The following is a 130,769-nucleotide window of genomic DNA, read 5'->3' on the forward strand; positions in this document are numbered from 1 at the left end:
TAGAATAGACAATAGAATGTGTCATGTTGGAGAATATGGAATATTCCAGACAACTGATCTTTTTCTGTTCCAATGTTCCATTCTTTTCCAAAGTACTCCCATTGATCAGATGTATCCAAATCTAACCAGGCCCTGGAGTGAGGCACATTCTATTTCTGGTGTATCAAATATTTGTAAGGTATTTACTACAGAGTACAATAAACTACTTAGGAACTAATGTACTAAGCCAGTGGTTCTCAACCTCGGTCCTAAAGTCCCCACCAGGTCACCCGACAGATGCACTTATTACTACCTGACACTTTTTAAAAGACCCACAGGTGGAGCTAATCATTTCACTTGATCCTGTGAGGAGACCTGCAAAACATGTACTGTGTGGGGGTCCTGAGGACTGACTGAAAACCTACCTGAGAACCTGTGTAGTAAGCCTTGGAGAGGGATAAGTGGGCAAAGATAAGGTATCGGCCAATAAGCTACTAAATGTCATTTTACAGACTCTATTTTACAACTGACAGGAGCTGATTGGCTCTACAGTTTGGTGATTACCTTGTTTATTTCCATTGATTTAACAACAATATTATGAGGCTGACTCAGATGTGGACACTATTCACACAACGGCTCTGCAGCTGTATACAAAAAGCTGCAGGTGGCATTTTAAGTAAAAATACCCCCACCGCCAGCTTCTGTGATCGAAGATGAAGCATTGGATCATCTGCATAAACACTGGACATCCGAAATAACTGTCAGGTTACTCAGGATTGTCTGGAGAAGTCACCATGCCGAAGCCAGTGATTTCCTATCTGAGGATGCAGCTACTTACTGGTTACAGCAGGCATTCCCAACCACGGTCCTCAAGGCACACCAACAGTGCAGGTTTTAGTGATATCCAGACTTGAGCACAGGTGACTTAATTAGTACCTGAGTGATTCTGATGAATCCATCTGTGCTGAAGCCTGGATATCACTAAAACCTGCACTGTTGGTGTGCCTTGAGGACCGTGGTTGGGAATGCCTTGGTTACAGTATGCCCAGAAAACAGGGCCAATTCCAATCATGCTGCAGCTTTTAGGGCACTGATAGCAACATCGCACACCCAGAACTGCACATGGGCATCGCAGACAAGCGCTAGATTCAAATTCGTGTTCATCTCTTAATCAGGCTCAAAACTCATTGTATTTGGTCCAGATGTTGTCTTTTGCAGTTTATTCGTTTTTAATCAGGAAATAAATCTTATTTTCTTTTAACAATGCTGTGCAATCTCCATAAGGAATCTTTGATGTGTTCTTCCTTAAAAGGGCCTTGGCAAATATTGGAATACAACTGATAGGAAGACATAGAAGAAAACTGGGGCACAAATTCTCCATAGCAACCAGGCAGGTGTTTGCTTTCATTTTTAAAATAGTTCTAAAAATAAAATGACTTATTATGACTGCTATAAATCACTGCACCTCATGCACACTTTACATTATTGTCCTTTGTAATGTTATGAGGTGAATGCAATACTGCTTTTACCACCACAACGCCTTCACTTACGTCTGTTTTGCTACATTAAACCACAACAATGCAGGCAGGTGTGAATTGTTCTTACTGTAGGTGCCATATAATACCTGGGTGTGGGTGCTATATGATACCTGGGCTAGGATGCTATATGATATGTGAGCGAGAATGCTATATGATACCTGGGTGAGGATGTTATATGATACCTGGGCTAGGATGCTATATAATACCTGGGCGTGGGTGCTATATGATACCTGGGCGTGGGTGCTATATGATACCTGGGTGAGGATGCTATATGATACCTGAGCGTGGGTGCTATATGATACCTGGGCGAGGATGTTATATGATACCTGGGCGTGGGTGCTATATGATACCTGGGCGAGGATGCTATATGATACCTGGGTGAGGATGCTATATAATACCTGGGCGTGGGTGCTATATGATACCTGGGCGTGGGTGCTATATGATACCTGGGTGAGGATGCTATATGATACCTGGGCGTGGGTGCTATATGATACCTGGGCGTGGGTGCTATATGATACCTGGGCGAGGATGCTATATGATACCTGGGCGTGGGTGCTATATGATACCTGGGCGAGGATGCTATATGATACCTGGGTGAGGATGCTATATGATACCTGGGCGTGGGTGCTATATGATACCTGGGCGAGGATGCTATATGATATGTGAGCGAGAATGCTATATGATACCTGGGTGAGGATGTTATATGATACCTGGCCGTGGGTGCTATATGATACCTGAGCGTGGGTGCTATATGATACCTGGGCGTGGGTGCTATATCATACCAGGGCTTGGATGCTAAACGATACCTGAGCAAGGATGCTAAATGATACCTGGGTGAGGATGCTATATGATACCTGGGCGTGGGTGCTATATGATACCTGGGCGAGGATGCTATATGATACCTGGGTGAGGATGCTATATGATACCTGGGCGTGGGTGCTATATGATACCTGGGCGAGGATGATAAACGATACCTGAGCAAGGATGCTAAATGATACATGAGGGAGGATGCTAAATGATACCTGTGCGAGAATGCTAAACTATACCTGGGCGAGCATGCTAAAAGATACCTGAGCGAGGATGCTATACAATACCTGGGTGAGGATGCTATATGATACCTGGGCATGGGTGCTATATGATACCTTGGCAAGGATGCTATATGATACCTGGGCGAGAATGCTAAAAGATACCTGGGGAGGATGCTAAATGATACCTGAGCGAGGATGCTAAATGATACCTGGGAAAGGATGCTAAATGATACCTGAGCGAGGATGCTAAATGATATCTGGGCGAGGATGCTAAACGATACCTGGGCGAGAATGCTAAAAGATACCTGGGCGAGAATGCTAAAAGATACCTGGGCGAGAATGCTAAATGAAACCTGGGCGAGGATGCTAAGCGATACCTGGGCGAGGGTGCTATATGATACCTGGGTGAGGATGCAAAAAAGATACCTGGGTGAGGATGCTATATGATACCTAGGCGAGGATGCTATATGATACCTGGGCGAGGATGCTAAATGATATCTGGGCGAGGATGCTAAATGATACCTGAGTGAGGATGCTAAATGATATCTGAGCGAGGATGCTAAACGATACCTGGGCGAGAATGCTAAAAGATATCTGGGCAAGGATGCTAAATTAAACCTGGGCGAGGATGCTAAACGATACCCGGGCGAGGGTGCTAAAAGATACCTGGGCAAGGATGCTAAATGAAACCTGGGTGAAGATGCTATATGATACCTGGCGTGAATGCTATATGATATCTGGGTGAGGATGCTTTATGATATCTGGGTGGGGAAGCTAAATGATACCTGAGCTAGGATGCTAAATAATATCTGGGCGAGGATGCTAAATGATACCTGAGCGAGGATGCTAAACGATACCTGGGCGAGAATGCTAAAAGATACCTGGACGAGGATGCTAATTGCAACCTGGGCGAGGATGCTAAACGATACCTGGGTGAGGGTGCTATATGATACCTGAGCGAGGATGCTAAATTATACCTGGGCAAGGATGGTAAATGATATCTGGGTGAGGATGCTAAATGATACCTGAGAGAGGATGCTAAACGATACCTGGGCGAGAATGCTAAAAGATACCTGGACAAGGATGCTAATTGAAACCTGAGCGAGGATGCTAAATGATACTTGGGCAAGGATGGTAAATGATACCTGAGCGAGGATGCTAAATGATATCTGGGCGAGGATGCTAAACGATACCTGGGCGAGAACGCTAAAAGATACCTGGGCGAGAATGCTAAAATATACCTGGGCGAGAATGCTGAAAGAAACCTGGGCGAGGATGCTAAGCGATACCTGGGCGAGGGTGCTATATGATACCTGGGTGAGGATGCGAAAAAGATACCTGGGTGAGGATGCTATATGATACCTGGGCGAGGATACTATATGATACCTGGCGTGAATGCTATATGATACCTGGGCTAGGATGCTATCTAATACCTGGGCGAGGATGCTATATGATACCTGGGTGAGGATGCTAAATGATACCTGAGCAAGGATGCTAAATGATATCTGGGCGAGGATGCTAAATGATACCTGAGCGAGGATGCTAAACGATACCTGAGCGAGGATGCTAAACGATACCTGGGCGAGAATGCTAAAAGATACCTGGGCAAGGATGCTAAATGAAACCTGGGCGAGGATGCTAAACGATACCCGGGCGAGGGTGCTAAAAGATACCTGGGCAAGGATGTTAAATGAAACCTGGGCGAGGATGCTAAACGATACCCGGACGAGGGTGCTATATGATACCTGGCGTGAATGCTATATGATACCTGGGCTAGGATGCTATATGATATATGGGTGAGGATGCTATATGATATCTGGGTGGTGAAGCTAAATGATACCTGAGCGAGGATGCTAAATTATAGCTGGGAGAGGATGCTAAATGATACCTGAGCGAGGATGCTAAACGATACCTGGCCGAGAATGCTAAAAGATACCTGGATGAGGACGCTAATTGAAACCTGTGCGAGGATGCTAAACGATACCTGGGTGAGGGTGCTATATGATACCTGGGCAAGGGTGCTATATGATACCTGGGCTAGGATGCTATATGATACCAGGGTGAGGATGTTAAAAAGATACCTGGGTGAGGATGCTATATGATACCTGGGCGAGGATGCTATATGATACCTGGGCGAGGATGCTATATGATATCTGGGTGGGGATGCTATATGATACCTGGGTAAGGATGCTATATGATACCTGAGCGATGATGCTATATCATACCTGCGTGAGGATGCTGTATAATAATTGGCTTAGTGTGCTTTGTAAAAGGTGCCTCTACACCAGGCATGTCCAAACTATGGCCCTCCAGCTGTTGTGAAACTACATATCGCAGCATGCTTTGCAACCATTTTAGCATTCCCTAATAGTAAAACTGTGGCATGGCATGATGGGACTTGTAGTTTCACAACAGCTGGAGGGCCATAGTTTGGACATGCTTGCTAATTGGTGCTTACAATGTTAAATGCACCCCCACTATCAATGCCAACCTTAAGCGTGGCGAGGGGCGGCGGTACGCGTCCTCCGACCTTTTCATACCCCCACTATCCACGTCGGCATGGAGTTGATTCTATATAGTGTGGCGAGAGCAGCGAGCCACCGAGCCCGAAGCGTGGCGAGCGCAGAGAGCCCCGCGTGGGGAAGCGTATTACTTTACATGTATTCCGCGCTGCCTCGCTGCGCTCGCCACACTATCTAAAATCAACTCCACGCCGACGTGGATAGTGGGGGTATGAAAAGGTCGGAGGACGCGCACCGCTGCGCTCGCCACGCTTCGGGTTGCCGTTGATAGTGGGGGTGGCGTGGGGGTGCTTTTAACATTGTAAGCCCCCATTACGGTGCTTATACAATTAATTATCTTATAGGGGGCACATTTAACATTGAAAACACCCATTAGGGTGATTATAAATTATTTATTTATAATTATATATTTTAAATTGTATACCATTGTATATGATATACAATGGCATACAATGCGATGGTATACAATTTAAAATTGTATAACATCGGCTGCCATTGCGTAACATCGCATCGCATACCATCGTATGCCTTATGGTATGCGATGCGATTGGGGCCATGCTAGGAAACAAGTACCCAAAATAACTCACCCAAATCTAAATCTATCTGAACATGTTACATCTGCCCCCCTGCAGTGCACATGGTTTTGTCCATTTGAGAAGGAATTCCTTTACGAGTGAACCAGAATGAGGGTCACAGAGCGATTAAGGGGCATTTTCTATGCAATTTAGGGAGATTGCTTAAAAAATGACCTGAAATCGCCCCATGTGTAGGCCCCATAAGTGTGTCACTTGATGGGTTATTCTGGTTGATTTGCAGCCTTGCGAGTCCACCAAACCCCACTTGGCTAATGGATGGCTGGCGCCACCCATTCGCAAGGGCTACCGCACGCAGGGGTTTGCGAATGGATGTTACACAGTAACATCCATTCTCAGGGCAGGGGGAACCTCCCACATCTTTTGATGGTCGCTGACCATCGAAAGATGTGGAAGGTGCACGCATATAAAAGTGACTTACATATGCGTGCATGCTGGGAAGGATATGGGCGGGCAGCAACATCTGGTGATGTCAGCTGCCTGCCCCCCGCACCCGCGTCATGGCCCAAACGCTAAGCGTTCTCATGGGAACGTCCATGAAACGCTGGCCATTCCCATATGCTAATGGGGCCACCCTACGCCCCTCTCCACCGTGGGTGCTCGCACCCTGCGTATGCACATGTGGCACAGCACCACCATCTATCCCCCTGCAAACGTATTCTGAATCTGAAGCAACCAGAATAAGGCCACTAACCTTGCATCTGCTATAAAAACAGTGTAAATGTAAATAACGCAAAATTGTGCAAATCTGTCAGCAGATAGGGCCTTATTCTGGTTCACTCTTAGAGGCAAAATCCGGTACTTATGTATTATCTGGGCTGCCGATTTTTTGATTGTATGCCTTAACTTAAGGCATACAATCAGATGCGATGCGATATCGCATCGCATACGACCATATCGCATGCGACTGAGACTGAGTCCATTTTAACATGGAATTCAATGGGAAAAAGGGGTCCTTTTCATACCCCTACTATCCAAGTGGGCATGGAGTTGGATATAAACCTGATGCGAGCGTAGCGAGCCACCGAGCCCGAAGCGTGGCGAGCGAAGCGTGGCGAGCGAAGCGAGCCCCGTGTGGGGACGGTATTCTGTGTCCCCTCGCGGGGCTCGCTACGCTTCGGGCTCGGTGGCTCGCTACGCTCGCCACAGGTTTATATCCAACTCCATGCCCACTTGGATAGTAGGGGTATGAAAAGGACCCCTTTTCCCATTGAATTCCATGTTAAAATGAACTCACTCCATTTTAACATTGAATCCTATGGAAAAATCGGGTCCATCGCATCGCATCGCATGCGATATGGTCGGATGCAATGCGATGGACCCGATTTCAAAATCGGCAGCCCAGTTAGTACATAAGTACCAAAACATGATATGTTAGGATAAGATGAGGGTTGAGAACACTGCTGTAACTTACTTTTTTTTTTTTACTACATGTGTTGAAAATAAAAAGTGGTTTTGCACTATATTTTCTCATCTCTTCCTATGAGGGAAACCTTCTATGGGATGGAATTCGTGACCGTGTGACGTATGAAAGAATTCCAGGGTCTATATAGAACCATTGAGATCCATTTTTGAAGAAGAGGAGACGCCATTTACCCCTAAGGGAGGTGTGGTAGATAAGATCTGTCTGAGCGCTGGTGTTGAGGACTGACCCCCAATTTGTACCTTTGGATACTCACCTCTATACTGCTCTAACTTAATTTAACCTTTTATATTTTCTCCATTAACGACGAAACAGAACAATGGGCCTAATTCAGACTTGACCACTAATTAGAGAATTTGCAAATCAAGCAACTATGAAATGACTGGGCTTGCGTACCTTACGCATCACTGTCATGTGAGGTGAATTAGTGACAGAAAATGCATATGGACCGTAAATATAATTCTCTCGCAGTTTGACTGACAGGCAGCTGGTATTTAGGGATGGTAACCTGCCGTATTCTGGTTGTTGTGGAAAAAAACGCAAGTGTGCCCAGGTGTTTTTGAGAAGTAAAAATCTTTTGATGATTCGTTAATTGTGTCTGGATTTGCGACTGGACACTGATTTTCTGTCTGGACGGCGGCTTACTTCTTGCAGTCCACTGCAAATTCTCACATTAGAGTCTGAATTAGACCCAACAGACATGTCATAATTTTACATTTGTAGGTTTCGCAATACTGTGATTTGTGTGTATAAAAGTTAATAAAATTTGCCTGGTTAATGGAAATGGCATCTCAATGAAAGTATGAAGGCCTTATGCAAGAGTAAAACGGCCTAGCAACCCGCGGGGGCGCACATCGGATCAGGATTGCATCTGAAATACTCTGATATGGCCCAAAACATGCCCAATTTACATACAATTGGTCGAGATTGTATCTAAATTGGGTCATATTGGCCCAAATCGTTCTGGTGTGTACCCCACATTACATCCTCGAGATTCCTCCATCTGGACATGATAATCCACGTCCTTCTCATTAAACTGTGCACATGCACTTTGGTATAAGTGGCCTTACTGTTATAATAAAGGAATAGACAGTCCAAAATACACTGCATGTTGTAGCATGACTCATTCACACGTTTCCAGAAGCAGATAGTCCAACCAAAGCTTTTCAGAGGTACAATTTACTTTCCTGTCAGTAAGTAAGGAGCAGCAATACCCATTTCAAGGGAGATTGTCATTACAACTCAGGGGTAGATTTATCAATTGTGCCCTAGCGTTCCTTATGGGCGCAGGTTCGCTTCACCACTTTATCGAAGTGAAGTGAGCCTGAATTTCGCCCAAATCTATTAATCTTTGGGTGCACGTTATGGGAGTGCGTTAACCCCTCCTGCCGGGGATACGCTTCCTCCCATAACGAATGCTCTAGGTGTCCGTGCGGCTTCTTCTGCGCATGCACCGGATACCTTGGTCTCGCGTTGTGTACCCGGTGCATGCGCAGTTTTCCGCTTGCTGGTCTCTGGCGTCTTCAAATTCAAACTGCGCATGCGCCGGTAATGTTCGCCGGGGATGCTGTGTACCCGGCGCATGCGCAGTTTGAATTTGAAGACGCCAGAGACCAAGCAGTAAGAGGAGTTATAGAAGAGAGACCCGCAGCGCCAGAAATAAATGGCGAAAAGAGGAGAAAAGCCCCCTTGCGTGCGCCCACAAATCAGCTTAGTAAATAAGGTAGGAGACAGGATCAGACAGTAAGGTACTTGTGTAGTTTCACGGCGCCGCCGCGCGCACACTCTGTCTCTGAAACTTGGCAGCCTGCCAGAGGCTCGCGTGCCGCTCTAGCTATAATGTAATGTAATGTAACGTAGCGCTGCGCGTGCCACTCTAGCTGTAATGTAATGGAATGTACCGTGTAAACAGGACACAAACGAGGCTTCTAAACCTTACTTATCTTACTTACTTACTTAAGCACCACTATCCACGCCAACCCGAAGCGTGGCGAGTGCAGCGGTACGCGTCCTATGACCTTTTCATACCCCCACTATCCATGTCAGCATGGAGCTGAGAATAGAAAGTGTGGCGAGCGCAGCAAGCCACCGAGCCCGAAGCGTGACGAGCGGACGCGGACACCTGTGAAGCCCACAAGGGGACGCGGATACCTTCGCGGGGCTCGCTGTGCTCGCCACGCTTAGGGCTCTGTGGCTCGCTGTGCTCGCCACACTTTCTAATCTCAACTCCAAGCCGACGTGAATAGTGGGGGTATGAAAAGGTCTTAGGACGCGTACCGCCGCCGCTCGCCACGCTTCGGGTTGGCGTGGATAGTGGGATTTACAATGTCGACAGCTGTTGCGTCGACTAGTGGCATTGTGGACAGGTTTTAATAGTGTATCCCTAGACCCACCTAAATTTAAATGCTTTAGCGTCTAAATTTAGATGTACCCTTAGACCCAACTAAATTCAGGCGCTTTAGCGTCTGAATTTAGATGCCCCACCACCTTAGCGTCTAGCAGGTAGTCGGGTTTCAGATGCTTTAGCGTCTAAGTCCAGAAACCCCGGCTTCTTAGCGGCTAGCAGGTAGTCGGGTTTCAGACGCTTTATCGTCTGAATCCTGACTCCCCCTTCTTAGCGGCTTGCAGGTAGCCCGGTTTTCAGACGCTTTTGCGTCTAAATTTAGCGTCTGCATGGGGGACTCCCCCTTTGGTAGCGATGTGTCGGGTGTGGGCCCCCGTTGTCAGCGGTGCGCAGGGCAGCCTATTTCACTGTGGAACTACAAGTACCACAGTGACCTGTCAGCGCCTGGGCAGCGCACTGCTGCTGCTGCCCGGCACTACGCTGATAACGTAGCTGACACAGCTAGAGCGGCACGCACACAGTCAGACAGAGCTAGAGCGGCATGCGCACAGTTAAACAGAGCCTCTGGCAGGCTGCCAAGTTTCAGAGACAGAGTGTGCGAGCGGCGGCGCCGTGAAACTACACAAGTACCGACAGTAATATAACGTCCCTGCGCTATACCGACTGCCCCACACCGCTGCACCTCAAACACCCACATCGCGGGTGTCATAGATCAGGGGAAGCGCTATCCCCTGTAATAACGCACGGGGATTGCGCATATTCCCCTGATCGATGTTTAATAAATCTACCCCTCAGTCACGTAAGGCAGAGATGGTAAAACTGATTTTGGTCCTGTAAACGCCGCCCCACAGAATGCACTCTCCCCACCCCTGTACATGGCTGCAAAAATGCACAGGGGAGGGGGGTGGATGTGTGCGTATCGGGAAAATCATTCACCATCAAATGATTTCCCCCCTGCTCACAGTCCAGGCTCACTCGACGCTGTGAAGGCCGTGGGCAGAAGGAGGCCACTAATGACGTCATCTTTTCTCCCTCCCAACGGCCAAGGAAAGCCTGTGTTTTCTAGGGAACTCCCAGAAAATGCTGCGTTACCACCCCCAAAAGCCCACAGGATGTTAATCACGGAGTGAGGGAAGGCTAGCTCTCGCTTGGTGCCTTCAGTCGGATGGTTCGCGCATAATTGCTCAAGCTGTGAATTTGCAGCCCAATGTCTGTGTATGAATCAGGCCCTTACTGTCAGTGCTAAAGTATGAAGTGTCATATTTACTTGGACAAATTGATACCTCATAGATACCTCACATTTTAAAACAAGTTTGTACGTTTTGTTTACTTCTACTTTCAAACACAAACCACACATCTGTTGTGATGCATTTTATGCATCCACCTTGACATCTGCCTACACCACAATTCTATACAGAAGATTGCCTTGGGTACACGCTGAATAAGACAGGTGACTCAGCTCATAACCAATGAGTACAATAATACACCGAACATTGCATTTCCAAGTGAAGCAGTTCTACTCAGTAATTTTTTCAGTGTAAAACGGTCAACTCGGGTCTCAAATCCCGGATCGCCGACCCTGCATTTTACCAGGGTCAGCGACCCGGGTTGACTCTTTTACGCTGAAGAAATACTCTTGTAATTCAGCAAATAACCAGGATGAAATTTTTAACCTGGTAATTTTCTGCTGATGCTGCGTTCTCATTGCCGCCCCTGCAAAATCCCGGGTTTTTCTTGATGGATTTTTGGCAGGGCACAGAGCTTGTCAGCTCAACAGACCCCCTTCACACTGCACCTCAGACCCGGGAATTTCCTGTGTCTGCCCCTTTCACACTGCTCTGTGGAATTTGATTGGGTGTTGGGAAATTTGTACACATTGCTGTGATTGGCTGTTTAATAACCAGCTTTTATTGGCTGGCTGTCACATATCACATGATTACATCCCCCAATGAACTTGCTTTTTTGCATTTTTTGAGAAAAACCCAGGTCTGTGCTGTTCGCACAGCCATACACCCGCGTATTACCCAGGAAAAACCCTGCAAAAAACCTGTGTCTAATTCCCAGGGCATAACACCCAGGAATTTCACAAAGACCCTTTCACACTGAGACAGAACACGGGAAATTACTGCTTGCCCTGGCAACTTCCCGGGATTTTGCGGCAGTGAGAACGGGGTATTAGTGTAAAGCGGGTCAGACTGCACCCAGAAAAATGACCCGGTAATGAAACTGTCGGCTAATTGCTGGGTCGCAGGTCTAAAAGGGGTATTATGTATGGTGGCTGGATTTCTAACATCTACAATATGTAGTACTGTATACTGCAGCTAATTTCTGTGTAAAATGATTTCAGCATTATTCAACCTGTATTTAGTTAATCGTATCCATTGCAAGCATATACGTAGGAGGAATCTCATTATATTGAATTGAAATGTTAGAATTTGTATGTGGGGAGTAAATATAAATGAACATTTTCTACATTTGCAGCCTAGCATCATTGATAGAAAAGATGGTATGTAATGGCCATTTCTTCACTATTGAATTGATTCAGGGGAATAATCAAAGTCATTAGCAGAAGGGATTATGGAACCAGATAAGGAATAATTCATAAATGACAAGATGAGTCCCATCCCCAAACTGGGTACTGCAATCACTGTGAAGTCAGGTCCGGTCTGCAAATGGTATCTGGTCCCTGGGTCAACAATTTCTAGGTTGACAGTCACTAGGCTGACCGCTATTAGATGACGGTGGACACTATGTCCACACCTAAAATAGTCGACATACCATAGGTCCACATTGACGGAAGGTCGACACAAGATTAAGGTTGACATGGCCATGGTCAACACTCAAACGGAGGACACACGTTTTTCATGTTTTTTTATAGTTTAGACCAACTTGGTTCATACTTCACTATCCAATTAGGCACAGGGTGAGACTATAGTAGTGTCGACATAGACACCAAAATAACATGAAAAATGATGTTGACCTTTTAAGTGTTGACCATGTCCATGTCGACCTTAACTTGAATCGACCTTCTGTCAATGTCGACCTATGGTATATTGACCTTTTTAGGTGTCGACCTAGTCACCATCGACCATTAGTAGTCAACCTAGTGACCATTGACCTGGACATTGTGACTCCCTATACCAGGGACCGGCAACTGGCGGACCGCGGTCCATCTCCGGACCGCAGCCGCCAGATCTCCGGACCGCGCTCTTTGTTATAATTACAGGGGAAGTGAGACATGATGTCTCCTTCCCGATGGGCGAGTACGCGGCTCCCCCACACACCCCACGTGAGCCGCGCCGCGGCTGACGACGCGCGGCGCACCACATGAGCCGGTGCTGACGTCGATGCCGCGGCCGACGTGTTCAGGGGCAGAAGGCGCGCATTGCAAGCCCGCCTCGCGTCGCTACTGAACAGGGGCTGCCACCGTTTCCCCGTGTCCCCAGCCTGGACCTGGTCTGAGGGAGGGAGAGAGGGAGGTGCAGGCAACGGAGCCAGAAGGCACTTTTAAGTGCATTTGCGGGTTGTGGCCTGCACGCTCCCCATGTACTGAGTTCATAAAGGTGAGCAGATTTTTTTTTTATGTATATTGCCAGTATTCAAACTAGTGGTGTGGCTGCTACTTTGGCAACACGGGGAACAGTCTGTGGTGTCCTGTAATTATCATACAGGGGGAGCAGTCTGTGGTGTCCTGTAATTATTATACAGGGGGAGCAGTCTGTGTGTGTCCTGTAATTATCATACAGGGGGAGCAGTCTGTGGTGTCCTGTAATTATCATACAGGGGGAGCAGTCTGTGGTGTCCTGTAATTATTATACAGGGGGAGCAGTCTGTGGTGTCCTGTAATTATTATACAGGGGGAGCAGTCTGTGGTGTCCTGTAATTATCATACAGGGGGAGCAGTCTGTGGTGTCCTGTAATTATCATACAGGGGGAGCAGTCTGTGGTGTCCTGTAATTATTATACAGGGGGAGCAGTCTGTGTGTGTCCTGTAATTATCATACAGGGGGAGCAGTCTGTGGTGTCCTGTAATTCTTATACAGGGGGAGCAGTCTGTGTGTGTCCTGTAATTATTATACAGGGGGAGCAGTCTGAGGTGTCCTATTACTATTATACAGGGGGAGCAGTCGGTGGTGTCCTGTAATTATTATACAGGGGGAGCAGTCTGTGGTGTCCTGTAATTATTATACAGGGGGAGCAGTCTGTGGTGTCCTGTAATTATTATACAGGGGGAGCAGTCTGTGGTGTCCTGTAATTATTATACAGGGGGAGCAGTCTGTGGTGTCCTGTAATTATTATACAGGGGGAGCAGTCTGTGGTGTCCTGTAATTATTATACAGGGGGAGCAGTCTGTGTGTGTCCGGTAATTATTATACAGGGGGAGCAGTCTTTGGTGTCCTGTAATTATTATACAGGGGGAGCAGTCTCTGTGTGTCCTGTAATTATTATACAGAGTGGGCAGTCTGAGGTGTCCTATTACTATTATACAGGGGGAGCAGCCTGTGGTGTCCTATTAGCTTTGGTATACAGGGGGAGCAGCCTGTGGTGTCCTATTAGCTTTGGTATACAGGGGGAGCAGCCTGTGGTGTCCTATTATCTTTGGTATGCAGGGGGAGCAGCCTGTGGTGTCCTATTATCTTTAATATACAGGGGGAGCAGGAAGGTTTTCCAGCCCTCAGCCCCCCCACCCCTACCTCACCACTGATGAGCAAATGTTTGAAAATAGATGTTTTGTTTTTTTGTCTGGTCGCGGGTTGCGATCATAGTTAAAATTCCTTTTAAGAAATGCAGTATGTTACTACTAAGCAGTTGTACATTACAAAGTAAGTAATAATTAGTATACGTTTCTACATCAAAATAAAAACTAATTACATTCAAAATATCTCATTGTGTGATTTTTGTGGACCTCGAACAAAATAATTTTAAACTTCCGGACTCCATCAAAAATTACTTGCCTACCCCTGCCCTATACCATAACCCTGCATATAACAGGTGTGTAATGTTGCCAACATCTCTGGCTCAGTAATCCTTGTATATGAGAACATAGAACATAAATGTAACCAAAGATTGTTACTGTTTTAACACCACAAGCAACACACCTGCAAATCTGCTAATGGATAATGAATCTGTGTTTTGTACAACTTGCATTTATATTATTGTATACACCATCCCATACCCAAGTAACAGATTAATTGACCAGCATATAAAAATATGAGTTTTCTTTATTTGGAATATGTTTTCTACTCTCCTGTGATACAGTATAAATACATTCTATAAATACTGACCCCAGGTGCCCCTCTGTGTCACAAAACTGTCAATTGAACCCATGGTGTCCCTCTGTGTCACAAAACCCATGTCCAAAAATCATGGTAAATGGTAGAAAAGCTGAAAAGGCGTTGGGCCCTGTTTGGAGGAAGAAGTGGGAGGGAGGGGGGAGCAAACATCTATGTGAGTATTCATATGTACAACAGTTTGTTAGTGTTCCTGTGTATGCTTATATATATGTATATACATATATACGCACACTCATACATATACCCACATACATGCACAAAGAATTTGTTCTACACCCATATACAAACTTATCCAAGGAGGCAGAGGTAGGAAACTTTGTGTATGAAATACATATTTTATGTAAAAACAGTATAAGGTGACTGCTGCCATGGAAATCACTGTATAATAATCCATTTTAAAATCTTCTATACATATTAAGCTCAAAGCTCTATTTCAAAATGTCATTATTTAACCAGACAATATTTCTGTCACGTCTTTCCCAGTGGAATTTAAAACCAATACCCCTTATTGTGTCTTCATTCCGAATAATCGACCTTACAGTCCACGTTCACATCTATGAGTATAAGATCACAAACCATTAGACACTTGAGGACTGAAAAATAGGCTTTTTTTAAGTGGCTATCACTGAGGATGACAGACTAATTGTTTAAACGAACTTGTCCTACTAGATCTCCCCACTGTAGAAATAGTTGTTGGATTTGGCACAAATTAAGTTTTTGTTGAGTATTTACTCTCGACTTCAAATGGAGGCCAAAACACTAATTCTGTTGTAGATGATATATGATCTCTAGGTTCCCTTGACCTACAGATCCCGGGAAGCCAATGCCTGGATGTATTTGCTAGGACCTTTAGTTCAGTCATAGCTATAGACACATTGTCGATGATGTGTATTGCATGTTGGAAACCAATGATTACAGTATGTTCAAGATGCCTGGCTGTAGATTTTTGGCACTGGAATGATTAAGGTAGTATTGAGACTGGGACAATTGTTTCAGCCCCATTCTATAGCTGGTATGAATTTGGCACACAGTTGGGATAGATCTGAATGGGGTAAGTAAATGAGGTAAACCAATGTCATCTATTTTATCTGTGGCCACTGTCATTTTCTTTTCTTTTGGAAACAATCTTGTAATATTCCTAAAAACATCAACATTTTTAGAAATGTTATCTCTAAAAGATTTAAACACCCTTTACTCCAAACTACCTATGCTAATAAAGTCGACATTGCATCTACTGCACCTCATTAATTCTGTTTTTCCAGGTTTAAAGACAGTAGTAAATGGGGGGTCATTGGATGGACAAAATGGTAGAGATAGATGACGTAGATATTGTTGGGAAGGGATGGGAAAATACATTGGACATGTCTTCCTCCTGCCTCTTCTCCATTCATAATCTCCATTTTCTTAATTACAGACCTTTTGTCTGTAAAAGCAAATCATTTCCTTGGCTAAGCTTCCTGCACTCTCTATGTGCCTCCGCCAGGGTAAAAGCACTTTAGGAAACAAGAGCACAGAGGAAGTGTGTTCTCGATGAGTCATGACTGAACAGACCCGTTCCATCATAGAAGCAAAGCCCCACACCTGTCCCCCTTCTTCTTTGGGGGTATGGAATGTGTCATTTAGCTTCTCCCTTGTCTCAAACACTTCATGTAGGTTTAGTGTCAAGATAAGGGGGAAGTGCAAAGTGGTGGGGTGCTATACTCTGGTGGTTGAGTGTGAATGCGGGAGGCCGGTGCTGTTGAAGCCTGCAGAAAAGGTGTTGTATGGGTGAAGGCTTTGCAGTCCCACCAGAGAATTTGGAATCATGGTGATGGTGTTAGGTGTCATGAGTGGAATATCATCTGGTGAGCGACGCAAAGTAAGTGTGTAGTCAGGAAGTGTGGCCAGACGTAGGTTGTCATGGCTGGAGACTCCACCACCCTCACAATCAGGGTGTCCAGCATTTATCTGTAGAGAATTTAGCTCCTCAGGAGGTACAGGACTGTGTGATGGATCCCGCGTGACTGAGGCACGCTGTGGACTAGGCTGGCGCTGTGTGTCCTGACGTCGCTTATCATTACGGTAGTATAATGCGGCAAAAGCCAGCACATTAAGAAATAAAAGAGAAGCTCCCACAGCAATAGTGACACTAAGCTCTGTAGAATAGTCCCTTGGATCCTGGATCACAACTGGGTCCACTGGGTCCAGTTCTGGGTTCCACTTGGATGATGGACCATTAAGGGTGGGTGAAATAGCTGGCCGCTTATTATCCCAAGGCTTGGGCCTGCGTGTGGTATGTGAATTTTGAGTAGTGTCTGATGGTGGCACCTTGGTGGTGGTAGAAGTATAATGAAACATATCATGTAGATTGTATAGATGTGGTACTAGGTGCTTCCAGAATGCCACCTTGGTTGCTCGATAGTGGTCACGCACACGTGGTTTCAGGCCAATGTGAAGGTACAATTGTTCCCGCGGGTTGTATTTAGACCATGCCACTTCTTCAAAGCGATTTGCCTTTGTGTGGATAAACTTGGTATCTTGTGGAACAGGTTTGTTGGGATCACTAGATGAGAAAAATAGCAGTTTAATTAAATAGACATTAAAGATTTTTAATATAACTGCCTAAAAATATTCCTGAAAGACAGATAGTAACTCTAATAAGACCTTATAATAACATTCACATTGTATACACAAAATTAGGCTCTGGTATGCTAGTTACAGCTAAGAATCGAATTGGATCTTCAGGAAGATCCCTTGTTGTCTTTCTCATATCTAATACTTTACCATTGTTATTAGTGACTTTTGCTTAATGGCCATTTACTCAAGATTCTCTCTGCTGCCTGTCATTCTATGGAGAGCAATGCCCAAAATCATATGTTATGCTATCACTGAATCTGCCACTGTCCTTCATATGTAAAACACTGCTCGTAGATGTCACACATGGGGCATATAATGATATACATTTCTTCATGAACTAAAGCTCCTACATGTTTTCCCGAGACTCAATTACATTTCTATTTTGCCTAAACTAATGCCCGTGTTCCAGAACCAAAACATTCCAAAAGTTTAAAAATATATATTATCAGACTCTGGGGTAAATGTATTATAGCAGTGAGATGTATTAACATCTCGGATACACCATTGATTGCTGCTAGCCCCCCAATGCATCAGTCTAGTGCTGAGTATCTCCCCCAGGCAGCTCATTGGGCATGCGTGAGATCTTGCTACTCATGCAAGATCTTCCGTGGACCCAGGAGCCAGCAGATGCCAGGTAAGAATGGCTGCTAATGGTGGCAGCTGTCAAAATAGATATCTCCAGGTGTTGGAATAGGAAGTGCCTATGGCTGCTCTTAAATTGCCCTGCACATCAGCGTCCTATCTTACAGAATGTAGTGCAGATAATGACAGGGTCACTATCATACATGTGGTAGAAGCTGTATCAGTGCACATAACGGGAAATTTACTAAGATGTGTGTTCTACTTCACATGTGATGTTGCTATGGGTAACCAATCAGAATCTACTTCCTATTTATTTAACACTCACTAGAAAATAGTAGACAGGATCTGATTGGTTGCCCATAGAAACATCACATGTGAAGTAGAATACACATCTTAGTAAATTCCCCCCCATGTGTGCTGATATCACTTCTCCCCCATAACAGAGGATCATACATTCACCGCTCTATGTTTTTAAGACACACCTCTTTATTTGCTTACCCAGTTTTGGCAAAGTTGGTCCAGTATGTCATGACTACAGCACTCAGCATCACATCATTCTTGGAAAAATTGCAGGGGAATAAATCTGTTGGACCCACCATAGGGACACCAAATACATAGGGTACCTCATCCCCATGAGCTGCATCAGACCATGCAGGTTTCATCAGGCTCTGGCAGTGATGGTAAAAGGCATAAAAATAAGTGGGCGAGCCATAACGGGCATGTAGATCAGCCGTCACTACAGATGGCTCTACCCACTGATGATCAGTGAATAGAGCCACTAGGGTCTTGCGGCGAGTCTCGGGATTGTCTCGGTCCGCCCAGTCTGTGTACATGAACTTGATGGTCTCACGGAGGGTGTCTTTACCTTCTGGGTACCCATACAGATTGTCCACAAAGTTAGACACTGAGTAGTCAAAGTCACTTCCAGAAACACCATCTTCTGCATCCACCACATTCTCCACAAACTTGAGACCTTCCCCTTGGTTGACCCCCAGCATTATATCATAATTGAGGAACTCTCCTTGCTCCATAAGAATCTCTGGGTCATCTGGAATGACATCTCCATCAATGACTGGACCAAAGGCTACATGATACCGGGCTGGCTGAATATCCTGTTCCACCAACTCTTTGGCATTTTTCTGGCGCAAGCAGTCAACCATGTCCACAGTGTCTAATACATTGCAGCCCACCTTCTCGGCAAGGAGTCGGGTGTACTTCACAGGTTGGTAGTTAACAGCCCAGCTGGAAAGGGCGGAACCACTCTGTATGATAGCTCTCTGGAACAGTCCTGTTACAAAAAACCAGGTCATGTACACATTTATACTAAACATGACATAACATGACATTCTACCTGCTTAATATGCAAGATTTACTCTGATATGCTTTTACTACAGTATCAGTTTGTGCAGCACTGTACAATTAATCATATCATCAGGATAACATACAATGTTCATGCCTTTGAAGTGGGTGTTTCTGGTTTTCATCCCAGCCTCAGACACTGTGAGACAGAAAGACAGACACAGATACAAAGAGATCAGCAACCCAACTTCCTGCCCAGCTGGTCTCAGTGTGTGCCAGGGAAGAAAACACAGCACAAGAGGATCTTTTTAAAGACGAGGAGATGGAGAAAATTTGTGGAATAAGAGTAGAGGGAAGGAGAGAGAACGATAGCAAGGGAAGAGGGTAAATGTTAGGAAATAAATGATATGGAATAGGTGGCAGCAGGAGACTGTAATTAAAGATACATTTTTGTGAAAATAGTATAATATAAATGTAACAATTTGAAAAATGTGTTAGAGCCATAAGGCAGACGATGACAAACAATATAAAACCATGAAGTAGGACAGGCAAAAATGGAACAAACATAAATGCTGAAGGAGTTCCAGGAGTTAAAAGCATGAAAGGGGCACACAAAGTAAAAGGATGCTCTTTTTGAGGACCTTGACGATTAATGTACCTTCAGAGCTGGCCCAAACACAGACATCGATGCTGATGGAATCATGGTAAAATGTCAGGTGATCCATAAACCTTTAATGTTGTGGAACAGACACACAGACAAGGAGTTACAGCATACAGTCATGAAAACATGGTATAGTGCGATGGTACAATGTGATGTTATATTAGAAGTAGTGTCAACAGAGGTCAATGATACTGAGTCAAATACTGTTCTAGTAATATTCAAGATGAAGTTTTAAGAGTTCGAAGATTCTGAATAGACTTGAAATAGGGACGAACAAATTCCATATATACCTTCAGAGTGGTGAGAGAGGGTAAGAAGACTGACGCAAGATGCTCCGATGCCAGAGCCAAACACTGTGATCCTGTGAGGGTCACCGCCAAAAAAAGCCACATTCTCGCTCACCCAGCGCAATGCTTGGATCTGATCAAGAAGTCCGTAATTTCCTTTAGCAGCTTGATCTCCAGTACTCAAGAATCCTGGAAAAAGAAATATTTCAATCAAAGATATTTCTGTTTTAGAGTGTAAGCTCTCATGAGAAAAAAAAAATATATATATATATATATATATATATATATATATATATATATATATATATATATATATATATACACATACATCGTGGGTCTGGCACTCCTAGTAATATAAACGATAGCCCGGGTGCCTTCACAGGGTAAATAACATGCAGCTTCTATGGTGCGGCACTCCTGGTATGAATCACGATACTGACCAAACAGATATCATATATACATATATATGTGTATTGTACAGCAGATACATGTTAATGTGTTATGTGTCTGATACATTAATCAAGATACAAACCTTATTACACACAAAAAAAAACACTAAAGGAATGGATGCAGAAATATATATATATATATATATATATATATATATATATATATATATATATATATATATATATATATATATATATATATATAGACACTTTCTAAAGACAAATTCCTGATTGGTAGCCTGCAGTCAGTGTTACCCGTCATTATTTCTGCAGCAGGATATACAGTATAAACATATAATTAGAAAATGAATTCTGTACATCAAGCCTTTAGCCATATATTAACAAATTAGAATTTTACAAAGTAATCATATAAGAAACGACAAAACAAAATGTTGACGATCTAGGGGAGACAAGAAGTGAACACTCAGAGAAGGAATACGCTATTAATAACATCCCTATTTTCATTTCTTCCGGAGATCTATTATCTCTGATAGTGCCCTAAGGATGATAAATAAATAGCTTTATTAATTAATGTTTTTTCCATTCAATTCCAAAGGCACATTCGGAAGATTTAGGGTGGGTGACTGCACAGAAAGGTAAATTATAGAAGAAATCAAATGAAAAATAATACATACATATATAAATAATATAATGAGAGAATTCATAACTAACCCAGAACTCCCACACGATAGTTTAGGGTGATAACTATCACGTTGCCGTAGCTGGCCAGCACACTGCCATCAATCATATTCCCACTGCCCTCCATGTAGGACCCTCCATGAATGTACACCATGACCGGTTTGGCTCCTGTGTCCCGGATATCTGCAGAAGGAAAAGCAAAACTAATGGAGCCTAAACTAGTCATTAAGAACAGAGAACCTACCAGTATACAACAGCTGTCTAATTCACACAGATAATTCAGCACCCACATAAATCAGAACATCCCCTCTCAGTCTGTAAACAGTAGCATTGTAAATTCCAAAAAAGTACATAGTACTTACTAAATATGCTGCACCCACAACTTCCCATACACATAAGCACAGCTTTTCCCAGCATAACCACCCCTCCCACAGCATACAATGCCCAAGCGAGCCAACATGCAGCACATGCCAAAAGTAAACAAGCATTTTCTCAGGACTGTGGCTTCCATCATATTTGATCGGACAGATAGCACCTTGGTGGAACAGGCACAGTCCTGTGAAGGAACATTACGACAAGGGTGTGAAATGAATTCCCCAGTAACAGACACAGCATACAGCAATGTCCTATTTACAGGAGAAGGTCTATGAACACAAACAAAGAAATGTGGCGATTGTACAGTTGCACTGACACACTTCACAATAAACAGAACCTACGTGAAATAGCATCACCTCAGATAAAACCCTGGAAAAATGTATGTGAGGATAACATGGAAAGGGAAAAAAAGGTCTATATATTGCAATGGTATGTACAGTTATTATGGATGGAACCAGAACTCAAGCCATATTCCTCACCCACAAAGCTTGCAATCAAATTTAGCAATTAAATCAAAATAAGAGTACTAGAGAGAGGGGAACGGGGGTGATAGGACAGGAGAAAGGGGGATATGGGGTGATATGCTGTAAACACCTGATTCTATTTCCAAGGTATAGACAGACAACATTCTGTTATACAATGTGTTATTGATTTCACCCACATTATACATTAATATAAAGCCACACTCCTGGCTGAAAGCTGCTTTGGAGCTCTACCCAGTAGGTGATACTAAAACCCTCCAAGCCCGTCAAGACAAAACATTCCTAAATGGAACATTAAAAATGCTAGGAGGGAAAGGTGCAAATCCGATTGTAAGAATGGGAAAGAGTAAAATGGGGAAACAAGGAGTCATGGAGGAATTCGGGAAGCTATAATAAAGTTTAGATGAGAAATGCACGATAAACAGGCTTATCCTGCTGACCTATTTTGTAATGGGTGGGAGGGAAGGAGCAAAATGGATGGGAGGGGAGTATGATGATAACAGGTTCCATGCATCAGCCTCAGCCAGCAAATACCTCCTTCCTCGTCTTCGTCATTATCCGAAACCTCTTCCCCCTGTTTCTTAGCGCTGGGTCCTGAGCAGAGCAGGAGACCGAGCCGAGTAAACAGAAACAAACAAGAGAATTCAAGAGATAACAGGTCTAAAGTGTATAGGAAATGAGCTCTTACCCTGGGGTTGGAGGGGACGTCTCAGATGAGGGCATTAAATCACAGAGATTTACATAACAATGTTCCCTGGGGTTGGGGCCTGCACAAGTTCCAAAAAGGGCAAAGGGACGGGAAAGGTAAATAGCTCTGATAATGGCATTTGATTTATTTTATATAGGCAAAGATTTTGTGCCATCTACAGCATGTGTGTAATAGTGTATAGGAAGTCTGTTTTGTACCCTTAATGAACGCATTTAAATTTTTTGGAGATGATGTTTGTAATGGGCCTAATTCAGCATGGATCACTAATGAGAGAATTTGCAAATTGAGCATTTATCGAACGACTGCACATGCAAATCGCTCGCATTGTGTAATGTACAGATGGAGCGCCTCTCAGCCAGTGCCGGGGCTCGCCTGATTGCCCCCGCCAGTGAGATGGCGCTCCATCTCACTGGGACGCGCATGCCTCCCAGTTACCGTGCGGCAGGAGATGCAAACCCTGCCTCACTTCAGAGAGACGGGCAGGGTTAGGGGCGGAAGTGGGGAGGTGGGGGACTGGCGACAAGGTGGCGGGGCGTGCGTCCGGTGGCTGGCAATTCGACTGCCAGCCCCTGCAAGGATAACATGCACTCCATCTGTAGCTGCAGTTTGACTAACAGGAAGCCGGCGTTTGGGGGTGGAACGTGATGTGGTCGTAGGTCTCTGATGTCAGCTATGACCACATCCAGCCGGTCTCCGTGGCAGACCTACTCTGGAACCTTCAGACCTACTCACATTTGCACATATGGCAAAGTTAGGGAGTTTTTTTTATTTTAGACCGGGTGGTGGCTTTCTGCTTGCAGTCCACTGTGAATTTTCTGATTAGCAATCCATGCTGAATTAGGCGCAATATACATGACACATTATCTTGCATTACATGGTTCTACAAGAGTCATGAGTGGTTATGTAAATAGTTTTGTGGTTAATATATGGGGCTGTGTAGGTCAGAACAGGTAACTAAAGATAGATACCAGGGTGGTGCTGGAGATATTAAGCTTGCGGTCTCCATGATAACACAGTGACAGCACCATCCACCTCATTGGGTTTGGCACACTAATTGCAATGCTCCAATCAGAGGCCAGCTCAAGTTAAGCCCCATACACACTAGGCGACCCCCAATATTAGCGGCGGCATCAACAAGTGCATACACACTTGCCGATGCCGACTCCGAGGTGTGCAATGGTGGGGGGAGAGATGACCGTGCTGCCGCTGCACCATGGCCTTCGTTAACGAGGACTTCTCTCATCCAGACATGCTGGACAGGAGAAGGGGTCGTTAATGACACTCGGGGGCACGCATTGTTAATGACATCAAGCGCACACACTAGAAGATAAAATATATATTTCAGAATGGGCTTTATGAAAGATATCTTTCACTTTATCTTCTAGTGTGTATGGAGCTTTAGGCTTCATAAGAGTGGCAGGTCCTGGTTAATAAAAGCAAAGTTTGGGACAGTGGACTGCTTCCAAAACATAATTCTGTGATTATCGCTGAACATAATTTGTGCATTATAAAAAACTGCAGATCACTAAAAAAAAAAAGTTCAAGCAAAGAAGTTTGACAACGATAGTACATAGCAGAAAAAATCAAAACAGTAAAACATTGCTACACTAAGGCTGGTTTCACACACTCCGGCTCCTGCCGGACGGTGAAATCTCGCACGGCCAGGGAGCCGTGCCGCACACACTAGTTTATCATGGAAGGGATGGCCACAGCCCGGCAGCCGTCCCTTCCAGTGGTGGGATCCGGCTGCAGCCGTGCAGCCGGGCCGTGGCCGTCCCGTGTGAATGGACACAATAGTGTCCATTCACAACTAATGTGTGCAGCACGGCTCCCTGGCCGTGCGGGATTTCACCGTCCGGCAGGAGCCGGAGTGTGTGAAACCAGCCTGAGGGGTCAAATCAATTAGCTGCGAGAGGGGCGACCTGCCATTGTAAAAGCACAGCATTATAAATGTGCAGAATTCACTACGGATTTATTTATTTATTTTTTTCCAGACAAAGCTCTGTTGTGCTGTAAACAAAAACTCAAAAGTTACCTCAAGTATGGCATATGGGGGGTGTCATTCAGAGGAGGCTTTATCTCCACAATCATGTGCAAAGTACCGATGTTTGGTACTTTGTGCATGCACAGGACCCATTCTGCATTCGCGCAGGATGGCAGCTGACTGTCAGTATAGTGTCATTTGGGGTTGCAAGAGTGACCACATGTTACCACCATTTAGGGTGTGGGTAGTGGTCAGGGATCTCAGTCGTATGACAGAGATCCCTGGACAGGTGGCTTGTACGTCACTATAGGTGCTGTAAGCTGTCTGATGGTGGGACCAAGATCTAATGCTGTGTTCTAGGAAGCAGGCCAGTTCTCTACTGCAACTGGAGGTTGTGTGCTTTTAATAGATGCCTCCGTCTGCATTACCATATAGGCCTTTATTCAGATCTGATTGCAGTACAAATTTGTTTGGAAAATGGGCAAAACCATGTGCACTGCAGGTGGGGCAGATATAACATGTGCAGAGCGAGTTACATTTGTGTGAGTTATATAGTTTCTGTGCAGGGTAAATACTGGCTGCATTATTTTTATACTGCAAATTAGATTTCAGTTTCAACACACCCCACCCAAATTTAACACTCTCTGCACGTTACACCTGCCCCACCTGCAGTGCACATGGTTTTGCCCATTTTCCAAACAAATTTGTACTGCGATCAGATCTGAATAAGGGCCTTAGTGCTATCACTGCTGCATCCAAGGAATTACCAGTGTTAGCAACTGCAACCACCACACCTGCGGGAGCCTCACACTGCACTCACAGAACAAGGGGACTCACAGCTTATTGAATTGACCCCTGAAAATGTAGGTTTGACAATATCCCTATCAGCCATAACCTTGTTTATAATATCTATCTGTTTTGCAAACTGAGAGAAACATTACTGTTATTAATGATTTGAAATATATATATATATATATATATATACACACTAATTGCGTGGAGAGAAAGTGGGCGATCCGCACCATCTGTGGTAGATTTTATAAATTTTTGTAAGTGTTTGCAATTATGAATGGAGATAGTCCCACCAATGGGGATTTATTATATATAAATCTGCCCCAATTGGTTGAGGGTGCCGTCAACTGATTTAATATATATAGAATACAAATAGAAGAAAAGCAAATCAGTTTAGTGTGACGCACTCCTCATTCGGTGTGAGGAGTGCATCACACTAAACTGATTTGCTTTTCTTCTATTTGTATTCTATATATACACACTAGTAAGCTCGCCCGAAGCAAAAGTTTCGAAAGCTAGTAGATGTAGTTTCACTTGCTGCCAACAGATGGCACTGTTTTGGAGTTGCACGGACACTAGACATATATAGACTATATGTATATATACATGCGGGTGTGGATCGTCTGGTCTACAACTAGGTCAACAAGCATTGGGTCGACACCACTAGGTCAACATTGGGTTAAGATCAACATGAGTCAAGGCCGATATGGATCAAGGTTGATATGACATTAGGTCGGCACAAGCATTAGCTCGACATGGGCTAGGTCGACATGGGGTTATTCACTGTTTTTTACCCGAATGTCGACACAGTTGACATGGACACAGTTTGAAGTGCACCACATCCCCTCCCATCACTCACTTCGCTCTCGATGCTTTGGGCTCGGTGCCTTGCTACACTCGGCACACTATTTTATTCTCCCACCACGCACTAGTGGATGGTAGGGCATGAAATACCACCTGTCGGCACATGTCGGCTCAAAAAAACTGTGAAAAACCACATGTTGACCTTTTGACTGTCGACCTAGCCCATGTCGACCTAATGCTTGTGTTGACCTAATGTCATGTCGACCTAGACCTATGTCGACATTGACCTATGTTTACCTTGCTGCATGTCGACCTAGTGGTGTCGACCCAATGCTTGTCGACCTAGTTGTTGTAGACCTAATGACCGTATCCCATACATGCATACACATATATATAAATATATATATATATATATATTTGTGTGTATAGCATACTGACAATGTATTTATTGTTTTGTACTGTAGTTAAAGGTTCTATAAACACCTTTAACAAAATATCTATGAATTGTGACTGTAATCTACATAGGGATTGACTACATCAACAAAGGGACAGGCTAACACTGAGACACACAAAAACAAATGCACATTAACACTCATCTAACTCTTCTTAGAGAGTACAACATATTTATAGGAATTGCTGATTTGTCATAAGATTTGTATATTCATAGTTTATGTTTTTTCTTTAGAAGCATTATTCCTAAAATATCCAAACAAATACAGGTTTAGTATCCCTTGTCCAAAATGCTTGTGAACAGAAGCATTTTGGATAACGGATTATTAAATTTTTTGAAATATTTTTATATTTGAATGAGGTATCTTGCATTTATGTTGTATAAGCACATCAAACACATGAAATACACACAAATATATTTTAATTGTCCATGAAACAAGGTTTTAAAACATAAAACAAAGTTTGTGTACTATCTCAGGGGGATGCAGTCAAAATCCCGACAGTCAAAATCCTGAATGGGTCCAAATACCTACAAGGACAAAATCCCGACATTTAAAATCCCGGACAAGGACAAAATTCCCGACATTTAAAATCCCGACAAGGTCAAAATACCGACATATAGGATGTACAGTTGAAATAGTCATCATGACTTTGTGTCGACAGGTTGCGAGGTCAAAATGGTTTTTTTTCACAGTTTTTTGACCCAAAATGTGCCAACAGGCGGTATTTCATGCCCTACTATCCACTAGGGCGTGGTGGGAAAATAAAATTGTGTGCTGAGCACAGCGAGGCACCGTGCCCGATGCATTGCGAGCGAAGGGAGCGTTGCGAGGGGCTGCGGTTCACCTCCAACTGTGTCCATGTCGACCGTGTCGACATTCGGGTAAAAAAACAGTGAGAAAACCCATGTCGACCTCGTGGCCTGTCGACAAAGTCATGTTGACTGTTTCACCTGTACATTCTATATGTCGGTATTTTGACCTTGTCGGGATATTAAATGTCGGGATTTTGACCTTGTCAGGATTTTGTCCTTGTCTGTATTTTGACCCATTCGGGATTTTCACCGTCGGGATTTCATACCGAATCCATCTCAGGCACTGCATTTGAATGCCAATAATTTTCTTGCACATATTTAGTGCCAGTTACATATCATGTCCCCAGTAGTGACAGCTACTGATGTCCCCAGTAGTGCCAGTTACAAATCATGTCCCAGTAGTGCCAGCTACTGATGTCCCCCAGTAGTGCCAGTTACATATCATGTCCCCAGTAGTGCCAGTTACATATCATGTCCCCAGTAGTGGCAGTTACTGATGTCCCCAGTAGTACCAGTTACATATCATGTCCCCAGTAGTGCCAGCTACTGATGTCCCCAGTAGTGCCAGTTACATATCATGTCCCCAGTAGTGGCAGTTACTGATGTCCCCAGTAGTACCAGTTGCATATCATGTCCCCAGTAGTGCCAGCTACTGATGTCCCCAGTAGTGCCAGTTACATATCATGTCCCCAGTAGTGCCAGTTACATATCATGTCCCCGGTAGTGCCAGTTACATATCATGTCCCCAGTAGTGGAAAAAGTATATTTTGGAGACTATGGTTTTCTGAATAATTTGGACAACGGATATTTGGATAAGGGATACTCAACCTGTATTATGTACTTTATACCCATCAATGGCTTTTAGTTTTTGAAATTATATTTTAGTTTTGATTATTAGTTTTGTTTTATGAAAAATTCGACTACTGCATTGTCGTTTGTTATGTCAGTATGTATGCATCCAATAGTGAGAGTTTAATAAGCAAGCTGAGATTTCCCTGATACTGTGCCACTGGCTTTGCACATGTGGGACATGGCAGGGTTGGGGCATGTAAGCATTAGCCTAGTACTGTATGTATATGAGAGAGGCATCAAACAGTAGTTTTCTGATTTTACTGTTCTGAGGGCAATATTGTTAATTAACAATTATTATTGCCTCTTTAAATAAAATTATTAAACAATATTTCGCTATTAATACAATTAAAAAATATTTCCCTCCCTAATTGATATAATAATCCCCTAAAGTTTGTCCTGTCTACTACATACATGTGCAGTGAGGGCTAGGGCACATAACCCCTCCTCCAATGGCCTCCACTGGTAAAATGATGGGTAAGACCCTAGAAAGAGAGGAGGACCTATCAAGAGGTGAGAATGCAGCCACAGGAGGGGCTAGAGCAGCAGACAGAGAGGATGATAAAGAGCAGGGGGTGGAATATAGCAGAGCAGCTGACAGGAGCAGAGGGGTGTACCATGGTGACCTGGCCTATGTCAGGTCTCGTCATTAGGGTGTTACTAAAATAATAATATATCCCCTTTAAGATCATTTTCAACATTAAAATATTACTTTTATCATTGTCCTCATTATAAGTGTATTATGATTCATCGCTTTTTAAATGCTCCATTTTATTGTGGTTATTTCCATTTATTTTGGTCAGAGCACCATTAGCTTGGTCAGTTGTAAACCCCATAACAATGATGATCAGCTATTCAAAACCCCAGAAAATTTGCCACTTAGTAAATGTACCCATAAACCTTTCTTGTTGAGGCTAAAGTAAATATATTAACTTGACAGTAACTTGGGAATTACTGTTCTATATTTAGTATTAAAAAAACAGATGAAAAAAATAACAATCCTATAAGATATGTAACCAGCACCAGTAGCATGACTTACCCCTTGAACACCCACTGCGGTCTCAAAGGGGATGTGGCTTAAAGGTTGGAGTGTGGCTTAATGGGAGGGGCTTAGGTAAGTGTTCCGACCCCCATCACTCTATGGATACGTGAGATGCTGACTGAACACGGTGACTGCCTTGTCTGCAGTGATGTATACCTCCCAACCTTTCCATGGGAAGAATAGGGACACTTGCGCAAGCGCCAGAAAAAGGGGGCCCCCGTTTTCGGCCACTGCGCCTCTGACTAGACACTGTGTGCATTCGCACAGCGTCTATTCTGTCAGATTGGGGGGGATTCCCAACTGCCCCCCTCCGGCAGCGGGAGACTGCCAGCCGCAGGAGGGACGTGGGAATGTCCCCAAAAACTGGGACGTTCCCGCGTTTAGCGGGACAGTTGGGAGGTATGGTGATGGCTTCTACACTGTGAGCAGGAGCCAGCAATTTGGTGACACCCCTCAGCGGATGACACCCAGGTGCAGCCCACAACCCCCTTTTGACACTAACAACTAGCACCTATGCTGTAACTAGGGATTGTTACTGCTAGCACAAGGATCTAAGACCATGGAACCCTCCTTTAAACACAGCAACCAGCACCAAGCCATTCTAGGATTGGCACAGTGGAACATGATACCTGTGTGACAATGGTCTGGGGGGAGATGTATCAAGATTTTGGGTGAGATGAACTAAATGTTCCAGTATTACCCTAAGACCCACCACCTCCTTGGGACACTGCGGCCCGCGGGTTGGATCCCAAGCTTGACCCAGGGTTTATGTTCATCTAAGCATCAGGCCAGTTGTGAAACTTGTGGGTGATGAGCCCAGGTGCAAAAATATAATTTGGGCCCCCCTCCTCCACCCCAACCCAAATCACAACATGCAATATGGCAATGGGTGACAGGAAGAGAGTGACAGGGGCAGCAGTGGGCCCCTTAGTCTTCAGGGGCCGAAGCACTGCACCTGCTGTGCCAATGGTAGTCTCCCCTCTGCATCAGGCCATTTAAGAATAATGAGGTCTATGTCAGACAGTCACAAGAGAACAAAAAAAGACAATTCTGAGAATTTCTATAATTCGCTGCTCTCATTCTAAAATCTTACTATTATGTGATGTCAGCAATAACTGCCCATTGCACAGACTGCTGCGTAATGGTTATGAGGTTCTGTTAGCAATTGATGTGGAATGCTCAAAATACTGATTATCAGTACTTTGCACGTGTGCATACAGATCCTGCAATGTTGGAAGTAGGAAAGCAGCAGACTGTCAGTGACTGGCAGCCTGCTGCTGTCTGTGCGGTGGAGAGGGGCAGCATCAGCCTAGTTTGTGAAAAGGAGTGTCACCGCCATTTAGGGGAAAGAAAGAGGGCAGGGATCTCCATTGTTGGATAAGATTACCTGGCTTTTGCAAAGAGCGGCTTGTGTGGCACCAAGGATGCTGTAGCCGCCCGGTGGTGAGACCAGTGATCCGATGCCATGTTCTCACTACTATAGAAGGAGGCATCTGCTTGTAATATATGCCTCCGTCTGCATCACCATATAGCCATATCACTGCTGCTCCAACCACATCTGCATTGAGCCCAATATAAATTCTACCCCTGAAATATAAGGACTATGTAAAAACCGGACCCGGACAAGACCCTGGACAGCCGGACCAGACATCAAAATCTGCATTCCAGAGCTTGTAGTGTCCGGTCTGGGGGGTGTCTTGTCCGGGGGATGCATGTGATAGCTATCACCAGGGACATTGGGAAGGGGAGATTACAGCCTCCACGTGTGGTCCGGACCGTTGCGGACCATACAGGGAGGCTATATCCTCCCAAGTCTCCTCTCCCTGGTGACAGCTGTCACATGAAGCGCCCCCCCCCGCCCACAGTACAGGACACCCCCTGGACTGGAAGCTCCAGAATGCAGCGTTTGATGCAGCGGTCCGGGGTCTTGTCCAGGTCCGGTTATTACCCATACCCTGAAATATCTGCTTTATTTTATCTGCAGCTTCCAACATTTGTAGAGATAGTAAATATGTGTATTTTATTACAGGTTCTATGAATGGGATACAAAAACATTCTATAAACACATAACTAGAATGTCCTCTTAATCACCATTTATAAAAGGAATGCTAGCGATCCCTATGAAATAAATGTTTCATAAGAGATCATGCGATCTTCTAATTACACACGAGGCACGTATCTCTGTGCTCACAGATGTTCTGGCTTCTGCAACCATGTGTCAGATGGTTCCAGGAAAGGTACATTCTGTGGCAGAGCCTCTGTCACTATCAGTATAAAGGTTAACGAAGGAGGAATGTCAGGAGTGGTGGACGGCAACATTGTAAGTGAGGTTTCCACCATCCACATTTACATTGAGATCTGCTAAAGGTCACAGAGCATTTTAGTGATGGAAGTTCACGGGTATGAAACGTGAGCATGGAACATTGCATATATACGCTAGGCAGACAGACAGGAGCTGCATGCATAACTAAATGTCTCTGCCAAGCTACATGTTTTACACTTTTATTAGTAAGAAAAATAACACTACCATACTGTAGGCCAGGGAACCTTTTTTGTGCCAAGGGCCATTTGTATGGGGAAAAAATCCTTCGGGGAGCCATATGTAAAAATTTATCTTACAAATTGTGCTGCTGCAGCCATCCCACACTCCGGCGGCTGCCGCGGATTAGGACTGGCAGTCTCCGGCTGCTGTTGATTAAGAGGAATCTTGTGAGAACTACCAACCTCTCGTGAGAATTCCCCTCTACTTGACTTCCAGCAAAGCTGGCAGGCGGGTGGGAGGGCCACTCAGACCGGCTACAGGGGCCGCATACGGCACCCGAGCCTGAGGTTCCCCACCCCTGCTGTAGGCGTATATGAATGATACTGAAAGTCAGATCCTTTGTTAATTGAAATCTATATTTTAAAAATCTAATTATTTGAGGTAAGAATAAGGCACAGCTACCTTTTAATAACCAGTTGTACATGTCATTTTGGTATACTTGCCTACTTTTGAAAACTAGTTTGAGGGAGATTATAGTTGGTAGTAGAATTTTACACTGTGTCCCATTAAGGGGGCGTGACATGCTCCACCCAAATGACATGCTCCACCCAAAGGGTGTCTACTTCCATGTAGGAAAAGATTGTGAAGAGATTGCGAACGTGGCACTTAGAATCTTTTAAAATTAATTATATCCAAATGTAGATAAGCTCCAAAGCAGTTAGTAAGAGCTATACACTTGCTAAAGTGCTGGGAAATAGTGCTGATGATTCAATGTAAATGTATCTATCTCTCTTTTTCCCCTAAAATGTAACAGTGTAATGTTGGCTAGGTGAAATGAGGGAGATTGCTAGACTAATGAGGGAGAGAGGGAGATTGCAGCTATTTCAGGGAGACTCCTGCAGAATGCAGGATGGTAGGCAAATAAATATGCATTTTGGAGCACACACACAACAGCAGCCCTGAGCAACATACAGTACAGAGACGTTCTGTGTCTGACTGAGACTGGTTAGACATCACACACAGATAGAGTATTTAGCAATTAAACCAACAACACCAGGACAAGTCCAACAGAAACTGAACCAAAGTATAACTTTACATTAGCTGATCAGGTCACTGCCAATTGCTGACTACAATGTGGAGCATTTATCATTACAAGCTGAAATGTGCAATAGCCCAGAGCAGTCAGTCAGCATTTATCTCCAGCCTGTTTAGCCTGACAGTGAAGGGAAATGTCTGACTGTACATTTCAACATTTGCACTTATGATATGAAAATACTGTGTCCATGGCATCACAATTGGCAATGTCCTGTTCAGCATGTTGATAATGTACACAGGACATGTCCCTACTACAGACAAAAACATTGGGATCTATTTAGAGTTTATGGGATGTAAACTACATTTGTCATTTGTGTTCATCTGGAGCTGGCAATGAGTGTCCGCACTGGGCAAATTAAAAATTGTATAAGAGCTGTTCCCACATCAATTAATGGGCCAGATGTATTAAGCTTCAAAAGTGATAAAAATGAGAGTGATAAACAGCCAATCAGTTCCTACTTGTCATGTTACAGGTTGGGTTTGAAAAATGACAGGTAGGAGCTGATAGGCTGGCTGATTATCACTCTCCATTTTATCACTTTATGAAACTTGATACATCTAGATGTCAGATTAGTAATAGTGTAAGACACAGGAGAAGTACTTTATGTATTGCATTTTAATTTCAAATAAGTCAGCCACTTTTCATTTCCTATAGAGATCCTACACCTTTTTAATACAAAATTAACTATGTTACTGTGTCAGAACTTACACATTTATTTATTTTCACTTTTATGTAACATGGTCAGTTTTCAACCATTGAGTTTATATGAAGCATTGATTGCTCTGAATTTGCCTAATTTCGGGTGTTACTTCTTAAAATTAAGCTAAATGTCCTCTACACCTATATTCACACTTTTCTCTGTAATTATGTTTCCATATCTAAATAGTTAGCACAAAGTCTGTCTCTGTGGGCTCGTCTTGTGAGAGTCTGTTCATCTTGACGGTTAGCTACTGTGTCAGTGCTTCTCTGGTTGTGTGACAGTCCTGTCTCCGCCCTTCTCTATGGTTGAGGGTTGACACCATCGCATTCTTTCTGGGGGAGGATAGGTCCTGTCCCCGCTGACTTTTGGTGGGTGGTTGGTCTTGCCACACACCTTAGGATTACATACCTCCTTTCCTACATATTTTCTTGTTGGGTTTTCGGACACACTCCTTGGAAATCCGCTTTACTGTAAAATGAATAAAAGACTCCAAAATAACAGGAGGTTCTATCCTTGGGGGTGGGGGTCATGCAAGCCCAAGTGGCTGTGCTCCCCCTCAAAAAAATCTCAGAGGAGGGAGTAAAACTTTTAAGCGCCAGGTGACCCAAGTGGGTCTCTGCCCCATGCAGCCTTCTCCCATCTCGTGAAGGGCAATTTACTAATAAAACTTAGTAATGGGGTCTACAAGACAGTTAATATAACACTGTAGATATAACACTGAGCAGCTCTCTGTTTCGTATACCATGAGAGATGCTAAGTGGCAATCTGAGGGACATAAATTTCTCCCAACTTAAATTTCCCAGAAATCATAATGTAGGTACTTGTAAATGTTTGAACCAGAATCCCCACAAAGGCAAATATTACATTCACCAAGGACTTTCCAGAATAAAAGTATTTGATGCCAAGGGGAGAAGGTAGGTTAGATTTCAAACAACTTTTGCAGACCAAGAACAGGATACAATATTGGTAAGGGAAAAATGAGGTGAGGAGCGTGAAGCTGACGCTAAGTGAACAAAAAAGTTAAGTGAAAAGACAGAAGGGCCAGGACTAGATGAGTAAAAAGTCAAGTTTAAGACTAAAAAAGTGAGAAAACAAATGTGCTTAAGGAGGACAACAGTGAGATTGAGGGAGAGACGTAACATAAATCAACTGAAGACGATAGAGCCAGGAAATGGGTTCTCAGTGTTTATTAAGGACAACTAAAAAGCACAGGACTCTTGGTAAATGAGTGGTAGATGTATGAAGCAGTGAAAAGGGAGGAGAAGTGATAAAGTGCTTGGTACTTTATCACCGGCCAATCAGCTCCTGACTGTTAAGTTCCAGGCTGGGATTAAAAATGGATAATTAGGAGCTGATTGGCTGGTGATAATGTACCAGGCACTTTATCACTTCTCCCTTATCACCGCTTCATACATCTACCCCTGAGTCACCAAACAAGTGAGGAGGTTTGCTGTATGAGACATTATTAGGACTAAGATTGGAAGAATGGGTAGAGGAAACATTCAGAATGGTCAATGCGGGATAGGTCAACTTGACTGAAAAGAAATGAGAAAGAAATGAGAAAAAAAGGACAAATATTCATGGCAATAACAATAAGACACCAATTTAGTAGTATAATTAAGTCTGATGCAACATTTAAAATAGAAATAAGATACAGTAATTGACCTGACCAAATTGTGTATGATGCAAGGGGAAACTTATGGGAAATAAAGCAGTCACATTAAAGAAAGCAAAGGAAAACGAATGAATTGATAGAAATTAGTAAAGCAACAGAATCATGGCCTCGATAAAAATAGAGCAGTAAGAAAAAGTGACACAAAATTATATTGATCAAAAAAGTACAAGAAAATCATAATACATAAATAAATGATCACCTTAACAAAAATAAAAAGCACTAAAATAAAAAAGAGGGATGAGGTAGTGGTAATAATGTCAATGAGATGAAGTACGGGACATAAGTCTGTATTCAGGGAGGCAGAATTAAAACATAGAAAGGCAATGAAAAGCAATGAGGAACAGACAGAATCAAGCCAATAAAATAGGTAAAAACTCTAAAATACTGAAATGGGTGAAATCACAATGCAATAAAATACACGGGGGAATACAGGAAAAATAAGATGTCACAGAGGAAATAAAGGGACTGTGAATTGAAACATAGAGAATAGGAAAACTTGACTATTTTAGTGGAAGGTGATAAAAACCTGTGTAATTAAAAGGTGACCAAGCACATAAATGTTAGTGGGAATAGCAGGGAAGTAACAAACCAGAGTAAGCAGCATATATTTTTTAGCAACTGTGTTTGTTATACTGTACATGAGAAAAACAATATAATTTTCAAATAGAGGCTGACACAAAAGCATGCACCGCAATGAAATGAAAAGGTGGAAATCTGCCTTCAGAGAATGGATAGCTAAAATAGGGATTACTCTTTTATATATTATTATAACCTACTGTATATCCTAGCTGTCACCCTGTCATTGTTGATATCACTCATCCACTTGCCATGTGGACTCTCCAGGCCATTTTTGAGTAAGAGCTGGCACTGACTGCAGCTCTCTGGCTTTGTGCACCTGTTCTACCACATATGTCCTCATACATACCTGCTGCAGCCACACCAAACAGCCCAACGTGGCATGCCAGGTCCTGGGAGAATCTGCTAATGTCTGGCGTCTCTTGTTGGTAGAAATTGTCTTATTTTCAACACAATGTAACCAGGACACACCAGCACTGGGTAATCAATTTCATACGTGACACTTGTATATCTGTTTGCGACTGAGGGGTAAATATATGAAGCAGTAATAAGCAGTAATAAGTTGCTTATGGCAACCAATCAGCATTGAAGTAACATTTATCATTGTGCATACTATAAGATTATACAGATCAGCTGATTGGTAGCCATGGGTAACTTCTCCATATTATCACATACATTTAACCCTGAGTCTCCAAATATGCATAAAAAATGCTAGGATGGCTGTTATTCATGCCAAGTACCGGTTGCTTCATAAACAGACTCAGGGGCAGATGTATGAAGCAGTTATAAGGGAGGAGAAGTGGCAAATGGCAACCAATCAGCACTGAAGTAACATATATAATTTGCATAATATAAAATTATACAGAGCAGCTGATTGGTTGCCATGGGCCACTTATCCTCCCTTAGCATTGCTTCATACATCTACCCCACAGTCACTCACATGTATATAGGTATCCCATACATAGTCAAAATAGTCTCTTGGTGGAACCTAGTCGCATAGCGCTGCAACTAGAATGCAATGTCAGCAACAAAAAGAATGCCAGACGCTGGCAGAGTTGCACAGGACATGCCAGCTCACTTGTGCCAAGCATATTGAGGTTAGATGTTTGAAGACACATCTGTATTCTAATGAGACAGGCACAAGAAGGAAGAAGAGGAGAAAGTGCCCAACATGCTCGCTTTCGTTTCTCTAGGCTACAGCTGTACTAGTGAGTATTTATAGACAAGTGCGGAAGGTGGCAAAGAAATATGGGTAGATTTAATTGGCATGCGAGAGGCAGGTGGGGTGGTCTGAGACATGTGAAGTGCTTGTGGGGTGGTTTATTTGGCATGTATTAAGATCTGAGTGGCATTGGGGGAGTTACAGACAAAGTGCATGTGGACTTTTTGGTAGCACATGAGTGTCTGAGGGCACCTGGGGTTATTTATTTATTTACAGTCTCTTATGTAGTGCAGCAGATTCCATTGCCCTTTACAATAGTATTTTAAAGCATGTGGCAGTCTGTGTGGAATGTGGTGGCATTTTGAAGCAAGTAAGGAGCATGTGGGTGCATTTTGGGAAGTGTGATGTGAAAATGCACAGGTCATTTTATGCCTATTTTTATTCTATTTGTGAAACTAAGAATAATGTGCCCCTTTTTGAGGATTGTAAGACCACAAAATATGATCTTTCGACCCTCAAGACCATAGTGTGTTGTAATATAGCAAGATACCAATTAATGCTCCAAGCAGTAACTAGAATTTGTATATGTACAGTAAATATAATTAAAACAGTAATGAATTGTAGTTATGAGCCGTCGTCTGCTTGTTGAGAATGAAAAAGAAATGTAAAAAAAAAATGAAATGAGAAAATTTTAGAAACAAGTTTTCAGAAATGAAAAATAAAAGGAATGCACAAGATCTAAGGCCAAAGAGCAGAGTATTAGTAATGAGAGGGAAGGCATAAGCTTAGCGTGGGAACCTGGCCCTAGAATGATACTAGTATTTAATGATCCAAAAATAACGTTCTCCACATATAAACAATATATTTCATCCTGACAAGCAGCTTTTCTATTCAAATACTAAATGTCCGAAATAAACAGCAGTTTGTGGAACAGTAACTGACAGAGAATGACAACAGCCAAGACTGAGAGATGAATGAAAATGAGCTGGTCATTGATAAAAGTTGTGGAGAGCAGCCGCAGAAAGTTTAAATAGAAAAGGCACAGTGTCTTTTGCTGCAGCCGCGTCTCCCTCTTTATGATAATAACACGGCTGATTTTGTGTATTCTGTAATGCCCACTGACAGCAGATGCAGGTCCTCTGTCTGGATATGGCCTCCTGTGTAGGCAGTTGTGCATCTTTGTGCACCATGTAACGTCCCAGGGACACTCACTGTACTTCACAGATCATGGGTGAAATTTAATAGGATGAGAGATTCAGAAAGTGAGAGATTTGCAGTGTAAATGATTGCCGCTTTAAAAAAAAACCTGGAGATTGCATACCAGGGGCCAAATGTAATAGGGTGAGAGTTTCAGAAAGTGAGAGATTTTGGGAGAGTTTTCCCATGTTTTTTAAAGCAGCAATCGATTAAACTGCAAAACCAGGTTGATTTTGCCATATAATTGATTGCTGCTTTAAAAAACATGGGAAAACTCTCCCAAAATCTCTCACTTTCTGAATCTCTCATCCTATTAAATTTCACCTATTGGCCTTTATTCAGATCTGATCGCAGTACAAATGTGTTTGGAAAATAGGCAAAACCATGTGCACTGCAGGTGGGGCAGATGTAACATGTGCAGAGAGAGTTGGATTTGTGTGAGTTATTTTGTTTCTGTGCAGGGTAAATACTGACTGCATTATTTTTACACTGCAATTTAGATTTTAGTTTCAACACACCCCACCCAAATGTAACTCTCTCTGCACATGTTACATCTGCCCCACCTGCAGTGCACATGGTTTTGCCCATTTTCCAAACAAATTTGTACTGCAATCAGATCTGAATAAGGGCCATTGTGTCAGATTCTGTTCTGCATATCTGAGTGCTAAAAATTGGGACACACGTGCAGACTTAAAAACTGTACTAAGCTTTAAAAAGTGATAAAATGGAGAGTGATAAACCAACATGTGACATGGCAGTTAGCAGCTGATTGGCTGGTGGTTTATCACTGTCCATTTTGTCACTTTTCAAGCTTAGTGTGTGACTCATGCCCGTTAGCAAGTAGTCTTCTAATAAGACAAAAGAGGACATAAAGCAATATGAGGGGGGGGGGGGGGGGGTAGCTGGGTATGGGTCATAGGGTCCACACATTGTAGGTCGACATTCATTGAGTCGATCACAGAAGGTCAACATGGCGAACACGTGAAATAGGTTGACATGGCTAAGGTCGACAAGGTTGGAAGGTCGACACAAGAATTAGGTCGATGATGGGTAGACGTGAGTTTTTCATGTTTTTTCCTGAATGTCGACATGGACACCTTCAAAGTTTACTGCATCCCCTGGCACGGCTTCGGGCACTATTCTATTCTCCCTCCATGGCCTAATGGATGGTAGGGCATGAAATACCGCCTATCGGCACATGTTGTCTGAAATATCTACAGACACAGGACCACCGTAAAGGTCATAAAGCTGTGCAAAATGGCCGTATTAGAATGTCAGTGATAGATTTTGTGCCATGGGTGTACTCTGTCACAAATGCCTCCCAGGTTTAAAGGTGGTCATACACCTGAACGATCTGCATATGACTTGATTGTATGCAGGTCGTATGCAGGTCGTAAGTGCGACTGAACGAGCGGTCCTATGTGCTTTAAAAGCACATACAATCTGCTTACGATCGCAATGAAAGCCGACAGATCCTACATGCAGCACCATCTGTCGCTAGACCCGTCGAAATCGTGTGGATTGGCCAGACATCATTCAGGTCGGATGGAGTTAAAATCCTGGTGGTCGGAATCCTGGCAGTACAAATCCCGACGCCGGAATCCCGACCATCAAAATCCAGACAATTTCTCCCTCTAAGGGGGGGTCCATGGCCCCCTTCCTTGTTGGGATTTTGGCAGTCCAGATTTCGGCGTCGGTATTTCGGCCGCCGGGATTTATTACTGAATCCGTTCAGGTCTATGGTCAGTTTTGAACTGGTGAAAGGAAGCACAACTTCAAAGAAAGTTTTGAGAACCGATTGTGAGCAAGATCATTATCAGCCATTATCATTGCCTGAGATCATTCATGCTGGCTCTAGTGCTTGCAAATCTCCACAGCCATGTTCCAGTCTTGTGAGAAGTCTTCCTAGTTATAGCATCAAACAGAAATCAAGTAGAAATCAAGAAGTAGATAGTTCTTTTGGAGAAATGTGGAATTCATTTTATTCCCATGACTTGACACTAATTTGGGTGGAGAATTCTCAGAAAGTAGAGCCTTTGGTGTTGGACGAATTGTCAGTTAGACAATGTTTTCATGTGTTATTGGAATTGTTGTGTGGTTCAGTATTTGCACTGTAGCAGACTCTTGAGAGGGTGGTAAGTTGCGAGTAAAATGATTGGTCTATGTCTACTCAGTGTTCAGTGTCCAGCATCTTGGGAGACTTGTCTCCTCCAAATTACGTGATGTTTGCTATGTTGCCCTCAAATAAGCAATATAGATCAATATTATGTCAAACTAGCTGACCGAGAGGTAGTTTTTTTCCTGACAACAATCATTCTATTAAATGGTATGAATGATAGATAAAAAGGTTTTAAGGGTATAATGATCTTATGCAGGTCATAAAGTGGTCATGCAGAGGTGGGGGAACTAATTTCTTTATGCCACCTGATAACACCCCCTCCTCTCCCCCCATTAGGAAGACAGGGCCAGTGGTAGGGTTTTTGGCATCTCCTACAAACTAGAATGCTTGTCTGTAAGAATTACTGTGGAGGTTAAAATGTTCCACCTCACCAGTAGAGGTGGTGGAACTCAGATCCACCCCGTTCCCCCTCACTTTAACCCCTGATCTTATGTTTTATGGTTTCTTTATTTGTACATAAACAAATAAAGAAACCATAAAACATAAGATCATTGTACCCTTAAAATCTTTTTATCTATCAATCATACTATTTAATATAATGATTTTTGTCAGGAAAAAAACTACCTCTCGGTCAGCTGTTTTGACATAATATTGATCTGTATTGCTTATTTGAGGGCAACATACCTGTAGCAAACATCACGTAATTTGGAGGAGACAAGTCTCCCAAGATGCTGAACATTGAAGACTAGACATAGACCAATCATTTTACTCGCAATTTACCACCCTCTCAACAAAATGTATACATGAATAAATTTTGTTGATTTGTTCATGTATGTCAGTGATTCTGTGTAGAGATCTGGAAAACATTCACTGTTGGGGGTTTTTGAGGACCAGGGTTGGAAACCACTGAGGTATGTTAACCATTGATGACAATAAAATGTAAAAGCTGAATGTATGCCTGTTTACAAAGCATTATCTTGGTCTGGAAGCAGGCTTATTCAAGTGCACAATGCGGAATTGTAAGTATCATTTACATCTGCAACTGAGAGGGCATGTTTGTTCTCATGTATGCAAGGTTCTGTGAAGTTTTGCTGATGCAAATACAGGCTGCAAAGAATATAAATATGTGTGCTTTCAAGCACATAATGTGCAAGTGTGCGCTCTAATAATGATGAGAAATATAGTTGTATTTTATTTTTAAACGCTTTACAAAAGAGTAAACCTAAAAACATCGCAGTCTACAGCAGGGCCGCCGACGGGGGGGGGGGGGGGGGGTCTATGGGGACAAGTGTCCTGGGCCTGGCCGCTCTGACAGGAGGAGAGGGCCCGCAGCACCCCCCTGCCTCTTCATTACACAGCTGTTGGCCACAGCCGGGCCCTACCCTCTGGCCGGCGGCCTCCAATCCCTATCACATCGGCAGGCTGCCTGCCTCGGGCTGCCTGCCTCGGACATTAAAGCAGGCAGTGCGGTGGGCAGCAGGACAGCTGACAGCAAGGAGCCAACAATTGCGACGTGACAATGTCGACCGAGGATGAGGAGCCAGAGGACACCCGCCAGCCGGAGGACACCCGCCCCCAAATCACAGACCAGGATACCCGATGGCGCTGCACAGGGGAGCCAGCACTGCCTATACAGGGGAGTCAGTGCCGCATCAGGGAGATGCTCCTGTGGCAACAAAGAGGAGGTGACTGAGTGCCTGCTATGCCCAGCTTTGCTTAAATGCATTGATCAATTCATGAACTAAAACCCCATTATTTATTTAATTGATTATTTGAATGTTAAGGTGAATTAGTTTGTTGTAGTGAGTGCTCGGCCCCCTCAATAATGTATTTACTAGAGTGTTTGGTCACAGGCCGCTACACTCCAACCTGGGAAGTGTGGGTGCTGTTTGCACCCCATTCGTAGGAATGGAGAGTGTGTTGGTACTTCTGTATCTAGCACCCCACCCACCTGTCCCAGATTTGTTTTTAATCAGGTTGGAGTCCCAACATTCAAGACTGCACACCTCAGCTTGGCACTATGAGGGTAAGTCCTACTATACATATATGCTGAGTGTTAGTCTGTGGGACTGTGTTTGGGGCGCAGGGCTCTTTGGGCTGCTGTTGCTGGGCTGCTCCATGGCATCATATCGTACTCTTTCCATCACCCCTTTAATTTGTTTAATATATATGTAGCACCCTTCACATTTATTATTACTTCTTACCTTGGTAAGTCCTATCACATATAATTTCCCCTATCCCTTTTACTATCACTTTAATTTCACACTAATGTGATGCCATGGGGTGGCTCTGCTGGGCTGGCCTGGGGGGTCCTGTGCCCTGGACCTGTCTCAGAGTAGTGTTAGGGACTTGTCCTATTGAGGTAACCTGGACGCGGTGGACAAGCCGATAATAATGGCCATCATTATGCTAATAACCTCCAATGCAATATAGCAAAGATATTAAAAGGTCTAGCATTTATATTCAGTGTGCACCTGCAAACTACCTGCTTGCTGCACTACAGGTCTCAGCAGGTAGCACCTCATATGTCCAGGGTGTGCAGTTTAGGGTCTCTCTCTCTCTCTCTCTCTCTCTCTCTCGTGGCAGCCCTGGTCTACAGTAAATATCAAACTAAAAGTGCCCATACACGGTACAATTATTTCCGTGCGTATCGAACTAGATCGCATCGCAAGTGATTTGCATGCGGTACGATCGGGACCTAGTTCAAAAAGCACGGGCTGCAGAGCCTCTATGTTATGTGCTGTGCGATGGGATGCCCGCGGGAGTGCGCATCGCAGAGCACCGTTGTACCGTGTATGGGCACCTTCAAGGTTCCTACACATCTAGCAATGTATTCCTAATTTCTAAGTGATCTTCTATTGAAAATGGGATGTTGCCCATAGCAACCAATCAGATTCTATCTTTTATCCTATAGAAGGTGCCAGATAGATAAGAAGTAGAAACTGATTGTTTCTATGAGCAACATCTCATCTTCAATAGACCTTCCATCTTAGTAAATTTACCCGTGTGAACATCTTAAATCGATGGCAATGTGCGGTCCCGCGTTCTGCCGTCGCCCACTCAGATAGACAGTACTTGCACTGTGTAACCTAGATAGATAGCCTAGTAAGCATAGGAAAACAGTGGTAGGCACAGATTGCTGGTGCATCGTATGTGTGCGGAGCAATCTGTGCTTAAGTACATCGCTCAGCATGGGGCTGAATTTGCCCCGTGTATGGGCCCCTTACGTACAGTATATGGATAGTGACCAGTGCACCATAAAGATGCGTGCAACTCTAGATATGGTTGAAGAAAAGCATTTATCCCCATGAATGCAATGCTCGCACAAATACAGCTGACATGATCAAATCATTATCAGGTCCAATGTGTCCGAGTGAACTGAGGGTGTGCGCAGCTTTTCAGCCCTTTCAGCCCGGCATGTGCCAGAAATGTATATACCCTACTGCCACCAGTATACAGATATGCTATTTATAATATATGCCTGGGTGGGCACAAAATTCAGCCCAACAACCAACACTAAGCGGGATATTCTGGTTGATTCGCATGGCTGCGAATTCGCCAAACCCCACCTTGTTAATGGTTGGCTGGCACCACCCATTCGCAAGCATGCTCCACACGCAGGGCATGCAAATGGATACACCATACTTGCCTACCCTCCCGGAATGGCCGGGAGGCTCCTGCAAATCGGGTCTCCCTCCCCCACCTTCCCCGGGCAGGTGGGCAACTCTCCCACAGTCCTCGCACCCACCTTCTCCACAGCTTTGAAGACTGAATTTCGTGGGAACGTGGGGAGGAAGCAGAGCTAAAATTACACGAATTGCATACTTTTAGCCCCTCCCCCAAACGGCATACTCGCAAATTGCCGCTTTTGCCTGTCATGGGGGCGGGGCTTGGTGACGTTAGCCTCGTCCCGCTCCCCTGACTCGTAGCATCTGGTCTCCTCTCCGGGAGAATGAGAACGCCCAGCGTATGCCCCTGGCGCCCACTGTGTTGGGTGTGTGCACCTGCTGCAAAGCAACCTGAAAAAGGGTCTGGGACTTTCATGAAGCGTGACAGCAGCCACAGCTGCTCGGCTCACACAGGAAACCAGCGCAGACTATTGCAGTTTGAAGCCGAGTAAAAAAGTTTTTAAGGATTGAATATCTGAATGCAGCTCCCAGTACCACCTACGGTTTCTAAAGGACAGTGATTGGCATAACATTGATAGATGTAATTGTCTGTTTACTTTATTAAAAGATAAACAACTTTTTCGGCTAAGCCACCTCAGCCAGTGTTGCATTTAATGAATGCTTTTTATGTGGCAACAGTGGCACAGTTCTAAATGACAGAAATAATACTGTTAGATCACCATTATTTAACATGCAGAGTCCCCCGCCCCTCCCTCCCTCCCTCCCAAGGGGTAAGCATTAACCTTGGCATTGAAAATCTCATTACTCTCATAATAACCTACATCCCAACTACTATTGTTTAGCTGGACTTTGCTCACAGCCAGGGGGAATGTTCAGATGAATCATAGTTTACAATGTGACACCAGCTTATGATTTATAAATTCTAAATGCTTTTATATTTTTATTATTTAATGGATAACTATTTATGCAGAGATCCGGAACATGTCATATCGGAAACTGAGCTGTGCACAAAGTATGGGTCAGTGAGCAATACTGTGTTTCCGTCGCTATATAACATTGCTGCCTATTAGTAAACTGACCAACCAGAACTGGTAGACATTAAAGTAAAAGCACTGACAAAAACAAGACTGGTAAGCATGTGCGATTAATAAAAAAAAGAATGATGTAAAACAATGACCGAATGAAAAAAAGAAATGACTGCATTAAAGTTGAGTCAGATATAAAATATGGATCTGATTAGGGTGACCAATGCAGCAGAGGAGTGTCTTAGGATCAGAAATGCAACTACCACAACAAAAATACAAAATGGAGGAGGTACCAACTCACACAAGTACAGACAAAGAGAAACTTCTAGAAGCCATACATTTACAGAACTGAGGCGGTTTAGAATTTTGGCCAGATTTGGTCAGTTCAGAACAATAAGCAACTGGAGGCAGGGGAAACAAAATATAGAGAATACCAATGGTAACCAGATGCCTGAGAGGGGGCTGCGAGGGTCTCACCAGAGGGAGAATAATCATGGCTGCCAAGACAGGATGACATTTTTTTAAGTTACTGAAATGGAAGGACTTAACAGAGCGACTAAAATAGCAGAGGTAGATATAGGTGGGAGCCAAGTCAGTGCAACTGGGTGTCCAAAACACAAGCCAAGGGGGTGGTGGTGCAGGAGTTTAAACATCTAATTAAAACATAAAGGAACTAAAAGAAAATAAAAACTGGATGTGACAGGCTTAGGGTATACATGAGGATAATTACATCGGGGAATGGTCAACAGATGATTTTATGAAAACATAAGGCAAACAAAAGTATAGGAAAAGGGCAAAAGGAACTACTGTACTATGGGGTTATAGAAACTGGAAAAGGCTCAATACTGTATTTATAGTAGATGTTTGGATGCAAGAAAAAATATTTGATGGATTGAGTAGACAAGGAAAAATCTACTTTCTATGGAGTGCAGAGGATGGAAAACATTAGGGGAAATTGGATTTGAGGCAGAGAAAAAAACTGAGGAATGTCAGGAGAGACTGTGCTGAAGGCATGATTAGCAAACAGCACCCACTGTTGCTGACACACAGCATGCAGCAGGCACAACCCTCCCTCTCCATGCTGTGGACATAACACTGGAGGGACAACACGCAACCCAGCTTGGATCCCAGGTTTGTGGAGGGGATCTTACCGTACCCCTCGTTACTCACCATCCTCTGTGGGGACATAGATGTTAAGATACAGACAGTCCTCACTCTGTTCTTGGAGGTATCCAGTCACAGTATCCAGATTTGAGGTGAACCAGACCGGCATCATTATATCTGGTACTGCATTCTGTATGTTCTGTGGGCACACGGGTGAGAAATGTGTGGCATTTCTTATGCCGGACCATGATGGGGGAGGCTCGGGTGGGAGAAAGCGCTTCTCTCCCATAGGGGGTGCTGCGTAAGGCACCCCCAGGTATTGATCCACTGGGCCCAAAATGTCGTTTGGCAAAGACATCCGCATGCCGCGCAGCTTGCCGTAGTGTGTGTTCACAGTCTGAGAATATACCTGTGCATGAGAGGAGAGTATTCGGGCAGTCACACTCAGAACCCACAGGACCAGACTTAGCTTCCTGAGGGCCACACGGAGCCCAACCACATGCATGGTATGAACAGTACAGTCCTAGCATCCAAAATCTAAGCAGCACTCCTGGAGGGCTGTACGGGGGGCAGCAGAAATGTAGGGTCCCCCAAACTTGACACCTCAGTCACATCCTGTATCCCAAAACCTAAGGCCACGACAGACAAGCAGCAAACCAGGCAGGACAGCCAGCATCCACGGGACCTGCCAAAAATAAAGCAATAGTCAGTAATGCAGAAGATAACACAAAACAAAGGCACCAGCAGTGATCACCTCAAACATAGCGTCCCGCCATCAGACATGTGCAAATCAGGCAAAGCTTTATCAACAGGGGTCATTGGGTCGGCCCACCAAAGGTCGAAATGCATTAGATCGACCACAGAAGGTCGACCTGCTTAAGGTCCTCATGGATAGAAAGTCGATACAAACATTAGGTCGACAGTCAAAAGGTCGACATGGGTTTTTCACTTTTTCTTGTCCCGAATGTCAACATGGACACTGTATGTAGACACGTCCCTTCGCATGGCTGGCAGCACTCACCATGCTTCGGGCACTATTGCGTTCTCCCTCCATGCCCTAGTGGATGGTAGGGCATGAAGTACCGCCTGTCGGCACAAGTTGGCTATTAAGAAAGGTGAAAAACACATGTCGACAATTTAACTGTCAACCTAATGCTTGTGTCGAACTTCCAACCATGTTGACCTATTTCAGGTGTCAACCGTAGCCATGTCGACCTTCAGTGGTCAACCCAGTGCATGTCGACCTTTTGTGTGTCGACCCAACAGCCGTAAACTGCTAAAAATAGGTCCAGCTTGTAGGGACACAACCATGTGAGCTTATGCAATGCCCACATACAGTCCACCTTCCTGTTATCTACAGTATATGGTCCTCACATAATTCATGTTGGGATCTTTGAACAAGTTTAACAAAAGTATTTGTGCCCCCTCGCTGATGCTCTGCGCATCACAGTGATATAGTGGGTTATGACACATGTAGGAAACCAGTCATTTGTTCTATCAGATGACAGGAAGCGGATTTCTGTAAACACAGTTTGAAGTGCTGCCACTGCTATGCTCCAGTAACATATAGAATAAACATTTGTTTTGCGGCATCAGGGTCAATAATCTACTTTTTTTCTGTGTGCTAAAAGTACCAAGAGCAGTAAAAATTGATTAAAAATAAATATAATTACTGTAGAGTCCTCTATCATTTCCACTATCAATAAGGTCTGCTGCATTTGACTCCATTATTTATCTATTGATCTCGTTAGCTGTTTATTTCTAGATGGCCCATGCAGTCAACACCTCTCTATTATATCCACATTCCAAATTTTGCTGGGGTACAACCAAACTATAAAGTATACTAGACATTATGGGGGAAATTTACCAATATGAAAAACCTAGTTTTTCGTATTGGTATTTCCCCTACGGCTGCATACGACTGTTTTAGTCGTATGCAAAGTCGTGTTCCGGAGGGGAAATTACAAAGCAGTCAGATACGACTGCTTTGTAACCCACCGATGTCGTAGGAATTCGTTAATACGAATTCGTACAGGCAGTCTGCACGGATCAGTCAGATCCGTGCAGGCTGCAGAGTGTAAAAAAAAATAGAAAAATAAATAAATTTTTAAAAAAAATCGGCGTGGGGTCCCCCCCACAGCTGTAACCAGCACCGGGCAGACAGAGCCGGGGCCGGTAATTAAAAATCAGGGAACCCAACAAATAGGGGTTCCCCGATTTTTAACAACCAGCCCCAGGCTCCAGGTCCGGGGCTGGTTCCCAAAATACGGGGGACAAAATGACTAGGGGTCCCCCGTATTTCAAGAACCAGCCCCAGGCACAACCAGCCAGCAGGGTAATGCCACAGCCGGGGGACACTTATTATATAAGGTCCCGCGGCCAAAACATTAACCCTACCGACCAGTCAGCCTGGCCAGGGCCCCCCCCCCCCCTCCAGGACTTACCTGACCAGGCTGAAGCCTGGTGCTGTCCTCGATGCCCCTGGGCGGTGGGCATCGAGCTGATAGTGGTGTAAAAAAAAGATTTAACTATTGTCTAATACTGGGGCACTATGAGTCCCAGCAAGCCTCCCCCGCAAGCTGGGACTTGGAGAACCACAAGTCCCAGCCTGCGGGGCATTAAAGGGCCCGCTGGGTCTTGTAGTGCCAAAGTATTAAAAATAGTACAATAAAACACACTGACACATACTTAAAATAAAACTTTAATACATACAAAGCCCACACATACTAATACTTACCTATCTTCTTTCCGTAGGTAGCCCTGGTCCTTCTGGTCCTGTGTCGTCTTCTGGTCCATGTCGACGTCGCTGTCCATGTCGGCGATGGCGTCCCCATCCGGATCCGACGAAATCCATGGTGGAAGCTGTGGAAGGAAACCATACTCACCTGTCCCGGGGCGACGTAGTCCAGGTAAGGGTCTTGGCAAAAAAACAAACCGACACCCGAAACCAGCCGGACAGCAGGAGCCGCACGGTGTTTGTGTACATCGTGCGGCTCCGCCTCCCGAATGCCGCTATTGGCCGCCTTGCGGCCTGGCGGCCAATCAGGAGCAAGAAGATAGGTAAGTATTAGTATGTGTGGGCTTTGTATGTATTAAAGTTTTATTTTAAGTATGTGTCAGTGTGTGTTATTGTACTATTTTTAATACTTTGGCACTACAAGACCCAGCAGGCCCTTTAATGCCCCGCAGGCTGGGACTTGTGGTTCTCCAAGTCCCAGCTTGCGGGGGAGGCTTGCTGGGACTCATAGTGCCCCAATATTAGACAATAGTTTAATCTTTTTTTTACACCATTTATCAGCTCGATGCCCACCGCCCAGGGGCATCGAGGACAGCACCAGGCTTCAGCCTGGTCAGGTAAGTCCTGGAGGGGGGGGACCCCTTTATTGGGCTGGTCCCTACTCCCCCAGGGCCCCTGGCCAGGCTGACTGGTCGGTAGGGTTAATGTTTTGGCCGCGGGACCTTATATAATAAGTGTCCCCCGGCTGTGGCATTACCCTGCTGGCTGGTTGTGCCTGGGGCTGGTTCTTGAAATACGGGGGACCCCTAGTCATTTTGTCCCCCGTATTTTGGGAACCAACCCCGGACCTGGAGCCTGGGGCTGGTTGTTAAAAATCGGGGAACCCCTATTTGTTGGGTTCCCTGATTTTTAATTACCGGTCCCGGCTCTTTCAGCCTGGTGCTGGTTACAGCTGTGGGGGGGACCCCACGCCGTTTGTTTTTTTTATATTTATTTTTTTTCAATTTTTTTACACTAAAGCCTGCACGGATCTGACTAATCCGTGCAGGCTTAAAGCAAATACGACAGGGAAAGCAAGGTGTATTTTCCTGTCGTATTTGAGTGGGTGTTTTACACCACTTAGCAGCCGTATTATCAGTACGGCTGCTTAGTAAATCAGAAACCACCATTCTTTTGAATGGTGATTTCTGTCGTATCCTATCGATGGTGTAGACATTCGTATTTGTAAATACAAATACGAATGTTCCATCTTTAGGAATACGAATTGTTGTATTTTTGGGATTGTAAATCCCGAAAAAACAAATTCGTAAAAAAAAGGTGTATTTCTGCCTACGAATACACCTTTTTTCTACGAATCCATTTTGGTAAATGTCCCCCTATACCACTCAATCTGTGCAATCAAAAGATTTTTTTTACTTGTCCAGAGCACCGCACATGTAAGTAAATATGCAGGGCGGTGGGTGGATTTTTTTATTAGGGAAGCCAATTCCGGGATTAGGCATTTTTCAATACGCGCAGCCTAGCGAATATCTGAATCAGTCTCATATATTGCAACTACAGTAAGGGCCTTATTCTGGTTGGTCGGTGCAACGTACGTACGGTCCATTTCACCGTATGTTTCCGCCCACAGAACAGCCGCATACGGATGGTCACAAACACCGACAATGGGGAGTGGCGTACACTTGAGCGTACGCCACCGTATACGGACGGGTCTCCTCTTAGACACCATTAACTGGCGTACAACATAGCGTACGCCACCGTATACGGATGGGTCTCGTCTGTTTTCACACCAACATCTTCCGAATATCTGACCGTACGCCACAGTGCATGGACGGGTCTCGCCTTTTTTCAATGGAAAACTCAGCGTATGTCACCAATCGTTAGAGTGAGCGTACGTCCGTGCACGGTGGCATACCCTTCACATATACGGCACTGAAAATCTTGCCTTTCAACTATAATTAAGACAATTAATTAATTATTCTAACTGTTATTCAATAATTGTTTTCTATTAACTCAATTGTGTACCTTAATAAACACCCTAATAAAACAATATTTTAACCCTCATTACATGTATATTTATTATGTTCTAATGTTGCATTTTAATCACTATCTATGTGTCCCCACATTGGTTTTACTTTTAAATAAAGTTATGTTGGTGTTACAGTGAAAAAGTTGACACATGTCGACTTCTGTGAATTGAGTGTCCTGCTTTTTAAAGTACAGTATACAAAAACACTTACTGAATGGGTGTAGATGGTTATAAAATAACTACCTTGACATATGTAAGCAGGTCTTAGAATGAATCTTACCTAAAATTAAAACAACCTTTACATGTTGAGAAGTGTAGAAAGATAAGCTTCCAATGTGTTTGAGGGCTGTGTGTGGCTTGCAGGTAGTGAAATCATGGTTTTCACTTAATAGGCTGCAGCATTGCTTATTACATTCAGGTGTAGTAATCAGCGTTAATTAGCAGACCCAGGCGTCTGCTCTCATACGTTATCTCTAGGGGTGGTCTGGAGCTATCTTTGGCATCCGCCTGTTTTTGGGCCAAAATGCACGGTGCTTTCGCCGATCGAGCGGTTGTAGCACCGTACATTTTTGGTGCACACCCCCGTGTACGCCCATGTTTACGCCCAGTTTTCCTCCTTATTCCGGCCACTCCCCTAAAAACGCCCCCATGCCACCCACAATGACCGTACTCTTGCGGACAGGTTTTTTTCGCACAGAGAGACCCGTCCGTGAGCGGTGAAAAAAAAACCCGATCCACCCGTATACGGTCCCACCGTACCAAGCAGAATAAGGCCCTAAGTGTAGATTGTGTAGGAGACCAAGCATGTGGTCCCACTGGATGTTAAAAGGTGCCCACACACGCACCGATTTCAGTGCTATGCGATTTTGGCTGTACAATGGTTCTTTACAATTTTTCTGCCAGAATTAAGCATGACCCGATGCGATGGTTATTTTGCTGTCTGCGATGCGATGCTGTGCGATTTAAGCACATTTTTTCACTTGATTTTTCTGACCTTTATTTTGTTCTAGTTCACATGTTTTAAACCTGCAATAAAGTTGTTGATAACAATTTGTATGTTGAAAAAAAGTAGTCTGAGGTACTTTATTTCCAAAAAAATAAATAAAGCATCGTATAGCATCGGCTCGTATGCCTGTATAACATACCTCCCAACTGTCCCGATATTCGGGGACGTTCCCGCATCCCGCCCGGGGCCGCCATTGTCCCGCGGTGGGGGGGGACAGTTGGGAGCCCCCCCAGCCTGCCAAGAATAGACGCTGTGCGCATGCGCACAGCGTCTATTCAGCGCCGACGAGCGGCGAAAATGGGGCGTGGCCTCGCGGCAGTGCCGCGATTATAGACCACGCCCCCTTCCCGATAGGCCACGCCCCCCAAAAACTGCCTCCGGCGCGCACCCTGTCCCGACCAGGCACCTCCAAAAGTTGGGAGGTATGGTATAATGCTGAGCCCGATGCTATGCGATAATGTCCAAAAAAGTACCTGCTGCACATACTTTTTTGGACATCCAAAATCGGTCCCCGGGAACGCGCATAGCAAAGCATCGCGTCGCACACGCCGCCCGAAAACACCCTGATAATTGTACGCACGATGCGTTTTGTACTTTAAAAGTACAAAACGCATTCTATAATCGGTGCGTGTGTGGGCAGCATAACTGGAACATAGCATTGCTTACTTTTCTTAGCAACTGATAGAAGTTCATTGTATTTTGGTCCAAAATATCTGTATGTGTAATCATCTACTTTCACAGCTATACAACAAAACAGACATTTATTAATAGTCACATGATGATGTTTAACATGTCTGTAGGTGAAGTACACGCCCATTTCTAAAGAACACCACTGCCTGTCTGTTTTAGAAGCTTTAGTTAATCTAGCCAAGAATCATTGAATGTGACTGGGCTTACTGAAAAGCCTTTGGGGCTCAAGCAGAGAAAACACTCAAGCCGCAAGGTTTGAAAGGAACCTTACAGCCAACTAAATTCCCATTAATGTCTACTATGGAATGCAAAAATGTTTACGGTAAGTAGCAGTGAAGATCCAATAACTGGAAACACTCTCAGGCATGTCCTAACTATGGCCCTCCAGCTGTTGCGAAACTACCAGTCCAATCATGCCTCGCCACAGTTTTGTTATTAGAGAATGCTAAAACTATGGCAAGGCATGCTGGGATGTGTAGTTTCACAACAGCTGGAGGGCCACAGTTTGGATGCATGCCTGCTCTAGACGATATCGTCCATGAACGATATCATTAACGATTTCACTTGACCTCCCGGGTAAACAATATAGTGCATACACACTGAACTAGATCCCTAATAATACCGCGGAGTGACATCATTCTGCCCCCTTTACATACACGCAGTCATTGACAATATATTCAAAATGAGCGAGATCCTTTGGAATATTGCTTAGTGCGTACCCAGCTTTAGACATACTGATATTGGTACGGATCATTAGATTGACAGTGTCTAGGTCGACAGTCAAAAGGTCGACCACTAGTGGTTGACAGTCAAAAAGGTCAACATGCATTAGGTTGACATGGTAAAAAGGTTGACATGGGAAAAGGTCAACATGAAATGTTCAAATGATTGTTGTCTATGTTGACACATGTCGACATCATACATGTGCACTGTATAAGTTTACCACGACCAATAGGAGTTGACCTTTTGACTGTCGACATAGACACTGTATGACTGCATACCACTGATCATTTTAAGATCCGTATTGCTCTCTCATAAACACGTATTACGGATCATCCTGTTGCATTGTGCTGTAGTACATGTAGAACATTCTGTCCATTTCGCATAAACTTTTCTGAATTATATCTACATGGATAATTGGTAAATTAGCAATGTTGCTCATATATATATCTATTCACTTATTTGAATCCATTTTGGGTTAAGCAAAACCATTCCCTAAATGAGGCAATAATCCATTTATAAACATTCCTTCCTAATGAGGCATTCTGAATTCTCAGACTCACTTATCTCTCTGCCAGACTGCTCTCAGACAAGTAGCTAGTTTAGTATTGACTGTCAGACTGGCTGCTTTTCCCCCCTATAAATTAGTATTCTATATGTATAGTTTTAAGATGAGCAATTTTTTGTGAAATTTAAGAAGTGAGACATGCAAAAGTACCACAAGGGCTAACTAACGTGTGCCAAATATTCAAATAGGACTCCAAGCAGCTCTTTAAAAAAAAGTCTCATCCACGTAATGCAGAAAATCTCATAGAGTACATTGTGATCCAGGAGAGAACGAATCCAAGTAAATGTATGTATAGGTGTGCACACACTCTACAATCTGGCATTGGGGTGCTGGCATCGGCTAGTGCATACACACTTGCCGATGTTGGAGGGCAACAAGCAAAGGCGGCGGAGGTTTTTTTTTAGCAAGGGCCATGCTGCATTCTGTAACATGGCCCTCGTTAGCAATCCTCTCCCTTGTCTGCACACATGACAAAGCGGGTCAGCAGTGCATACATGATATAATGAGCAATACCGTTCACAAGGGCTCAAATGAAGGATATCCCTCATTTTATAGCCCAGTGTGTATAGGGCTTATATGTCCATTCTAAATATCACATGCATTGTCCTCATCACAACAATGACTACACCCAAAGCAGTACTACAATTCTATTAAAAACACAAGCCACATAAACACAAGTAAACAGGACCAAATTTACATACTGGAGGCTCCACTACACAATCATCTCAGCTATCTCACAGGTTAGGTCAGGACCTTCCTCTATGGTTAGCTATTACTGTTTATACTCCAATCATTATCCTGCAGAAAGAGGCCACTGCCATAAGGAAATAACATTGCCATGAAGGGGTGAACTTGGTTTGTAACAATGTTTAGTTAATTCTGACCCCAACCCGGTTCCGAAGGTTGCCATTTCACCCGCGGCATCACAGAAAATCGTGGTTGATCGAACCCAAATCGCTGGGCCTTCAATTTGATACCAGGCATGTCCATATGGGTCCATTGGTTCCGGAGATATTGTGGGTAATTAATGTATTTTATTTCTGAAATGTAATTTCATGGCTGTTCATGTTCTTTGAGGGCAGATTACTCTGGAACCCCAGTTTCACAGGACCAAAATCATTTGAAGCCCACTTAAAAGTTTTTCAATATAATACTGGTCTCATGTAAATGGGTCAGTTAGTTCCAAAGATATAGCCGGTTAAACGAGATAGCCAGTTAAAGGGAGGGGGTGGTTTTCTCTCCCCCTCAGACCAGAAAATGCAGGGACAAGGCTGGTGTAAAATGGGCCAACCCGGGAATGTCCCTGCATTTTCTTGTGTGAAATTGGTATTATTTCAAATAGCCGGGACCTGCAGTGCTCTGAATACAGCCGGACAGCCCCCCGTTCTCTACCTGGCTGTCAATGGCTATCATTTCTGCCTGACGGTGGCTGTCCCCCAGTTACCGCAACCATGTATTCCCCCTTGCCAATGAGCATGTAATCCCACATGGGAACGAGCATGGAACCCCTGGCAATGAGCATGGAACCCTTGGCAATGAGTATGGAACCCTTGGCAATGAGCATGGAACCCTTGGCAATGAGCATGTAAGCATAATTTTTAATAGGCATTATGGTGTTTGGCATAATACATAATGGACATTATGCTGTGTGCCTTAACATGTAATAGGCATTATGGTGTACATTTTTAATGCGCGCCTTTGGCGCACAATGTCCCTGTTTATGAAGCATATTGTGAATTTTGATTTAATCTCTGTGGCATTATGTGAATTTTGGCACAATCCATGTAACATTATATGAATTTTGGTTCAATCCGTGTGGCATTATGTGAATTTTGGCTTAATCCATTTGGCAATATGTGAATTTTGGCTCAATCCATGTGACATTATGTGAATTTTGGCTCAATCCGTGAGGCATTATGTGAATTTTGGCACAATCCATGTGGCATTATTTGAATTTGGGCTCATTCCATTTGGCATCATGTGTAAGGGGCAAGTATAATTGGGTCTAGTATTTTGTTGCATAATGTGTAGAAGTTGTATATGGTGTCGTTCTCTACACTCAGGGACATGCCCCCTTTTGAGTGGCCACACCCCCTTTTCCAGAGCGCGCCTTCGGCACGCGCACAACTACATCCTTCACTTTTGTCGCCAAGGTGGGCCTGTGTACTTTAAACGCCAGGACCTATTTTTAATCCCATTCCCGCCCTCTCTCTCGCCGCTCCCTTAGCATGATGTACATAAAATATACACTGTATAAAGTATTTATCATCTAAATAAGTAATTTATTCTTTTAAGTTGTGTAAACAGAGAAGAGAGGAAAACAAAAGAGGAAAGATTAAAGTAGTGCAGTGTGTTGTAGAGAACCACGTAGGAGAAAGGAGAAAGGAAAGAAGGGGAGATAGGTGGGGGATGAACAGTGATAGTGCCCAACTGGATCTTCCCAAAGCTCTATCTACAGTACATAATCCAGAAACATGCCTTAATTAAATGATGGAGGTATCTGAAAATATGGGGTGAGATTTAATGGGATGAGAGATTCAGAAAGTGAGAGATTTGGTGAGAAATCTCCAGTTTTTTTAAAGCGGCAATCATTTACACCAAAATCAAACTGGTTTTGCAATGTAAATGATTGCCGCCTTAAAAATAACTGGAGATTTCTTACCAAATCTCTCACTTTCTGAATCTCTCATCCCATTAAATCTCACCCATGATGTCCATGGGTCCCAAGTTTTTAGAAAACTTACTGTCTCCTTTTGTAAAGCGCAACGGAATATGCTGCGCTATAAAAGAAACTGTTAATAAATAAATAAAATAAATAAGAGTTGCGTAAGATACTGATCATAAGCCCTGTTGTTTTTCAAACACAGCCTGTAACATGGCAGTTAGGAGCAGTATCTCTCTCCACTTTATCTCTTTCCGTGCTTAGTCAGTAAACTGCAAACTACCAATCAGCCCTAACTGGCATTTTTTATGCACAGCCTGTAACATGGCAGTTAGAACATGATTGGTTTGTACTTTAACTCTCTCCACTATTAATCATCATGGCTTAATAAATATCTCCCATATAGAGGTATTATTACAGATGTATCCAGATATACCTATTCTTAAATTGCATCAAAGTAACCACTTTTGTTGCATCATGGACTTTGTCACTAAGCCACGCAATGCACAGACTTTTTTTTTTTTTCAATAGAGTAATTTTATTATTTTAAAGAAAGGCATTTACATTTCAAAAAGGAATAATAAACAAAAACATCAAGAATAGTTATCTTATGGATAATTCAATGTTATCATAACAATGAACAATGTTACTATAAAAAAAAAAATATATATATATATATAAATACACCCAACACAAAAAAAAAAAATTATATAATAATAATAATGTATTAAATACATAAATAAATATAATATATACTGTCCCATCCAACCCTGTTCCTTAAAATGAGAAATATCATCAAGAAAGAATATTTTCCTAGTGAAGTCATATAGTTTTGTAACGACTATTTGGCATCAGTGGCTGCAAATTTAAATAGTTGGACATTAGAGCCATTCAGAATGTATCGGCATAAATTGAGTTAATCCATCGATGCCATACTTTATCATATTTAGACAATTTGCCCCTTAACATATATATATATTTTTCATGCTGTAAAGTAGAATTGACCAGCATCTTCCATTCTTTAAATAATGGACCTGACTGTGCCATCCAAGCGCGAGCTATACAAACCTTTGCTAGGGCAGTCAGGTTAATGACATACATAGTATCATCCCTATAAAGTAATTCAGCATCCCCTGCACCTAACAAACATACCCTGGGGGTAAGATAGTCCGACGGGATTCCTGTGACTATCAAAGCAGTCTTAATTTGTTTCCAAAATTTCTGAACTACAGGGCATACCCATATAAGGTGCCAAAAGCCACAATCCGCCCCTCTACATTTCGGACATTCAGCTGAATCTCTACCACCAAATTTGACCAAGCATTTTGGAGTCAAATATGTTTTATATAATATAAATAATTGAATCTGTTGAGTCCTAATTGAAGAAGTGGCAAGGGATGGAAATTCCCTAGCAGCATCCCATTCCATATCATTAAGGATACCCAGATCTGTCTCCCATCTTTGACGTTGAACCTGCATGGTATCTGTATGATATTCAGATATTAGGAAGGAATAGGCCACAGAAATACTCCTTTTCTCTCTCAAATTTAAAAGAAACTTTTTCAAAGGCGATGTAGCAATATTAGGGGGAGAATCTTCAAATTGAGCTTGTAGGGCATTTCTCAGTTGTAGATAATGACAAAAAAGTGTACTTGATAAATTAAATTCTGCCTGTAGTTGTTGGAATGTTTTCAAAATACCAGAATTATATAATTGACCTAATGTCTCAATTCCCCAAGGAGTCCAGACCTTGACACCAGAAATTTTCCTTAATTTTGGTAACCGACGGGAGTGCCAGAGAGGAGTGTCAGGGCAATGCACAGACTTTACACAAAAGTTACAAGCTCAGAAGGGCACTACTGAGTGATATCCCTAAATAAAATGTTGTTATCCCTAAATAAAATGTTGTGTGCTCAATGTCGTTAAAGACCCCAGTGATGTCACTGAACAATAAGTTTTGTTTAGTTTGTATCTCTTTTGCCCAGCAGCACCGTTGATATATGTATCTATATCGGAGGTGATGCTAGTTGGCTAGTGTGTACGGGGCTTTAGTCACATTGCTAGTGCAAAAAATGACAATGTAAGAGTACCATGGACATAGGCGCTAGCACTGCAGTGTGTGCAGTGTGTGAGATGCTAATTTACAGTATGTAATAAGGCAAAAGGCAGTCTGATATGAGTGAGCCACACTGTGCTTCAAGGCATGCATCGCTGTGGTTAATTAGTAACTATACCCAGCGGCGTAACTACATTTTGGGCGCCCCACCGTTAAAGGGAGGGCGCCCAGTCACTACCCGCCCCTCCGCCCGCCGCCCGCCGCACCAACCCCCGCAGTGCTATAGTTACGTTACACCATGCCGCCCGCCGCACCAACCCCCGCAAACCCCCCCCCATCCCCAGTCTTTCCCTGTGTTCAGTATGCGCTGGTTCCGGCTCCCTTCTTCTGCTATGAGGACCACCACAAAATGTCCGCCCCCATACAGCAGACAGTTTCAGAGAACTGTGTGCTATATGGGGGCGGCCATTTTGTGGTGGTCCTCAGCAGAAGAAGAGAGCCGGGACCAGCGCATACTGAACACAGGTAAAGACTGGGGATGGGGGGGGTTTGCGGGGGTTGGTGCGGCGGGCGGCAGGGTGTAACGTAACTATAGCACTGCAGCCCCCGGCGCCCGCACATGCATAGCGCCCCCCCCCCCCGCGGTCGCGGGGGCTGCGGTGCTATAGTTACGCCACTGACTATACCAATTCCTTCAGCAAAAATACTAATCCTAAGGTCCTAGAACACTATAAGTGACTACGATGCAAATAAAATGCTGCATTTAGGAAAAATGCTGAAAGTCAGGGAATTGCTACACATAGTTGTCTAAATCCCACCATGTGTTTTGTGCCATATTGCACAAAAATGATAGGTGTATGTAGCAGAGAAGATAAAGCCTTTTTCAGAGTTTTACACTATGCCAAAGTTCATGCAGCAGAGCAATTATTGACAGAAGCCGCAAGTGCCCGATCGCAATATATCCTGTGTCAAAGTGCTGCTGCAATACTGCTCACAATGAGGAATTCATGGGAAAATGACTGACAGGGCGTGACCATTTGGAGGTGTTGACAGTAAGCGGTGGTTAAAAAAAATGCAGGCACCTGTGTCACTACTGCCGTGTCCATCCTGTGTACCCATAGGCCTACACCTTAATCTCAATGCTGCTTGTTTTTGTTTTTTAGGCTGCTAATGTGTACGCAACTGCAAATGGCTTTTTGCGGTGGCTTCGGTGGCACCTTCACCTGCTAACATTAGCAGATCTGTAGCCTAGAAAATCATAATGCAAGGATTAGATTGTAAACTCCACTGTGGCAGAGAATGGCCAAATATTCTCTTTAAAGCACTACTCTTATTTTATCTTGAAACAATCCAGATTCTTCTTTTCATGTTCATAATCAAACCCAGGTAGCAAATCAGTTGTTAGAAGACTCATGCAAGGATCATTCATTATCAGAAGTCCAGTCTACTTCTCCCTCAGCAGATGATTTCTGTCTGTGGCTTTTTTTTTTTTACCCAATTCTAAATGGTCACTGAACAAGATTCAGGAGCTGAAAAGCCTGGTCAGTTCTCTAATGGCTCTCACGCAGATGTTGTTTTGGGTAGCACCGAGAAATAGTTATGGTGCCTTTCAATAAGGAGTTCAGTTTCCTTAGTTCCTCATTAGATAATACTAGAGGGAGTTGTTATCCAAATGGAATAAGGGCCTAATTCAGTTTGGATCGTTTATGCCGTTTCCTGATTATTGCATCGCTATAATGTGAACATCTCGGCCTGATTGATTGGCACAGGAATTTCTGGAGGGTGTGGTATGAATCACCGACAGTCGGGATCCCCACGAGGGAAAATAGCCGACGGCCGTCGGGAACCCGGCCGTCGGTGTTTTAACAGTCGGGATCCCGACGTCGGGTTAATGACTGTCGGGATCCCGTCCGGCACCCTTCTGGTGGAGGGCCTAGTGCTGCCGGCATTTAGGAAAATAGGGGTGTGCACTGGGTAACACCAACACTTGTCTGCTCTAGGAGTGGACAATTGGGAAGTGGATTTTCTAAGCAGAAATATGATTCGTCCCTACCGCTATATTTTTTAATATCTTTCAGAGGTGGGGTCAACTGAATGTTGACATGATGGTGTCCAGGTTAAACTTGAAAGTAAATTGATGCCAATAAAGTATGCGTCATAGATGCCATGTGAGTTCCATGGATGTATCTACTACCCACGAGACCAACATCATCAATGACCGGGTGTATACAGATGTGCGTGGCCGAGTCCTGATTCAGAGCAAACCCCATGTTTGTGTAGATGAGCGTTTATTGTCCAATGTACTGCGCATATGCCACAGTGGTCTTGGGATGCAGTTGCAGAGAAAGGGGGCTATGGGCGCAATGGAATTTCCCTTAGGGTTCTTTCTGATTCTGTAATTCAGACTAAATACTGTAGCCCTCCACAAAATGTGGACGGTATACATACTGCATGAGAGAATAAAGCTCTTTCTACTTCTTCCTAAAGCCTTTCCAACCTACTCTTGTACTTGCAGGAAGGTCTGGAGTAATGGTTCAGGTTTCAGCTCGATCAGCTCTCTTTCAGAGAACATTCATTTCTGATATACATACTTTTTTGCAGTAACTTTGCACGTACAGCCTCCATATATTCCTCTGGTGGCTCTGTGGGATCTAAACATAGTCTTGACAATGTTACAAAAATCTCCTTTTGAACCTTTACAGTCTATAGATCTTACAATTCTTTGTCGGAACACAGCCTTTGTTTTAACAGAATAGTGTCAGAATTATCAGCTCTTTCTTGTAGATCTTCTTATATTGTTTTTCACGAGGATGCGGCTTTGATTCAAACAAATCCATCTTTTGAACTTAAGGTTGTGTCAAAATTTCATTTAAATCAGAACAGCATAGGCCCTAGGTTGCCTTCTACCAGAAATACCTTATAAGCAGGAGTGCTTTCAACTTCTCAATGTGCTTACAGCCCTTAGAACTTAAACAGAATTGCATACATCCATAAAACATATAATCTTTAGTGCTAAATGATGCCTAAAAGAGAAGATGGCCAATAACCCATAGAGTGGCAGATGGATTTATGCAGTAATTCGGCAGTCTAATATTGGTGCGGCTCTTCCTCTTCCACATAATATAATGGCACACTACAGCAGATCAGTGAGCACCTATCTGGGGAATGACAGCACTGCACAGGGCTTTGGTCCACAAGCTTTTACAGGTCTGATGATATTGCATCTGCGGATTTTTATCACTTTTGAAGCTTGGTACATCTGTCCCAATGTTTGTTGTGGACTATTTCCCACCCTTGGAGAATGCTTTTGTATTATGACCTCATTGTTTCAGTGTCCACCAAATTATGTAAGAGAATGTAGTTCATTTGGGAACACTGGATGCTCTGTCAACTGTGTTGTTCTGATTGGATCTATAATTCTTGGTTATAAAGTTTTAAACTTTTTTTGTTTCCTCCCTTTTACTCCTCCTGCTCTGGGCCTGTGTAAGAAAGGTAACTGGAGGCTTCCTGGTTAGACAACAGACAGGGCGGAGCTTGGAATTATTTAATTTGTTTCTTAGGGCGGGATGTATTAATATACATCACCGCCCTTCGCCGCCCGGCCGCCGCGATGCCAGCGCATATGTACTAACATATGCGGCTGGCATCGCGGTACGGTGAGGGAGGCCCCCGCAATACCTGTACTGTGGTGTGCGGGGGGGTTTCCCTCACCTCCCAGCTGCCTACTGCTCTCCTGCAGCCAGGACAGCTCAGTGTGGCTGTCCCCGGCACCTCCTCCCCCCCCCCCCTGCAGCCGGAAGGACGTCCGGCTGTGTTGCTAGGGGGAAGAGGGGTTTACCTTCCGGGGTCCAGGAGGACCTTTCAGGAAGGTAAGCTGGAGGGAGGGGAGAGGGGGGTCGGCAAGGTATTGGGGTTGCGGCGGAGGCTATGGGCGTTGAAAAGAAGCCCATAGACTTCTATATTCTGACCGGTGGTATCGGTGCGGCTGGGTCTTAGTACATAGAAAAATGCTGTAAAACTGAGGTTTTACCACATTTTTCACTTAATTCATCCCGCCCTTAGCGACAAAGGGGTCTATACACTAAGCCTTGGAGATAATTAAAGTACCAGTCAATCAGCTCCTAACTGCCGTATTACAGGGTGAGTTTAAGAAAATAACAGGAGCTGGTTCGACAATTTCTCTCTCTCCAAGGGGTAAATGAAATAGGGTGTGAGAAGCCAGATGTGCGGGTTTGTCCAAGAATGCCCTTTATGAAGTGGCAATCATTTACAAGGCAAAACGGGTTGTAAATGATTGCAGCTTTCAAAAGATGGCCCTTCTCGGCACAAACTCCTGCACCACCAGATTCTTTTACAGTATTACATTTACCTCAAGGCTTAGTACATAGACCACCGAGCTCCTACCAGCACCTCTAAAAACTATTGTTCCATTGTTTGTTATGAACCATGACAAAAAGATTTAACAACCTGTAAATAGAAAAATCTGACTTATTAGCAGATTGATACATTGGGAGACATAAATGGGTCATAGAAGGAACGCCTAAAGGGTGTGTTATGCAGAACAGTATATTTTGTGCAATGCGTACAGTATGTTGTCATTTCAACATGTCGACATTCACAATGTCAACAGCAAATGTCAAATGCCAACACCTGCAAAACATTGACACCGTCAGACTGTCAACATTGCAAATGTCAACATTGTTATAGCAGGGTAAGGCTTAGGGTTGTCTTTAGGGTTAGGGTCAGAGTGAGAAGAAAACATCACCAGCCACATACTGAATGTCTGCATGGTCAATGTCCACATCATCGATCGATGAAAGTCAACATTTTTATTGTCTACCATATTTACAAAACCTGCTAAAAATGCAAAATTTCACATATGGGATATACCAATAGAATTGTCTTATTAAGTAAATAAAAAGAATACTTCTACCAGTACTACAAACTATACAGATCTCATCGGTCTCACTGGTAAGGTTATCTTCAGGACTCTCACCGATGGTGAAGGTTGAATCAGGATACTGGAAATTTAGCTAAAGCGATGGCCTTAAATAAAGTACAGCCTAAAACATTACATAGACTGGTCTCTTGATGTGCAGCCACACTTACCAGAACAATTTATCACTTCACATAAAGAAAAAAGATGTCTAAAGACTTGCTCAGAACTGAGGGGCAGATTTATTAAGCTCGTGAAGTGATAAAGTGTCTGGGTTTTGATCACCGGCCAATTGGCTCCTACCTGTCATTTTTCAAACCAAGCCTGCAACTGCACAGTTAGGAGCTGATTGGCTGGTGCTAAAAAACCAGACACTTTATCACTTCACCGAGCTTAATAAATCTGCCCCTGAGCTCTTTATGTGCAACTGCAAACATTGCGACTTACGGCCTGATTCAGACCTGTTCGATAGGCTACGTATGCTCACAGCCTAGCGAGAAGGTAAACACAGCCCGCCACCACACGAATGTCCACCCGCCGCCCGAATCCGCTCACTAGCATGCGAATAGATGTGTTGTCACATTTTCTGTCATGTGGCCACATGGGAGAAAAATCATATGATGGACGCTCACCATCGAGTGACATTTCTCCCCTTCACTAATAAAAGTCATTCTAGACTTTAGATGGACGAATTTAGGGCAGGCGCTGATGTCATGTGACACCAGCCACCCGCCTGAAGCAGGCATCAACATGCATATTTCAGGGTTAATAAGAATGCACAATTTAGGAACTGGCTATTAAAAAAGCATGTAAATGGAGAAATTCACACTTCTATAATAACATTGTAATTAAGGTCAAATAAACATATGAGTAAACAAATGCCAAACTTTATTGGATCAATAATAAGAAACCAGAATATATATAACCTCATTTCACCAAACCCTCATATCATTTACCCTCACAATGCCACCATTATACACAATACATTAGTATTTTGAATTGATATGAATATATTTTCCACTATGCATTTGTCATTGTTTGGATACAGCACTAAGGTTTCTTACTGTAAGAAGGTACAGTAAGAAAGGTCAGTGTGCTTTATTCCTGGTAAGGAGAGTCTTATCATGTGATGGGATTCACTCATTGAAGAGATGAGATCCACCAATTGTAGAAATTGGAAACTCTGTAAGGGAATCTTTGGCAGAGTGGAGGAACTTGGAATGAGTGCAAGAGAATTAATGTGAAAGCAAAAAAGTTGGCCTTTCAGATGTGCAAAAGCACAGGCTAAGGAGAAAATGGCCCAGTCAGTGGATAGAGGGGGGGTACTTTTTTTAGGTATATAAGTGAAAGGAGAAAAAAACAAAAAGTGGAATAATAAGACTAAAGACAGAGGCCCTTATTCTGGTTGGTGCGGTCGAGCCGCATATGCGGCTCCGACCGCACCAGACGAATCCCCGCCTACAAGACGGATCGGCACGGCCGTCCGTACACGGACGGCTGCCGATCCGCATGAAAATGGTGGAGGCGTACGCCTCCACCATGGTGGGAGCTGCCCCCTGCATTCGATGGTCGTCGACCATCGAAGGCAGGTCCGCACGCCGCGGCAGCTCCCGCAAGCTGAGACCACACGGACAATCGTCCGTGTGGTAGCTTGTATGGGGGCTGAAAGCTGACATCCGGCGACGTCAGCTTTCCGCCCCCATGAGTTGCGTCATGGCCTCATTACCATGCGTACGCCCCGCGTTTGCATGGGAACGCCCATGAAACGCGGGGCGTATACATAGGGAAATGAGGGCATGAAGCCCCTCACGCCCCTATACGCCCCCTTTGCGGCGTACTAACGTTATGTGCGGCGAATTCGCCTGCACATGCGCAGATTGACCTCTGCGCATGTGCAGACGGAAAACATCGGCGGTACGGCCGCACGCGGGCCGTACCGCACGAACCAGAATAAGGGCCAGAGAGTGGAAGTCTTCTTGAGGGGGACAATGTAATAGCAGATCATATTAATAATTATTTCTGCTGAAAGAGAGGGGAAGGGGCCTCAATTAAGTTACAGGTATAGTCAGAAAAATTAGGGAGAAAAAAGTACATTTACAGAGGAGAAAGTCCTCACAGAACTATCAAAACTGAAAGTGGATAAATCAATAGGGCCAGATGGGATACATCCAAGGATACTAAAAGAGCTTAAAGCGGAGCTGGTAAAACCATTACGGGAATTATTCAACCAGTCACTAGCTACTGGAGTAATCCCAGAAGACTAAAAAACAGCGAATGTAGACCCACTGCACAAAAGTGGAACCAAGGAAGAGGGAAGCAACTATCGACCAGTGAGCCTTACTTTAATAGTAATAGTAGGGAAATTGATGGAATCACTTTTAAAACAGAGTTGTAGAATATCTCAAAACCAGCAACTTACAGGATCCAAAACAGTATGGGTTTACTGGGAAAAGATCATGTCAAACAAATCTTTAGACTTTTTTGACTGGATGACTAAAGTAATAGATCAAGGGGTTGTAGATGTAGCTTATCTAGACTTTAGTAAGGCTTTTGACACTGTCCCACATCACAGACTGTTAAATAAACTTGGGATTGGATTCTAAGATGGTTGAATGGATAATATCTTGGTTGCAGGACAGAAAACAGATTTGTAGTAAACGGAGTACAGTAAAAGGAGGGAAAGGTAGCAAGAGGAGTACTCCAGGGATCTGTACTTGGACCAGTGTTTTTTAATATCTGTATTGGTGATATTGAAAATGGAATTGAGGGTAAAATGTGCCTTTTTGCAGATGACACAAAGGTATGCAACAGGGTAGACACACCAGTAGGGGTAAATTAAATGATTGATGTAAAATCATGCACTTGGGTCTCAAAAATCCAAAGACTAAATATAGTATAAATAGCACTATAATGGAGACTACTGAGGAAGAGAGGGATCTAACTGTCACTATTTCAGGGGACTTAAATGCAGGTAGGCAATGTAACAAATCAACGAAGAAAGCAAGTCAGATGCTTGGTTGCATAGGGAGAGGAATCAGCAGAAGAAAGAAATAAGGAATAATGGGGCAGATGTATTAAGCCTAACAAGAGATAAATGCAAGTGTGATAAGGAGAGATAAACGTCCAGCCAATCACCTGCCAACTGCCATGTTACAGGCTGTGTTTGAAAAAAGTCAGTAAGGAGCTGATTGGCTGGACGTTTATCTCTCCTTATCACACTTGAATTTATCTCTTGTTAAGGCTTAATACATCTGCTTTAATGCCACTGTATAGGTCATTGGTACGACTTCATCTAGAGTGCTGTGTTCAGTTCTGGAGGCCATATCTCCAGAAGAATATAAATACACAAGAGACTGTACAAAGAAGGGCAACTAAAATGGTGCATGGCCTACAATAAAAACTTCCCCGGAAAGACTAAAATATCTTAATATGTATAGTTTAGAGCAGAGAAGGGAAAGGGGGGACATGATAGAAACTTTCAAATATATTAAGGGTTTTAACAAGATACAGGGCGGAGACATTCTGCACAGAAAGAGGAGCAACAGAACATGAGGACATGAATCTAGAGGGAGGAAGATTCAGGGGAAGATTCAGGGGAAATTTGAAGAAACCACCTCTGTTGGGATAATATCCCAACAGAGGTGGTAGAGGCAAATACAGTAGAGCAAATTAAACATGGGATAGGCATATTGATATCCTTACAAAGAAATAGATCAAATATGGTTTGAGGTAACATGTTTAAAAAAGGGGCAGACTAGATGGGCCAAGTGGTTCTTATGTGCCATCAAATGCTATGGGTGACATTCTATGGGATGAGATAATCTGACTTTTGCGAATTTTTTCGCAAAAACGGCCGTTTTCGCACTTTTTCCCTAATTCGCATATTTGATGAGATGCGAAAAACGGCAAAAAGTGCGGTTTGCCGCGAAATCTCACTTTTAAAAAAAAATGTAGTCCATTCATGTAAATGCATGTGCACATAAATGACAAAAACAGATAAAAAGAAAAATAAGTCTTTTATTTAAGCACTTTTACTCAGCATTAACAGGTCCGGTACTTATGTAATATCTGGACTCCCGTTTTTCTTATGAGACCGAGTCCCCTCGCGGGGCTCGCTGCGCTCACCACGCGACGGGCACGGTGGCTCGCTGCGCTCGCCACACTATATAAAATCAACTCCATGCGTAGTTGGATAGTAGGGGTATGAAAAAATGGGGTGCATTTAACATGGGAGTCCAGATAATACATAAGTACCACAGGTCCTTTTTGATAAGTTTAAGTAATAGATAAAAACTTTTGGTACTCTTTACCTAGAACGGCGCCCATCGCGACCATCGTATGCACTAAAAAACGGGTGCGATGCGATGCCCGCGATGGCCGCGATTTCCCATAGGGATCAATGTTAAAAGTCAGATTGGACGCGATATTAGTGTTCAATGCCTCAATGCCCGCGATTTTTCCATAGGAAACAATGTTAAATGGGCCACAGAGCCCAAATAGTCACCCTAAAGTCTGAAATGGCCCCCACAATTGTTAACGCCACCCCACGATCAACGTCAACCCGAAGCGTGGCGAGCGCAGCGAGCCCGCGAGAGGCGGCGGTACGCGTCCTCCGACCTTTTCATACCCCCACTATCCACGTCGGCGTGGAGTTGAGAATAGAATAGTGTGGCGAGCGCAGCGAGCCACCGAGCCCGAAGCGTGGCGAGCGCAGTGAGCCCCGCGAGGGGACGCGGATACCTTCACAGGTAAACGCGTCCCTTCGCGGGCTTCACAGGTATCCGCGTCCGCTCGCCACGCTTCGGGCTTGGTGGCTCGCTGCGCTCGCCACACTATTCTATTCTCAACTCCACGCTGACGTGGATAGTGGGGGTATGAAAAGGTCGGAGGACGCGTACCGCCGCCCCTCGCGGGCTCGCTGCGCTCGCCACGCTTCGGGTTCACGTTGATCTTGGGGTGGCGTTAAAAATTGTGGGGGGCCCTTTAAGACTTCAGGGGGACTATTAGGGCTCTGTGGCCCATTTAACATTGTTTCCTATGTAAAAATCGCGGGCATTGAGGCATTTAACACTAAAATCGCGTCCAATCTGACTTTTAACATTGATCCCTATGGGAAAATCGCGGGCATCGCGGGCATCGCGTCGCACCCGTTTTTTATGTGCATACGATGACCGCGATGCCCGCGATTTTTTAACCCCGACGCCCGCGATGCCAATCGCGGGCGCCGTTCTAGGTAAAGAGTAACAAACTTTTAAATAACCTAATAACTAACAATTCCGATTGCTTTAACCCATGGGTCTTCAAATTGTGGCCCTCCAGATGTTGTGAAACTACAAATCCCAACATGCCTTGCCACAGTTTTAACACTCCCTTATAGCAAAACTGTGGCAAGGCATGCTGGGATTCGTAGTTTCACAACATCTGGAGGGCCACAGTTTGAAGACCCATGCTTTAACCTATTGACTTGTCTTGCACATAGGGGGTTACTTTGGTTCACTCTTTCTGACAAAATCCTTTTTAGATGGACAAAATGATGTGCACTGCAGGTGGAGCAGATGTTACTTGTGTAGAGAGAATTAGATTTGGGTGGGGTTTTACTTCAAAGTGAGATCTATATTGCAGTGTAAAAATAAAGCAGTCTGTATTTTTCCTACACAGAAACAAAATAACTTACCCAAATCTAATTATCTCTGCACATTTTACATATGCCCCCCCTGCAGTGCACATGGTTTTGTCCATCTAAGAAGGATTTTGTCAGAAAGAGTGAACCAAAATAACCCCCTAAATCTCACATTTTCTTCTGGCTTCGATTTGTGCTGTGCGGGAGCGTGCATCGGGATCGCAAGGTTAAAAAACCTGTGCAATCTGCATGCGATCCCGATACGATTTTGACTATACAGTCAAAATCTCATACCGAATCTCACTGTGTGTACACACCATTACACTGTGGCACCGACCTGGTTATTACCACATTGGGGCTGTTCATATTGCATACTGTAGAGGCATTCCTCCCAACAGTCCCGATTTCAGCGGGACAGTCCCGATTATCAAGGCCTGTCCTGTTGTCCCTCCTGCGGCCGGCAGTGTTGGGAGTCCCCCCTGTCGGCTGCTAAGCAGCGGGGAATAAACGCTGTGCGCATGTGCACAGCGTCTATTCCCGTAGCCAGGGGGCTGGGGGCATGGCTAGAGGCTCACAGAGCCTCTGGGTCATACCCCCATAGCGGTAAAATGGGGGTGTGGCCTCGCGGGAGAGCCGCGAGTATAGGCCATGCCCCCAAATTTCCAGCGCGCCTGCGGCGCGCAGCAGCTACGTCCCGCTTCCGACTCCTCCAAAGTTAGGAGGTATGTAGAGGTGCAGTGCCAATATAATATGTCCCAATGCTGTGGTTCATACTGCCACCTAACATGGGTCATTACCCAGAACAACCCTGCAAGCTACCTAGGTTGGAATCCCCGGTCACAAGACCTAGGTTAACCCTTTTAACCCTGAGCTGCAATCTGAGTTAACCTGGGTCAAAAACTTAATGTAAAAGGGGCCAGAGCTCTGGGAGCTGCTGTCTATGCATCCTAGTGTCCCAAGGCTATCAGTTATGTGATACAGAACCAGGAAATCAAAAAAAAAAATATTGTACTTTTAATGTGTAAAAATACATTGAGCCAAATCAGAGCCACATAGACTAATGTTGCAGTCTGCAACCTGTGCTTTAACAAACACCAGTCGTTATACATATGTTATTAATATGGTTATTAATCAATGTATGCCAGGGTTGCCGACTTTAAGATTCTCCTCTCCGGGAGAAGCGATTTTTCGGGACCCCGCTTCTCCTCTCCGGGAGAAGCGGGGTCCCGATTTTCGGGAGAAGCCCGGAGAGGAGAGTGTCAGCAGCTGCTCAGGGGGCGGGGCTTACGAGTGACATTCACGTATCTCGGTGGAGGGGGCGGGGCTAAAATGATGCGATTGTGCCGTTTTAGCTCCGCCCCCTCCTCTGAGACCCGAGGATTGCTACATTTTAATGCCGCGATCCGGGGGACAGCGGGGGTCCCCCCTGAATCCGGGAGGGTTGCCCACCCTTCCGGGGGGCCGGGAGGGGGTCCCGATTTTCGGGAGACTCCCGGAAATTCCGGGAGGGTCGGCAACCCTGATGTATGCAAAGCCCTTCAGGGATGCTCAATAATTAATAACAAAAAATTCTGTATGCCAGGCATTCCCAACCTCACACAATTTCTTAACTCTCACACCCTTTTAGACCCACTTCAGTCAGGCTTTCATTCCCAACACTCCACAGAGATAACAATGACTAAAGTTGTGAATGATCTGGTCACTGCTATGTCTAAAGGCCATTACAACTCACTACTGTAATTATACTTCTAGATCTCTCTGCTGGTTTTGACACTGTTGACCATATTCTTCTCATACAAACACTACAATCCCTAGGTCTTAAAGACACAAGAAAAAATTAGGAGTAACCAGTGCAGGGTGGAAACTTGCTTGTGTTCTCAGGAGAGCAGGTGGTGTAATTAACGAACATTTGAAACCACACTTACTTCATATTTCTCTCTCGAGTTCACATAATGGGCGGTATTCAATGAGGCTGATTCGCCAGGTTTTTATGGCGAATTTGTGCTGTTTGGCGAATTTTTGACTACAACGGTGAATCACCCTATTCAATGACCACATGGCGAATACATTTGAAGGTTTTTTTCGCCATGATTCACCGAGTAGCAATCGCTATCTTTTTATGGAGAAGTGGAATGTGAACTTTTAAAATAAAGTGTTTTGTTTTTTACATTTGGTGTCAAAAATTTAGGAATTTTATTCTGAGGAGGGGCATGCTATTTTTATTCATGTGCTGTAAGCACATGAATATATATTTAATTTAAAAAAAATATTTTTTTATTTTTATTTTTTTTACACAGCAGCCAGCAGGGGGCGCCGGAGCCGAGCCGCTCATTACATATTCATATATTCACTGCACCCGATCGTTACGATCGGGTGTAGTGAATATACGCGGTCCCCTGCTGGCACCCCCGGGGGGCAGCCTGTGCTGCCTGGCACCCGGGGAGCCCACCTCCCCCCAACAAACGTTCTGGGGCAGGCAGAGAGACTTCCATCTCTCTGCCTGCCACCGTCCTCAGGCTCCCTGCGGCGTTCACCGCAGGAGCTCATATTCGCCGGTCAGGGGCAGCGAGCCCCTGACACGTTGAATACCGGAGCCGGCGAGGCTCCGGAACGTGGCGAATGTGCAGCGAATCCTAAACAGGATTCGCTGCACCTCGCTGGTATTCACATTGAATACCGCCCATTGTAGCAGTTTCTTTTTAAGCCTCAATGAAGTTACTCTTAGGCAGTATATCTAAGTATTAGGCAGTATATATGAAGTCAGTGTGGATTCAATTGTTCGTTAATTACACCACCTGATCTCCTGAGAACACAAGCAAGTTTCGACCCCGCGGTGGTTACTCCCAATTTTTTCTTGTGCAAGTTCTATACAGAGGTTGATGATCTCTGGGGTTCTACCAGCTGCAACCAGACTAAAAGCGCTTGTTATATATCTAACCTTTCTGTTGTACTACTAGTGTCTTAAAGACACAGCCCTTTCTTGGTTTTCATCCTACCTATCTAACTGCTCCTTCAGTGTTTGTTTATCTGCTTCTACCTTCTCTTCACTACCTCTATCAGTTGGAGTACCTCAGGGTTCAGCCTTAGGTCCTCTGCTTTTCTCAATCTATACATCATCTCTTGGCAAACTAATCAGCTCTTTTGGATTTCAGTATCATCTGTATGAGGATAATGCTCAACTCTACATGTCCTCCCTGGACCGTGTCTCTGAATGCCTTTATGCTGTTTCATCTTGGATCTTGCCACCTCAAACTGAATATTTAAAAAACACAATGAATTATATTTCTACCAATAAATAGTAGTTACCAACCAGATATCTCTATCACTGTTGAGAATATGACAATCACTCCTACCACTCAAGTTGGCTGCCTAGGTGTCATCCTTGACTCTCAACTTTCCTTTGTTCCCCACATTTAATCTGTCTCAAAATCCAAACTGTAATCCATGTTCTCATCATCTCCCGCATTGGCCTTCCCCAATGCAGACTGTCACCACTACAATCCATCATGAATGCAGCTGCGAGGCTAATCCTCCTAGCCAAACGTTTATTGTCTGCAAAGCTACTCTGTCAGTCTCTTCATTGGTTTCCTGTATTCTACTGTATTCAATACAAAATACTTTTATTTACACACAAGTTCATAAACCAAACTACATTAACATACATCTCTGCTGATGTGTAATGTGTAGTACGGTGTAGAACGGTGTATGCTATCATGTTTAAAGGGCATTATGGTGTGTGGTATAATGTGTAAGAGGCATTACAGTGTGTGTCATAATGTGTAATTGTCATTAAGACAGAATATCTAATGAGCATAGTACGACAATGTGTAATGTGCAATTTTTCATAAAGTATAGATTTTTTTCTTTTATTTCTAATGTAAATTCTAATATAAAATGTGCCCTCCCGATTGAAAAAAGTGCCCTGCCCGGTGAAGTGAACACTAGATGGTAAATCAAAATCAAACAGTAGGACCCGCATTTAGATGAACAGATATCCTAAATATCCTGATAGGGTGCTTCAACGTTGATTTTCCTTAATTTAGTCCACAATGTTAACCTCAAAATTATATGTGATTAGGTGGTAAATTCTGCCTCCGTACCCTTTTATTGGCCTCACTTAGGCCAAGTTCAATCACATAGTGAGGGGGTCACAAATGTCAAAAACTTCTAGGCTCCTCCAGTATTCCTCAGATATATGAATAGAAAGCGTTTATGCTTATAGCGTAAAAAGTTTCCAATTTATTCACACAACACACAGAAATAAACACTTTTAACAAGGCTTGTCTGTAGGAGTAAAAGGGGTCAAATGTTAACCCGGTATCCCTCCGACTACACCTCACATAGAGTCTCAGTGTAAAATTGGCAAAAATAGTTAAATGGATGCCTGTGTTGGGCATCCATTCACCTTGCGGATGGGTGCTGGGGCAGTGCACGTAGGCTGGGGGAAGCCCAGCAGTTTACCTTTGATGTCATCTCCAAGCGCCGCCCCCGTTTACACTGTGGGTCGGCATCACAGTGTAAATGGACCAAAATCCTGGATACGACGTGGCTTGGAACCATGTTCCAAATACTGTTTCGGATCTGGGATTTTGGTGTAAACGGGCTATTTGCTGAACATACTGAACACTTCATGTGTTTCCTGATAAGTTTTATTATTTAGCCTATGAACAATTTAGCTTTCCTTTTTACTATTTTATACATATTTTTCAAAATATGAACCCAAATGTTATAGCCTAGCAGTTGCATGCACACATAGGCATGCGCAGCCCATTTTCTTTGGGGGTGCACCATTGGAGTGGCGTCTATCTCTGCCTACTGAGCTTGTCCATCACCACCTACTGGGCGTGTCCATTACCACCTACTGGGCATTAATGCAAACTACTGTAAATAGGTGACTTTTTTATGAATCACCCCCCCCACACACATACACACACACACACACACACTAGAAACAGGGACAGTGCGTGCCGAAAGCACTGCAAAAATGTACAATAATGCCCATTACACATAATGCCACACACCATAATGCCCATCACACATAATGCCACACACAGTAATGCCCATTACACATTATGCCACACAACATAATGCCCATTACATAATGCCACACACCCTAATGCCCATGCCACATAATTGCACACACCATAATGCCCATTACACATTATGCCAGGGCTTTACAAATTTTTCTTAAATAGGGTCCACGGGGACAATGCACGGAGAAGGCGCGCGCCAAAAATACATGTTATGCCACACACTGTAATGTCCAACACATGTTATACCAAACACTGTAATGCCAATTACAGGCCACACACTGTAATGCCCATTACACATTGCGCCACACACCATAATACCCATTACGCCACACACCGTGATGACCATTAACCGTTGTGCCTCACACTATGATGCCCATTACACATTGCGCCTCACACTTTGATGCCCATTACGCCACACACTGTGATGCCCCTTACACATTATGCCTCACATCGTCATGCCCATTACGCTTCACACCATGATGCCAATTACACATTACGCTTAACACTGTGAAGCCCATTACACATTATGCCTCACACCGTGATGCCCATTATGCCTTACACTGTGATGCTCATTACATATTTTACCACACACTGTGATGCCTATTATATATTATGCCACACACTGTGATGCCCATTACACATTCTTTGACACACATGATGCCCATTACACAGTGTAAACACTGTATAAATGGGGCAGAGGACTGGGCCCACTGGGACTGGATGGACACATTCCATATCTCCCTCCCTGTTCTCCTCCTCATATCCCACTTCCCCTCCTTTATATTTGTGATAGGCACATTGTGGGAGCCGGGCAGGATGGGGTGAGGTTTGCTGTGGTGGACGACTGGCTCTGGTCTCTTTACTGCAGCCTGCGCAGGTCCGGCGCAGGCTGCACAATCACATACAGCATAATAGTCAGCCGTCACAGCTCGCACTTCGCCGGTGGCTGATGTCTGTAACTGGACTCGGGGAGCAGTGCTGTGGATCCACAACGGAGATCCAATCCCCACCTCCCCCCTGCACGCAACATCCCCAACATCCCTTCACCACACCTCCGAGCAACTTCCGCATCAGGGGTAAATAAATAATGACGGAAATGTTGGCAATCTTGCGGGGGGTCATTAGGAGGTGCATGTGCACCCCTGGCACCCCCCATGCATGTACAAGTGTGATCTCTGCCATTTAGTCATTATATTTAATGTATCAATAATTTAAAACAAAAGAAAAACACTTTGGTATTATTGCATTTTAAAATTATTGCTGCTACAGCCCAGAAGTCGTGCTGCTGCCTGCAGCTTACAAGCTATAACATTTTATCCATTCTTGCCACATGTGTACACAGTATTTAAGGTACAACCTGGCCCTTACCTATAAACTGCCAATATAACCACTCCCTACTATTAATACTTATTCCCTTACAACCATGCATTCTACTGGCTTTTCCTACTGTTGGACCTTACTGCTTGCTTATTTTATTATCGTTGGAAAATATAAATGTTCCACCTCTGTATTCTGTTTATATTTATCTAACCAAAAAATATAGTTGTGTTGTTCAATGCTTCTTGCTGTGATACCCCCTCCCCGCCCCAAAAGATGCAAACTCTGAGCGTCTACATCTGCCTGAATCCTGGGCTGCACATGGTGAAACTCCCAGCATGCTTCACTGAATATGGCACACAGTATAAAGGAGACAGCAAAATGCTCAGGAACGATGCTCCATCTCTTTCTCCCCCGCAGGTTGCATATTATTGTCCTGATTCATTTATAATATTCTGGGAACTATTCAGTTTAGTGGCATTCCATTTTAATTTGTCCTTTCTGCATGCAGTCCCCTATTTGCCATACAGTAATTTTTATCCTGCAGCCAAAGTGACATTTTAAAGAGGTGACATCTGCCGGATGTGTTTTATTTATTTATTTGTTTTTTTTAATCAGATCTGATGCCTGCAAGATTTTTTTTATTTTTTTTTCCCTTAATTAAGTCACGTCTTTACACCCATCAATATAGCTATGCAGCAAACAATCCCCCTCCTCCAGGGTTTACAGCTTTGCCACTTTAAGACAGTGACAGAAGAGACACAAGCGCAGAATGTAAATGGATGCTGAGCGAGACACAGAAAGGGAGGGCATGGAGACACAGGCAAGGAGAGAGGGGAACAGGACACACAGAACACTGAGAAATGCCAAGGTGGAGAGACTAGAAACTCAGGAAGAAAACAGTACAAAAATAGGTAGAAATAGAAAACCAAGGGTGAAAGAAAGAGAACCCAGTATGAGAGGATGGGGAAAATAAAGAGGAAGAAATACAGGGAAAGGAACTGGAAGGAAAGTGACAATATACAGGGACAATAATTGAAGGAAATGAGTAGGTTAGACACAAATGAAGCCATAGCAAGGAGAAGGTAAGAGTGGGAGCAATCCAGAGAGACTGGTACTAGCAGAATAAAGCAACGAGGGGGTGACATATGGAGGAAAGGATGTGCTTCAGCAACAAAGAGGAGAATAGAGGGAGAGTGAATAGGAACAGGAAGGAGGGCTGGATACAGGTAGGCGGAGAGGTGTGTGAGGTAAGCGTAACTCAAGGCAAGAATGAAGAAAAGGAAGCTAGAGGATAAAACAGATGCAAGTACATACGAAGCAATGACAAAAGGATAGGAATGGGGAACACATTAGGTGAAAAGATGAAAACAGGCTAACAGGGATAAATGGGAGAGAGGTGAGACAGTAGATGAGCGGGATACAGAGAATTTGGAAATATTCAATAAGATAATAAGCAGATAACAGAAAGTTCTACTTTATTTGTGTTAGAGATAGCGTAGATATGTTACAGCATCAGGAATTATTATGTCAACATATACTAATGATGTAGAGACAAGGGGAACCTATGGATAGATCCACAAGGACAGTGTATTTCTGAATAGATGTACAGAACTGCAATAAGGGCACTGGTGCACAAGGAGAGAAATAGAAAAAGGAATCAGACATAGTGATGTATAGGTGCAGAAATATTGAAAATATGGAACACATCCCTCCCCACCGCAACCACCACCTCTACAGACAAGAGCTTCTATGTTGTCCCCTCCCCCTTCTAACACAGGAGCACCCTCTCTCTCCCCACCTCTTCTCTCCTGCAGTGAGGGTCTGCGGCTCATTTTCATGTTCACTCATTCACGCCGTTGCTAAGGAAACTGCAGCCTGTCGCGCGCTTCCATTCAGCCCCGCTACCCTCCCCCAACTTTTCAGTAACGCTTTCCTGCCTGACACATTCCCTGCAGCAACAGGGTCAGGCAGAAGGGCTGAATGCAGGTGCCACGCTCTGCATCAACAGGCAGATAACATGGATGCAAGAACCGTCATGAAACAGCAAGACAGCACATCAGCCGTTACACTGCAGGAGAAAAATACCAGGGTAACATGCTGCAGAGAGCACACACTAATCTCAGAAGTGTCAGTGCTCAAGCGCCTTGAGTCCTATTGGAGAAAGAGAGCTATATCAATAAAATTATTATTATATATGTGGGCTGGGGCAATGGAAACCGGTTATGTCTGTATAGCAGACACACAAAGTCACTTTTTGCAAAATAGGTGCTTGGAAAACAGGTAAAATTACCCTGAGACAACCATCCCTGTCATACTGCAGCTCACCTGTTATTTTTTTATATACCCACCAATGTTAGAGAAGCACTGGGAGCTGCCCTAATAAACCCAGCCTTGCCTGCGCAATATTTATGTAAATGAGCTGCCTGCCCCGACCAACTCCATGCTGCATGTACAAACCAGCAACACGTCCCTCGCCCTAATCACCCAGAACACTGTTCTCCTCCTCTAGCCTAGTATTGATGTCACTACTGTAATATAAACCTTATACTTGGGGAGGTCTGACGTCACTAGACTGTCTTTGAAATTATTCTGGGCATAAGAGGATATGGATATGAGGATTACCCACAAAAGCAATTTGCTTAATTTCCAATAGTTGACATGTTTATCTTAAGAAATAATGGGCCAAATGTATTAAGCCTTAACAAGTGAAAAAGCGGAAAGTGATAGAGAGCTAAAGGACCTGTCAATCGGCTCCTAACTGCAAAATTAAAGACTGTGTTTGAGAAATGACAGTTAGTAGCCGATTGGCTTATCCTTTATCACTCTTTGGACCAGATGTATCAAGCTTCAAAAAGTGATAAAATGGAGAGTGATAAGCAGCTAGCCAATCAGCTCCTAACTGTCATGTACAGGCTGGGGTTGAAAAATGACAGGTAGGAGCTGATTGGCTTGTTGTTTATCACCCTCCACTTTATCACTTGCTAAGGCTTAATACATTTGGCCCAATGTAACCTCTCCCTTAGGGCAGTTACTTTTTTGAACTACAGCACCCCTAAAGCATCAGAATTTTCAAGGCACCCACACAGCCAAACATTTCTTACTGAGAAATTCAGAAACAAATATTAAGTAAACTGTGTTTATATGTGATCCTTAGGTTCAGTTATGTGGTGAGGACATAAATTGCTTCTGATTGACCAAATGTTGGCCTTTATTCAGATCTGATTGCAGTACACACAATACACAAATTTAACTCTCTCTGCACATGTTACACCTGCCCCACCTGCAGTGCACATGGTTTTGCCCATTTTCCAAACAAATTTGTACTGCAATCAGATCTGAATAAGGGCCATTGTATGATTGGTGGCCACCAGCACTAGTTTTGCCTATAACATTAACTAAAAATATTTTCACTTGGTTCTGGACCACCAACCCAAGGCACCCTTGCAAGTGTCTGGAAGCACCCCTGGGTGCCTAGGCATGTAACTTGGAGAAAATTTCCAAAATGGAGCTAAGACCTCATACATTTCCACTAGCAACCGCCTCACCTTTGCATGGGAGCAATGTTAAATGTACGGCAAAAAGAGGTCTTATAAGATTCCCTTGAAGAAGACCTTAGTTATTTTAGCTCTTGACATAAATACAAAAAGATTTTGTTTTGGGTGACACGCAAAAGAGCCATGTAAAGTTGTCCATTAGAAAAACATTTTGGTACTTGTTTCCTAGCACGGCCCGGTCGTGTCGGAAAAATCGCGTTGGTCGCATCGCATGCGATTTGGTCGCATGCGATGCGACCGACCTGATTTATTAATTGAACCAAATGTGAATAGGGTCCCTGGGACCCGATTTTACATTGGATTCAATGTAAAATATTCCCTAGACCCCCAAATTTAACCCCGTGAACCCCACCCCACGATTGACGCCAACCCGAAGCATGGCGAGCGCAGCGAGCCCGCGAGGGGCGGCGGTGCGCGTCCTCCGACCTTTTCATTCCCCTACTATCCAGCAGAGACCGACGCGATGCTCCCGATTTCAATGTTAAAAATTATTTTAACATTGAAGCCTATAGCAAAATCGGGGGCATCGATAGGGGGCATAGACCTGATTTCAAAGGAAATTGGGTCCATCGTGGGCATCGTGTACCTTAACTTAAAGGTACACGATGCCCACGATTGGAGAGAGCGAGGGCTGCCTAGGCATGAGGGAATATAAGAGTCGGTGCAGTTTGAGATGGTATGACAAAGATGGAAATCAGAGTGTCACTTACCCATAGAAGTGCAGTGTAGATGGGGTAGCCAATCAGGTGTAGAAGGGGTGGTAGCTTAGGTGGAGGTATATAAGAGGTAGTCAGATGATCCATCTTCCTCTTGAGTCTGGATTTGCTGGGAGGATCACGTTGAACAGCCTGAAAGAGATAAGTGCAGCAGTGGGGGATCCATACATATCACCCTTCCCGGTTCATTGCCCCTCTGCTGCGCCATTATACAACCCCCCCCATCCCCCGGCTGCTGCGGAATATGGTGGTGGCGGCAGGCAGGCGGGATCTACAACTAATCCCCCCTTGCCTGCTCAGGGCTCACCCTCCAGGCAGCTTAGCGCCGCTGGCGGCTTTCCTCCGCCGGCGGCATATGTCATCCTCCGGGCGGGGGGGCGGGCAGCGCACATGGTGGCGCCGCTGCAGGTCCCCTCTCACCCGCTGCGCTCACCGCGCTACTTTCCACAACAAGCGTCCTCCTCCGGGCGGGGGGGCGGGCAGCGCACATGGTGGCGCTGCTGCAGGTCCCCTCTCCCCCGCCCGGCTCTCTGGCAGCGTCCCATCCCTCTCCCCAGCCCCGCCGCAAGTGCACAGGACCCGGCGGCGGCTGCGGGTCGTCATACTGTACAAAGTCGGGACCTCGCGCTGACCCGGCTCCCATATACGGATCCGATTCAGCGGCTCGCGAGAGCCACATAATGAGCCGGCTCAGCTTAGAGTTCATTCTCCTGGTCTCAGTGCTGCCACCTGTGGCAGCTGAGACGTACTGGATCTAAAAACTTGAGTACAGTGCTGTGACTAAAGTGATGGAGGGATCAGCTGCGGCTGCCAGGGATGGCCATCGGTGCAGACGCCATCGATGGTTGCCATCGATGGTGATGCTGCACCCAGCCATCGATCAGTGTTTTTACTCGGTCATGTATATCCCCCTTTGTTTTTTAAAGCGAGCTGAGGATCCGTCTAAAAGATCTGTATCTTTTCACCGGGAAATCCGTCTGATCCCGGCTCAGCTTAATATCCGTTTTACCCAGCTCTAATACAGCCCCAGCAAACGCATCCCCATGGCGCCCCCCCCCCCCCCACGGTATTCATAAGCCCTTAGGGGGCACCACAATCGGGGCCTGGGCTGCACAGCAAGGGGATCTGGGACGCCCCGCTACCAGGGTTCCTGGATCCCAGGCGGCGGCTGTTTCATACCTGCAGAGGGGCGCTGCGCCCCCTGCTGGTGCCTTGCATCATTGCACGTACAGTAGGGGCAGCTGTATTCCCCCGTTGGGGTTTTTTGTACCCGGCCAAGGCAGTGCCAATATTTCTACGGCAGGGGTACCCACCATCAAATTCCACATTCCCCCCATCAGGGCTGGGGGGGGCATCTGAGGCACCGCCAGAAGGCGGAGGGCCCTTACATGTAACCTCATCCGGGTTATTACACGGTTTCGGGCCCGGTTCCCACGAGTGTTCCCCCTAGCTTACGGCACCACATGCCTCCGGCATGGCCCTACCCCGTCCGAATGGCCCCGGACTGTCATACCCATGGCAGGTGGCTTTGCCCCCACTTCTTTCAGGGTGGGGTTGGTTGTGCGTGAGTTATGAGTGAGTCTCTAACCGCTTTGCATGCTTCTTCCAAGGGCTCATCGGTTGCCAGGAGGGCAGCCGCGGAAGTGGATCATCATTCTGGGGAGAACATTACGGCAGGCGCCGAAGTGTGGTCGACAGGCGAACAGGCAACAACGGCGATCGCTTCTCCAGGCAGCTGCAGCAGGGGCGTCGCATGAGGCCAGGCCTCGGGAGACTGTCGACTTTCCGGGTGATGGTGAGCATGATGGTTATGATACCTCTGAGTCTTTTCCGGGCCATTCCTATGCCGGCTGCGAGGAGTCAGGAACCATTAGACGCCCCCACAGGTTTGCCAAGCTTAGCGCGTGCAGTTGCACAGCAAGCAGGGGAAGGGGTTAGCGGGCTAGCAGGACTAAATCCTTCGCTGAGTCCCAGCTTTCTTCTGACATGGTCCATCGCAGCGACACTGCAGGGCCAGGGGTCTCATATGGGCACAAAGGGCAAAAATAGCCAAGGGGGAGTTTGTGCATGTTTCACGTTGCTAGCAACATGTAACTGATTTCGACAAGGCCAAGACATCGGCCGGTGTCGGTGAAAACTCATATCAGAGTTTTCACCCTAGCTTAAGCAGTTCCTTATATTCCATCTGGCTATTTTAATCCTAGACTCAAGGAGCGCAACAGCGTTAGGCGATGCATTTTCCTTGGGCATGGGTTTTTCTCGCTTACAAGGGTACGGCTCGGAGGGATTAGGACGAGAAAGTTTGTCTGACCCACGCCACACACGGGCTACGCCCGTGTGCCTTAAGCGCGTCAGGATATGATTGCAGGTCATGGGTAAAGGCCATGCTACTTCTGAGTGCCATCCCAAGAAGCCATTTTTTCCCCTGGCAAGCAGGGTACAAAGCCAGCCGCAAAAGGCCAGTGCTTTGCCGTCAAGGATTCCAAGGGGCGATAGAGGCGTCAATGCCGTCTTCGCCGCGTTTCCTGGAATTGGGGGGCTAGTCACCACTGCCGTACCATTAGCCCAACATGTGTTTTTCGCCCTTGGGAGTAGTACCCAAGAAGGCTCTGGGTAAATACCGGTTAATCCAGCACCCGCTTGCCCTCGCTGGGCATCCATTAAAGATGCTATTACTGAGCAGGCGTGCAAGTGCGTTATCAGCTGTTTGATAAAATACCCTGGCTAGTCTATAAGTTGGGCACTGTGCACTCATGGCCAAGTTGGGCATGGAGTCCGCTTTCTGCCCCCTTCCGTGACACCCTAACTTAGGGGTATCGGTGGCCTACGCCAGGACCTAGGGCCCAACATGCATCACATCTGGCCATGCTTAGAGATTGGCACTGCGGCCGGCGGCTGTAGCCTGCCGGCTGACCGAGCCTGCAGGTTTCAGGTCCTTATACAGGGCTGTCGGGCCAAGAAGAAGGCCAATCTAAGGCAGGTCCAGTCATTACTGGGGGTCCCTTAATTTTGAGTGCTGGGCCGCCCCCCCGGGGCGGTGTTTTGCCACAAGCTGGTAGGGGCTACAGCGGGGACTAAGGCTCCCCTTACATGTAGGCTGTCCCGGGAGATACGCTACGACCTGGTCGGCTGGTCTCCACTTCTGGTGGACTTTAATGAGGAGTGTCTTTAGACCGCAGAGCCTTCGCCTATGGCCAGGCTTCAGTTATTTACGCAGGCCCCGGGGGCCCTCGGGTTCTGGGGCATTTTTTCAGGGCGAATGGCGTGCACCCACATGGCCTCAATCATGGATTGGGAGGGGTTTCATGGCTAATTTGGTGCTATTATAGTCTTTCCCATCACTGTAGCGGTGGGTTGGTGGGCTCATACGTTGGCAAGCCAGACGGGAGGTTATGGTGATGTAACCTAGGAGGGGTACGCACCACTAACAACCAGGGCACCTTTTTTCACCCCTGACACTGCTCACACATTTGGTATTACGCTGCTTGCAGGGCATCATACATTTCATGGCGCAGCACGTTACAGGGGTCGACCATGGCATCGCCGATGCCCTGTCGCGGTTCTACTTTGCGAAGTTTCGCGAGTTGGTACCGATCGCTGCGCCCCTTGGGCTCACTTATTATAGGTGGATTACCTTGCAATCCCTGGCCCCCTCCACCAGTAGGGCATATGCAGCCACGCTGCAGGACGGGGCGGCCTTTTTAGGAGTCCCCGGGGAACAGCGGAAGTCGGTCGATGACCGTTGCTGTTTTCGGGCGTGGGCATTTTGGCGCGGGCCTGTCCATCTGCCATGTCTGCGGCATTAGCCGAGATATATTCCGTGCTAAGTTACGCGGAGAACGGGACCCCACCAAAGCCTTTGCACTAACAAGGGCTTTGAGGGCGAGAGTGCAGACCATGACAGCGGATTCCCGCAAGTCCATCGAGCTGTAGACGCGGTGGAAATTGTAGCCTGTGTTCAGAGCGTAGCGGAGAGCGCAGAAGAGATGTCACTCTTTCGGATGGCGTTCTCTTTTGCGTTCTTTAGGGTCGGCGGGCTGGTTGCGGCCAGCAAGAATGCCACTGATTTAGGTGCGGTTCGAAGACATGGTCTTCCAGGACGGTTCGTCCTTTGTGTGCTCCGCCGGTCTGAGACCGATCAGTTGGGCAGAGGCCGCTGGCATCCCTTAAGTCCCAGCGGGAAAGGGGATCTGCGCCGTGCGGCTGGCCACGGCATATCTGCCTTTGAGGCCTGCCGCTACGGCTCAGTTCCTCGCACATGCTGATACATGGCCGTGACGCACTTACTGTGCACTGCTGTGTTTAAGCGCTGTGTGGCTGTGTTGGGTTTGGAGGTCGCCGATTACGGGACGCATTCGTTCCGTATTGGTGCGGCCACCAACGCAGCAGCGGAGGGCCTTCCAGTGAATGCCATTCAGCAACTCGGCCGCTGGAAGTCCTCCGCTTATAAATCTTATATACGTCTAGATAAGGTTTAGCACGCGCCTTCGGCGCTGGATCCAAAAACTATGTTTACAATCGGTTTTGTAACGGCAGCGTTACGGAATCGACGGTGTGAAGGGAATTTTTTAATTTTTCCTCCGATAGTGGGCTGATTACAATTGGCTTCCCCCCCTCAAGTCCACCGGAGGTTTTTTAAGGTTTTCCCCTTCACTTGGATTCTAGTGTACTAATCCATGTTGTGCATTATATGTCTAACCCTACGTTGTGCATTTATACAGTTTAAGTTTGAATGCTAACCGGTTAGGGTTTTCTTTTTCAGCCCTTCCCCCCCTTCAACGACTCATGCCACTGTCTGGTTCGTCGGGCATTCATACATTTTCTGGGCATCCAATCATCAGTTAGCTGTCAGGGCCCGGGCAGAGCTAGGGGCGAAGGCAGTACATTGGTTCGGTGTCAGGGGTCTCCGGTGGAATGGTCTTTTACCATTACTGTCTGATAAAGAGCGTCGCTGGGGTCGCCCGGATGTGTTGGTGATACACCTAGGAGGTAACGACTTAGGCCGGGGAACCAGCATAGGCCTTATTTTGAGGATCGATGCTGATCTTAAGACTCTGGTAGGCCTTTGGCCTGGATTGCGGGTAGTTTGGTCCGACATAATGCCTCGTTTCAACTGGAGGGGCTGCTGGAACCCCAAGTCATTAGAGAATATCAGACGCAAGGTCAACTTTGCGGTCTCCAAAGCGGTCACGTCCATGGGAGGCACAGCGGTTAGACACCCCTCTTTAGCACTCGAGACCCCATCCTTCTACAGAAGTTATGGTGTACATTTGTCGGAATCAGGCATGGCCGTTCTACTTCAGGACTTGTTCAGTCGTTGCAGATAGGGGATTAGGTTTGGGTTACTCTGGTTGACTTAGTTATTGATTGGTTTGGCGGGCTTGGGTTCTACAGTAATTGTCTTTAAGTGGCAATTTTTGAACCCAGCTGTGGCGGGAGGGCGCTCTCGATCAGCAGTCCAGTTTGAAGTACAGGTGGTCACTGTGAGGTATTGCCACCCTCTGCCAGGAAGGCTGGTGAGTTCTGCCCCCGAGGGGGGACGCAGGACACTTTTAGAACTGTCCTCATTAGGCCCTAGGAGGGGCGGCAAGACAGTCACAGCGCAGGCTGGCTTTGAATTCAATGGGGGCGGTTCCTCGCCCTAGTTACAAGTTGGGGCGTTGTAGTCGCCGCCATTGCTAACGTTTATGACTGGCTGGTCGTCAAGCGCTCTCTAGGCCATCCCTTTCAATAGGGTCATACCACAATAAATACCCTTTACCTTTTTAAACTTATGCAGTGGTTGTCCGTGTCGTTATTTCAGGTCACGTGTTCGTGTGAGTTATTTCAGGTCATGTGTCCGTGTGATTTACTTCTAGGGGTAATCAAGGTTTAAGTTGAAAGAAAAGGTTCATCTCAATAATGCATTAGACGCCTTAGAGAGAGCGAGGGCTGCCTAGGCATGAGGGAATATAAGAGTCGGTGCAGTTTGAGATGGTATGACAAAGATGGAAATCAGAGTGTCACTTACCCATAGAAGTGCAGTGTAGATGGGGTAGCCAATCAGGTGTAGAAGGGGTGGTAGCTTAGGTGGAGGTATATAAGAGGTAGTCAGATGATCCATCTTCCTCTTGAGTCTGGATTCCCACCCTCCCTCCCTTGTGCTAACCTACCACATGGCCTTCCGGCCGGCACCCAAATTTGGCTCTCATCAATTTTAATATTAATTGGCGGGAGGGCGCTCTCGATCAGCAGTCCAGTTTGAAGTACAGGTGGTCACTGTGAGGTATTGCCACCCTCTGCCAGGAAGGCTGGTGAGTTCTGCCCCCGAGGGGGGACGCAGGACACTTTTAGAACTGTCCTCATTAGGCCCTAGGAGGGGCGGCAAGACAGTCACAGCGCAGGCTGGCTTTGAATTCAATGGGGGCGGTTCCTCGCCCTAGTTACAAGTTGGGGCGTTGTAGTCGCCGCCATTGCTAACGTTTATGACTGGCTGGTCGTCAAGCGCTCTCTAGGCCATCCCTTTCAATAGGGTCATACCACAATAAATACCCTTTACCTTTTTAAACTTATGCAGTGGTTGTCCGTGTCGTTATTTCAGGTCACGTGTCCGTGTGAGTTATTTCAGGTCATGTGTCCGTGTGATTTACTTCTAGGGGTAATCAAGGTTTAAGTTGAAAGAAAAGGTTCATCTCAATAATGCATTAGACGCCTTATGGCCATGCTAGGAAACAAGTACCCTTATTTCTATAATCCTGCATCAGAAATTCGCAAATCATTTGTGCAAGAATAGTACAGAAACCACTGGGAACACAGTTCAGATGCCATGTAGTAGTAGAATCTAGCTGAATCCCAGAATCTACTCATGCCTGCACCGCCAGAGGCGGAGGCTGCACAGAGTGTCTATACTCCAGGAGAGAGGGATAAGGTAAAGCCAGCAGTTCAGAGCATTGGACATGCCCCCACGTGGTGAAAATGGAAAGTGCCGCAATCATAGACCACGCCCCCTAGCTCTGAGGCCAAGCCTCTCATTTCCGGTGCATGCCTCCTGCACTTGAATTTTTCCCCTCATGACAGCTAGCAAAATTTGTGAGGAATAACGTAAGGCTGACAAGGGAAGCTATTGTTTTCACTGTCAGCATACAAACTCAGAGTTTACTTACTTTTAGGTGTGTTGCATCTCTGTTTTACAAAAGTTAATAAAAGTTAAATGCACTGAAGTCAGTGGAGTGACCGCTATTTTCTCTTGGAAAAAATCTAGTAAATAACCACGTCAAATGTGTTTGTGACATGCATTTTCACTTCCACATGAACTTGCGATTCTAAATGCAAATCAAACGTCAGTGGATATAAGGCCTTAAGCATAAGCCTCAAAAAAGTTTTTTAATGTTTGCAGATGGCTCACAACTATGAGAGAATGCATAAATATTTTATCTACATAAAAAATGGCATGAGCAGATTATATAAAGAGTGGGAGCTGGGGAATAGATAAAGACAGCCAATCTAACTATATATATATATATATATATATATATATATATATATATATATAGTTCTGCACTTGGGTTACAAGAAAGTTTATTTAAAGACTATCTCATAGGATAAAGGGTAAATCCTGTCTTCATATAAATCCTTGGTCCCCAAATTATAAACAAAACAAAATGAAAAACACATGATAAGTAGAGAGACTCCAGGATAGTAATTAGGACAGGGAATGGGGTTGTTTACACTAAGAAATAGGCAATTATGAGTGGATTTAATAACTGTACTCAATAAATGAAAGAGATATAATCAAATATTCTTTAAAAAGAGGAAGAGTTCTGTGGATGCTCAAAATTTAATGATATTTTAATATATGTTTTAAGCCCTATACAAATATATTTAGTTATCTATTACCAGTCATTTATATAGAGCACAAATATTCCGCAACGCTGTAAAGGAAATATCTGACCATTCACACCAGTTCCTACAGAGACCAAAGTATACAGAGGAAACCCATGCAAGCACGTGTAGTGTATACAAACTCCACACAGTAAGGGCAATGGTGGGAATAACAAAGACCAGGAAGCTGTGGCAAGCAGACCTAAACCGGAGCAGTCCTCTTTTCTTTTGGTGACCTTATCGCTGTTGACGGATTCCTTGACAAAGATCCCAGTGGGGATCGAAACGTTGGAACTTTTTCTTTATTTATGGTCCCACAGCAAACCCTTGGTATGTTAAACTCTATTTTTTCTAAAAATAAAGTTTTTTTTCAATATTGGCGAGTGCTCTTTGTCCCACTGAGGGACTCCTGGATATATAATAAGGGCACCCCTCCATCTACCTTATTGTGTGCGAGTGCATATATATATACATACATCCCAATATTCCACCTCACGCTCTATACAAAAATCAATATAACCTGATATATATCAGAAGGTCGACAGCCTTTATCACAATGTCCCCAGAGGGCTAGGGGACCATCCTACAACAATATAACACCCAGTTGTGGAATGGTGCCTATATTTGGTAAATAATGTCCATAAATATGGTGGTCCAATATTCTCCCCATTTCGTCGTTTTTTGAATACCAGCTACTAATTAAAAACATAAAGTTGTTCCCCTGATGAAGTCTGTCTAGACGAAACGCGTATGGGTATTTACTCTGCTGTTTTTGCCTGGTACAGGTTGAGTATCCGGTATCCGGACATCCCTTATCCGAATTATTCCAAAAACCGTCTTTTCATACTTACCAAGTCCCTGGGCGTCCACAGCAGGCCTCCGGCATCTTCTCCAGGGTCTCCAGCGGTCCCAGGAATGCATTGTGACGTCACCGGTGCGCGCGCACACTCGCGCAATGCATTCCTGGGACCGCTGGAGACCAGGAGAAGATGCCGGAGGCCTGCTGTGGACGCCTGGGGACTGCGCGGACGCCGAGGGACCACCGGACACCATCAGGGGACAGGTAAGTATGGCTACAAAAAAATATTCCAAAAACCGGAAAATTCCCCTATCCGAAATGCTCGCGGTCCCGAGCATTTCGGATAGGGGATACTCAACCTGTACAACGTCGAGATTTTATACACCCCTGATGAAGTCTAACTGATGAAACGCGTTGGATTTCTGATGAACATTATATGGAAATTTGGGTTTCAAATGAACCTCAGATGGAAATCTGATTTCTAAATTACTGGACCGCACACTGCTGTAAAGAAACATACGTTGACACATTTAAAAAAAATCTTTTTATTAAAAAATTGTTAAAAACTACTGCAACTATTGTTTATTAAGTCATCTACAAAAGTTATTTGGGCTGGTGGTGGCATTTATATTGGTGCACTCTATATACTCTCTTTGCATATATATATATATATATATATATATATATATAGATTTCGGGAGGTGGTGGCACTCCAAGCACAATAATAGTTTCACTGATGATGAATAAGGCGGTGCCCGTCCATAAGCAGCACAGCTGGCAATGTAGGAGGGTACAGGGTCGGCGGCACTCGCAATAAATAAACCACACCAGGCGGATGTAACCAACGTTTCGAGGTCAAGCGACCTCTTTATCAAGGTGCATCAAAGTGAAAAAAACACTTTGATGCACCTTGATAAAGAGGTCGCTTGACCTCGAAACGTTGGTTACATCCGCCTGGTGTGGTTTATTTATTGCGAGTGCCGCCGACCCTGTACCCTCCTATATATATATATATATATATATATATATATATATATAGTAGCAGGGGTGGGCCCGGCACTCTGTTTCAAAAAGTCCAAATACTTGCTGGGGTAACCATCCAATGGTGATAGCAGCACCAGGGTAGATATACAGACAAAAACGGCGGTACTCTCCAGACTTGTTTTTCAAGGATTTAAAAGAAAGCCTTTATTGATCCTACGGCGTTTCGGGTTTCCCCGTTCTCAAGGACATACTATGTCCTTGAGAACGGGGAAACCCGAAACGCCGTAGGATCAATAAAGGCTTTCTTTTAAATCCTTGAAAAACAAGTCTGGAGAGTACCGCCGTTTTTGTCTGTATATATATATATATATATATATATAATTTTTTTTCTGAAGGTGACAGGACATACATATCGTATTGTAATATATGCTCTATATGTATATTTTAAGAGTAATAGTTATTATTTCTTACCGTGACTGACTGATACTTCAATACTCCCATTTAGATACACTATGAAGCATTCCCAACCTCAGACGGCTTCCACGTGTGTTTTATTAACATTCAGGCTTCAGCACAGATGGATAAATCAAAATAACTGAGGTCGGATTGAATGTTAAACAGGTCACATTTGCCAGTTTTCATCCAATATATTGACCTGATCAACCGGAAATGGATCAAAATAGGTCAAATCGGTCCTGTGTATTGGCACCTTTAAGGTGCATACTGTTAAGATCCAGGGAGTAACTCTGGTAACCGAGTGCCAACTCAGCCTGGCCAATGGCGCTATCCACTAGCCTGAATCTATTGGCTCCCTCTGACAGGTGGCCGTGGACTGCGGGATGCTAGGCTTCGCCTGTAGCCGCCATGGCTGAAAGGGCGAGTTAGGCCCACCCAAGCTCCGGTGCAGCCAGGTGTTAGGTGGTGACAAGCCCACGACAACCGCCAAGGATAAGAGGAGAATCTAACTAAACTAATGAACCCCAGCTATGAAGGATAACGCCGAAGTACAAATCCCTATTGCAACACAAGTACGGGATAAATGGATAAATAAATACTGGAGTACTGAAATAACAAAACTGAATCCTGCGACTCTGTCACAAACAAAACCAAAACCAAGCGACCCTGTCGCAACCAAGCGACCTTGTCGCAAACCGTAAACTTGTTCCCTGCACAACTTTAAGGGGTTAAACCCCACACAAATCAAAAGGAGGAATAATGCCAAACCTCCGCTAGGGCAACTGACATGCTAAAGAGCCACCTAACTGCGGGCTCAGAGTACTCACGACACCGGGCATAACATTGGAGATGGAAGTCCCAAGATGTCAGCAAGTGCAGCAGGCTCACGCAGAAATGAATCAGCAGCACGTCCCAGGACAATCCTGCACCTGGCACAAGATGACTATCACCGGCATCTGGGAAACTTCCCAGACTGCTAAAATGAAGAACCCCAGCCAATGAGAGTGGCATCAGGAGGCCAGCACCTAACCACTTAATAAACCCAACTGGCTGAGGGTGCGAGTATGAGAGCGTCCTGGCTGCTTAGTAACAGCCAGGTCTGAAAGCCGCGCTGCTAGCGTCTAGCGGTTGCCTAGCAACCGGCCAGGAGTTCCTGTACTCCCGGAAGCCATACGCCGACTGGTTGCTAGGCAACCCTGTATGTCCGGCGCACAGACTCCGCAAATCAGCGTGAAGACCAGCCTGCCCCCTTAACCCTCTATGTACGATTTTGGCTATATATAATTTTGGCTATGTACGATTTTGGCTATGTACCATTTTGGGCTACAGTATGTACCATTTTGGGCTATGTACCATTTTGGGCTATGTACCATTTTGGCTATGTACCATTTTGGCTATGTACTATTTTGAATATATATGGGTGAAAGGAATGAGCCCAATACAAGAAAAGGGAGCAAAAAGCTAGAAAGAAAAAAAAATTGAGAAATTGGCACACATAAAATTTAAAGAACTCTTTTGTGCTGAACACTCATGAAACACATTGAAGAAAGCTGCCTTTAGACCAATAAAGCTGCCTCCTCATCCCATTACATATCAGCCATGACGTCATCACCCAGCAACCCGGAATGCCGCATCTATATACCGGACAGCGGTAAGAGGTATAGAGATTGGGAGAGTGCAGTTCAGTACCATCCACAGACATTTTACCCATCACAAAAGATGTTTACATTTATGTGTGCCGACTTCTCAATTTTTTCTTTTTTTTTTCTTACTTTTTGCTCCCTTTTCTTTTTTAGATTCAGAAAAGCAGCTGAAATATATATATTTCAGCTGCTTTTCTGGCAATTAGCACACTATACATACTGTATATCTTACAATTTTGAATATACTGTACTATAGATTGTACACTTTCTAGTCAAAATTGTGCTGTCCAAACAGTTTATTTTGTCTTGCGATACCGACCCCGGCATCGCAATATACACACGGTGGCATTATGAACTACAGTTTATAGTCCATACCGGTAGTTCATATCGCACAGTGGGTTTGCCCTATTAGTGTGTCTTAAGTACCGAGGCTGGGAATGCCTGCCTTAATAGATACATAACATGCTGATTAATGGAATCTAGTGAAATTATTTCTGCCACGAATGAAAATCCCTGGGCAGGGTTATGGAGGTGTAGCAATCAATCTGATTCTGGCTATAATCTTCTGGAGGAAAGTGGTAGATGAATGATAAGTAGACTATGATTACATACCTCCCAACTTCTTCAGCTGTAGAAGTGCAGCGCTTGCGTCTGAAAAGGGGGCATGGTCTATGTAAATGAGGGTGTGGCCTATGCAAATTAGGTCACCTTCAGGCCAAACCCCCGTTTTTCCAACCTCTGCACACAGCGTCTATTCCCTTCAGGCTGAGGGGACTCAGCACTGCTCCCCCCCCCCCCACCGCCGCGGGACGGTCCTGCAAAAAACTGGACTGTTGGGAGGTATGTGATTAGTTACTATGGGCAACATCTCCACTTCTATAAACCCCTGCTTTAGTTCCACCTGTGGATCTTTAATATGTGTCAGTAATTAATGAGTGCACCTGTGTACCTGTTAGGTGACCCGGAAAACGTGGATTGTGTGGGGTCCTGTGGACTGAGTTTAACAACCACTGCTTTAGTACATATATATATACCTAGGCTCACTATATTATCCCTTTAAACTGGACACAAATGGATACAGAGGTTCTCTAACTGCTTAAAACCTGGTGAAATGCTGGCGTTAAGTCAATTCATTAGTCTCCCAGTTTAAAGGGATAGTACGGTAGCCTATAGATACATGAGCAGCACTCATTTTCAGTAGGTACTAGCAGGAACTGAACTTCTTATTAAATATGACAACCAGGTTCCTGAACCTGCCCTGGGCTAAAACGAACTTTTCATAAAATAAGTTTTGTTTTAAAGTTCTTTATGAGTGCCGGACTGTTGCCCTTATTCTGGTTCACTTGCAAAGTCAAATTCCTTCTCAAATGGACAAAGCCATGTGCACTGCAGGGGGCAGATGTAACATGTGCACTGTGTTGTCTTTTATACATACATATTTTTATATAGCAATATTAATATAAGTTCCTCAACCTATTTTTACAGAAAAATTGTTTTGTACACGAGTGTCATGTGTACTAATTACAGGGCCAGGTAGTGTTCAGGCTTACTGGCGATCCCTGTAGTGCAGTGGTTCCCGAACTGTGTGGAGACTGACTTATATTTGAGGCCATTCTGCCGAAGACAGGTCGAATGGCAGACGTCATGTGACATCACCCGCCCAACCCGGCACACCTCCTCCTGCCCGCATTCCCATGGGAACACCCAACGTTTTCAGGAGACGCCCATGAAATGCTGGGCGTTCCCATGGGTGACACCCGGGCCTGCCGCCACATGGCCTCTGCCCGCGCTGCCCCGTTTGAACGGCCCGGCGACATTGTAACTCGCCACGGCCATATGCACAGTGGACTTGCATATGCGCACAAAAGACTGTGCGCATCTGCAGTCCATTAACCATTAGAATGGGGCCGAATGGACCGGAATGTCCCCCATACACTGTTAGTAGATTTGCAGTCTATACTTGTATGCATGGAAACAATTTTATTTTCACTAATATACTGAAATATCCTGTGATACAGTGCGAATCATTGTGGTCAGGCTGCTCTGACCGATTACACAAACCACTGCAAATAGATCTGTCATACAGCACTGCCAGTGCCGCTCTGCCATTCACATACTAGAATACAGCATGCTGTCCCCGTATTTTCTGCTTCCCTTAGGGCCATAAAAAATATAGTCTGTTCACTTTTATTAGACTGTTGCACATAAAAATGATGCTAGCACACAAGCAGCGGCAACATCAGAACTTGATTAGTATTAAAGTAAATGATGTTATAATTAAGTCTTCACCATAATGATATGATCACGTGACAATAAAAACTGAAACTGGAAAGCCAATCCAAAAATTCCACAGAAAATGTCCAAAACACATAAAAACAGCATAGGATAACCAATATACTTATGAATGGCTCCCTTATGAAAGGTTATGTCAGTAAAATACCTTATGTAGACAAATATAACAACCACATAATTTATAACAATCTTGAACTACAAATGGCATGCTGAATAAAATAAGAAATAGAACAACAAAGGAACAATATATTCTACTGTATTCGAAGCAGCGACGATGTGTGCGCAGTGGAGCAAATTGTTTTTGCGTATGCACTGTGATTAATTAGTGACAACAAACACAGCGAGGATTTGTTGAAGGTACCAGGGGTTGGGCTTAAAAGGTGCAGACATGTCGCACCAATTCAGAGTCACGACTGAGCCTGTGAATTTGTACAGTTATTATGGCCCCTACTGCTTACTTGAGATGGACATTCTGAACAACAATAGCGCAAACTTCCCTATTTTCCTGGGATGTCTGGGAGGCCTTCTGATAAGCAGGTGGCACTTCCGACCACCAAGAAAAGAAGACAGTTCTCCTGGAGCTGGCCAACTGCCTGCACCCCCTTCCCCTGTGCTACAGTGAGCAGGGTGTTAATGCAATTCGAACTGAATGAAGTAATCCTAGCCCTGTCCCCAGCTTTACAATGCAAGTAAGGTGGGCATTGCATTAAGGAGGGAGGGGCAATGATGATATGATCGTGCCTCCATGCCCCTACATCACCCGTATATGCTGATGCTCCATCCTGTGTTGAGTTGACCTGGCTGGCTCCTCCAAGAAGGCATAGCCAGAAAGTGGGGAAGTGCCATAAAGTTGCAAAGAGGGTCCATGCTGCGACCAATGTGTAACAATGGTGCATGGTTGTAGGAAGATGGCAGACCGGAAATGCCGTCAGTGGGCATCCGTGTACAGATACCTGTGGAAATGTCATTAGAATTCGCTGCGTCATTTACCGCACAGTAAAATATTTGGTACATGCAGGGAAATTGCATCGCATGCGATCCGATCACGTGCGATGCGCTGGTACTTTTGTAGTTTCACGTTTCCCCTGCCCGCGGATCACATTGCATGGCATGCGATCAGATCGCATACAATTGCAATGAGATTTAGCACATTTAGCACACCCCCACGATCCATGCCACCCCAAAGCGTGACGAGCGTACGCAGTACGTGTCCTCCCGACTTGTTCATACCCCCACTATCCACGTCGGCGTGGAGTTGGTATTGTAAAGTGTGGTGAGCGCAGCAAGCCACCGAGCCTGAAGCGTGGCGAGCGTAGCGCGCCCCGCGAGGGGACGCCGAAAACTAGCCCAAAGTGTGGCGAGTGGATGCGGAATACATGTCAAGTAATCCGCTGCACTCGCCACGCTTCGGGTTCGTTTTCATCGTCCCTTTGCGGGGCTCACTACGCTCGCCACGCTTCGGGCTCCATGGCTAACTGCACTCGCCACATTTTATAAAATCAACTCCACGCTGAAGTGGACATTTGGGATATGAACAAGTCAGGAGGACGCGTACCAGAAAACAAAACACAATGATCATACAAAATATACAAACATATGACACAGGGGGCAAATATTGGTCTTGTGACACTTGGCATTGGATAAAAAGGCAAGAGAGGAATTTGTGTGATGTAAATGTACTTATATTCCATGGAATTCAAAGAGAAACCCATCTGTGCTGACCAGTGTTCTCTGGTATGAACACTGGCAATCTGACAATTTTTTGACTACATGCAATCATGATCTAGTCAGGTAATGGCGAGGCGCGGGACCGCATATCGCTGTCACTATGGGGCATACACACAGAGCGATCTTTGCTTCATTTCTAAGCAATCTCTCTAGATCACTTAAAAAACAGCCCAAAATCACCCCGCGTATGGGCTCTAACTTTAGCAGATGTAAATATTTGCTATTCACGAGTGGGTTGGTCCCATGAATTCACCCACATCAAAAACATGTAGCTTTATGGCAGTGACAGATAACAGATCTTCTGCTTTGATGTGATAATATTTCTCTGTTGATATATTATTAGTTAGGTGTCTCTCGCTTTGATTAAATACAGTATACAGTATTAACTTAACCTGCAACTGAGATGAAGAGTATCGTGCAGTCTATGTGAAGGTCAGAGGGCCACATAATGTGGCCCCGGAAGGTTGTCTGCCACTGCATCCCTAGGAGAGATATTTATCCCTTTTTCTGCTAACATTGCTGTTAGAGATCCCCAAAATACCTCTTAAAAATGCCAGCGATGCTCAAGGTGCCCATACACGGTACAATTATTGTATGCAATTTGGACTAGATCGCATCTCATTGCATACATTTTTTAATGCAATGAGATGGAATCTAGTACAAAAGTATGTGCAGCACATACTTTTTGAGCTGTGCAATGGGATACACCCGCACCCTGCAATTGTTCCATGTGTCGGCACCTCAAAAGCCACTGTTCTTTTAGTATAAATAAATACAAACACAGCCAGGTCAATAAACGGCAGTTTAGTTAAATATTGCACCCCAAAAAAAGAAGAGTCGCTGTGAGCAACGCTGGCGGTTTTAGCGAATATTTTGGGGATCTCTCACAGCAACGTTGGCATTCAAGGGTTGAATAACATGCTCAAAAACTTGGGCAGTACAGATGGTGTAAGGCAGTGGTTCCCAACCCTGGTCCTCAAGTACCCCCAACAGTGCATGTTTTGCAGGTCTCCACACAGAATCACAAGTGCTGTAATTAGCTCCACCTGTGGATCTTTTCAAATGTGTCTGAATAATGAGTGCACCTGCCGGGTGACCTGGAAACGTGCACTGTTGGGGGTACTCGAGGACCAGGGTTGGGAACCACTGCTGTAATGGTTAGCATTACTGCCTCACAGCACTGAGGTCATGGGTTAGATTCCCACCATGGCCCTAACTGTATATTAGAGTTTGTATATTCTCCCCGTACTTGCGTGGGTTTCTTCCAGGTACTCTGGTTTCCTCCCACAATCCAAAAGTATACTGTTTGTGCGTGTACATGTGGTAGGGAATATAGATTGTAAGTTCCACTGGGGCAGGGACTTTACAAATATTCTGTTATTATAAGAAACTTAAAATAAAATAAGACTTCTGGAAAATGGCAGCTCTGTTAGTCAATGCATCTACTCCATAATACATAACTGGCTTCTCCTGAAACACGGGCAGATCCATCTCTTCCCAACAGGGCATGAAAATGGAATTTAAATAAATTCTTGTCACAGAATCTTAATTTCGACAGTTCGACAAGCTCACTTGTGCCCGGATGGGTGTTTTATTTTCATATATTGTTACACTGTTACATTAAGTAGTTTAATAAGACTAACCAAGACATAGTATATAATTTAATTCAAAGAAAGTGATACATACAGTAGATTATAATTAACTTAACCAGTATTGCAAAATGGGGTTTATACTATTCTAATTTTAACATTTCAATACAGTTTTTCTTGTGCTTCTTTTAAAAAAATCTATTACATCCTTTTGTTCTCTGGGTAGAAAAGGAGCAGTAAGAGGTGTACAATACACTAACAGCCAACAATATTCTTTTAAAAACACGATTGCTACAAACATTGACCACATTGTTACCATCTGTCTGCAAGGTGAATTAGTTGGCCAAGGGGATATCAAATCTCACACAAATGTTGGCTATGTTACAATTTGGCATCTCCAAAGAAAAACCCTTAGGATATTTTAAACCCTGCAGACTACTACTAATCACTTAATTCCATGACTGACTGGCAGAGTTCTACAAAAGAGACTTCCCTTATTACAACAGCAATTGTTTCTTCAACCACAGGAGCCCATTTTATTCAAACCTGCCACCTACTAGGTGTGTTAAGACCTGCAGCTAATGTTACCACTGGTTTAGAGGCGTAGATGAACTACATCTCTCAGAAAACTTTTTAACCCTTTTATTCTAACAAGTACTGTATTCCAAAATCCTAAATCTTTTGAGAGCACAGCAAATATACCATCACAATAACCAGTTCCCTGCTGCTATAACACATCAGATAGGGTAGGGTGCAGCCTGTAGCTGAAAACGGTGGTAATGAGTGTATCTAAGCCCCAAGAAAGCAATACAAATTGTTCCTCTATATGCAGTCATTTATATGCAATCGTGGATTTAAAATAATGAGTGACATGTTTTTCTTAGCTTCAGGCACAGGATGTAGAGAAATGTCCTGTGACTCTGAGCAACTCCTCCTGATACATTGAATTTAAAGGTTCCAAGACAGCTGATCGTTAAAAAAAAAAACACAAGCTTCATTGTGGTAAATCCAGGGCCGGCGCCACCACTAGGCAGCTCTAGGCATTTGCCTGGGGCGCCGGTCACTGGAGGGCAGCACTTTGCAGCCTGGAAGCGGTGGTCGCTGTAGCCGGCACCCCTCATGTAGCCAATTAATCTGTGTCAGAACCACCCCCCCTCCAGATCACGTCAGAGGCGACCGCCCCTAACCATGGGGTCTTGTGGATGCAATAAGACATTTGTGCTGCGGAGAGGAGGGGGGGATGTCAGGACTCGGGAGAAGCTGTCCAGTGCTGCCGGGATTGTGGATTGCGGTAAACGGCGCTGAAAGGGCTTGCACCGGCCCTGGGTACATCCCAATAAGGACCTCCATGAGAAGAGATTGTGGCATCATAGGGGTTGCCTAGAGGTGATGCCATGGTATATAAAAGAAAACAAAACTCAAAACATAAAAACAATACAAATGATACAATGTCTTAAGCTCCATATACACGGAGCAATTTGACTTAATATCGCTCAGTGACCAAATTGCTGAGTGTCCCAATTTCATCAGCGACCAGCGATGGCTGCTGATAGGAAGGAGAAAGCCGCGGAGGAGCAGCTCATGAGGCGTGCTCTTGGGGACGCCTAGTGTTTCATGGATGTTTCCATGAAAACGTGGGGCATCCCCATGGATATTAGGCAGTGACACGGCTGCCGGGGACGGGCAGCTGACATCACCGGATGGAATTGCTGTTGTAATAAGGGATGTCAGCTCCCCTCCCTGTTCCCATACAGGGAACATGCAAAACTAAGGCACCTGTGAGTGTCTTAGTTTTGTATGAACGTTCCAAAATCAATCGATGGTCGGCAACCATCTAATTATTTGGTTTCCGCACCCAATGCTGCAAATGGATGTTTATGCAAAACATCCATTCGCAGCCTACGCTGAACTCTGCGAGTGAGGGAGGAGAAGCAGGCGGCTGTAGGAGTGGCGGGCGTTGTTAAAACCTCATGCATTGCTGCATGTGAACTAGAATAACCTCCTGAGTGTGAATCTGTATATGAAGCACAACAGAACTTGGAGTGAAACAAATGTTGTGGCCACAGCATGTTAGCACTTCCTATGCAGATTCAAGCTCAGTCATACACATGTAAAGCTCAGTTGTACACATATCTAGCTCAGTCATACACATGTAAAGCTCAGTCGTGCACATATCAAGCTCAGTCATACACATGTAAAGCTCAGTTGTACACATATCTAGCTCAGTCATACACATGTAAAGCTCAGTCGTGCACATATCAAGCTCAGTCATACACATGTAAAGCTCAGTTGTACACATATCTAGCTCAGTCATACACATGTAAAAATCAATCATACACATGTAAAGCGCAGTCATACACACATCAAGCTCAGTCGCATACATATCAAGCTCAGTGGTAAACATCTCATTTTAAATTCTGACCGAGACAGTGGGAGTAATTTGAGCTCCACCTCTTACAGGTGCATCACTTACAATTATTTTGGAAACAAAGTTCTAAACTTAAACTAAAAAATGCTATGATATATTGTATTGGATATGGCATTTATTATTTGCCTCCAACAAATGACAAAATATCATAAATCACATCAAACAAATACATAAAATAATAAAAATGGAAAAAGAAAAACATTTTTTTTTCAAGGAGAAAGGGTATAGCAAGAAACTTTCTTGCTATACCCTTTCTCCTTGAAAAAGCCGCTGACACTATAATAAGAGGTGGATAAATGCGTCGGGGGTTTCAACTGACTGAAAGCACTAAAAGGGATACCATACCTAACACAAGCAATTACGTCACACATCTCAGGGCTACTCCAGATAAAGTTGCACCACAAAGGTTATTCAGCACCAGTGACTGGGAGGCCTGAGGAATGAAATGTGGCATTTGTCAGGTACCCTTGCTATAAGTGTCTGGCCAGACATATATAACTGGACAGTTCTTAAAATTATCACATCAATCAATAACTGAAAATGTCAAAGATTCTAATCAAGTTTTAATACTAACAAACATTTACAACAAAAAAGATGTCAAAATTGTGACCTAGAACTGCTTATTAACAAGTTGCGACAGCTAAGCTAAGTCATTCTAATCCACTGACTAACTTCCAGCTTTAAGAAAAATGCATGCTTAATTAACATGACTAATTCTTAAACAGTATGTCATTTTAAGTGTTATATGGTCACAACCGGTTGTGATTATTCCCCCTTTTTATAAAAAAAAAATTCTTTTTCCTTTTTTATTATTTTATGTATGTGTTTGATGTGATTTATGAAATTATGTCATTTGTTGAAGGCACATAATAAATGCCATATTATTGATTAATTATGTCCCTGATATTGCACAGTTCTATATTTTTTACATTCTTCTTTCTTGGTTGCTTCTGGGGGTTCCGAGTCATCCTCAATAGAACAGGAAGGATATATTCTTAATCAGTCTGGTCATACTTTGTTATTGGTTAATATTTTTTCATTTTTTTTTTTGCGACGCAGGACTTTCTGTTTTGTGCTATGGTATATAACTGATTCTGTGCACTATTATCCCTTACTATAGTTTCATAGCATGACTCACAGTTTTACAGTAATGTGGCAAAGCCCCTCCCATAAAACACACACAGAATTGAAGGGGTACCCATTACTGGTATGCATCTCTCAAGTGCCAGGGCAAGAGTTGTGAACTTCAAACAGTGTCACATTCCCCTTAAATGAATGGTCAGCAGTATTCAGGATATGAATTGCTAGAGGGTGCGTTATGACATGTGAATGTCAACAGGGTCGAACTGTCCACATGCAGAATATCGACAGTGACCATGACCACATTCATCATGTCTACCTGGATGACCTCATCGGCCAAATGTAATAGCCTCCTAGTGCAGCGGTCATGCGAAATGCCAGCCGAACTCTGAGCTTTTGCATTGTTTTGCCTTGTATGATTGCCCCTTTAAAAAAGCCTCCGGCCAGCATCCTGAACTCAGAGGCTATTACATTTGGCCGCATGTCTCAGCTTGTCACCAGATCTTGCTATATTCCCATGAATAGTGTCACATCAACAGAATGTGCAATGGTGTGCTTCAGTGTAACCTTGTTCTAAGAAAATATAAGTAAATTAGAAGGTCTTTGAAATAACCGAAGCTGATGATTCCCAATTTAAAAGTGATGAAGAAAAAAAGCTAATCAAGAAAGACATGGACTGTTTCTCTAGTGAACATAACTGGCGCTCTATGAATAAATTATTATGCTGATTTATGATACTGTGTAAACTTAAGACATAAAAATAGCTGCTGTTTTTTTATATGTAGTAATTTGTGACCTCAACTTTATAGGTATTTGCCGTAGCCAGATACAATTTGCAAAGCAGCAAGTCATGGACACTGCATGTTACCTTCTTCAGCATTACCAGTGAAAAGCACTGAAAAAGTTACATGCAAGTCCATGCTTATGGCGGTATTCAATTAGCCGCAGTCATTTCTCATGGATAATTGACTCGCTTGGGGTTATCCTATTCGCCAGGGTCAGCAGCCTATGCATGCAGTCAAAATCTAGTAATTGCCAGTGTTCCCTCATCAGAGAACACTGGCCTGCAGACATCACTCAGCACACATCGCAGTGCACCGCATGTGTGCCAGCGATGTGTGCTGAGCAATTAGGGGGTTATTTTGGTTCACTCTTTCTGACAAATTCCTTCTTAGATGGACAAAACCATGTGCACTGCAGGGGGGCAGATGTAAAATGTGCAGAGAGAATTAGATTTGGGTAAGTTATTTTGTTTCTGTGTAGGGTAAATACTGACTGCTTTATTTTTACACTGCAATATAAATCTCACTTTCAAGTAAAACCCCACCCAAATCTAACTCTCTCTGCACAAGTAACATCTGCCCCACCTGCAGTGCACATGGTTTTGTCCATTGGAGAATGAATTTGTCAGAAAGAGTGAACAAAAATAACCCCCTTAGTGCTTCAGCACTTCGAGCAAAGAATTTGCTTTTGTTTATTGAATCATTTATAAGTATGGGCCTATTTATTTTCAGGGGCCGGATGCAAGTTGTTTCAGTAGATAGTTATTTCCTTGAACAAGTCACTATTACTTACGTGAGGGAAGGGTAGGATTAGGCTGTGGGGAGGTATTGTTATGCACTGACAGGGAGGGTTAACATTAAGCTATTTGGAGAGGTGTGTTAGGGCTGGGTGGTAGGAGGAGAGAGATAGGGTACTTATGGTGCACCTATAGGCATCCTCCACATCGGGATGCTGGTGTCAGTCTTTTGACTGTCACCATCCCCACCACCGGGATAGCCTATGTATCCCTTGCCATCAATCATTGGCTTTTAATGAAAAGATTCTGATACTGAGTAACCAGAGAGCACCCTATGATCATGTGAAGCAAATTACACAAATTCATATGTTCTGCTTACCGAGGTCATCCACATAAGTATAATGTGCAAGAGGTGTTTCTTCAATTCCTAGGCCAAATAGTCTGCCCAGTATCTTTGAAAGTATGGGGGTGATTCAGGTTGGTTTGCAAAAGCATAATCCTTCTTTAACCCCTTCAGTGGTAATCCCAAGAATTTTCCAGGCTATGCTTCAGTCCAGTCTGGCAAGCCCGGAAAAATTCTCAGGATTCAGCACTGCAGTGGGAGCGCTACCTAAAAAAAACCCCACCACTGAAGGCGTTAATGGACAGAACCATGTGCACTGCAGGTGAGACTGATGTAACATATGCAGAGAGAGTTTCATTTGGTTGAGTTATTTTGTTATTTTGTTTCTGTGCAGAGTAAATACTGTCTGCTTTATTTTTACACTGCAATTTAGATTTCAGAGAAGTGTAGAAAATAAATAAAGCTGCACTGGGGATCTGGGTTAAATTTTTAATAAACCAATCGATTTGATTGATCAATAAGCAGGTATTATTCACATATACAAAAATCTTAGTAATTCACATAATAAAATAATACTATTACCAAATAACATAAAGTAATTGGTACATCAGCAGAAACTGTTTAGAGGTCAACTTATTAATTAGCATTTTGTTAGTTGTAGTATACCGTCCAATAAAGTTAGTAATTTGAGTGTTCTGAAGAAATAAAGCCATGAGTCTGGCCAGACAATTGCAGGTACCTGCTAAAATCACACAGACCTTTATGGAGATGTCAGCTGTCCATGTCTCCCAGCTGCTGGTGCCTGTGACCAAATTAGCAGCTATCTCTAGATCCCAATGGATATATGCCTGAATGGATAAATGACTAACATCAATGGATATGCCAGGGTTGCCTACCTGACCCTACCTGACCCTCTCCTTCAGGGAGAAAATGCTCTGTTCCTGGACTTCCCTGGTAATGTATGAGTGCCATTACCAGGGCAGTATTTTATTGAGCACAGCGCTCTAAGCGGCAAACAATTTTTTTTTCTCTACAATTTAGATTTCAGTTTGCGCTCACCCCACCCAAATCTAACTCTCTCTCTGCATATGTTGCATCATCCCCACCTGCAGACTGCAGTGCACATGGTTTTGTCCATTAAAGAAGGTTTTTGCTTTTGCAAACCAACATTGATCACCTCTTATGTATGTTATTAGTATCATTTACATATAAAACAAACCTGTGTATTGGGTTAGGGGATATTTTGGTACTTATTTCCTAGCACGGCGCCGCGATTTTGATTGTATTGATCAGGTCGGAAAAATTGCGTCGATCGCATCACATGCCAACCAAATCGACCCGATTTTTACATTGGAATAATTTTAATAGAAAACCCCCTCATTTTTTAAATGCCCCCCCAATGTTAACGCCACCCCACTATTGACGCCAACCCGAAGCGTGACGAGTGCAGCGGTACGCGTCCTCCGACCTTTTCATACCCCCACTATCCACGTCGGCGTGGAGATTATTTTATAAAGTATGGCGAGCGCAGCGAGCCACCGAGCCCAAAGCGTGGCGAGCGGACACGCATAACTTTACAGGTATACACGTCTCCTCAAGGGGCTCGCTATGCTTGCCACGCTTCGGGCTAGGTGGCTCGCTGCGCTCGACACACTTTATAAATCCAACTCCACGCCGACGTGGATAGTGGGTGTATGAAAAGGTCGGAGGACGCGTACCGACGCCCCTCGCGGGCTCGCTGCGCTCGCCATGCTTCGGATATTGACTGACGTCAATATTGGGGTGGCATTAACAATGGGGGGGCATTAACCATACTTTATAACCATACTCAATGAGAAAAAGGCCATATTGGCCCATTTACCATTGTCCCCTATGTAAAATCGCATTGATCGCATCGCGGCCCATTATAATGGGCCGCGACCGACGCGATCAACCCCATTTTGACTTGAAAAATAATTTAACATTATTCTCTATGGGAAAATCGCGTTGATCGCGTCGGTCGCATCGCGGCCCATTATAATGGGCCGCGCTGGACGCGATCAACGCGATTTTCTCTTTCACCGGCAAATTAGCAGGTGATTGACAGAAAATCGGGTCCATCGCGTTGATTGTATGCCTTAAGTACCTTACACTTAAGGCATACAATCAATGAGACGGGCGCCGTGCTAGGAAATAAGTACCGATATTTTAAATAAAAATTTCAGATGATTGTTTTTTTAGATTCAACTTGAACCTGCAGTGTCATAAAGAACGAGAAATTGCTACAATACCTTTATTTCTCAGCTCCATTACCATATAACATGAACACTGTAGTTCAGTACTTTAAATGACTGCAGGAGGGGGGTGTAAGAGAAAGGACACCCCCACCGCAGCAGCACACAACCCTTCTTTTTAGCCTGGGTCACTAGGAAGATAACAGCTACATGAAACATTTCCAATTGCTCTGTAAAGGTTCACAAACAAAATCCGGTAGACAAACAATTTCCCAGATCACTGTAAATGATTGCTACATTCTTGCACAAGTCCCGCACCTCCAGCTTCTCACAGGCAATTACATTTAGCCCAATACGTCCAAATACAAATGTAAAATAACATTTAACTGTTACACTTGAACACAATTTCCATGAGCTATACATATATAAAGATAAAATACTATGTTTAGTTTTTAGTCTTACCGCTGCAGCTTTTTAAAATTATGATACCCTCCCCCCTCTGATTCAATCACATAGGTGCAGAAACATAGGGCCTTAATCAGAGGTGGGCACAATGTGGAATGGTGCTGGGCCTTAAGTCGCAGTGGATCTGAGTGCATATGCTAATGCCGCAGGTGGCATCTTTTGTACAAAGACTTCTGAGATCCACTACCTTTGTCCCAACCATAGCCTATAATCAGACATCTGATAAACCTCAGGATGGTTATTAAACTTTTGCTGCAGAGGGCAATGAAACTGCATCTGAGGACACAGCCTTTGGCTTCAGCAAATCAAACAGGGCCGCCATGCCCAATTTTCAGCAACGCGTCCCGTCGCCTCCCTGGACCACCTACAGCCTGTCAATCAGTGGTGCAAGTAGAAAATATGTCTTAGTGGTACTGTGGCGCGCACACCGAAAATGGGCGTGGCCAGGGAGTGGTCATAATACACTAGGGGGAGTGGCTACATGACAAAACTTTAGAACACAATGACATTTCTGTTTGGGCTTGTGCATTGCAAAAATCTACAACGTACTGCCTGTTACATGTCACACACCCAATACATATTAGCCATGCCATAATGCCCATTACACATTATGCCAAACATGGTAATGTCCATTACACATGCCACACACCGTAAAACCTATTACATATAATACCACACACCGTAATGCCCATTACACGTTATATACCAAACACCGTAATGCCCATTACACATTATGCCACACACTGTAATGCCCATTACATATAATACCAAACGCTGTAATGCTCATTACATAATATGCCACATAAGTGCCGCTTACTTACATGCTCTTTGCTATGGGTTTCATGCTCAATGCCAGGGGTTTCAATGTTTCATGCTCTCCACCAGGGGTTGCATGCTGTCCGCCAGGGGTTTCATGCTCTCCACCAGGGGTTGCATGCTTTCTGCCAGGGGTTGCATGCTTTCTGCCAGGGCCCAGGGGTTGCATGTTCTCTGCCAGGGGTTGCATTCTCTGTGCCAGGGGTTGCATGCTGTATGCCAGGGCCCAGGGGTTGCATGCTCTCTGCCAAGGGTTACATGCTCTGCCAGGGATTGCATGTAAATGCCAGATGAGGCATGACAGCAGCTTGTCGCTATAAGGAAGCTAGCTTAGGGCCAGGCATCACTGACAGGACATGCTGGGATCTGTAGTTCTACAGAGGACTCTAGGAAATTCCACATCCTGACAGCCTGTCAGGATGTGGAATCTCCTAGGGTCCCCTGTGGAACTACAGATCCCAGCATGTCCCATCTCTCTCTATAACCCCCCTAAGTGACCGGGCCATTACCTGCAGCAGGGCCTTTCCAGCAGCAGCCGGTGCAGCGGGTCCCCGGTCAGGGCCTCCCCGATTAGAGCTCCCCCGTGCAGCACTTCAGCTTCCTCCGCATCCCCCCTGGAGTGCTGGGTAAAGGCTGCAATTTTAAGGTCCCGTGGACGTGACCTGCCGGTGGCCAGAAATCCTCCAGTATGCTGCCGCTCACCTGCCTGGGACCCCCGCTGTCGGCGCAGCCTTCCATGGACGGTGCAGACCCCTTGGATCCCTCCTTCCACGACCCAGCACAGAGACTGCAGCCACTGGGGAAACCGGCCGCCTGTCCGTGCATCCACAGTGAGTGTCGGGTCATTTGTTATGGTGGTACGGGGTACGGGCACCATATATTTTATGGTGTCAATCAAGCTATGACTGACTACACATGCACAGTCCTCTAAACATCAGCCAACTCTAAAAACAGGGACCACCTACACCAGGGGTCCTCAAACTACGGGCTGCGGGCCACATGCGACCCGCTGAGGACATTTATATGGCCCGCCGGGTGTTTATGCCGCCGCTGCCTGTCTGTCATTTTTTTTACATGAGGACGGTCATTGGTGGAAGAGGGAGAGGGGGCGCTTCAGCCGACCAGCCGATTGGCTGGCCAGCTGAAGCGCTGGATCATGAGAATTGTTGTCCGTGGTTGTTGCGTGAGAGGAACCGAACAGCGCAGCCGGACTACAACTCTCATCTCCCAGGATTCAGAGGAAGCCAGGGCATTTGGGAGGGATGCCTGAGCGGTGACTTGTGGGCAGTGAAGGTCAAAAGCGGGAGCGCAAAGAGCGGGAGAGAGAGTGCGGGAAACGGCGGCATCACAGCGCAGAGGCAGCTTGGAGGAGGTTGGGAGCATTATTACCCCCTGAAGAGGTGAGTCCCATGGTCACTACTTGGGCTACGCTCGTGAGCACTAATTGGGCTGCGCTTGACTGGCTCTCCCTCCCTCCCTCAAAAACCATTGATTGCATTCCCAAACAAAACATGTGTGGATTCACTGGAACAATTGCAAAAGGAGTTCCAATTCAGATTTATAGAGCTTCATCTCCATGAACAGGGCATACAGCTTTTCCGTAACCCATTTTCTATTGACATTGAAAATGTGGATACAATTTACCAAATGAAACTGGCTGAAGTGCAGAATTGTGACTCTCTGAAAGACGCATTCAAGTCAAGCAGCCTTCATCATTTCTATGCATCTCTCCCCTCTGAGACATATCCTCATCTCAGGAACCATGCACTCTAAATGGCAGCCATCTTTGGCAGCACTTATGTCTGTGAACAGACTTTTTCTAGAATGAAACATTTGAAATCTCCAACCAGATCTAGACTAACGGATGCACACTTGCATCACTTGTTATGACTAGCAGTGACAAATATGGAACCAGACATTGACCATCTAATTAGCCAAAAGCAGGCCCATAGTTCACATTGAAATACTGGTAAGTTTGTTGGTTTAACTTTATTTCATTTTAAATATTGTATTCGTTCCCGTTTTGTTTCTTCACTTCAAAATAAGATATATGCAGTGTGCATAGGAATTTGTTCACAGTTTTTGTTTTTACTATAGTCCGGCCCTCCAACGGTCTGAGGGACAGTGAACTGGCTGGCCCCCTGTTTAAAAAGTTTGAGGACCCCTGGCCTACACCTTCCAATTATCTCTATTTAGTTCAAAAGGCATAGTAAAGCATGGCAATTATTAATTGAAGGAGATGCTGCCCCAATAGCTTTATGTCCTATATAGCTCAAAATGCAGAGAATACAGCTATGTGCATAAGCCAACCAATGCACTATGGGACTGATTCGGGATCACTCGCAAAAGGAAATTCTCTCTCTAATGGACAAAACCTGCAGGGGGGCTGATGTAACATTTGCAGAGAGAGTTAGATTAGGGTGTTTTATTGTTTCTGTGCAGGGTAAATACTGACTGCTTTATTTTTACACTGCAATATAGATATAAGTTTGAAGTACAAACCCCCACCCAGATCTAACTCTCTCTGCATATGTTACATCATGGGAATTGATTGGGTGAATCCAATTCACCCTAAAAACAGCTGAAAATTTTTCGACTGGTTAATAAATCCGGCAGTAATTGAATACCCCCCCTTAGGGGTAAATTTACTAAAGCTTCTAAAAATGAAAAGAGGTGATGTTACCCATATACAGTAGAGTCTGTATATAATTTTTTAGATACAATAGAGAAATGATAGATGGAATCTGATTGGTTGCTATGGGCGACATCACCTCTTTTCATTTTTTTAGAAGCTTTATTAAAATTACACATAAGGGGGGGAATTAATTATCACCAGGCAAAATATGGAATTTTCAGCCATTTATAGGGCAAATTGGATTCACCCTATTTAATGCCAGTTTTCGACTGGCTGGAAAATCTGTCATGGGTAAAAAAAAAAAAAAAAAATCTACAGTATCTGGATTGACTAATTTGCCACCAATCTGCGTGTCTGTGTGAATTTCCAAACAGTTTTGTGTCCATTTTCTTCCATATTGAGTCACACCGCCCCCCCCCCCCCCCCCCCTCAAAAAAAAAGTGGAAAGGCATGGATGAAAGGTATTAACGGGTATTTTATTTCTATGGGGATGAATTAGCGATGATTTTTCAGCTAGCAAAAAAAATCAGTAACTTCCTTGAATACCTCATAAGTCTCTGATTATGCATGACGTACTGCAATGTAGCAACCGTGTCTTTTTTCCATTTCAAGTTCTATAGTCCTTCATATAAAGACTCAGTCGCACATTAAGACGCATTTGTTGCAAAAAAAGATACCGCTAACAACTTGTTCTGATGGGACTCCTTTGAAAAGGGGCTGTTTGGCACAACCACAGCAATGATGTATGAGCAGGGGTCAAAGTGGGCCAGAACGGGGTGGAACTGCATTCCAACAGTTCAAATTGGAGGTTTGCCCACCTTACCAAGGCACAGCACACTGCAATGGAACACCCTCCAGCTCCATATACAGTATGAAGGAGATGTATCACGTGTGAGGAAGCAGGTGGGTAGCATAGTCTTTGTTTAATAAACTATGACCGTCCTCCTTCAGTGTCTGCCCAGCCTGCTAAAAACAGCAGCAACATTGGTGGTAACAAGAGGGCAGTCCTGTCCGCCCCCCGTCCGGAGCCTGCACTTTATCCCTGGTCAGGTCCAGAACATTGCTCCGATCCCTCCCCTAGAGCTGCACTACAGCTGGACAGTCGTGTTTGGATCCCCCACTACTGGAAATTACAATGAGGCAACGGGGAGCCATGTGATCAATAATACGACCGTATACCATTATGCAAAGGAAAGATTGCTAATCTATATAGTGACAAAATGTATACATAAATAGAGTAAAGGTCTATACACACTGAGCGATTCTCGCCCGTTTCATCGATTTTCCCACACTTTTTCCGCACAAGTCAATAAAACAATTACACATGTGCCCACATACACTTGTTTTTAATCACGCCCATAGGCCTGTTTAGCACGCTAAGGAGTTTACAACCTGGCATGCCAAAACACTAAACCTAAGTACCTAGTCCTAGGGGTCTATTCCTATAGCAGTGAAAATCCCTTTATCAGTGGAAACATGGCTTTCACTGCATCATCCTATTCACAGAAGGGGTACCATTAAGAAAATTCAGATTTTGGGGGGCTGGGGGTACACAGAGAGGAGCCAGCAATGGGACCCAGCATATGCTTCTGTCCACACACTGTAGACAAACTCAGGTGTATTTTTTTACCCTACTGCTGACTATCCCCCTTACCCAAGAGTGACAAAAAACCCTCTCTCCCTGACTGACTCTCTCTGCCCCCACAGAGTTTATCATTGTACATGTACACAGGGACCAGTTACCAGCTGCTGATGCTTGCACAGAAAACACCTTCTTTCCTACTGTCCAGTTACACAGAGCAACCCCAGCAGAATACCAGATCGTTGGTACCCTCCTTTTCATACAGTTTCACTTCATCGGAAAGGTGATTATATATATATATATATATATATATATATATGATGATATATATATAGCGAAAATTAACAATTCATACGTCAAACTACATGAATAGACCCCTAGTACATTTTCAGGGAACTGATAAGACTCACAAGTGAGGAAAAAGTAGCAGACTGTAGGAATAAGTACCAAAACTGAGGAAAAAGCACACAATCTAGCGTAAATAGGAACATGACAGGTCCGATATGAGTGACCCTCACCATGCATGGCTGTGCTTTATCTGCAATTTTATAATAATTCCTTTGTGACAAATAAACTAACCCAAATACACTAAGGGTTACATTTACTGAAGATGGGATGTTGCCCATAGCAACCGATCAAATCTATTATCTTCTAGAAGGTGCTAAATACTGCAAAAAAGAAGTACAATCTGATAGTTTGATAGTTTGCTACGGGCAACATTCCCATTTCAATAATTCTCCCACCTTATAAAATTTACCCCAATGACCCAGATTAAAAAGTTGAATCAGACCCTATATATGAATGAAAGTCATAATCACACGGTGTGATATGCTAGGCAATATTGCCTACACAGTCAAGTTAGCCAGAATCGGTGGGTAGCGATACTTGACAAAATAGACTGTGCAGGCAAAGCAATTTTGACTATGCCGCACAGTGTAGTGTATTTGGCCTATGGACAAATCAGCCATAGTTCTAATCGCCATGGTCTTAGTCAAAATCTAGTCTATTGTACACTGATTAAAAAGTGGTCAGCATGGGAATTGCACAAGGTGTCATTCGCCATATGGCAAAAAAAAGTATAATTTATGAGGTCACATCTGTACTACAACCATTTTGCAATCAAATTTGAAGAAAAAATGTAAATAGGGTGAATTAGCCAACTTGAACCATCGGAGCGCTTAAGTCTGGATCAGCAAAAATACCTTTCTTAATTTTTAATACTGACCTTTACATTTTTTACCTTTAAATGCCAATGATATAAACTGGCTCGTTAGAGGTAACTTAGCAATATACATGGCAATCATAGAGTTTCCTTATGCCCTCTCCACCAGGGAAAGAGAATGATATATGGGCATTCTACATGCAAATGATGTGTTATGCTTTCTCCTGCAGGGCTTCCTCCTACATAACAGTGCTGCAGAACTGCAGGGGGAAGCCACCAAAGTGCAAGCATAACACCAACACTGAATATGGCATATGGTATTTAATAATATTATGCTGTTCCCCAGGCAGAATGACAATTAGAGACATTCTTATTTGAATAAAAAAAAAGTGCATAGAACATTGCAAGCTTCCTGCTCCAGGATAGAGGCACATGGTATAACACTATACATTTTGGAACTCTCCACTTGAATTTTTCAAAAACGAATTCTGAGTGATCAGTTAAGGAACCAATGTAAAAGTCTACCCCCAAAAATGTATTTTTACAAGGAATATCCAATTAGCTTGGGGAATTGTTGGCACTAACTGTGTCATGAAGGGAAGGGGCCTAATAACTGAATGCTCCAGGTATTAAACCCAAAACCTATGTGTAACGAGAGGAGGTTTTTAGATAGGGAGTTTTTATATATTTTTTTAAAACTTTATTAACATTTACTTTTTGATAGGGGTTTTCAACTTGTCACTTTAAAACTTTTTTACAATTTGGTGAGACCCAATCGCGAAACGGGACAATGAATCGCACCTGGCGATCTGCAGTCGAACAAAATGAAAATGGGCCAGGGTCACGGCTGTCTGGCCGGATTGACAGTTGTGACCCGGAATTGAATACCCCCCTAATTGTCTAATGGATCTCCTCTGTACACTGATATATTGTTACATATAGGTAAAAATTAAACCCAGTGTTATCTATAGCTGTCTAGGCACTATGGGATATATCGTACAATATATTGCTCCGATAATTGGAACAATATATAAAAAGCATTGCATAGTGCAGTGGTTCCCAAACTGTGCGCCTAGGCTCCCTGGGGTGCCTTGGGACACTTGCAGGGGTGCCTTGGGTTGGTTGTCTAGGACCAATTCAAATTATTTATGATAAATTATTTCTGGACAAGACCAGTGCTAGTGGCTGCCAATCATAAAATGTGTACAGTCAGAACCAAATCCTGCCCTTTACCAAATAACTGAACCTAAGCAGCACATATAAACACAATCTACTTAATTTGATATATATTTTTTGGGGCCTAAGGGTGCCTTGGAAAAATTCTGATACTCTAAGGTGCCGTTATTAGAAAAAGATTGGGAACCCCTGGCATAGTGTATACCATCGATCAGTTGTTGTATCATTACATCATCTCTACTGGTGTCTTTCCTTCATTGTTCAAACATGCAGTTATTACTCCGATTTTGAAAAAAACAGAATTCTGATCCAAGCTCTCTCTCAAACTATCGTCCCATTTCTCAACTTCCATGCACCTCCAAACTACTTAAAAGACTTGCCTACACTCGCCTCACACACTTTCTTAACTTGCACAACTTAATGGACCCGCATCAGTCAGGCTTTCGTGCCCAACACTCCACAGAGACAGCACTGACTAAAGTTGTGAATGATCTGGTCACTGCCAAGTCTAAAGGCCACTATTCACTACTAATTCTTCTAGATCTCTCTGCTGCTTTTGACACTGTTGACCACACACTTCTCATACAAACACTACAATCCATAGGTCTTAAAGACACAGCCCTCTCTTGGTTCTCATCCTACCTATCTAACCGCTCCTTTAGTGTTCGTTTCTCTGATTCTACCTTCTCTTCGCTACATCTTTCAGTTGGAGTACCTCAGGGTTCAGTTTTAGGCCCTCTGCTTTTCTCAATCTATACCTCATCTCTTGGCAAACTAATCAGCTCCTTTGGATTTCAGTATCATCTGTATGCGGATGATACTCAGCTCTACCTATCTTCCCCTGACCTGTCCCCATCTGCATTGAGCCGTGTCTCTGAATGCCTTTCTGCTGTTTCACCCTGGATGTCATCTCGCCACCTCAAACTTAGTATCTCAAAAACAGAATTAATAATATTTCCGCCAATAAATAGTAGTTACCCACCTGATAGCTATATTGCTGTTGAGAAGATGACAATTACTCCTACCTCTCAAGCTCGCTGCCTAGGTGTTAATCTTGACTCAGAGCTTTCCTTTGTACCCCACATTCAATATGTCTCAAAATCATGCCACATGCACCTAAAAAACATATTTACAATTCACCCTTACCTTACACAAGACACTGCAAAAACTCTAATCCATGCTCTTATCATCTCACGCATTGATTATTGCAATAGTCTCTTTATTGGCCTTCCCCAATGTAGACTCTCACCACTACAGTCCATTATGAATGCAGCTGCAAGGCTAATCTTCCTAGCCAGACGTTCATCGTCTGCAAAGCTACTATGTCAGTCACTTCACTGGTTACCTGTAGTCTACCGTATTCAATACAAAATTATTTTACTTACACACAAAGCCATAAACCAAACTACACCAACATCCGTATCTTCTCTTATTGGAAAAATATCATCCAACACGACCTCTACGCTCCTCCCAAGATCTGCGTCTCTAATCCACACTCATTACTCACTCCCATTCCAGACTGCAGGACTTTCTTCGGGCTGCACCCACTCTGTGGAATGCCCTCCCAAGCACAATAAGACTCTCCTCCAGTCTCCAAACCTATAAGCGTTCCCTAAAAACTCATCTCTTCAGGCAAGCTTATCAAATTCCAGAACCAGTCATAGAACCTTGCATTCTGGTGGAATCGATGCAATAAAGAATACAGTATCTATCCTTATGTATCAATGCCTATTTCCCTATAGATTGTAAGCTTGCGAGCAGGGCCCTCCTACATTTTGACTGTCTGTAAATACCCTGTTTGTTGTATCACTGTCACCTTTGTAAAGCGCAACGGAATATGCTGCGCTATATAAGAAACTGTTAATAAATAAATAAATAATAAATTACATCAAATCATTCCTGGGTAAAACATTGTTCCATAGTTGTACACAACCTAACAGTCATCGTAGGTTATTAGTGTAACAAAGTAACACTGGATGTTTTAGCAAAACAGGTTGTGCACTCTTGAGCTCACCCACTGCTACTTGGTCTCCCACTACCCAGAGAATCCCTGTACACATCGTCATTAAGTTGGGAGGTTACCCAACATCCTTCGCTGCTGACTATAGAACACATTCTGCAGACACAGGACCCACATGGCGTAGTTAATTTAAGGACATTCAACCATTTGCTTTCAATGGGTAAGAATAAAATTGTTAAATCAAATATATTTCACTAATTTGCCTAAATAGCCATTGTCTGTTTTCCAGTGAGATTATCATATGCTCTCTCATACACTACCAGGTTTTTGTTTCCACCAGGCAGATTGGACAGATAAATGTTTAGGTGTGTAGCCAGTTTTGCAAATGTTCACATAATATTTTCACCTGGTTGCCATGACCCAGACTAATGGAAGCCTCCAGTTATTACAACAAATTGACCTTTAGGTTTAATACATGTTGGCCTTAGATAACATTTTATTTGAATCCATTATTTTCAATCTTCAATGTTACCATAGCCACTTTCAATAATACACGATTTTAGTGAGGGTTAGGTTCCCCCTGCAGTGTATATTGGAGGTCAGATGGAGATGTCTATACCAGGCAATGGGGAACCAGCACACCTGCAAACTGCATAACTGCACTACCTGGAGATACACTTTATTAGTTAGTGCTGGATTTCAACAATTAAACCCTTAAGGTGCTCACACACAGACAGATTTGGCAAAAGATCTGGGCGTTCCAGACTGATTGAAATGACCAATCGCTCAAATCCTTCCATGTGTATGAACGATATAGATGCCGATGCGCGTACCCGCCGGTCGTTGGTAGAGGTCAATGATGTTTCCTGCATGCAGAAAGATCATAGACCAATCGTTAGAGATGTGTACCAATCGTTTCATGTGTATGCATGATGAACAATTTGGTAAAGCTGATTGACTGGTTCCCACTCCCCTCCACCATCGTTAAAGATCAATCGTTCAAGTGTAATCGTTTATACAATCATTCACTATTTGACACCAAGTCGTTTGTCCAGGAGTTCTGAGGAAATAGTTAACGAGATTGGATCGTTTGCTAAATCTTTGCTTGTGTATGCACCTTTACTTGTTAGTGGGGTTACCCTATGTAAAGTAATAGGCAAATAAAAGCCAGAACACATCAGTGGACACAGACTGATATAAAGCAAAGTGGATATCCTTTCTAGGGAATTTAACATTTGAAAAAGCAACCAGAAAAGGTATTTTTAAGGAAACATGTTATTACTGATAAAACAAAAATTGGGAGCAGTCAGTATAAGAGCACTTACAATAAGGAAAAATTATAAAGCAGATCTTCACCTAACACAACTAAAAATGATAGAACACACTGTTACACTTACTGTGTATTAAAGCTGTATAGTTTTCTCTATATTCATCGTCTTACATACCATCATGGTTAGCCACCCTCCGGGATGCTATGAATATTTATAAGTATTAATGAGATGCCTACATCATGGCAGGCTTATGCTCAGCTTGGTCCTGAGAAACAGGCTGTGACATCATCTGCCTGCTTACAGCACATTGGTGCTGACTGATCACAAGTTCAACAGCACAGGAACTTCTAACCGCAGTAACAGCATTCAAATAATGCCTAAGCGATGTGGCGATGCAATGTAATGATACACAGCATTGCCACACACAGTACACGATTCGCTGCGCGACAATGTGATATAAATCATTACTAGCCGTGTCACACCCATATAGTGCAGGGGGGAACCACTTAGCACAAATAAACTTATATGTGATTAGTGATCCCACCAGCATGTGGGCAGGTCCTAGTGCAGGGGTGCCCCGCCAGTATCCCTATTAGGGGCATGCCCGGCCACCGTCAACAGTCATGGGGGCATGCCCAGCACCTACGAAGGTGTTGGGCTTCCCCAAGGCTCTCCACTTAATGTGAAGAGATGCTGCAGGTACGGCAGGCTGCTTGACGTGTGGCCCCCTGCTAAAACAGCTTAGCGTGAAGACTATAGTCATATGAGATCGGAAACACTGAGTATATCTGGCGCCCGGGATTCAGCAAAAGGTTTCCCACACTCTTAGGATGCATACACACTTTATGGTTTTGGCTTACAATGTTGACTATGAAAAGTTATCCAAAACTGCTCAGTGTTAAGGGGCTTGCGATACTGAAGCAGGGCCGAGCTGCATCGGTATCACAAGAAAAAAAGACTGTGCAGGCTATTTGACTATATCACATGCAGTGTATTTGGCCATAGATCAAGTTGGCTATAGTCAAAATAGAATGTGAATATAGTCAAAATCGGCTTCATGCACTTTAAGGGGAAATTGTATAGTAAAAATCGTACATAACAATGCAGCAATGCAACAATAGCCGGAACGTGCCACTCCATTCTCTGAGGCCCGCCAGCGAATGTGTCTCGCATGTCCATGTGCACTGGTGCTCCAGCTGCCAGAAATGTATCGCAGCCAATGAGGACAGCTGCATCTGTAGCCAGAATCACACCATGTGTATGCCCCTTTATGCTCGCTCCTAGACTCTTGGGAAACCAGCCAATGGGAGTCTACAGGCAGGCTTAGAAGAAGGGTGTGAAGCCTTAAGAGGCCCATACACCAGTGTGTATTGGGGTAATCCCCCCATCCCCTTCCACGTTGGGGAATGCGGATATTAAATGTGTCTAAAAATCCTGGTTCCTAAACCTGACGAGGATCACGCATTGTGGACTTTTTTTTACATGCCTAATGTCTCTGATCTGCAGATGAATCGGCGATCAACAATGCGGTTGGATCATGGTTTCAGCAGCGGATCACCCCCCTGCTGGTGTATGGGCCGCTTTATACTTATTCCTGGGCACTGTACAGCTCCAGATACACAGCACAACCAATACCTGGGGGAACCAGCCAGCATATATATTACATACATGATAACCTGTAAACTATGCAGTTCTACCCTGCACTATATGGTCAACTTGAACATGCTATGCTCAATACAGGTATGCTCAACATCCATGGTATTGTCTCATCTGATGGTGTGATGCAACCACCCAATTCATCAAACAATGAGTTTTGAATTGGGTGGTTTGGGAGTCTAATATATCGTATACACCTTTCTGCAGATTCAAAACTTCATGATAAAGCAATTTGCAGCGAATGTTTTACTGGAATTATGGGAAGGTGGCCTGATTTTCCTGCAGAACAAAAGCACGCTCCAAAATGTATAAGTCTTGCGGAGTAGGCAGTACGTGTAGGTATAACTAAAGTGTAGATATGTTCCAGTCAGTATGGACACCCATTCTGTGGGCTGAGACAATATTATTGAAAATTCTTCCTGTGAATTTATTAGGGAATAGTGATCAAGCAGTATGACCCACTTTGCGTTGCCTAGGGTACTGATAAAATGAGTTTTTAAGTCAACAAATTTCCATAACTACTGCATGTAGGTAGCAAGACACCATGACCTGTCTAATAAGCAAAATAGGCAACTTTGAATGTATTACAGGATATATAACTACAAAGTCAATATCATAACCCAAATCTTTTTTTAACATCACATTGCCATTACCATGTGGCCAGACTTTGTATAGGATGTTAAAGTGAGAAATTTTCCTGTACATGAAGTAAAGATTTTTTTAGCATTGACGCATTTTAACTGGGTCTCAAAAAATATTGTATAAAGTAGGTTTTGGAATGGTAAAGATTTATGCAACTACATTTTACTATGGAGGTCCCCTGGGTAATGTATATGTCATTGGGGAAAATACAGCACCAGCAACAGTTACGCATCTATGATGTCATGTATACTGTAGCAAACGTTGTTCAACAAAACTAAATACAGAACTTTGTCATGATAAAATTGTAGCAAATTCCGAAACCTATTAAGAATCATGTTTGATAAAGAAGGCATTGCAGAACCATATTGCAGACATGTTCAATGTACATTTCTATAGAACTGATTCTATGAATGATTTTGTAGATGATTTGATGCAATATTAAATTGAAAGAAAAAAAAAAATCAGAATTGCAAAGTGTCAGCATAACAAGGAGACTATGAAATAATCTAAATAATACCCATTACATATATGCAGTAATAAGTACAGATGTAATGTAGAAGATAGATATGAAGTAAAGCCATATATACATTACAGTCTTCAAGGGATTAACCGGGGATATATCTCAGAATAAGTACTGGATGAGCACTAGCATTGCAAATGGTGGATGACAGGCTCAGGGAGATGAGAGCCCCCATCACATGAAAGGGTCCACAGATTTGAGGAACACTCTTTTAGCAGAGCAGGTACACACTACACACACATTAGGAAAACGCCAAAATGCTCCAGAAAGACATATGGCTATTTTGAAGAAGACAGGGGTGCAGGGGTCAAATGCATCTTGAGGTTAGCAGCAGATGTAATAATAAGCATAAGACGTAAAGCAAAACACTGCACTCTCCAGTAATATAACAGAAGCCACAGGGAAACGTACATACTGTATTTTTTATTTTATAATATAAAAGCTATGCCACTGTCTGGTGCGTACTACACACATACCATGATGTGTCTACATGGTATCTAGGAAATGATTTGGATGAGTACTCTTGTTAGATTAAGATAGATAGATAGATAGATAGATAGATAGATAGATAGATAGATAGATAGATAGATACAGACAGGTAGGCAACCTACGCTAGAAATACATGTGTGGAATCTGCTTGGGTGTACTGACATATAATTCATCCAGAAATAAAAGATTGCTCATTCTGTAATACAGTGTAATATGCAGAAAAAAGATGATGTAACCTTGGTAATATAGAACAGCGATGCATCATATACAGAAATACACTGAGTGAGGAATGCATGTAGGTATGCATGCAGGGGTGGGGGAGGATCTGAATAATATTAATACAGATACAGATGATGCATCAAGCACATACATATAATTTAAAGGCAATATATTTGAAGGTCCATCGAAATCATATAAATTCTATCGATACAAATCCGTTCTCACCGGGCTGTCTTTCTGCTCCGGGTGTGTCCGGCCCCGGGCCTCTCCGGTTCCCCTCGTGCAGCAGCAGCAGCATCAGCACCGGGAGCGCGCACAGAGGGATGAGGAGGACGAGGGACCGGAGGAGGAGGGTCGGGAGTGCGCGTTGAGGGCGGGGCTAATGCATTAGCTGGCTGCTTGTGTGCTGCTGGCTGGGTGTAATATAGATAGTGGCTGGGTGTAATATAGATAGTGCAGCGCTGCCACTCGATGCAAAGCTATGGATGATAAGTCTGGTGTAGTTCTACGCTTTATTGCAGTTTGCATAGAATATCCGTACATATATCTGTCTGTGCATGATAAAGTACAGTACAACTATCTGCATGGCGATGTGCCTTTCGCTGTGTATGGTGGGGTACATAACATCCAGGGCTGTCATCAGGAATTTACGGGCCCAGGACTCATTTCCAGTCTGGGCCCCAGGCCCCACTCTCCTCACTTGACTTACTGTAATGTGGCTCCTGCTCCCCATCTCCTCTTCTTACTGCTGAGCTGCAGCATGCAGGCTTCTTCAACTCAGGATGTCGAGTCGCCGACGGCCAATAAAAATGCAACACCAGCCAATCAGAGCTCGCGTAACGGCAGCCACTCTGATTGGCTGCCAGTAGCAAGCTCTGATTGGCTAAAAAAACGGTGCAGTATTTTAATTGGTCACCGGTGTCCTTGGTTGAATAAGCATGCTCTCCGGGACCTGCTTTGTTCAGCGCACTGAGCGCAGCGGAGGCAGTTGGGGGGGCGGGGGGAGGGTTTGCAGTGGGCGAAAAGAGCTGCCCGGGCCCTTCCAGAGGCCGGGGCCTGGGAGAGCTGTACCCACAGCACTCCCCTATTGGCGGCCCTGATAACATCTTTTGGTATATTACATGCCATTGGTAAGCAATGCCGATAGCTTGACATCAGAGTATTCAACGCTGTCCCCTTCACTCGCAGTTTCCACCTTGCTGGTTCTTTTAAGCAAGGTGGAATCTGTAAGTGCAGCCATCAAAATGGTGGGGCTTGCCACAAAATGGAGCACACTCGCTGCATTTGCGGCAAACCTAGCTGTTTAATGGAATCCTCGTGGTCCTCTGACGGCAAGGATTTTTGCAAAACAAAAAAAACCTATCCTTGTCATACAAACCTCCCTTCGCTGCCGCTCACCATCCGCATTGAATACACCTCTCTTTGTATGGTGATGTATCGCTCCCTGGGGCCCATTTAACAAGGATCACATATACTGTATAATGCGATCTGGGCTGAATATAACCGCCCATGGTCACATTGTAATATCCTGTAGCGGGGATGTATGTCCCTGCACACGCGTGGTGTACGCATGCGTGGTCAGTACTGACACCCTCACCAACCGCACTGGCCAACCGACAGAGCAGTGCGTAGCCCATGGCAACAATGGGCTACCACCATCCGAGAATGGTGGTAGCCCCGGGACCAGGATTGGAGATTCCTGCTGAGGTCACTCCATGATGCATGCGGCGGTCAGTAATATATCTATAATGGATGCAGTGTGCATGGTGCACATGGGCCCTTGAGTCCTAGGGGGGCACACCCTTCACCGTTTTTGTAATACCCTCCTGAGTCGAGCAGCAACAAGATCACTGCACATGCGCAGAAGGGTCTGAGCATCTGTCTGTGTATGGTTTGGTGCATCTCTTTCTGTGCATGGTACAAGGTACATCTCTGTGCATGGTGAATGGTGCAAGGCACATCTCTCTCTGTGCATGGTGAATGGTGCAAGGTACATCTCTCTGTGCATGGTACAAGGTACATCACTCTGTGCATGGTGCATGATACAAGGTACATCTCTCTGTGCATGGTGCATGGTACAAGGTACAGTACATCTCTCTGTGCATGGTACAAGATACATTTCTCTGTGCATGGTACAAGGTGCATCTCTGTGCATAGTGCATGGTACAAGGTACACCTCTGTGTATGGTACAATGTACATCTCTGTGCATGTTGCATGGTACAAGGTACATCTCTCTGTGTATGATACAAGATACATCTCTCTATGCATGGTGCATGGTACAAGATACATCTCTCTATGCATGGTGCATGGTACAAGGTACATCTCTCTGTGCATGTTGCATGGTACAAGGTACATCTCTCTGTGCATGGTACAAGATACATCTCTCTGTGCATGGTACAAGGTGCATCTCTGTGCATAGTGCATGGTACAAGGTACATCTCTCTGTGCATGGTACAAGGTACATCTCTCTGTGCATGGTACAAGGTGCATCTCTGTGCATGTTGCATGGTACAAGGTACATCTCTCTGTGCATGGTACAATGTTTATCTCTCTGTGCATGGTACAAGATACATCTCTCTGTGCATGGTACAAGGTGCATCTCTGTGCATGTTGCATGGTACAAGGTACATCTCTCTGTGTATGATACAAGATACATCTCTCTATGCATGGTGTATGGTACAAGGTACATCTCTCTGTGCATGGTACAATGTACATCTCTCTGTGCATGGTACAAGGTACATCTCTCTGTGCATGGTACAAGGTGCATCTCTGTGCATGTTGCATGGTACAAGGTACATCTCTCTGTGTATGATACAAGATACATCTCTCTATGCATGGTGCATGGTACAAGGTACATCTCTCTGTGCATGGTACAATGTACATCTCTCTGTGCATGGTACAAGGTACATCTCTCTGTGCATGGTACAAGATACATCTCTCTGTGCATGGTACAATGTACATCTCTCTCTGTGCATGGTGAATAGTGCAAGGTACATCTGCCGCCAGGACTTCTACTCTATTGCGATGAAGCCACTACTCTAGCTTTGTGTGACCACTCCCCATTTTACATGACCACGCCCCCTTTTCTGGAGCGCTGAACAACATTATTGGCTTTTTTCATACCCCCACTTCAAAATTTCCACTTCGACCACTGTATATATATATATATATATATATATATATATATATATATATATATATAAATGACAATTGTATCCGGCACTCCCTGTTGCTGATGGGTGAAGCTGCCCTGGTGCCCTCCTATGAGCAGGATATCTCCTGCCCTGGAATATGGGAAGCAGAGTAGGGCGGCACTCAGGTATAAGTGAACAAAAACCAAGAGGGTTTATTGGTGCATACAGGCCTGTATGCACCAATAAACCCTCTTGGTTTTTGTTCACTTATACCTGAGTGCCGCCCGACTCTGCTTCCTATATATATATATATATATATATATATATATATATATATATATATATATACAGGGCCGTTTCTAGAGGTGGACAAGCCGTGCAGCAGCCCGGGGCGCCGCACGGCTTTTCCGCCTCTGAAACAGCCAGGGCGCCCGGCAGTCTCACCCCCAACACCCCGTAGCCGCCGCCGCCGCCGTAGTCTCCCCGGCCGGCCCGACTACACGCTGGAGAGGGGAACGCATTGTGCGTCTCTCCGTCCCCTCGCTCAAGTCACTGGGCTGCCGCTGTCAGCCAATCAGAGCTCGGGCGCAAGATATGAATGGCTGACGGCTCAGCTCAGGTACACACACTGAAGGGGAAGGAGAGAGGCAAGATGCGCTCCCCTCCCCTCGGAAGCAGCATAGACAAAGTGAGTTTGGCACTGTGGGGGCATATATTTGTGGCACTGTGGGGGCATATATTTGTGGCACTGTGGGGGCATATATTTGTGGCACTGTGGGTGCATATATTTGTGGCACTGTGGGGGCATATATTTGTGGCACTGTGGGGGCATATATTTGTGGCACTGTGGGGGCATATATTTGTGGCACTGGGGGCATATGTGTGTCACTGGGGGCATATATTTCTGTCACTGGGGGCATATGTGTGGCACTGTGGGGGCATATATTTCTGTCACTGGGGGCATATGTGTGGCACTGTGGGGGCATATATTTGTGGCACTGTGGGGGCATATGTGTAGCACTGTGGGGGCATATATTTGTGGTACTGTGGTGGCATATGTGTAGCACTGTGGGGGCATATATTTGTGTCACTGTGGGGGCATATATTTGTGTCACTGTGGGGGCATATGTGTGGCACTGAGGGGGCATATATTTGTGGCACTGTGGGGGCATATATTTGTTGCACTGTGGGGGCATATGTGTGGCGCTGTGGGGGCATATCTGGCACTGTGGGGGCATATTAGTAAACAGCATCAGTTGTGCGGCAGCGGCACATGGGGCATAATGTGTAATGGGCATTACGATGTGGGGAGTATTGTGTAATTGCCATCACAGTGTGGGGTCTAATGGGCATCTTGGTGTGCGGTGTAATGTGTAATTGTCATCACTGTGTGCGGTGTAATATGTAATCGTCATCACAGTGTACGGCGTAATGTGTAATTGGCATCACGGATAAATAGTGTATAATGATTTAAGTAGCCTGTCATTGTTTGGCCTTGATCTGTGAGGCGTACTAGGTCACTGTGTGTGGCCTTCAGCCCGCCAACTTAAGTGCGGGAGGACAATAACAATTCCTGCAGCAACCAATGTCTGGTCATGTAGGTTGCAAAAGTGTGATATAAGGTAATTGTTTTCCTGCTAGACCACGCCTTACATTAAGCCACACCCTCTTTTAAAATTAAGCCACACCCCCTATTTCTATGATACCATGTTATGTATTGGGGGGGGGGGGGGCGCATTTTTTTTTCTTCGCCCTAGGAGCTAAATTGTCTAGAAACGGCCCTGTATATATATATATATATATACACACTAAACATCGGCACTCACCTTTCCTAGTTTTGGGGTGCCCTATGGCTTGTGACCACATTGTTTAAACAGACATTGTAGGGGTTCTGCACACACTAAATTAACTGATAATAAATAGTGGAGATTTGGTTCATGAATTGATCAATGCATTTAAGCCTGCAGCCCCCTTCACGGCGGGACCCCACTTTTCTGCAGGTCCTAACACTATAGCTCAAAATGGCTACAATACCCATAGCTATCACATCAATGTTTGATTCCAGGCATGCTATCTGATCTAAAGCTCACAGCAGACTATGGGGCCCATTTATTAAGTAAGATTTGCGGCTACATCCACGAAAACACCCGTTTTCGGGGGTTAACTGCAAATATTATGTATCCCTGAAATGTATTAAAGGGGACCGGCCGCATCCCCCATAGGTTTCTATGGGGGATGCGAAGCTGCCCGAAATATCAACATCGGGTAGCCCGGCTTCGCACCCCTGGGCTATCGCCATTCTGATATGACGATAGCCCATTGTAGCCTATGGCTACACTTCGCACTGCCCGAGCATCTGGAGGGCCACAGTTTGAAGACCCATGCTATAGAGGGTGCATGGGATTCCAATGTCATGGTGCCAGGCAGCTTGGTGGGGGGGCCCAAGGCACTGCAGGCATTCCCCTGTTATTTTTGTAAAATAATGCTGCGCTGCGTTAGAGCCGGTGTCAGCCGCTCTCTCTCTGACACTCCCTCACACTCTCTTCCAGACACTCTCTCTCTCTAATATGTTCTCCTGCTCTCCCTATCCTGTCACTCTCTCTCTACTTCTCCCTCTCCATTACACTTCGTCTCTCTGAAAATCTCTCCCTGGCTGTCTCACACTCTCTCTCTCACTCTCTCTCTCTCTCTCCATGAATGAAGATTTTGCTATGGGGCCCACCAAGTTGTAGTTACGCCCTTGCCTCTCTCTTCCCCTTTCTCTCCCTAATACCCCCTCTTTCTTTTATCCCCTTTCTCTTACTGACTCCCTCTCTCACCCCTTTTCTCTCCCCTGTTTTCTCTCTCGGGCCAGATGCACTAAGCTTCAAAAGTGATCAAATGGAGAGTGATAAACAGACAGCCAATCAGCTCCTAACTTCCTTGTCACAGACTGTATTTGAAAAATGTCAGGCAGAGTTGATTGGCTTGCTGTTTATCACTCTCCATTTGATCACTTTTGAAGCTTAGTGCATCTGGCCCTCAGTCCCCAATACACTCTTTCTCTCTCATTCCCCTTACTCTTTCTTATGCCCCACCCCACTCCCTTTTGCTATGAGGCCCACGAAGTTCATTCTTTCGCCAATCCTCTTTTTCCAGTGGCAGTCAATACTATGTACCATCTGTCTTTAAGCAATAGATTCTCCGACATCTTTGGATTAGAACTGTGGTCCATGTTTGTCATTAGGCCTAATTAAGACCTGTTAACAAGGCTGCAATTTTTGCAGAAGGACAAAACCCATGTGCACTGCAGATGGGGCAAATGTTACGTGCATAGAGAGATAGATTTGGGGGAGTTATTTTGATTCTGTGCAGGGTGAATATTCACTGCTTTATTCTTACACTGCAATTTATATTTCAGTTTGAACACTCCCCACCCAAATCTAAAGCTGGATATACATGGAACGATTGGAAGCTCAATGTGGGTGTCCCCGATCGATTGGAATGACCAATCGATCAAATAGTTCCGTGCATCGTTTACGATGCACGTACCCACGAATCGTTAACGATGGTCAAGTTATGATCTTTCCTGCATGCAGGAAGATCATAGACAAATTATTTATCAAGTGTATCAAATCGTTACATGTGTACGCACGATGAACGATTTGATACACTCATGTACGATGTTGGAACGCTTCCAAAATCGTTCCGTGTGTGCGGTCCTTTACACTCTCTGAAAATGTTACATCTACCCCACCTGCAGTACAGCATGGGTTTTTTTTGCAGCCTTGCTAAAATGTCTGAATCAGGCCCTTTATAAAATATTCTTTGGATTGACATACATGGGGTTGTCTTATTTAGCTACAGTATACTGTAGGCAGGTTTACTAAGTTATTTATGGGATGGATCATCTATATATATCTGTTTAGTGTCTGTTTGTGTGTCTACGAAACAATGCCATCTGTTGGCAGTGAGGGAAACTACATCTCTTTCTTTCTCACACATGCACAAACACAGAGGCAATTAAAAGGTAGCAGACTAGTTTTTTTCAAAGCATTAGCTTCACTGCATGTTCGCTGTCCCACTCGCACCTAGCAGTGTGGGTGGGGAGTGTGGGGCGGTGTCGGGGGGGAAAATGGCAAACAGCCAGTGACACAGGTGTGGGGGGCGTGCAGCAGATGCCCACTGCTACCCACACAGGGCGCTCACAAATGTAAGACACAATAGTGGTTGGCAACCATCGAGTGATTTTGCCCCCACACCCAAGGTGAAAGAATGTTTATGCTAATCATCTATTTGCATGCCTGCGGGGGATCACGGAGTGTGAGGGGGGGGGGGGGGGGGGTCGGCATAACATCCACAGGCAATGCTACGAAATTCGCAATGTTGCGTGTATACCAGAATAAGGTCCATAGTAAACTTCCATGCTTTGTGAAAAGTCTGTAATTCCATCCATGTTTGATTAAGCTTTTGTTGAGGGCCTCTGTACAACTAATTGAACTTTACTATACTACAATATCTTTGCTGGCATACTGTATGTAGCAAAGTGCAAAGCAATAAGGTAAAATTGGATTATAGGGCTTCTGGCCAAAGAGTTTAGTAAAAACAACAAAAGCTAGATGATAATAGAGAAGTCTCCAACTTAGAATCGGATCACTGGGTGACAGATGGTGTTACAGTCTGTCAACCTGATAGGTGAATCTTTCCAATAGCAAAGTACATTAGAGAGGATATGGATAGCTGCCGTCGGAAAATCAATGTAAACGTTATGTAAATGCAACAAGAGCTACAAAAAATAGAAGATATTAATGTAGAAAAATTCTTAATACACTCAAGGTTTGGGATTCTGGTAACGATTAACACAAAGGTGCCTTGTCCAGTGGCATGACAATGGTGCCGCAGACCCTGCAGTGGCTTGGGAGAGCCATTGCCGGCGAAATCAGTGGGGATCGCCGACTGACCACAGTGATCGGGCAGAAGCTCAATTAAGGTCCATACACACTGGGCGATTTTGCCTAGCATGTATGGACAGCGACGATGGGGAAATTCGCTGGGCGATTTTTGCCCATCTATCCAATTTTCCAAGGGGTGGAAGACTTTCCATAGCAGGACGCTATGGAAAGTTGTCCACCCCATCGCTCATCTTCTAAAGAAGCATGCATCATCGCCACTGCTCAGCGCTGGCCCATATACAATGGGCATCTTTTGAGCTGAAATCAGCTTAAATTACAAAACTGAGCAGCTTTCAGCTCAAAATCGCCCAGTGTGTATGGGCCTTAAGAAAGTGTGCAGCGTGAGCATCACTGGGAGCGGCAAAGCAGCATATAGAAGCAGGAAATGAGAGTAGCAAAGTCCTGGGGAGCAGAGGATGCTGGAGAGCCGTGCGGATTGTGAGAAGCAGCAGCGGCAGCAGGGGCCTGAGTCTGTCTCTTTGGTAGCCAGGTAGGTAGATGATCATGGACAGGTCACTGCTCACCCTGCTATATACCAGCCCCTGTTTGCTTTCCAATCCCCCGTTACTGCCAGGAAGCTCTCCACATAGTGCAGTTCAGTTCATGAAGCTCTCTCTGCAGCCAAGGGGGCACAGTTATGTGTCAGCCTCCTACCTGGAAAGAATCAAGGTGAGCGGCCCTGTGCATACTGGGACAATATACATTTTATTATTATGTGACTGTCGCTGTGTTATGTTGTGTAAGGGTTTGCAATTCTGCAAACTATGTCACATATGGCCATGTGGTGTGCTATAGGAGGAGGGGACATAGCCATGTGGTGTGATATGTGTATGTATATGTGTGTGTGTGTGTGTATATATATATATATATATATATATATATATAGCAGTTCAACGTGGTGCGGCACTCCAAATATAAGCAGCGTTTGTGGTGGTTAAAAACAACAAGTTTATTGCAAAGTTTCAATGCTACACAAGCATCGTCATCAGGCTAACAACATAACAGGACAACATACCTTATAACAACACGGGGTGGTCTGCACGCCAGCGGAGGGTGGGAGCTGGCTAGATGGCGCAGAAGAGTGACATCACCCGCCTATGGCGCTTGGCCAATAGGAGTAGCGTCAATAGTGTCCCATCACCATAGTTACATCTATAAATAGGAAGAACAGACATGCATAGTACTATGGAAAAAATTAATAACAATCTATAAGTACCGTCATCAGAATAGATAACAATATAAATATAACATGATCCATACCTCCCAACTTTTGAAGTTGGGAGGTCGGGACGTTCGCGTTCACAGGGGTGACGCGAACTCCGGCCACGCCCCATTTTCGCCGCTCGTCGGCGCTGAATAGACGCTGTGCGCATGCGCACAGCGTCTATTCTCGGCAAACTGGGGGGCTCCCAACTGTCCCCCCCACCGCGGGACAATGGCGGCCCCGGGCGGGACGCGGGAACGTCCCCGAATATCGGGACGTTCCCGCGGAAATCGTGACAGTTGGGAGGTATGCATGATCAGACCTATTATATATATATATTTATGTGACTCATAAATATAGAGACAGGTGCAGTATAGATACACATATATCAGAAGCATCACTAGACTCTAATGATGTTACAATAATCGTTTAACCCATTTGGTGCGTATATCCATGCGTATTATCCATCGAGCTTCAAAGCATAGTAGTCCCCGGTTACCACCTCTAGGCAATAGGGGGATGTGGTCAATCATCCTACATCTGATGGAAGATAAGCCATGTTTAAGCAAGGCAAAATGCCTTGTGACAGGCTGATCACTCGTACCTGTTTATAGAGGACTGATGTGCGGCCATGCGTTCCTTAAAGGGACGCTCTGTTTTCACTATGTATGATAATCCACAGGGGCAGATAATTTGATAGCCCGTGAATTGGGTGTTACATGAAAGGGTATGTCGAATGTACATCTTATTGCCAGTCTGTGGGTGAATAAAAGTAGACCCAGGAATTAGGTACTGACAGGTAACGCAAGAACAGCATATACAACCTTGTTTGCTGGTATTTGGGAGAAGCGTCATATTTTACTAGAGTGTCTCTAAGATTTTTAGAGTGGTTATAGCTCATACTGTAAGTAATCTGGTATTACCTATCCCAGTATCTGGGTTGGTTTGTATCAGTGGCCAGTGCTTTTGATGTCGTTAAGTGATTATCATCGTGCTAAAAAAAATCCCTATGGGTTTGAGAATAAAAAACTCCCCCACCATAGGGAAGCATGACTCAGCATTCTGAGGTGCGGTGTTGTTAACTATTTTTACTTAGACCCTGGGTCTACCCCCTGACTACTGGAACTGGTGAGCATCTCGAGGCCTCTAAGTACATCAGTGAGTCTCCCAGTAAAAGTGTCGGTGGGCGTGGTCCAGGTTTCTATTTTATTCACTTTGTGGACCATTGTAATCCATTTTATATGAAAAAAATACTTTTTTATCAATAAAACATTACTTTTTGTTACATTGGTACTTGTTTCCTAGCATGGCGCCACCGATTTCAATGGCATGAAATCGAGTCGAAAAAATCGGGTCGATCGCATCGCATGCGACCAAATCACATGCAATGCGATGCGACCAAATCAACCTGATTTTTAATTGTACAGCCACCCTCATGGCTGATTACAATGTTAAATGTCCCCACAGACCCGATTTTTAATTGTATACCCACACTGATGGGTAATTACTATGTCAAATGCCCCCCCATTGTTAACGCTATGATTAACGTCAACCCTAAGCGTGGTGAGCGCAGCGAGCCCACTAGAGGCGGCGGTACGCGTCGTCCGCCCTTTTCATACCCCACTATCCACGTTGGCGTGGACTCGATTTTATATAGTGTGGCGAGCGCAGCGAGCCACTGAGCCTGAAGCGTGGTGAGCGCAGCGAGCCCCGCGAGGGGACGCGAATTACTTCACAGGTATTAAGCATCCCCTCGCAGGGCTCGCTGCATTCGCCACGCTTCGGGCTCGGTGGCTCGCTGCGCTCGCCACACTATATAAAATCAACTCCGCGCTGACGTGGATAGTGGGGGTATGAAAAGGTCGGAGGACGCGCACCTACGCCCCTCGTGGGCTCGCTGAGATCGCCACGCTTCGGGATGACGTTGACCGTCTTTAAAGCCCGAAAATCGGGTTGGTCGTGTCTGATCGGGTCCCATCGCATACCTTAAGTTATGGTATGCAAT

General features: G+C 44.4%; 1 protein-coding gene across 4 annotated transcripts; it reads right to left on the reverse strand.

The window, feature by feature from the left end:
- Positions 1–14,631: 14,631 nt before the first annotated feature.
- On the reverse strand, positions 14,632–119,866 carry NLGN3 (neuroligin 3). Of its 4 annotated transcripts, none has more exons than XM_083159193.1 (8): positions 119,720–119,866; positions 46,387–47,005; positions 34,242–34,301; positions 22,646–22,705; positions 21,288–21,437; positions 20,170–20,355; positions 18,418–19,207; positions 14,632–17,263 (listed from the first exon to the last, which is right to left on the reverse strand). In XM_083159193.1, exons 2-8 carry the CDS (start codon positions 46,823–46,825, stop codon positions 16,417–16,419), a joined length of 2,532 nt encoding a protein of 843 aa, XP_083015319.1. In that variant the 5' UTR covers positions 46,826–47,005; positions 119,720–119,866; the 3' UTR covers positions 14,632–16,416. The 4 variants fall into 4 exon arrangements, with proteins under 4 accessions (XP_083015319.1, XP_083015320.1, XP_083015321.1 ...); XM_083159194.1 differs by lacking the exon at positions 119,720–119,866 and adding an exon at positions 79,962–80,102; XM_083159195.1 differs by lacking the exon at positions 34,242–34,301.
- Between the last annotated feature and the right edge of the window lie 10,903 nt (positions 119,867–130,769).

Source organism: Crinia signifera, chromosome 9, assembly GCF_055691185.1.
Source record: "Crinia signifera chromosome 9, ASM5569118v1, whole genome shotgun sequence".
NCBI classification, from domain to species: domain Eukaryota; kingdom Metazoa; phylum Chordata; class Amphibia; order Anura; family Myobatrachidae; genus Crinia; species Crinia signifera.

What these genes read in the sequence shown, in the direction of transcription:
- NLGN3 (XM_083159193.1), bottom strand. Translation starts at nt 46,825, where the DNA reads ATGCATGTGGTTGGGCTCCGTGTGGCCCTCAGGAAGCTAAGTCTGGTC. An exon ending in GAAAATATGTAGGAAAGGAG is followed by an intron (nt 22,706 to 34,241) that starts GTATGTAATCCT and finishes TGCTCTGCTCAG; the next exon opens with GACCCAGCGCTAAGAAACAG. An exon ending in TGACGAAGACGAGGAAGGAG is followed by an intron (nt 21,438 to 22,645) that starts GTATTTGCTGGC and finishes TTCCTTCTGCAG; the next exon opens with ATATCCGGGACACAGGAGCC.